At 35.0% G+C, this 144,179-nt stretch overlaps 5 protein-coding genes across 7 annotated transcripts; 3 read left to right on the top strand and 2 right to left on the bottom strand.

The window, feature by feature from the left end:
• The first annotated feature begins 29,765 nt into the window (after window positions 1-29,765).
• Window positions 29,766-55,804, top strand: LOC138309502 (uncharacterized). Its single transcript, XM_069250716.1, has 4 exons — window positions 29,766-30,085; window positions 33,378-33,856; window positions 42,992-43,172; window positions 44,250-55,804. Exon 4 carries the CDS (start codon window positions 44,422-44,424, stop codon window positions 45,508-45,510), a length of 1,089 nt encoding a protein of 362 aa, XP_069106817.1. The 5' UTR covers window positions 29,766-30,085; window positions 33,378-33,856; window positions 42,992-43,172; window positions 44,250-44,421; the 3' UTR covers window positions 45,511-55,804.
• A 21,842-nt stretch (window positions 55,805-77,646) lies between these two features.
• On the bottom strand, window positions 77,647-142,956 carry LOC138308929 (uncharacterized). 2 transcript variants are annotated; one of them, XR_011206164.1, is made up of 4 exons: window positions 142,617-142,956; window positions 140,300-140,385; window positions 138,937-139,621; window positions 77,647-77,692 (listed from the first exon to the last, which is right to left on the bottom strand). XR_011206164.1 is itself a non-coding variant. In XM_069249986.1 (3 exons), exons 1-3 carry the CDS (start codon window positions 142,758-142,760, stop codon window positions 139,435-139,437), a joined length of 417 nt encoding a protein of 138 aa, XP_069106087.1. In that variant the 5' UTR covers window positions 142,761-142,956; the 3' UTR covers window positions 137,679-139,434. The 2 variants fall into 2 exon arrangements, 1 of the variants encoding a protein (XP_069106087.1); XM_069249986.1 differs by lacking the exon at window positions 77,647-77,692 and having other exon boundaries at window positions 137,679-139,621.
• Window positions 78,509-102,655, bottom strand: LOC138308928 (dentin sialophosphoprotein-like). The gene is made up of 12 exons (XM_069249985.1): window positions 102,540-102,655; window positions 98,863-100,691; window positions 97,595-97,780; window positions 92,216-92,395; window positions 91,571-91,672; window positions 91,184-91,294; window positions 90,575-90,756; window positions 88,620-88,768; window positions 87,201-87,246; window positions 86,603-86,789; window positions 85,924-86,059; window positions 78,509-85,098 (listed from the first exon to the last, which is right to left on the bottom strand). Exons 2-12 carry the CDS (start codon window positions 100,664-100,666, stop codon window positions 85,047-85,049), a joined length of 3,135 nt encoding a protein of 1,044 aa, XP_069106086.1. The 5' UTR covers window positions 100,667-100,691; window positions 102,540-102,655; the 3' UTR covers window positions 78,509-85,046.
• On the top strand, window positions 102,796-108,813 carry LOC138308718 (uncharacterized). The gene is made up of 6 exons (XM_069249746.1): window positions 102,796-102,919; window positions 104,292-104,420; window positions 105,424-105,564; window positions 106,230-106,384; window positions 106,897-107,988; window positions 108,487-108,813. The coding sequence occupies exons 2-6, from the start codon at window positions 104,301-104,303 to the stop codon at window positions 108,764-108,766; spliced, it is 1,788 nt and encodes a 595-aa protein (XP_069105847.1). The 5' UTR covers window positions 102,796-102,919; window positions 104,292-104,300; the 3' UTR covers window positions 108,767-108,813.
• Window positions 114,626-134,469, top strand: LOC138308877 (uncharacterized). Of its 2 annotated transcripts, none has more exons than XM_069249912.1 (3): window positions 114,626-114,739; window positions 132,101-132,186; window positions 133,021-134,469. In XM_069249912.1, exons 1-3 carry the CDS (start codon window positions 114,644-114,646, stop codon window positions 133,205-133,207), a joined length of 369 nt encoding a protein of 122 aa, XP_069106013.1. In that variant the 5' UTR covers window positions 114,626-114,643; the 3' UTR covers window positions 133,208-134,469. The 2 variants fall into 2 exon arrangements, with proteins under 2 accessions (XP_069106013.1, XP_069106012.1); XM_069249911.1 differs by lacking the exon at window positions 114,626-114,739 and adding an exon at window positions 123,084-123,382.
• Window positions 142,957-144,179: the final 1,223 nt, after the last annotated feature.

Below are 144,179 nucleotides of genomic sequence, written 5' to 3'. Positions count from 1 at the left end.
CTGAGTTTATTGGGTGGACAGGTAGATAGTCCATCAGCGCTGAGTTTACTGGGTGGAAAGGTAGAGAGTCCATCAGCGCTGAGTTTACTTGGTAGAAAGGTAGAGAGTCCATATGCGCTGAGTTTTCTGGGTGGACAGGTTGAGTGTCTATCAGCGCTGAGGTGACTGGGTGGAAAGGTAGAGAGACTATCAGCGCTGAGTTTACTTGGTAGAAAGGTAGAGAATCTATCATCGCTGAGTTTATTGGGTGGACAGGTAGAGAGTCCATCAGCGCTGAGTTTACTGGGTGGAAAGGTAGAGAGTCTATCAGCGCTGAGTTTACTTGGTAGAAAGGTAGAGAGTCAATATGCGCCGAGTTTATTGGGTGGACAGGTAGAGAGTCCATCAGCGCTGAGGTGACTGGGTGGAAAGGTAGATAGTCCATCAGCGCTGAGGTGACTGGGTGGAAAGGTAGAGAGTCTATCAGCGCTGAGGTGACCGGGTGGAAAGGTAGAGAGTCAATCAGCGCTGAGTTTACTGGGTTGAAAGGTAGAGAGTCCATCAGCGCTGAGTTTACTGGGTGGAAAGGTAGAGAGTCCATCAGCGCTGAGTTTACTGGGTGGAAAGGAAGAGAGTCCATCAGCGCTGAGTTTACTGGGTGGAAAGGAAGAGAGTCCATCAGCGCTGAGTTTACTTGGTGGAAAGGAAGAGAGTCCTTCAGCGCTGAGTTAACTGGATGGAAAGGTAGAGAGTCCATCAGCGCTGAGATTACTGGGTGGAAAGGAAGAGAGTCCATCAGCGCTGAGGTGACTGGGTGGACAGGAAAAGAGTCCATCAGCGCTGAGGTGACTGGGTAGAAAGGTAGAGAGTCCATCAGCGCTGAGTTTACTGGGTGGACAGGTAGAGGGTCCATCAGCGCTGAGGTGACTGGGTGGACAGGAAGAGTCCATCAGCGCTGGGGTGACTGGGTAGAAAGGTAGAGAGTCCATCAGCGTTGAGTTTACTGGGTGGACAGGTAGAGAGTCCATCAGCGCTGAGGTGACTGGGTGGACAGGAAGAGAATCCATCAGCGCTGAGGTGACTGGGTGGACAGGAAAAGAGTCCATCAGCGCTGAGGTGACTGGGTAGAAAGGTAGAGAGTCCATCAGCGCTGAGTTTACTGGGTGGACAGGTAGAGGGTCCATCAGCGCTGAGGTGACTGGGTGGACAGGAAGAGAGTCCATCAGCGCTGGGGTGACTGGGTAGAAAGGTAGAGAGTCCATCAGCGTTGAGTTTACTGGGTGGACAGGTAGAGAGTCCATCAGCGCTGAGGTGACTTGGTGGACAGGAAGAGAATCCATCAGCGCTGAGGTGACTGGGTAGAAAGGTAGAGAGTCCATCAGCGCTGAGTTTACTGGGTGGAAAGGTAATGAGTCCATCAGCGCTGAGGTGACTGGGTGAACAGTTAGAGAGTCCATCAGCGCTGAGTTTACTGGGTGGAAAGGTAGAGAGGTTATCATCGCTGAGGTGACTTGGTGAACAGGTAGAGAGTCCATCAGCGCTGAGGTGACTGGGTGGAAAGGTATAGAGTTCATCAGTGCTGTGGTGACTGGGTGAACAGGTTAAGATTCTATCAGCGCTGAGGTGACTGGGTGGACAGGTAGAGATTCCATCAGCGCTGAGGTGACTGGGTGGTAAGGTAGAGAGTCCATCAGCGCTGAGGTGACTGGGTGGAAAGGTAGAGAGTCCATCAGCGCTGAGGTGAATGGGTGGACAGATAGAGAGTCCATTAGCGCTGAGGTGACTGGGTGGATAGGTAGAGAGTTTATCAGCGCTGAGGTGACCGGGTGGAAAGGTAGAGGGTCCATCAGCGCTGAGGTGACTGGGTGGACAGATAGAGAGTCCATTAGCGCTGAGGTGACTTCTTGGACAGGTAGAGAGTCTATCATTGCTGAGGTGACTTAGTGAACAGGTAGAGAGTCCATTAGCGCTGAGGTGACTGGGTGCACAGATAGAGGGTCCATCAGCGCTGAGGTGACTGGTGGAAACTGTCCATAAGGATGTTTTTATTTGAAAATATATTATCTTAGGTATCTCATATGCAGGTATTATGAAATTGACATAGGCTTGCATTTCCTTTTTTATTAATATGCCAAAATTCAATTTTACGTAAAGAAACGGTCCAAGTTAATACAGAAAGATATTTTATAATACTTTTGTATTTTAGTGTAACGTTAATTCAAGACGAAAATCAAAAGGATTAAGACTTACCGCGCGTTCCATTTGCAGATACAACTGGTACGAACCTCTGTATCTGTAATGGAACGCGCTGTACCAGCCGAACCGAACTGGTACAAGTGGTTCGTTTTCAGAAGCGTTCCACTTGTATCCAAAATGGCGGACCCGAGATTCTTCATTTGTCACCGGAATGCTTTCTTTGTTGAAAACAAGACAGAGCGTATTTATATCCGATAAAATTACATGGATCGTTTATTTCAATGTGTGCTTAAACTATTTAGCTATTATTTTTATATCCATATTATTGTTAACACTGAAAATACTTAGCTTTTATATTCGAAGCGTATCTTTCATATGGGTGCCGCCATCATGGAAAAATCCAAACGCGTTCCATTTGGCGGTGCCATATCACTTTAGTGCAACTGGTACGAACCGCAAATGGAACGCACGATATATTCTTCCTTATAATAAATAAAACAACATCTTAACAATAGTTTTGGATAGTATTTGCACAGATAGTATATTTCAAACACAAATATCTCAAAAAGTATTTGGAGAGCCCCGTTTTCTTAGCATTTATGACATTTATATGGAAAATGCAAGAAAATAAGACCGAATAGAATAATGACAAAGGTTTTTGCGACAGTATGGAGCTACGTTAATGTTAAAATGCTAGTATGAGGGCATGTCTGCTGTACGTAATAAAGTCTGACTTGGGATGTGACCGATATCTGTGAACTAGAACCACGAAAGAGTTTTAAATATATATTGACTATCATAGATATCTACAATATCAGTGTATGGTAAAAAAAGGTGTTTGATAAACTTTAGTTTAATTTTGATACGTTTAATTTTATGGAAACTGCCTGGGCCACCAACTCAATCACATCCGGGATTTTTACTTTAATATCTGTGACGTCATGAGAGGAATTCCATTAGTCAAAAAAATGGGTTTCCGCTTTCGTCTGTCCTCGCACTCCTACTTTATCAACATATTCCACTTGACCAACAGCCCCCGCTTGACCACAGTGGTCAGACGTTCTCTATTTATAGGTGGACAACCGTTTACCTATGTGAATAGGTAGAATATCAACATTAATTATATTTACCCGCCCTATCAACGAGTCACGTCCGAAATATTTAAAGTAGCCTGCCTGGTATACAAATTGTTCAACAGATTCCCGCTCTCGAATCTCCACACGAGCGCGCCATTCATACGGAGGACTGCAGTACGACATCCAGCGTTAATCTAAACTCCAAACAGTGGGGGCGCTAAGTACCAGCTCCTATGTCGGTTCTCCCAGTTTTGCGTTTGAAGAGCCCCACTTGAATATAAATTCTTCTTTCGAACTATCTCCTTCGCGAACATTGGACTGTTAAGTATTTTAGAGATTAGAGCTGACAAATTGAATGACAAATGTTTTCAAAAGGTTCGAACACCAGTATTTATTTAGTTTATTAAATGAGTAGTATCCTTACTACTGATGTGTTTACAAAATAATAAAAATCAATACCGAAGTGTTGGTGTTCGCTATTGGATACACCGTAAACGAACCCGTCCCAAGTAGTACGGAGATTAAGCGAAGACACCTTAACTAGTTAGGCGATATAAACGAAATTACTCCAAAGAGTACAGAGATGTGAACGAACTCATCCAAAGAGTACAGAGATGTGAACGAACTCACCCCAAAGAGTACAGAGATGTGAACGAACTCACCCCAAAGAGTACAGAGATGTGAACGAACTCACCCCAAAGAGTACAGAGATGTGAACGAACTCACCCCAAAGAGTACAGAGATGTAAACGAACGCACCCTAACTAGTACGGAGATGTAAACGAACTCACCCCAAAGAGTACAGAGATGTGAACGAACTCACCCCAAAGAGTACAGAGATGTGAACGAACTCACCCCAAAGAGTACAGAGATGTGAACGAACTCACCCCAAAGAGTACAGAGATGTGAACGAACTCATCCCAAAGAGTACAGAGATGTGAACGAACTCATCCCAAAGAGTATAGAGATGTAAACGAACTCACCCCAAAGAGTATAGAGATGTAAACTTTCTCGACAATATGGAGCTATGTTAATGTTAAAATGCTAGTATTAGGGCATGTCTGCTGTACGTAATAAAGTCTGACTTGAAATGTGACATATATCTGTGAACATTTTGACATGTTATATTTTCTTCAATAATCTATTCAACACCATAAAGTTTGATGAAGTAATCTGTGAAAATCATTCAAATGGACAGACAAACATGTATGATCCTTTATAAGCGCTAGTTACAACACAACATTATGTTCTGTGAAATTCTCATTTTTGTATGTCTTATGGAAGTTTAGATTGAAACGTACCTACAGAAACCACTTTACAATTATATGTACTAATAAAACTGCAAAAATGTTAAATACAATTGTAAGCCACCTTTTGGCTACATGGTTTGATCGTATATACTCATTTCACTGTATTGTAGATGTTATAATAATGATTTTTCGCAGAACAAACAAAACAATTTATAGCTCTTAATTACTTATACTTGTAAAAATTAAAACCTATGCAGTGTAAGTATTACAATTCTCAAAATGTTGGTAAGGTTTGGTGGGAATAGCACATTAAACACTCTTCTTGATTTGTGAGCATGAAATATACGGACCTATAACTTTTTTATAATTCATATCTTCATGATAGTAGACTACTTTAACAAATGTAATAACATAAAATTACGATTTCAGTTAAAGATTTGCAAATCTTGATAGGTGAAAATCTTGATTTAATACAATTGAAATGAATCCACACCACAAATGAGTCCCTACTTTATAAGCCAAACGCTGCTAAAACTAACCAAATTAATTTGTTATTTACTTTTTATATTCCAGTGCCACAAATAACATGAAATTTTGTTATACCCCTATAAAATAGTTTCTATATAAACTCTGTTGACAAATATGCCAATAAACGAATGTTCCGTGGAGCGGGCCAAAGAACGGTTAAAATCGACTGTTAAAAAGTGCTGTTGGACCGGAGTGACGTCACACCAACAATTCGTGACGCCAATGCATTGTTTTGAATCAAAGGGTATAACAAAACAGTTGACGACTGGGTTTTCGGGAAACAGATGATTTGTTGGACCCTTCGGGCAACATTTTGTCTTCGGGTCTAACAAATTATCTGTTGCCCTCAAACACGTCAAATACTAGTAACTATTTCAATTGAAGATTTGTATATCTGGATTAAAGACAATCTTAATCATATTCCGTCTTTGATTATTACAGAGTTAGCTCTCCTGAGGGTAGAGGTATAAATTGTTACGTCAGTATTTTGTGAGCACAATTTACTTAATTTTCTCTTAAACTTACGACGTTACGCTCGCAAACACATGATGTTACAACCAATACATATCCGCAAGGGCAGATAACTCTGTAATATGGAAATACGGACTACAATTATTGAAGTGAGTTTCCTTTCATGTATATTTGTGTGGTACTATTCTGACTAACGAAAGCTTCTATACCTCTGTCATTATTATTGTTGTCTAGGGTAACTCTCAAAAAACCAGACCTGGGTATATAATGCACGGAGTGATCTCATGTAGTTATGATAATAAATAGCAACACTAACAATAAAACCTTTAAAATGTATATAGAGTTGAACCAACAATTCACATTCTCAGCGTATTGTTTACACAAGGGCTTCAACAAATGTTACACAGATCAAAAGAAATCGACACATATTTCAAAAGACGCATTGAATATCAATAATTCAACATATCCTGAAACCGGGTCGTATCAATTACATATCGTCAAAATAAATAGTGCTCCAAGGCGATTTAAGCAACATTTTCATAATTTCTTTAATTTTTCTCTTATCGAGTTTGAGTCGTCAAATCACAATGGGGTCATTTTCAACAGAGTTTTTTTTCAAGTTTTCTTTTTATATATAAAGTTCTCGTACGTCGTCGTTATCAGTTCTATCCATTTAAGCGTTTCATTTAAAGTTTGGTATTTAAATAGTTTACGATTTTCCAGTTGAATTGTTTCATTCAAATTAAGATAAGTATTGGTTGTATGATTGGCACTAAAATGATTGAAGAGTGTTAAAGACACCGCTGTCATTACGGTAAAAAACGTCATTACTATATATATCTATGTTTACAGATATGCTGAATCACATGGGACCTGTTTCGTAACTGGCAGTTCCACTTGACTGATCTTGAGCGTGATGTCCGCGTGTCATTGAAACTATTTACTCTGACTACTTCATGTTCATTTAAAGAAGAAAAACCAACAATAATTTCTTTTTATAGTATGTAATCTACATTCCGGACAGTGGCTATGGTCACTTGAGGTCTAAATATAGATTGGTCATGGTCTGGCCGGGTGTTCTCACTTTAACTACTGCACTTGTACTGTTGACATAAAAATCATGTTTTGACAGTAATGCCAAAATTTATGCTCAGCTCAAATTTCAGGAATCATTTTTTTTATTTTTTATTTTTTTTTTATTTTGGTGCCTTGCAACCAGTCACATTAAAGAAATAGAAACATCCATATATATGAAGAACTCAGTACACCTCTGCACTTCTCATTTACAGCATCTTCACATGTCAAGATAATCCATTACATTCCTCACTCGGTATCGCTTGGTAGGCGAGGGTGCATTGACAGTTACCGTGTCGATTTCTGTGGGTATTATCGGGAATTTTGTATTATATTATCTATGTATGTTGGTCTGTTCTGTGTAACTTTGGTATAATTTTGTATTATATTATCTATGTATGTTGGTCTGCTCTGTGTTACTTTGGTATAATTTTGTATTATATTATCTATGTATGTTGGTCTGTTCTATGTAACTTTGGTATAATTTTGTATTATATTATTCTATGTATGTTGGTCTGTTCTGTGTAACTTTGGTATAATTTTGTATTATATTATCTATGTATGTTAGTCTGTTCTGTGTAACTTTGGTATAATTTTGTATATATTCTATGTATGTTGGTTGTTTGTGTAACTTTGGTATAATTTTGTATTATATTATCTATGTATGTTGGTCTGTTCTGTGTAACTTTGGTATAATTTTGTATTATATTATCTATGTATGTTGGTCTGTTCTGTGTTACTTTGGTATAATTTTATGTTGTTATATTATCTATGTATGTTTGGTCTGTTCTGTGTAACTTTGGTATAATTTTGTATTATATTATCTATGTATGTTGGTCTGTTCTGTGTAACTTTGGTATAATTTTGTATTATATTATCTATGTATGTTGGTCTGTTCTGTGTAACTTTGGTATAATTTTGTATTATATTATCTATGTATGTTGGTCTGTTCTGTGTAACTTTGGTATAATTTTGTATTATATTATCTATGTATGTTGGTCTGTTCTGTGTAACTTTGGTATAATTTTGTATTATATTATCTATGTATGTTGGTCTGTTCTGTGTAACTTTGGTATAATTTTGTATTATATTATCTATGTATGTTGGTCTGTTCTGTGTAACTTTGGTATAATTTTGTATTATATTATCTATGTATGTTGGTCTGTTCTGTGTAACTTTGGTATAATTTTGTATTATATTATCTATGTATGTTGGTCTGTTCTGTGTAACTTTGGTATAATTTTGTATTATATTATCTATGTATGTTGGTCTGTTCTGTGTAACTTTGGTATAATTTTGTATTATATTATCTATGTATGTTGTCTGTTCTGTGTAACTTTGGTATAATTTTGTATTATATTATCTATGTATGTTGGTCTGTTCTGTGTAACTTTGGTATAATTTTGTATTATATTATCTATGTATTTTGGTCTGTTCTGTGTAACTTTGGTATAATTTTGTATTATATTATCTATGTATGTTGGTCTGTTCTGTGTAACTTTGGTATAATTTTGTATTATATTATCTATGTATGTTGGTCTGTTCTGTGTACTTTGGTATAATTTTGTATTATATTATCTATGTATGTTGGTCTGTTCTGTGTAACTTTGGTATAATTTTGTATTATATTATCTATGTATGTTGGTCTGTTCTGTGTAACTTTGGTATAATTTTGTATTATATTATCTATGTATGTTGGTCTGTTCTGTGTAACTTTGGTATAAATTTTGTATTATATTATCTATGTATGTTGGTCTGTTCTGTGTAACTTTGGTATAATTTTGTGTATATTATCTATGTATGTTGGTCTGTTCTGTGTTACTTTGGTATAATTTTGTATTATATTATCTATGTATGTTGGTCTGTTCTGTGTTACTTTGGTATAATTTTGTATTATATTATCTATGTATGTTGGTCTGTTCTGTGTAACTTTGGTATAATTTTGTATTATATTATCTATGTATGTTGGTCTGTTCTGTGTTTGTGTAACTTTGGTATAATTTTGTATTATATTATCTATGTATGTTGGTCTGTTCTGTGTAACTTTGGTATAATTTTGTATTATATTATCTATGTATGTTGGTCTGTTCTGTGTAACTTTGGTATAATTTTGTATTATATTATCTATGTATGTTGGTCTGTTCTGTGTTACTTTGGTATAATTTTGTATTATATTTTCTATGTATGTTGGTCTGTTCTGTGTTAACTTTGGTATAATTTTTGTATTATATTATCTATGTATGTTGGTCTGTTCTGTGTTACTTTGGTATAATTTTGTATTATATTATTCTATGTATGTTGGTCTGTTCTGTGTAACTTTGGTATAATTTTGTATTATATTATCTATGTATGTTGGTCTGTTCTGTGTAACTTTGGTATAATTTTGTATTATATTATCTATGTATGTTGGTCTGTTCTGTGTAACTTTGGTATAATTTTGTATTATATTATCTATGTATGTTGGTCTGTTCTGTGTAACTTTGGTATAATTTTGTATTATATTATCTATGTATGTTGGTCTGTTCTGTGTACTTTGGTATAATTTTGTATTATATTATCTATGTATGTTGGTCTGTTCTGTGTAACTTTGGTATAATTTTGTATTATATTATCTATGTATGTTGGTCTGTTCTGTGTAACTTTGGTATAATTTTGTATTATATTATCTATGTATGTTGGTCTGTTCTGTGTAACTTTGGTATAATTTTGTATTATATTATCTATGTATGTTGGTCTGTTCTGTGTAACTTTGGTATAATTTTGTATTATATTATCTATGTATGTTGGTCTGTTCTGTGTAACTTTGGTATAATTTTGTATTATATTATCTATGTATGTTGGTCTGTTCTGTGTAACTTTGGTATAATTTTGTATTATATTATCTATGTATGTTGGTCTGTTCTGTGTAACTTTGGTATAATTTTGTATTATATTATCTATGTATGTTGGTCTGTTCTGTGTAACTTTGGTATAATTTTGTATTATATTATCTATGTATGTTGGTCTGTTCTGTGTAACTTTGGTATAATTTTGTATTATATTATCTATGTATGTTGGTCTGTTCTGTGTAACTTTGGTATAATTTTGTATTATATTATCTATGTATGTTGGTCTGTTCTGTGTAACTTTGGTATAATTTTGTATTATATTATCTATGTATGTTGGTCTGTTCTGTGTAACTTTGGTATAATTTTGTATTATATTATCTATGTATGTTGGTCTGTTCTGTGTAACTTTGGTATAATTTTGTATTATATTATCTATGTATGTTGGTCTGTTCTGTGTAACTTTGGTATAATTTTGTATTATATTATCTATGTATGTTGGTCTGTTCTGTGTATAACTTTGGTATAATTTTGTATTATATTATCTATGTATGTTGGTCTGTTCTGTGTAACTTTGGTATAATTTTGTATTATATTATCTATGTATGTTGGTCTGTTCTGTGTAACTTTGGTATAATTTTGTGTTATATTATCTATGTATGTTGGTCTGTTCTGTGTAACTTTGGTATAATTTTGTATTATATTATCTATGTATGTTGGTCTGTTCTGTGTAACTTTGGTATAATTTTGTGTATATTATCTATGTATGTTGGTCTGTTCTGTGTAACTTTGGTATAATTTTGTATTATATTATCTATGTATGTTAGTCTGTTCTGTGTGTAACTTTGGTATAATTTTGTATTATATTATCTATGTATGTTGGTCTGTTCTGTGTAACTTTGGTATAATTTTGTATTATATTATCTATGTATGTTGGTCTGTTCTGTGTAACTTTGGTATAATTTTGTATTATATTATCTATGTATGTTGGTCTGTTCTGTGTAACTTTGGTATAATTTTGTATTATATTATCTATGTATGTTGGTCTGTTCTGTGAACTTTGGTATAATTTTGTATTATATTATCTATGTATGTTGGTCTGTTCTGTGTAACTTTGGTATAATTTTGTATTATATTATCTATGTATGTTGGTCTGTTCTGTGTAACTTTGGTATAATTTTGTATTATATTATCTATGTATGTTGGTCTGTTCTGTGTAACTTTGGTATAATTTTGTATTATATTATCTATGTATGTTGGTCTGTTCTGTGTTACTTTGGTATAATTTTGTATTATATTATCTATGTATGTTGGTCTGTCTGTGTTACTTTGGTATAATTTTGTATTATATTATCTATGTATGTTGGTCTGTTCTGTGTAACTTTGGTATAATTTTGTATTATATTATCTATGTATGTTGGTCTGTTCTGTGTAACTTTGGTATAATTTTGTATTATATTATCTATGTATGTTAGTCTGTTCTGTGTAACTTTGGTATAATTTTGTATTATATTATTTATGTATGTTGGTCTGTTCTGTATTACTTTGGTATTATCGGGAATTTTGTATTATATCATCTATGTATGTTAGTCTGTTCTGTGTAACTTTGGTATAAATTTAGGGGCCGATATATTCAGTGTTAATTGAGGTCATTTTCTTTCATCTATTTTAACTATTAACAAAGTTGCGATTGGATGAATGGCCAATGCTCATTTCTATTTCCGGTTTAGAAAATGTATCTTGATTTTATTAATGACCTATGGAATCAAGTCGAAAACTGTGACAGAGGTATATCTTTAATTGATACACCTACAAATATACCCACGCAGGCAGACGATTTATGTCTTGTTAGTACAAAGAGTACGAGCTTTCAAAAATGTAAAGTATATGTGAAGAATACAGTAGAAAATGGAGATTTCTGTATTCAATCTCAAAAAAGGAAACTTGAGCTATTTTCTGATGAGAGAACTTTAATCATCAACTGTACATTTAGTCTTCATAATAATGCTTACCTATTGTTTTAAAAACTATTCATCTTGGTTTTATTATAAATAGTAAACAGCAATCCTTTGAAAGGATTAAATTGGCATTTAACAAGTTAAAAAGTGGTATTATGGCATTACTACGTTCTGGTGCACACCAGTGTGCCCTGAACCCCCTGACTATTTCAAAGATTATCAAAATGAAAGTTTATACTTCTGCTCTATATGGGTCTGAGCTTTGGTTGTTACAAAAGCCTGATTTATTAATGATGGAAAGGGAACAACATTTTATTATAAAGTCTAAACAAGGGTTTGACGGAAGAACTAGAACAGATATGTGTACTTCACTAATAGGATGGACCTCTAGTGAGGCTTGTATAAATATTAAAAAAACTATTGTTCTTAGGCATAGTTTGTAGAATGAAAAGAACAAATTTGATTTTGAATTTTTAATGTTAGATGTTCTTAAAAATAATGTGATTACGTATGTTCAAAAAACCTTACTAAAATACTTAAGAAATATAACTTATATGAATATGTCTTAATTTTTTTATGATGGAACTTTTCCAACTAGATATTGTTGGAAGGCCTTACACCGAAAATCTGTAAATTGAGAATGTCAAATGACGCAGAATTCTCACGCAGATCAACAAGGTTAAATGCTATCAGCTAATAAAACGATTTTCCTCAACTGACGCCAAAATCTATATTGTATTTGTCTGTTATTGTCAATGACAAAAGCATACATATTTCATTTCGTCCGATATCGTAAAAAGAAACTACGTTTTATTTGCCAGTAAATGTCAAAAACATCATTTTATTTGTCCATTGATGCCAAAAACCTATATGCTCTTTGTTCGTTCATGCCAAATAAGCATATTTTATTTGTCCGTTGATGCCATATAACTACATTTTATATATCCATTGATGCCAATAACCTACATTTTGTTTGCCCGTTGATTTCAAGTACAGTTGTATCTACATTTTATTTGTCATTTGATGCCCTATACCTATATTTCATTTGTCCAATAATTGTTTGTTTGATTAATTAACGTCCTATTAACAGCTGTTGTCATGTTAGGACGGCCTCCCATGTATGCGGAATGTTGCGTGGATGTTGTGCGAGGTGCGTGTTTTGGGAGACTGCGGTATATTCATGTTGTGTCTTCTTGTATAGTGGAACTGTTGCCCTTATCATAGTTCTATATGATGCCAAAATGGCTACATTTTATTTTGTCCATTGATGCTAAGAAACTACATTTTATTTGCCCGTTGATGCCAAATATATATCTTTTATTTGTCCGATGATGCCATATTACTACTTTTTATTTGTCCGTTGATGCCAAATATCTATCTTTTATTTGTCCGATGATGCCATATTACTACTTTGTATTTGTCCGTTGATGCCATATTACTACTTTTCATTTGTCCGTTGATGCCATATTACTACTTTTCATTTGTCCGTTGATGCCATATTACTACTTTTCATTTGTCCGATGATGCCATATTATACTTTTCATTTGTCCGTTTCCTCATATACTGATGCCATATATACTTTTCCGTTGAGCATTGATGCCATATTACTATTCACTTTTTTTTGTCCGTTGATGCCATATTACTACTTTTTATTTGTCAGTTGATGCCATATTACTACTTTTCATTTGTCCGTTGATGCCATATGACAAAAATACATTTTAATTTACCAACTCATTTACCTAATGTATTTCGTTTGATTCCTAGTGTGGAAGTCTAACTTCATGTGTTCTTAATCAGAACACACGACTCACAATAAAGTGTTATGTACATTGAAGAAAGGATTGAGTGATTAAGTCAATTTTCAGGTATTCACATTATAAATCATAAACTGATTTAAAATGCATGAAAAAGAGTGGATTACAGTAAAATGTTGTTCATGTACCTTTCATAAAATATTACTTCTAAAAGCACATGCTTTTATAACGGTCGATATTGGTTGGTATTATATAAATCCATTCTGATTGATTTATTGATAATTTAAAGTTCAGAAGTGAGCTGTCTTGGTTGTAAGGTCACTGAAGGTAAATTATAATCGACACAAGATCAACACAACTTTGGTTCAATGCTAACTCTCCGATCAATATACTTTGGCTAAGACAATTCCTAACAATGCTCTAACAAAACCATTAGTATGACAATATCCTATGGGAGTTTTTGTGAAATGCAAAGCATTATTCTGATGGGAAGATAAACTATTTAAGGAAAATTCCTGAGCTCGAGTTGGACATTGATTCTCTTACCGAGATGGTTTGGTAACATGTATATGTCATCATGATGTTTTATTTACTAGCTTTCAAGGACGAATTCCTCATACCGTTTACACAAACAGCTTATATTTCATTGTTTATTAATCTTGAGATAATGCCCAACTATAACAATAGACTGGCCTTCAAGGACACCTGTCCTGTTATAACATTGTCGGGTCGTAAACCTGGGGAAGTTCAAAGTGATTAAAAGTTTAGGGTATAAATCTAGAGTCGATTATTGCTATACAGGAACTGATACAGATGGGAATTTCATAACCGATCCCTGACGTCGCCTATATCACATTAATTATGACCATTTTATTCCCCGTCTGACCATGACCTGTCTAGATTTATATAATTACTAAATCAATACAATCATCATCGCAGTACAATTTCAAATTCAAATTATTCCATTCGCGCAACAACTCATAGTGCATATGACATATGGTGTTTAATTATTATGACACATGTAAGAAATACAATTTAACAAAGGATGACAATTGATTGACTTCGACTAGTTCTCTATCCGGGCCTCGAACTCACGTTCTACAGCACCCAATCGCCTAGTCGAACATACCTGCGCCTTTTACCACCGCGCTACATCCACGTCCCCCAAAACGACAATTTCAATGACGAAGTGATTGTCGGTTCAATATGCTGACATGATCTGTGCAAAACATACATGGAGAAGGTAGTATAATTGTGTGCAATTTATTTATGGAGGCTGAAGACTGTTTCATAACAGATTGCCGATGTGTCCTGCATTTAAGATATTTACTTAAAATTTATGAAGTTATGGCCGTTGTATGTTACTTCTAATCATGAGCTGTCGTGGCATATCAGAGATATTTCAGACGTACCGTTTGGAGGGAAGCCAATATTATATAAATAATGATGCAGATGGATGTTTCATAAGTAATTTCGATGCGTCATATATAAAACTACGTTAATTTATGAAAATATAGCCATTTTATTTTACGTCTAATCATGGGCTGTCGTGGCCTATCTTTTCCAGACATAACATACAAGAGGAGGTGATGTTATATAAAGACAGGTGCACGTTTCATAAGAAATTCGCAAAGAGTCATATATAATATAATTAATTTATGGAATTATGACCATTTCATTTAATTTCTAAGGATGGGCTGTCAAGGCCGGTCGTAATTTTAGAGATAGCTTACGTATTGATGTTGAAGTAAATGAAACTACATAAATATGGACGTAAATTTTCATAACTTTTCCCGTAATGTTTTAAATCAAATAACGGTAAAGGTATACTAGTTTTTGCCGTAACTGGGCAAATATTTTAACATGCTTATTGTTTTTCAGTAACCTATGGAAAATGGAAAGCTATGACGAATTAAGTAACATGTACCGTAGTTTTCATAAGCACGAATTATTCACCACTAAAAGCTACCATCATTTTCAGAATTACAACACTAAGAACGTACAGGTGTTAATTTTACAAAGTCAACTAAGAGCTCAGGTTATGGTACATACAACTTCAAGCTGTGTAAACGTATTAATGACATGGAAGAAATACAAGCATTTGCTTACAGATTTATGCACTGAAAAAGTGCAACCGTTTTATCTTGATCATATGGTATGTTAAGATTAAAACCTTTCTCAAGAAACACATTTGCTGTACGGTAGACGTAAATATCATGAGTTTTGACAGTACTGCCAACATTTATTTTAAGTATAGTAATTGAATTTTGAAAAATATGCCAATATTAAAATTAATTTGTGGAATAATGGCCGTAGTATTTCTGTCCAACCATAAGCTCTCAAGATTAGTTATTGAAATAATACAGAAATATTTCGGATCAGAACATTATCCAATCTGATAACTTATTACATTTATGATATTCAAATCATCTTCGATCCGTTTAATTAACATTCCTTAAATCTAAAAGAGTCCATAATATGATTTTCTATTGAAATTTTTAAGTTAATGAATTACTTAAGTTAATGGGACTAAGTCCTTAATCATTTCAATATCTATGCATAATATCATTGTTAATTTGTTTTCTTAGTATGGTGGTATATAGGTATATGGAAAGTAGATGATGTAAATACATTCACAGAGCCGAAATACAACCCCTATAGTGTAAAAGTATTCTGGTGTGTCCAGTAGATTCAGTAAGAAAGCACTTTAATCAGGTAGGCTGACATACCCCTCACTGAGACAACTCATCGGTCTGCGGAAACTGCATTGAACACACCCTCATATGACCATGTTTTTAAATAATTAATTCAAGTCGGAAAACATGTATTATAAAGACGAAAAGGAGCGAATTTCCTCATGAATTTATTGATGAACACAGATAAGATCTTCTGGACATTTATGTGTGGGAATATTTCAATAAATATCACGATATTAGCCTTTGGAGAAATCGGTCACGGCTTTATGAGTGCTATCGGATCTATACGGGTATACGGGTTTGTTTTCAGGCTATGTTAATGTGTTTACATGTGTCTATATGTGACCTAGATACGAGTGATCAAAATAACCTAATGTACATCGTGACCTAGATATCGTTATATTGATATCAATAACACTACAATTAGGCCGTCTCCGGTTTATAAATCATACTCTCTGGAGTTTTCATTACATATCCATACGGCACAGGTTATCTCAAAAAGATGTACATTGAAAATAACCTGTCTAAAAGTATTATAAAAGTTCAATTTCTTTAACATATTAATGGTTACAAATTAGATGGTTCTCGTTATAAACATATATCGCCAGGACACAAATCATCTCAAACAGATCTTCAACGCAACTATTTAATACGATTATGTTCTTTTTATGTATTAGATAATCTAGTATATAGCATTTACTAATCATTAATATGAAAGCTCCCAATTAAATATTTTACCAAGTAACGTATAGTATAGATACAAATATATACATAACATAAATTTTCAAAAGTTTTTTTGCTGTGTATTCCAGCGTAACTATCTGACATTTGCCATCTTAATTTAAACCTGTTTAATCCGGAATCCTAGCTGTAGAAAATCAAAAGTATATAGAATTTCGCTTATCATTTACATATGTCAACACTGAACAAAAAGTTATCAAGTAAATAAAGTATAAAAGACATATATACAACAAAACTTGTCAACATCTTTGTTTTGTGTATTCCAGTGTAAGTATGTGACATTTGTCTTCTTAATTTAAACCTGTTTAATCCGGAATCCTAGCTGTACCGGCTTATATTCTGGTATCCGATGTAGACAAGTTTCACAGTGTCTCTTTCATACCAACAATGAAAACAAAAGAAAGTGTTTGATCGAATATCGTGTTTACAGTACACAAAAAAAGAAATATGTTTGCAAATTACTAAAGTGGAGTCATTATACCCCATGCTGAAGCAAACCTATTATTCAGCTTTTAAAAATAATTATTTTCGGAAAAATTTCATTCCTTCGATATTTGATAACATCCTGACCCTTTAATCTTAAGAGGAGGATGCGGATGGTTATGGTCCGTTTCGCTTTACTATTTGTGAACCATTCTGTCGAGTTTGACTTTGTAATATGTGCTGGTCTTCAGTCGTTTATCCATTTTAAAAATAATCTTAACATTTATATCGATCACTTCAGATAAAAATCAGTGTTTGTGATTATTATATCGTTAGCTAAAGTTTGAACATTTGGTACTCACCATACCCTAGTTACACGAATATCCCTTCAGTGAATAAAGTTCCTTACTTAAATACACACAAAACGCATTACAGATGTTCAGGGAGAGAAAGAAAACCTTAAAATGATTTATTAACTATTGCAATGCTTGGGGAATGCAAAGTGGGTGGATATTCATGACCAATAGAGGAACACATTTATTTCTTTATAAATCAACTTTGATTTTTTTATCGAACAATAACATCTAGAAATTTGATTAAATATATTACGATAGCTATTAATAAATTACCAAATGGATGGAAAGTAGGTCCACAGAGCGCGAGCAAATACTGTTTATTCTCGTGATATTGTAGAAACTAAAAAACCAATGTAGATTTAAGTATTTTGTCATTAATTTCCGGCTAACCTTAGAATACCACTGCCACACGTATGTAAAGACTCTCGTTAGTTTTCACTTTGGAAAATATACAAATTCCTTTCATTGCTTTATTTCGACAATTTAAAATCAGCAATGAAAGATCTATTTTGATAATTATTAGGGACTATGTTAATTTGTTTTACCTACGTTAAGGGTTGTAAAATATACCAACTATCTAACTCTTTGTGAAAATAAATAATAATACGATACATTAGGACAGACCAGTTTTTTATGTATTTTGCGAAAACAAGTCACTTATTTGGAAACATTTTATCATTTTATTCAAGTTGAATAGGAAAACTTTAACTAAACACTGTACAAATTAATCTTGATCTTAGCACACTTTCAGCATTACCTTACAAACACGTTGTAACATCGGTGCCTCATACGTGACACATCACAGTTGTTTCTAGAATCCTACAGAGTATTCCGTAAGGTCTGATACCTGTAGTCATACCGGGAATATATATACAAGTTTCTGGTCATCGTGAAGTTTACACAAACCCAGGTTTATTGTTTGTTTATTTGTGTGTTGTTTATATCATTTATGGTTTATCCGATTTTAAGGGCGATAATCCTGAGTTATATCACAATACGATTAGACTTAACTCGGCCGGAATGCGACAATTGTGCAACATAACAATACGTTATAGATGTACACTAATATTCTCATATGATCTTGTTTACTGTCTGTTGGCTGGGATTTCCTCGGCACTCCTCCTGGGACACGTGACTTAATGACTAATTGTGACCCACGTGGTAGATTAACCACAAGTCATTAAGCTAATTTGCTCCTTCTTAAGTATGGTGTGTGGTCTACTTTAGGCAACTTTGTAAGATCGACCGACATTTTGATGATTTAAACTCAAATAGAATAACAAAAATGAATGTGATATCAAAAGCAGTTAAAAAAAACCCAGTAATTTGATGTAGATATATACAACTGTAGTTTGTTTTAATAAAAACTCATTTTAAGCATGATGATATAAAATACAATTACATGTTATGTACTTAGAATTATCCTTAACGGACCACAACGTTGCTGAAACAAAATCCTAAGGTTGATTTAAATAAATATACTGTCAGAACAGCTTTGTCAATGGATGAGGTTAAACTACAAAACAAAATACATGGTTTCCTGTCTAATGTTTGAATAGAAGGCGTATATCGGTATTTTGTCGCGTGGCCATAAAACCACAATAATGTGATATGGCTATTTTAAAAACGAAAAAGCCACCAAAAATGATATTAAAAAACACCACAAAACCACATTCAAATGTAACATTAATATTGTAACAATGAATGAAAAAGTCAACAAAAAATATATTTGAAATACCTAGCGCTTTCAACACGAAACCATATTTAAAAATAAGTATATTGTTACCAAGAAAAACACCAATAAAGCCTTACATGTATGAACATTGTAACTATGAAAAAGTCAACAAAATAGATATTTTAAATATCCAGCGTTTTCATCACAAACTACAGTGATATAATATGAAATTTGTAACCATGATACATAGACAAAAATGTTATTGGAAAAAAGACCTTTCATCACAAAATCACATTAATGATATAATATGAATAAATTTGAAATGTCCGTCACTTTCACCACGAATCGACATTAGTGATAAAATAAATATATTGTTACCATGAAAAAAATCAATAAATTCATATAATTATTGTAACCATGGAAAAGTCAACAAAATAGATATTTGAATTACACAGCGCTTTCGTCACAAACCACATTGATATAATATGAATATTGTAACTATGAAAAACGTCAACAAAACAATGATAAACAGTGGTGGTATGATTGTGACCTCGCCACAGCCGGCCAGGATTAAATGGAGCTCATTTATGTGACATATTTCTCCAGTCTATACTTAGACCGCATTGTCTGACCAACTATCACCAAGACCGGTATGAATGGCGCTAAGGACACTCGGTGTTTGAGAACTTTATTTGAACTAGGTTGTCATATTATCAAACAGAATGGAAGCCTTTCAAATTAGATAAAATGTTTAAATATCCGATAATGTAATAGTGTAATCGGTTGACCTTACGGTGTGAAAGAATGGTCTTCTGTCTTTAGTACGAAGCATTGGCAGCTTGATGCCATATTATCTGTAAATAATTACATTTCTGTTAAAAAAACAATAAAAAAAACCCAAAACAAACAAAAAAGCCGTATTTCATATTAACACAAACCTATTAAAAATAAGTAAATGTAACATATATATAAATATTGCTGAATTTGAAATATGAATATGAATTTCAAACATTTATCTACATTTAAGCATTTTTGTACTCTAATGAACTTAATACAAAGCATTGTGTACTTAATTCCGAACTGCTTGGATTTACGTATTCCGGCACAAAACATGAGCGAGAATTATTTAAAAAAGGGGAAAATAATTAAGAAATGAAAATGAATTTATATTTATAAGTTATAGAATTAGAAATAACGTCAATTTGCAACAGTAATCTTTATTTAAATATTTGTGTATCTACTTACTAACCGTTTGCTCGGGGTGCGAGTTGACACATCCACTACTTGGTGTGTTAAGGTTATCAACACTGCAGCTTGTAGGGATTAACAGAAACGTAAATAGAATGAATTGAACCTATTTTTTAGGAAAGAATAAATAAAGCAAATGAAAAAAAAATGGAATGTCATGATAAAAAGTTAATTAGAATTAATCTCTACAACCAGCATAAATTAAGAGGGGAAACATATGGGTGTTCATTTGTATATTTTTGCCACTAAGTGAGTATTTATAAAAACGTATTGACTCCATAGGGTAACAGAAATAAACACAAATAAATAGATATTTGTGCTGGAACGTTTTACCAACTATAGGGATAATATACGGGTAGAGAGACTAAATGATATAAAACTATTTAAGGGGAAAATAAAAATAGAAAAATAGGTGGATTGTGAATGTCTTAATATCTAATCAAGTTTAAAGATTTTAAATTTATTTTTAAAATATCAAATGAAATCCGATGTATTATGATCTTCAAAGAGTAGTCACTAAATATAGGTTGTGAAGAGATTTTATTAGGATTTAACATTTACATAACGTTTACGAGCCGTGAAAAAGTGATTTGGCTTCCAAGTATTTCTATATATAAGGTGTGAAAATAGTTCACTAACCATATCTGAGGAATGTTGACACTGAATGTGTATTGGGGTCGTAAAGGTGATCGTCTCTAGATAGGTGTGTAGTGTCCGATCTCCGGGAGGTGGTGGTTTGTATCGCTCTATCAACACTTTAGGCCATTCCCCAGGAGGTATTGGGCATAATCAATCAGAGTAATTAGTCATGTTTAACAGATGTCGATATACTGATTTAACATCCTTAGATAATGTTCTGCCTTAGCGAGTACACCTGTATCCGGATCACATGTCGATCTCATTTAAAATTTTATAATTTATTTCACAAATGTCAATTAGATTTAATCACGTGCTTAATATGAACACGTTTTTTTATACATTAAACATTTTTCTTTAAAGTAAATTATAATGTCAAAGTAAAATGGCTGAATGAATTTTCGACCCTCGTTTTAGTTCTATTTTACTTTTACTGAATATCTTCTCATTATACACAATGAAAATGTATTCAGCAAAATTTTCAGATTACCATTTCACACCATTTCAAACATTAATTATTTCCATACGTTTTCATACTATTCATATGACATTAGATCAATTTTTCATTTAATTTTTAATTAATTATTTAATTATCTACATAAAACATTATGTATTGATGTAAGGCATAAAATCAAACTTACACAAGATCTGAACATAACCTTGTAGGATCCACATGATTTGTAGTACCGCAAAAAAGACGAAAAATGGAAATGATATGAATGAGAAGGTAAAAGTTTGAAACTGATTCATGTGTAGATATTATATAAATATTTCAAATATTCTTTTTGAGTTTAAAAAAAATATGAATTCTTTCCAGTGATCACAAACATGTTTCAATTCTTACCATTCGAGAACATCAGTTGACGTAAGTTTGGTGTAATTGTTTTGCATTTGTTTTAGATATAGTGAGAGCACGTACTATCTTTATCGAATTATTTTAGTAATACTACTATATACTTATTAGATTATGATTTCTGTTACATGTTTCTCCACATTGCAGTTGTCCGACCATAAATCATTTATATACAACTATTTGTTTTTTGGCAACTTTCTTATTGCATAAATATAGGAACACCGTTGAATCGACTGACAATATAGACATTTAAATACAACTTTGACGAATAAAAAATGTAAGAATGTACTTTATAACTTGTAATTACCTATTTAAAATTTAAATATATGCATTGAATAGATATTTCTTTTTTGTGTTAACCACAATCCATAAATGTATACGGTGCATAATTTAACATTATCCTTCAGTCACGTGCACAACCGACCAGTTGGTATTCATGGATTTAAATCATCCGATGATATCACGTGCTAAATATTGGTGCCACATGATCAGCCAGAAATGCAAAAATGTTACATGGTCACTGCATGATATCTACACCATTGTTCTGATAAGCCAGCTGTAATTGTTAAAAGTCAGGGTTGTTTTTGATCACGTGTTGATGTCCTGAAGGTGACCCCGGTGTTTTTCTTTTCTAGGATGTTTAGGTTATACTTTAATCATTTGACGAAGTGACTAATTTACATACATTATCTAACTCATCGTGACACCCGCTTTAATGAAGAACATGACAACTCTTTCAAAAAGACTTCACAAAAAGGAAAGAACGAAAATCGTTAAACTGAATTGATACGTTACCTAAATACGTAAATTTGTGTCCTCAGAGGCCATGCTTTATTATTTATTTATAACCCGACTCTGTCGACCTTCAACTCAAGTTTTATGTAAAATTAGTATATTGCCTCTTCCTTTTATGATTGCTTTTGATGTAGGTTATATAGCCGGTATATAACTTGGCAGTAACGCGACTGTTTTGGTTGTGTTGTCAATGTACTAAGGTGGGTCGGTAACCGAAGTGTGTCTATCTTCTATCTATATCAACGAAATTTTATATTTATGAAAAAGTTTAGAAATCACAATTCTGTATATAGGTAAATGTATATAATCAATAACTTAATTAGTTGAGTAAACGAATAGCTACTAGAACGAAATATGACACATCACAACCAAAATGGAAGAAAACTTACCATCAATTTCTAAACTGTTGTCTGATTCCATTTGTATATACATATATACAAATAAAACATGTGAAAATGAAAATTAAAACCTAAATAATAATAATATTGTTTTACGGTCTTTTTTATCATTGATGTGACTTTTTTTTTTACTTCATCGGGTTATGAAAGAAATTTTGTTTGCAAACTGTGTGGGATTCTCACAAAAGTTTGCAAATAAAATTCATTTCATAACCCGATAAAGTTAAAAAAATAGTAACATCAATGCTTATAATTAATTTTTCAGACTATTTGATAAGATAAAATACGTTTAAACGTACGATTCCATTGATTTCCAATGGATCATTTTTTATAAATCAATACGCAACGTCGACGTCGCTATTGTGACGTCATGATAACGTCGGGTTTTCGCGCCATTCTCGGATTTTTCTTGATAGTGTATGAAGAAAAAGGATTTGACAATCAGAAAGTCTGATATAGTATGAATAGAATGAAAACAAACATCAAACAAGTAATTGTCTTTCTACCACAATACGTCGTGTTATATCAATCTCAGGTCATGGTATAACTATGCTGGGTGTTGTATAAATATATTGTTATTCTACCCTCCGGTACTTCAAATTTTGATCCGAAATACTTTTCTTCTCATTGTCACGTCACAAGTTGTTGACGTCATGTTGCTGAACCCCGATCGCAGCTTGCAGATCATACCGCTGTTGAAACCGGGTTTGTGACGGCGTCAGAATTTTTCATGTTTTCCCTTTCGTAGCATAAACTATTGATTCAGACTCAAAATTCATAAATGTCTTTAATTGTTTATGTTGAAGCACGGTTTGATGATTATTTTGTAGGAAATAGATGTCACTTTGCCGTAAACTGTCCGAATGTAGCTCGATTAGGTTATTGTTCATTTATCTATAGAAATCTAGATTCAGAAAGACGTTCGGTAAGTAGGTATACACGAAACAGTTGCTTAGACATAACAAATCTATATAATAGGTAATTGTATATAATTTATAAAAATATCTTGTTTGCCTTTAGCTGGATGTGCGATCAGTACTTAATTCCATAGAGAGCGTAGTGCCATGGACTTGTTTTCGAGACGCAATTCACATTTTTTTTTTGGATTTTCATTTAAGGAGGTAAAGTAAAAAGCTCAAATTTCCAAATGTTGGTAATACGGCGTAAAGTAAGTAACTACTAATTCGTCTGCTGTTTTTGAAAGTGAAAATTGTCATTAATCAGCGGTGCAGACTCTTTAACAAATCAGTTTTAATGATCATCATTTATGTGATATATGTCCCGTATGGATTGGAGACACAACCGTAAACAAACCTTAAAATAAAATTGATATGAATTGTCATAATTACCTTTAAAAATCAAAACAACAGATATTATATTTATCCTGATATTGTACTTATAAGTGAAATATGATGTTTTCAGACTAGAGCGTAAAACTTTTCAAAGCGTTTTCAATTATCATAATTATTTTTAAAAGGCTTAACAACATATATATTTTTTTCAATTTCAATGCTCACGCAATCTATAGCCCTGAACGATAAGAATATTTATTTTTGGCATCTAGATGATAGTTACTTAATATATAGAGAATGGATAATCGTAACGATCTGTATTGTACATTACCTGACAAAACTTTTGTATACAATGTCGAGTAGAAACATTGACATAGCACGTGTACATGAACATTAATATCCAAACTTTCTCAAGGACCACCTTACGGCAAAATGATAAAGCTATACCAGGATTCGACTTTCTCAAAACTGATTTCTGTATACAATATACATCTACAAATGTGTCAATATAAATTTATTGTTTAAATTTCACAACGTCTTGCTTCTTTTCTCGTCAAAAATTTGAACAATGGAAACAGATTACGTTTAGAGAAACTATAGTTCGACCTTGTAATTAGGCTGTCCTTTGTGTATGTAACATATAACACATTACAAAATACGTTATGCCTACGCTTCCACTGTGAAGTGCACAGACGTATAACATCTCTCATAATCAATGGTGAATGCGATTTAAGTGCTGTGTATAGAGTTGAACCCTTTTTGGCCCTAAATCCGCCAAATTATCATCCTGTTATTATGTAGCATTCTAACCATGCAGATATTATGAAAATAATGAAAATATTGAAATTTTGTCAAGTTTGGCGTTTTTAGCTGAGTCATCTAGAAACCATTTAGAGCCGGACTACTTCTGTTTTCTATAGAGATGAAATGAAACGTTTCACTCATATTTCTATTGATATAAGTTATGTGATCAATAGAATCTTAGACTCGTGACTATGTAATATGGAATTTATCAAAATCATTGAAAAATTTGAAATGCTTCTCGCCTAAAGGTTTTTAGAAAAATCATTGAACTCCTTTGATAAATTTCATTTTACAAAGCCATTCATGTAAGATCCTCAATATATCAGATTTGCCGAAATATAATTTTACTGCACAATATCGCGAGTTAGACTTTATATATATTTGAAACATTGATACTACGATGTATTGTCGTGATTTATTATAATACGCCAAAAAAATTGGTTTACAGTATATTATGCGAGCGATTAAAAATCGTGAAAATTAATCGCCGTAATAATGCATCAGTCAGAGGTACGATAGAGTCCTATCAGTCTTTATCGAGAAAATAAAACCACACTGAAACAGTCATTAGACATTGTCAAACACTCTCATGCATCAACGTGTCTGAATGCATCGAAATAATATAAAACCTATACAGGTGCCTATTCGATAGTACATGTGATGAGGCTATAGTGAGGGCATTTCTTGCTATTGGCACTTACTACGTTAAGGGAACACTATATCTTGCAAAATTGATACATTAAGCGTAGACGATTGTCGGATTAATATTAGTTTGGTGCATTTCGGCACGTTGAGCATTAGGACACCTAACAAGGCATGAATCTGCGAACATAAGTAGTCTTACAGAGCACGGCCAGCACTCGTGTGTCCAATGTCATACAGGGTCGTATCTATCCTATAAACTGGTAATTCCATATAAGTATCTGTTATCACACACAGCTAACCGACCGTGTAATTACGGTCCACTTTTGTCCGGTATTTTAATCACACGTGATAAAACCACTATATAGAAACGATCGGTATTTGTCCAATACATAAATAGTGACCGTATCTTTTCTCGATAAGCACTGGTCTCAATTTCGGACATACATGTATATATGCATGCTTTCAGGGTCAAAAAATAGGAGGCACGGAGTAATAAATGGACCCATCCCATTCACAACAGTTCAGATGAAAGCTCTTCACTGGTGTAGGGTAACCAATAATCCCCATTCATTATATTAAGATTCCTGACATTAAATTCCATAGCCCCTGTTTATTACAGTTAAATATGCCTTAGGTTGACAGTATATACTGTTACTTTCTCTTCAGAAATGGGTTGACATCCACAATTTTGCCCATGAATTTTAAAGCCTCTTCACTTTTGACACTATTGGGTAACCAAGAATCCCCATTCATAGTTCAAAGATTCCCGGCAATAAATTCCGTACTCTCGACCACAGGTATATGTGCCATAACTGGTCGATGGTTTTTATCATTGTTTGTTCTTCAGAGATCTGTTGAAGTCCGCAAGTATTACCCATGAATTAAGTTGTCAATCATTAAAAGTTAAGGTCAATCGTGATTCTTTATAAATATTTGTAACAATGCAAACAGTAGAAGGGAAAACATTCTTACAGACTTTACAGAAATAAAGTATAATCATTCTAGTTTCTAATCTATCTTGGATGTCTAATGGCAGATATCTATGAGGTATCCTATATATAACGACCACCTCTGTATAAAGAACACTTGCTCAGTAGCACTACATCAATGCAACTTGGCATGTGTTTAAGACGATTATAAGATTCTTACATATCATGGGGATATGAAGGATAGGGATATTCTATCCGAGGGTAACAAAATGATGTAAAGGTTTCCTGAAGGTTTACAACATTTTGTGATCCCGAGGGTAAAATATCCCTATCATTCATATCCATATATAAAAGTGTATTTTTCTTTCTCATACCTCGATTTTTTTATTGTACTTTTCAACTATGATATACCGCCATTTAGAAATAAGCAAGTCAATTTTCAATATATAAGAGAAACTGTTGTCCATATCTTTTGTGTGGTCTTGAGTGACAGGTTTGACAGTATTATGTGATTTTGTCAGTCCATGTACCAGTATTTAATCAAGTTATTTATTAAACTTAATTAAATTCTAGATTTAAAAAATAATAAAAAAAAATCAAGGGCACCTAATCTGAGCAATATATTTTCCAATACTGATTCATTATGTTAAGGCGTCATTGACTGAAGTATAATTGCATTGTAGTATTTGTAGTGTATTTACATTGATATTAATGTGTAGACACCATTGACTGTTCAGCATGTAAATCTACGTCTTATTTGTTGATTTTCTCATAAAGTTTTTTCTTCCATTGATTCCCAGCTATTTTATCATTGCAGTTATTATATCAACTAAGAACATGACACCTCTCCTTTTCTTTGATCACGATTCTAAAATAACTAGAGCATTTAATGAAATATCTATATTGAGCTTTTAAAGTAATAAAACACCTAAGTGACAATGACCTTCAACATGTTACCTAAATAAAACGTTCAAACTAAACTTCACCGCAGCCATAAAATTGCCATAAAGATAATATATTTAATCTTCAAATACCATCATTTTAATTAAACAAAACCCATTAATCTATATAAATGTTTTCCAAAAAAGCTTACTAATCAAAATAAAAAGTCATGGAAAGCCTTATGATATGTCATTGAAACATATATTTTTTTTATTGCTACTTGTATTTTAGATACAAAACATAAAAAACCAGTGTTGCTAGTTTCACGAATATATCTTAGCTTTAAGGAATGCATTCAAATTTACATAGGAAAACCTTAACAGAAGTAAAGGAATGTTCATTCATTAAAAAAAAATCTTCTATACTTTTGTTATTCTCTCCTATGGGAAATGCTAAGGAATTCCTGATTGTTAATGGAATATTTGTAAAACTGACCCCAGAAAATAAAACAAAGTATGCAATAAATGTGTAAATAATTTGTTCAAACACAATAATTCCATAAAAAATAAAATGAAATTGGAGTAAACTGGTTTATTAAAAATGGAACGCAGCATTCAATGTCAGTGTTATTAACCTATTTGCCCTTAAACTAGCGATTGTCAGTTACAAGACAAAACGTATCTATATCAGATGGTGACCCTGAAACGTTCCTATAGTCTTCAGTGAACCCCATTCTCCCTGTAAACTTTAATGAAGGAATAAAAGCAAACAATTAAAAAAATAAAATCAGGATTTGCAATCACTCTTGTTAAATAAGAGTGTTTTTTCTCCGTTAAAAGGGATATCTCATTTTTGTATTGATTTTGTATTGATTTTGTATTTTGATTTTGTATTGATTTTACAGTGTCTATCTACAAAATAGTAAATAAAACTGAATCAGAACTTGATCTGTCTATACTTAAGTAGGCAACGTTTATGTGCCATTCTTATTAAACTGCCATTGGTTTATATTTAAAACAAATGTTTCATTTTATCTTTTATCACATAATCTGCCTGATATCCAGTGATTTCGCACGTGTTATATTTTTGCATATGTCACTAGTGTAATATGACCTGGAGCGATTGTCATTGGCTAGAAATTCATTGTGACGTCAGACAGAAACAATAAAATGACGTCAGGAAAATGACGTGAAGTCAGGATTGCGAGAACGGCGGGAAAAATGGCGGCCTTTGCTGGATTTTCGGATTACATTTTGACGTGAAATTCTTTGTTATGTAGGTATTTGGAGTTATGTATTATAAGACTCTTTCATATGTGGATATGAAGGATAGGGATATTCTACCCGAGGGTCACAAAATGTCGTAAAACCCGAGGCTTTACTACTATGATTTTCCGCCATTTTGAAATCAATTAGAAAGAAAACGGGACTGTAAGTTAATTCTCCATATATGCAAATTGCGTTATATTTTCAACTCAATTCCCGTTTTTTGTATCTTATAAAGTAAATCTAGCCTAGTTTCTGAAAAAAATGTTAAAATTGTACCTAGAAATAGTAATTTTGTTTATGCTGTGACGTCACGAGGCTTTATTGCATGTGTAGCCATGCAATACAGCCTCAGTCGACATGAGTATATTGCCCTGGACCAGCCTGTATTACACGTGTAGGTATGAGAGAAAAAAAGTATCTTAAATTTGTGTTAATTTCATATGAGATTTTATGAAGCTCGTCTCGAAGTTTTCATTTTTGCTATCCAAGGCTCGCAAAAATAAAAAAAATAAAATCATAAAATCTCATATGAAATGAACTTTCATGTAAGATCCTATATTTGTTTCCATTTGGAGTAAAGGCAACGAATTTATTGCTCAAACTGAAGACTTCAAGTAAGTTTCCTTATTTCATGTAAGGAAATTACATAAAGCATACTAGCGATATTCTAATTAATTTCCTTTGCGAAAACGTGACCACGCGACATACCACGTGACGTAACATGACTTCTTACCTATTTTACAACTGCCTCCGCCGTGTATTAGACTATGCCATCCGTTTATAGAAAAGCAAAACAATGGCATGATACCAATTAAAGCAAGCCTCCTTATACCGAGTGAATGTACACAAGGCAATCAATTCTATTCGATAACTCTACCCGGATTTCTCTCACGGAATCTCAACAGTCGCTTTCATCAGCTTTTGTCTCGTTCTCAGACATAATTGTGACAGCTTGACTGTGTCACGCAAACAAAGCCTTCCTACTGCAAATAGTGGAGGCAGAAAAAGTAAGTACCTCAGAAAGTTGGAAGCCAATAATCTTACTAAAGACAGTGGTTTGGACAATAGCATGTAGACAAGAGGATTCCAACCCATAAAGGAATGGTCTCCTTGGAATCTTCTCCAATGTTTGTTCCTTAATACCTCGGATTTACACGGGATTGTGTACACTGAGTATCATGCTCATTGACTGCAATATCACTGATGACATTTATGATAATATAACTACCTTGGGTCATCTGACTGGAGAGCCCACACCAGAACTGTCTGACGCCCCTAACTGACCATTATTAGGACTTTAGAAGGCAAATAGATGGTTATCAAAAGCTGTTCACGTGAGTAGATATTTTGTTGTTGTTGAGCGATCTGATTAGTGTTGTTTAGTATAGCTATATTTGTATACATTTAATGTGTTATAGGCTATTCTGATTGTAGATAATTTTTTAAGTCCTTAATTTCAATTCAAAATATTTCATAGAGTAACAAAATAATTGGATAACAGGGATCCTTTACTTAAAAGACATTAATACACCAAAGGCTACTATTGACGACCATCTATACCGTAATCAAGAATAACCATTGGAACCGGATTTCATAAATCAATAAATCGCAAAAGTTATTCAATTAGAACCTGTTACCGGAAGCATTTGTTGCAGCAATATTCCGAATGTCTAATACAGAAATCCAATTGACTGTATACGATATTTGAATTACCAAATGTGCAATCGAATCCGGCTTCAGATATTTGGGGAAATTAACAGTTTAGAAAAAGTAGAGGTATTCCATTCTACCGGACACATAAGCCAATGATTCAACAAAGGTTTTACGGATAACAATGTAATGCTACAGAAGAATAGATTGATTGTTACTACAATAATATTAGCAATCTGTGAACATTATAGATCCACTTGCAACTGATATTTCAGTAGCCAGAAGTTATACAATGTAGATCAACTGACTACAGCAAAACCTATCACCGGAAGTTATAGATCAACTGACTACAGCGAATCTTATTACCGGAAGTTATAGACCTTTTGACTACAATAATTAAATACATCACTGGAAGTTATACTTAAAAGCATTACATAGCTTTTTATGACGGAATGTGTATCATTTTATCTATAACATAATAAGATCCATATCAAACTTGAAAGAAGATAAAGTTTAATTGCTGTAACTTGTCAATGTCTGACACGTCCAGGACATATATTGGCTTCAATAACGGTGTGACATTACTTAGTGACGATATTACGAGACAGTATAAGCTACCGTCGGTAGGAATTTCTCTATCACCGAGATAGCCAGATAACACTTTCCTATAACATAAATGATTTTTCAATGTAACACACGACTGGCCATTGTTACGACTGTCAACAGACGGCGAACAATACGGAGGAACACAATGCATGTGTTGATGGAGTGGAACTCGATACTCCTGCAGAATTCATTCTGAACAACACGCGTGGGATGACTAAAACTGACTATTTCAAGGGCGCGTAGCATCAAAGACACCCGATTCCGCTATCTCTACCCAACACCCGTGAGTATACCAATAGGCCAATATTTGTACATCTTTACATCGGAAGCGTTGTTACATTGTGGCTGATGAAGAGCAGCTCGTGAACATCAATTCCAATTGTTGTGTTGTTGGCGGCTAAAACATTACATAGCAAAACTTCAAACGACCTCGAATGGTGTTTTTGATACATTGTCTCTTTCCAAAGTACTTTGCATCAAGTTAATCCTTTTGAAGCCCAATTTGACATACATTCATTATATCTTTGATCTTATGTTTTTTCTGTTCGCATTTGAACGATATACACCGTTGAATGAATTTAAGCAGATGATTTCAGGATCAAAACCTTCAAAGCAGATTACTTATTGATTTTTCATAATCCTAGTGTGTCCGAAAATGTTTGAAAATTCATTATATTCAGGTACACCAAAACATTGATGGAGCTCCAGATTATTTGGAGTTTTCTTCATTTCAGGATATGTTTCATAACTCATTTCCTACTTAACCCCATTTTGTTCCTGCACGTCCTTGTGTCCACAGAGAGTAGAACATTTAAAACTGTTTAATGTAAAGAAAAGTTTGAATATGTAATTTGTAACGTTTTGATGAACGGTTCACTTAATGTAATCATGTATCATGATTATTGTTAATTAACCAAAAGGCGTCTTCTGTTTGACACACCTGACCCAAGGATAATGAAACTTGCATAGCCAATCAAAAATGACGTAACCTTTTGTAACGTCATCTGTGATTGGCTAAATCTATACTTAAGAATGTTTTTGACTTAAAACGTTTTCATGCTCCTTGGGCCTGGTCTCAACACACTTCGTCCTGGCTTCAGGATCATGTAACAGTCTTAGACTTAAGTTTAGACTTAGCCAATCAGAAATGACGTCACGTTTTCTTACGTCATCTTTCATTTGCTAAGTCTTATCTTCAGATGTTTTGGTCTTAAAACCGTTGCACGATGCTGAGGCCTGGCCACACAATACCGTCATTATTAAGACTACGCTTTCCTTTGGATACATCGGATCTGGACAAGCTACGTGCTGAACACCAGATACATTCACATTGGGGTTAGGAAATACTTCTCCATGGAACAGCCTCGTGTCAGTTCCTATAAATACCCCAGTATCACCAGACACGAGGTCCTGAACAGCTTCCAACAGCTCCCTATATATTTGGAGACCCCTTATCACCGCCCTTGTCAGACTTCACGCTGTCACGGCGATAGGAGACTGCGGGAGACCAGCGGTGTCAATATAAAAACAACCAACCACAATAAAAGCATTCCGTACTGTGTATTATGTAATTTTGAATAATTTATATGACTCAATATTCTATCGATTCTTTTTCGCTTTTCAAGTGAATGTTCCAAAACATATCAAAAGAATTAATCAATTTTTTGTTCCGTGAGCCAATATTGACTTACCGATTAGTAAGTGATGAAACAAAGAGTTTAGATAGGAAAGATTTTTTAAACTTATTTCAATTCCCTTTAAATTTTATGGCATTTTTTAAATTAGATACTGATATTTTCACCGACATGATGTTCTTTAAATTATAATTTTGTTTGTAGATAATGAAGAATTCAATTTTTCAATTAAGGTTTCGTGGTTGGTAATTGTACTTGATTAAGTCTTTTTCTCCTTTGCTCAAGTTTCTATGAAGAAAGATGAATATTAATTTCATTATTCATGTGTTGTAATTTGTTTTTGAAATCAACAAGGTTTTTGTCGTTTTAAGAATTATCTATACACTGTAATATAAAATGAATATTTCCATTCCAATGCTGTCATTGGGATGTATAATTACTTACCTGCGTTTATTTAGAATTATCTTTATTTTACGATTGATATACCTGTTATGGGTTATATAATGAGTATTTGTGCTTGACTAGTCCAGACTGATAAAACACTCAAACGAGTCGAAGGACGTACATTATATCAATAAGAATAAATTGATAGAAGTAGTTTAATTTGGAGCGATCCGTAATTTGTCGGTATGTTCTAGTTCATGCCTACAGCTCGTCACCAGCCGAGTCAGAGGGTACATGTGGTGCAACATGGCGGCGAGTGTTTGTTGATAAATGGTTCTGTTCTTGTGTGTAGGTCTGTCAGGGCTACAGTGATAGACAGAGGATTTATTAACAGATTAGCAGTTCCCTAGCACTGGGTTACAACTTGTCACAGACACCTGGAGCTACCGGATACGCTACTAGACCTGCCACTACCAAGCTTGGCTCTTGGATGTGAAAATTGGTTCAGCTCAGTGTTGCATTTTCTGCCAGAGTCGGAGGATGGTTTGACCTCAACAAAACACACAAGTAGATGAACAATTGTTGATGTGGTGTACAAAAAATCAGAACTTGTAAATGAAAAGGAATTACATCATATGGCAATTGTAGCACAATTACTTGACATTGAAAGGAATAAAATAAACTCAAGGATGACAGGATATTTTTGTGAGAGCATAAGCAGTTGGACGATTTCCTCAGAATTCTAACTCGAATGTTTGTCCTCAAGAGGATCTGTGTGTTAGCTTCACCTTGCTCCTTACCTGTGTGATCAGCTCCAGCTAGGCAACAGAGGTAAGTTGATTTGTAGTATTATCGACAAGTGAAGGTTTTATATCTTTACATAACTGGTTGACTAAGACATTTCAGAATAAAATCTACATATAACATATTTCATTATTAGCCTTCGTATACTTTATTGTTGTTACATTTTGAGATACTAAATTTCGAGAAGAAATATCCTGGTATTCGTCAATTTTTAACATATGTAATTAATTCAGACTATCCTACTTATCAGTTTTGTTGCTATTGTATTCGCATATATCTTATTTCGCGTCGTTTTCCGTTGAAACTGTAAAGATCCTCTGCGAACAAAAAACGATACAGTATACATGAAAAACATAAGATCGAACGTGGAATTACACTTTTCTAACCACACCATAAAACTCTTACTCGGAAATCAAACAATAACTCTGTCTTCATATGCCCTTGTGTTCCTCTTTAGGTATTAGGTGCTCTCGTTGTACAAAAATGTCCTTTATGGTACAACTACAGGTAAATGTTTGACATCTTTAATCACTAACCGGGGAACAGGTACGTCATACAGTTCCAGATTTAGTTGTCTACTTGTCGGAGCACTCGGTAACCTAGCGCTTCATACAACCCATAAGGATACCGTAAAACAGGCCAATATTTTCGCGATTTGGACATAAATGCATTTTTCTTCCAATAAGATTTTTGCGGTCTGGCCAAATAAACCACCACTTGCATGATATTTCAGAGATCAAATATTCGCAATTAAACTTATGACCTAGAAATGGTGAAAATGTCAGTCATACGAACAATACCGGCAACTAATATAGCAGTGCTGTCTCCCAACTTTATATTCTAGAAGGCTACCCTTATTCAGGAAACATCAAGATGGCTTGGTAAGCAGTATTGTTTACCAACTCTATATACAATGTTACGACAAGAGCCTGGCAAAATGATATGAAAAAACTGTAGAGCTTTTTATCATGGTACAGTTTTTTCACATGTTTGTGTACCATGAATGGTACAAAAACATATGAAAGCATGGTACACAAAGATGTGAAAGCAGTATTTATGTGAGCAGTCACTTTTATATCTTTCTGTACCAAAACAGCGGCCGAAAACAGCCATGGTACAGAAACATGTAAAAGGCGAGAGACTCAAAGGTTACCGAGTTTGACAAATGACTTCCCGATAAAGTTGTCAACAGTTAGATTGTATACAGCTTCACGGGAAAATAATATAAAACAATTAAACAAATACTTTAATGTTGGAAACCATGTTTCATTTATTTATCTATATACATGTAATAGGAATGCCCACATCTTACAGGTTTTATCTAACAATCGTAGGCCCTAAGTTACACCCGAAAAATAGCAATATAGTTTTGTTTCTGTTTGTCCTCAAATGTTCTTAACGACATTTTACGCTTGTTGTGACGCCCTAATCAAACCGCTGCTATTCGGGGTCAGCTTTGGTCATGGTGTTTGATAACAACATTACAATGCTCCTTTCACATCTTTGTGTACCACAGTTTCACGTGTTTTTGTACCACTGATGGGACAAAAAGATGTGAAAGCTCAGACCCTTTCATATGTTTTTGTACCACGCTTTCACATGTTTTTGTACCACCGATGGCAAAGAAAGATATGAAAGGTAAATCGTTTCACATGTTTATGTACCATGCTTTCACATCTTTTTGTACCATCAGTGGTACAAAAACAAGTGAAAAGAAATTAGCTTTCACACCTTTTTGCCGGCTCATTTCGGCTATTGGTACATAAACATGTGAATGTTATCTGGATTTTCTCGAGATGTTTATAATCTTTCTGTACCGAACTTTCACATGTTTTTGTACCATATTGTGGTACAAAAATATGTGAAAAAAATGTACCATGATAAAAAGCGTTACAGTTTTTTCATATCTTTTTGTCAGGCTCTTGTCGGCCATCGTACAATGTAGGCTAGATACAAAACTGCTGTCTCCTAACTTTTTATACAATGAACTATTAGGTTACCCTTACTCAAGAAACATTTAGTAGGCTAGGTACAACACTGCTGTCTCCCAACTTTATATACAATGAACTAATAGGCTACCCTTACTCAAGAAACATTTAGTAGGCTAGGTACAGCAGTGCTGTCTCCCAACTTTATATACAATGATCTAATAGGCTACCCTTACTCAAGAAACATTTAGTAGGCTAGGTACAACACTGCTGTCTCCCAACTTTATATACAATGAACTAATAGGCTACCCTTACTCAAGAAACATTTAGCAGGCTAGGTACAACACTGCTGTCTCCCAACTTTATATACAATGATCTAATAGGCTACCCTTACTCAAGAAACATTTAGTAGGCTAGGTACAACACTGCTGTCTCCCAACTTTATATACAATGAACTAATAGGCTACCCTTACTCAAGAAACATTTAGTAGGCTAGGTACAGCAGTGCTGTCTCCCAACTTTATATACAATGATCTAATAGGCTACCCTTACTCAAGAAACATTTAGTAGGCTAGGTACAGCACTGCTGTCTCCCAACTTTATATACAATGATCTAATAGGCTACCCTTACTCAAGAAACATTTAGTAGGCTAGGTACACACACTGCTGTCTCCCAACTTTATATACAATGAACTAATAGGCTACCCTTACTCAAGAAACATTTAGTAGGCTAGGTACACACTGCTGTCTCCCAACTTTATATACAATGAACTATTAGGCTACCCTTACTCAGGAAACATTTAGTAGGCTAAGTAGAGCACTGCTGTCTCCCAACTGTATATACAATGAACTAATAGGCTACCCTCACTCAAGAAACATTAAGTAGGCTACGTACAACACTGCTGTCTTCCAACTTTATATACAATGAACTAATAGGCTACCCTTACTCAAGAAACATTTAGTAGGCTAGGTACAGCACTGCTGTCTCCCAACTTTATATACAATGAACTAATAGGCTACCATCACTCAAGAAACATTAAGTAGGCTACGTACAACACTGCTGTCTTCCAACTTTATATACAATGAACTAATAGGCTACCCTTACTCAAGAAACATTTAGCAGGCTAGGTACAACACTGCTGTCTTCCAACTTTATATACAATGAACTAATTGGCTAGCCTTACTCAGGAAACATCTAATAGGCTACCCTTACTCAAGAAACATTTAGTAGGCTAGGTACAACACTGCTGTCTTCCAACTTTATATACAATGAACTAATTGGCTAGCCTTACTCAGGAAACATCTAATAGGCTACCCTTACACAAGAAACATTTAGCAGGCTAGGTACAACACTGCTGTCTTCCAACTTTATATACAATGAACTAATTGGCTAGCCTTACTCAGGAAACATCTAATAGGCTACCCTTACTCAAGAAACATTTAGTAGGCTAGGTACAACACTGCTGTCTCCAAACTTTATATACAATGAACTAATTGGCTACCCTTACTCAGGAAACATTTAGTAGGCTAAGTACAGCACTGCTGTCTCCCAACTGTATATACAATGAACTATAGGCTAATAGGCTACCCTTACTAAAAAAACAATTAGTAGGCTAGGTACAGCACTCCTGTCTCCCAACTTTATATACAATGAACTAATAGGCTACCCTTACTCAGGAAACATTTAGTAGGCTAGGTACAGCACTGCTGTCTCCCAACTTTAGATACAATGAACTAATAGGCTACCCTTACTCAGGAAACATCTAGTAGGTTACCCTTACACAATAAACATTTAGTAGGCTAGGTACAGCACTGCTGTCTCCCAACTTTATATACAATGAACTAATTGGCTAGCCTTACTCAGGAAACATTTAGTAGGCTAGATACAGCACTGCTGTCTCCCAACTTTATATACAATGAACTATTAGGCTACCCTTACTCAAGAAACATTTAGTAGTCTAGGTACAGCAGTGCTATCTCTCAACTTTATATACAATGAACTAATAGGCTACCCTTACTCAAGAAACATTTAGTAGGCTAGGTACAGCACTGCTGTCTCCTAACTTTTTATACAATGAACTAATAGGCTAGCCTTACTCATGAAACATTTAGTAGGCTAGGTACAGCACTGCTGTCTCCCAACTTTATATACAATGAACTATTAGGCTACCCTTACTCAAGAAACATTTAGTAGGCTAGGTACAGCAGTGCTATCTCTCAACTTTATATACAATGAACTAATAGGCTACCCTTACTAAAGAATATTTAGAAGGCTATGTACAGCAGTGCTGTCTCCCAACTTTAGATACAATGAACTAATAGGCTACCCTTACTCAAGAAACATTTAGTATGCTAGGTACAACACTGCTGTCTTCCAACTTTATATACAATGAACTAATTGGCTAGCCTTACTCAGGAAACATCTAGTAGGTTACCCTTACACAAGAAACATTTAGTAGGCTAGGTACAGCACTGCTGTCTTCCAACTTTATATACAATGAACTAATTGGCTAGCCTTACTCAGGAAACATCTAATAGGCTACCCTTACTCAAGAACCATTTAGTAGGTTAGGTACAACACTGCTGTCTCCCAACTTTATATACAATGAACTTAGGCTACCCTTCCCCAAGAAATATTTAGTATGCTAGGTACAGCACTGCTACCTCCCAGCTTTATATACAATGAACTAATAGGCTACCCTTACTAAAGAAACATTTAGCAGGCTAGGTACAGCACTGCTGTCTCCCAACTTTATATACAATGAACTATTAGGCTACCCTTACTCAAGAAACATTTAGTAGGCTAGGTACAGCAGTGCTGTCTCCCAACTTTATATACAATGAACTAATAGGCTACCCTTACTCAAGAAACATTTAGTAGGCTAGGTACAGCACTGCTGTCTCCCAACTTTATATACAATGAACTAATAGGCTACCCTTACTCAAGAAACATTTAGTAGGCTAGGTACAGCACTGCTGTCTCCCAACTTTATATACAATGAACTAATAGGCTACCCTTACTCAAGAAACATTTAGTAGGCTACCCTTACTCAAGAAACATTTAGTAGGCTAGGTACAGCACTGCTGTCTCCCAACTTTATATACAATGAACTAATAGGCTACCCTTACTCAAGAAACATTTAGTAGGCTAGGTACAGCACTGCTGTCTCCCAACTTTATATACAATGAACTAATAGGCTACCCTTACTCAAGAAACATTTAGTAGGCTAGGTACAGCAGTGCTGTCTCCCAACTTTATATACAATGAACTAATAGGCTACCCTTACTCAAGAACCATTTAGTAGGTTAGGTACAACACTGCTGTCTCCCAACTTTATATACAATGAACTTAGGCTACCCTTCCTCAAGAAATATTTAGTATGCTAGGTACAGCACTGCTACCTCCCAACTTTATATACAATGAACTAATAGGCTACCCTTACTCAAGAAACATTTAGTAGGCTAGGTACAGCAGTGCTGTCTCCCAACTTTATATACAATGAACTAATAGGCTACCCTTACTCAAGAAACATTTAGTAGGCTAGGTACAGCAGTGCTGTCTCCCAACTTTATATACAATGAACTAATAGGCTACCCTTACTCAAGAAACATTTAGTAGGCTAGGTACAGCAGTGCTGTCTCCCAACTTTATATACAATGAACTAATAGGCTACCCTTACTCAGGAAACATCTAGTAGGCTACCCTTACTCAAGAAACATTTAGTTGGCTAGGTACAGCACTGCTGTCTCCCAACTTTATATACAATGAACTAATAGGCTACCCTTACTCAAGAAACATTTAGTAGGCTAGGTACAGCACTGCTGTCTCCCAACTTTATATACAATGAACTAATAGGCTACCCTTACTCAAGAAACATTTAGTAGGCTAGGTACAGCACTGCTGTCTCCCAACTTTATATACAATGAACTAATAGGCTACCCTTACTCAAGAAACATTTAGTAGGCTGGGTACAGCGCTGCTTTCTCCCATCTTTATATACAATGAACTATTAGGCTACCCTTACCCGGAATCATTTAGAAGGCTAGGGTCATATTGACTGAGGATGCAGTAAACTGATTCATATTCGCTGGAACTCAATTTTGCGTTTTAATGCTAAATGACATTTTCACTGCAAATTGCATACTAACATATAGATCCACATAAACGGAACACATTACAATATGTACATATCTTTGTCCCTACGACAAATTTACGCGTATTTAAGTCCTTTGAATGTTACCTCATCTTCCATATTCCAGGAGTTACTATAATCACTGATGCTATATCCATGCCTGTCCTATCTCATAGTAAAACTGAATGTAGTTCAGAAAAAACTTACCAATCACTTGCCTGCAAAGACTCCCTTTGAAGAAAACATTACGAATGACGGCATATTTCAAAGCAACTTGGTCAACCACAGTGTACCATTATATAATTCCTTTGATGTGGATCAAAATATCAAATTACCTGTGTCGTCCGTTGCCTCCAGTTTTAGTATGAGATAGTTCATGCATGGATATGTCGAAAGTGATAGTAACACCTGGAGTATTGAGAATGAAGTCACCTGTGATATACATTTTTTTTCTCATTTTTTCCCCGCGAGTTTTAATCGCACTCGAAAATAATTATTCAAACGTTATTTTTTCTTTCACATCTTTGGTACAACCTGTATTTTTTCTCAAATTTCTAAATCTTGATATATTATTGTATTGTACCTGGTTAAGCCATTCTCCTTTCACCCAGCCGACTCGAGTTTGATCTCAGCACGGACGTACAAAGGTCAGAGGTCATCTGCCTGATCACGTGGGTTTTCACCAAAAATTCAGGTTTCCACCCATTGTAAGACCCCTCGCACGCTCACATCCGGGTAATCGAAAGTGATTTGCATAAGTGATATGACTTGTTTCGAAATCGATTTAAAATAAATTAAGTTATTTACATCATACAATTTTGTAATGACACGATAAACTACCTGATGGTGTAGTACTTTCCCTTGATTAAAGATGCAGTGTTTTTCCCATCTGACCTTGCAAGATTATAGGACATCTGTAATGCAGGCAAGATTATAGGACATTTGTAATGCAGAAATCAAAGGATTTAGGTCAGCGGTGTGCTATGTAGTAGCGTTTAAGATAGGGTTTGGATTAGTACATTCACTTGTAGGGTTGTAAACACGTGGCTAGAATTACGTTAGTGCGAAAACAGATAGCCTTTGTATTATGAAAAGACAAAAGAGTTATTTCCATATCAAGTTCTCTACAATGCCACTTGGGAATACACAGTGCCTTTACAACTACAGACTGTAGTTCAGTTTTACAGATAATTGCAAAAGGATTTAGAATAAGGATATCACTTCTTGTGTACAAACGCTAAACAGTATACTGCTGTTGTAAACAATCAATCTTTACTCGCCATGTCCTCAAAGGGTTGTAATCTCACTGATAGCATACGTAATAAAGACAAAACTACAACACTTTAACTCTTACCTATAATTATTAGTACATAGCAATGGTTATATTTGTAAGGAAATCATGAAAAAATAGACACATTTTACACATTTCATCCATACCAGTTTTCCTCAAACACAAAATTTTCGTAATTCATAGCAAGAACAGCATGCACATTACACACTGTATACATGGGAGGCTGTCCTTACATGACCCTGGCTGTTAATAACTAATTAATGAAACAAACAAACAAACAAACCATTTCTGGTCTTAACACAATGTTAATTGTATTCCTTAATCTAACCTTAAAAAACCCAAACATTTTACACACCTCCACCCTTAATCCATAACCTATTACCTTTTAAGCATTAGGAATATAAAATAAACGAAATTTGGAGCACCTGTAAATCATATCTGAATACTTGGTGAAATAACGCGAAGACGAAATTAAGCTATGAACCTGATAGTTATTGAAAGTTTTATGGTTCTGCGGCTCCTGATAGAACCAACTGGTATTTCGGTGCCGTTGAGAGACGGACAATTTTATATTTTTTAGTTCTACTTATTTAGTTTGTCTTTTGCACTTCCTTTTTCCATTTTTCATAACATAAGTATACCCGCCCTTGTTTAATCAATCCTGAGTTTAAATTTTGTTGGAGATGTTATACTATGATTCGACATTAGAAATAAGGAAGATAACGCGTCACTATTGCGTTATTAAGAGTTCTTACTTTGAAATATGACCTAAAGCTGAATTCGGTATCTCAGACCCGTATACTGCATACGGACCTACGTCGGGGCAATTATATTTTAGTAGCGAAATGACATCTGAACAGGTCTAAAAAATTCGCGCATATATAGTGTGGTTGTTATATCTAAGACAAATAGCATATCAATCATAACGGTTGCGTATCATGTATATGTCGTAAAAAAGGATACAATACTATTAAAACAAAACAAGGTTCGAATCCAGTAATTCAAGTATACATTTTAGATATGTTTGTTGTGGTTAAACTTCATGACTAACCTTTCTGGACTAAACATTTACCACGGCTCCATTGTTGAACGTGTTTCTGCCAGCTAAGGTCAATCTGAAGTCAAGCAAAGGTCTGTTTATGAATGACCAGGGAGAACCCTTTTTATTTAACATGTTTTAAAGATAGGTTATTTCTTATGAAATCATTATCATTCAAGATAATGATCGATTGCTTACTTACAAATTGAGTGGTATTGATTGCGCTGATAGGTTTGTGCAGCTGGTATCTACAAAATTAAAGTGATATATTATAATTGCAAAGTTCATCGTTAAAACAAGACAAATGAACGTAACATGAATCACTCGGTAATTCATTGCCTTGTTTTGTGCTCTAAAAGTGATTTCCAACAAGATACAGGCAAGATTTTCAAGTGATATTATCATGATGAAGTTTTCGTTAAAACAGAAAGCAGTGTAAATCCACTGTACGATTTCAAAATTCGACTTGTCCAATTAAATATTGAAGAGATATTTGTACAGAATACGTGTTTAAATAGACTCGATAGATACAACCTAGCATTGGTATACAAACGTGCCAGGGACATGACCATATGCGGCCTAGATATGATCACAATCTAATTTTACATACGACTATAGAATAGAAAGTAAATAATCCACTTTTGTTCTGACAGAATCTTGTGGATTAAATACTCGAATGAGATTTGCATTGTAAGATCAATATTAGGTTTAACACAGTGTAATACCCGGTCACACATATGTCCAATATATCTCTCCCTGATTTTTTTCCAGATTGGGGCCAAGACGATTTTGGCAGACTGTAAATCTGGCGGCTTTGGTCGTGGCCCAGCTGTGGTAGACCAGAGTACGCCATCTGAGGTTTACACCGGGGGACATAACCACCAAAATATATCTTATCTACTGACCATTCCAAGTCACCAGTACTAAGGCAGCAAGGAGTTCTCCACAGCAGGTAAAGATACGGGGATCGATACAGGCGATATTGGGAGGCACTGTTTGAACAAGATCAGATCAATGTCGTTGGTTTGATATCGAAGACTGGAGGAGTCCAAGTGTGCACGTACCGAGCAATATTAAAGCAGTGGAAATTATTTTTTGAGCAAACTGTGGAATTCTCATTAGGGTTGAACTAGCGGACAAATAGTTGATATATTTCTATACAAGTCTGGTCGACCTTACAACACTTACATCCTTTTATTGCTTCGCCAAATTGTTATTTGGATAAAAAGCCGGCGTGCGTTCTTTCAATAACTTAGTGCTGTATACCGTGCAGTAATGTCATGGGCTTAACCTGTGCTTGTCAAAGACACTGATACATGGAGCAAAGTTGAAGTAATCCGTTTATATTCCCTTTCAAGATACAAACGGATAACAACAATGAAACAGGTGTTTTTGAAAATCTCAAAATTGGTTTTCGTGTAAACAAATTCGCTCTCGTGTACCTTCATGTAGGATTTGCAATGAAAAAGGGAACTATTTTGTAAATTGATTTTTAAGGATTAGGGAAAATGCTCGTTTGATGGCCTCTTGTATGTGTTTACTGCCCACCCTTGAACCTATCACCCTATCTTTATTGGATCTCCAGCAATAACATTAAACTGATTTTATAGTAGTATGACTTCAACTTTTACGGCTACAAAGAGGGACGCTTTGTCGTCATGCTTACAAAACTTGACCACTGAGGTCGTTTGTCTGCACATAAATTTCATGATCCACATCCCTTTTTGATTGGTCTGTTGATAATCAGGAAGTTTTGTTAAGCAGACATATATGAAAGATTTATCGGAAGCGCTTGTACATGTATCGTAGCGATGGAGGGCCCTTTAAATGACTCTGTGTAAGCTCCGGCACTAAATAACGGAATTGTCGCTTTAAATAACGGACTGTATAAAGTGTACCTGTGCATTCACGGACATGTGAATAAAGATATGTATGGGAACATTTACCTGTAATTTATAGGACTATAGTAGATATAAACGGTGTATATATACCGCACTAGTCATTATTGAACATTTTTCTTATATTACAGGTAAGCTATGTGACGTCATCCAGGTGTATGGGCCGATCTACCTGTACCTGAACTATGTATATATTAAACCTTAATAGTGAACAATGTACCCTTCACGTCAATACGTTCGTCTGAATGATACAATCATCGACATATAAGCTTCTTATATCTCTTCACGCATGCGTAGAACAACATGAAATCGGATTCGAAATCAATGACGATAGAGCCGTCAGTGGGATCAGTTGCAAAAAGGCCGGTGTACACTCGACACTCGACAAAGACCGGTCCGAGACGGCAGTGGCTGGGAGCCCGTCGCAGAATAAGCTCTGTCAGTTTTGATATAAAACCGATCGAAGAGAACTTGTTAGAAGACGATGTCCAAAGTTTGACTGACAGAAAGGATTATAACTATAGGAGAATGAGTGCTCCGGAACTTCCACCCATAGACTACAGGGCCAAGTATTCCCCTACACAGTTAGTGCTTCAAGGATCTTTACTCCGCCGGACTTCGTATAATGGGCACTCGGGGAGTCATCCTCACAGTGCAACAAGTGATGGATCTCTAAGGGGCCAAACAGCAAAATCCCCTTTAAGTGCTAATTCCTCGTCGTCCGGACAAAGTTTGGGCCAACAGGGAAAACCTGCCGGTCTGAACAGAGGAAAGACTTGGTGTGTTCCGGAACAGACAGACACCAGCAGTCCCAGGGTAGATCAGGGGAAGAAGAAACCTCTGGGTTCACACAATCAAATGACGCCGAGGTCCACGCGATTCAGGACGTCACGTCTGTCAAGTAAGGATAACTCCTTGTCCAGTGGCAATAACAACACAACGTCGAACCGGCGTCCCTTACAGCATTGCAAAAGTGACTCAAAAATTATCTCTCCAATTGAAGAGTTCCAAAAATCAAAAACATTTATCAAACGGAATAATAGTGAACAGAAACTGAATGCAAAGAATAATCAAAGAACGTTATCTATTGACAAAACCGAGACGCTTACCCGGAGTAAAACTACCGCTGGTAACGTTAGTGGGATGAGGAGGTATTCATCAACCTATGTGCTAAACTTCAACAACAAAAGCAATAACGAGAACGAATCACGGACTTCAGAACAAGACAATGATGATTCGGACTCAGACTCTAACAAAGACCAGTATATCATAAACTGGATCATAGGTGTTCAGTCAGAGGAGACGGAAATCCCACCGGAACCGGAAATAGAGTACCACGACGTACCTCCACAGACGGACACAGCAGTTCATATAGTATACGGGGACTCCTAACTGTGATTTTTTTCTCACGGATTAAATTATTAAGTTTTTGAAACTTTAAACAGAAATAACTATGTTAATTGTTACATACCTGTCTGTCATGGAAACAGTCTGGTTTCTATGGCGACGGCTGGTTTCTCGTGGTAAGTTGTTTACTGTTTATTTACCCGATAATGAATTAAGCTTAAAGCGCGTGTGATATTTCTCTGGTCGATCTGTTACTTGTCGTATGTATTGTTATGTTTAAAAGGATTCCAAGGCCACTCCATCAATAGTAACGATTTCTGTCTGTGTCAGGAAGCCCACGTCAACCCATAGATATCTAAAACATTTTAAAAAAATTCATCGATTATTACTGTAAAATGTTTGAATTTAAGGGATTTCATTTTCATAACGTTTGATGAAATACCAATAATTTGATGAATATAGAAATTTCAATGTCAACATAAAAAGAAACTCTTTTTAATTTATCTTTAATTCATTTACCCACGATACTTACCATAGATGAAGTATCGAAACGACAAATAATACAAGTTTTCGTATATTAAGTTTCATTCAAAATATTCTTTTTGATTTGAACTGCACATTTGATCATTATTGAAAAAGAAAATAGATAAAAAATGTCTAAAAAGGACGAAAAAGTTATCACCAGGTAAACACCATTTCACCTTCAGTCAGGGTTGGCGCGTGGCACATGTACTACAATACATTACTGTAGTGTAATAACTGACGCCATAATACCGACAACGCATCCATTGTCAGGTCAATTTAGTCCAAAAAGAACCTGTTTGTTTAAACTCAAAACAGCTGAAAAAGGACATAAAAACCTTTTTGTGGAAAAATAATAAGAAACAAGGATGATGGAATGTCAAAAACACATCGAAATATCGTACGTGAAACAATTCCGAATCATACGTAATGATGACGTCATATTTAACGACATCTTAATAATCCAATCTCTTTGTTGTATTTTGGAATGAAACAAACAGGTACTTTTTGTTGATGTATTTTGTGTGCGTGTAAAGTAGACATTGAGAGTTAAATCGAGAGGTCCCTCCCAATTTTGACTCCGTGAGAGGTAGATGTAACTCCCGGTGGGGAGAACACATGCTCCTCATTGACGAGGTCTAGTGTTCACCCAGCCATGCTATGTCTGTGATAAATCAAGCTTTCCGTCCATTGTTCATTATTATGTTTATTGATTAATTATTGCAATATATTGAAAGTGTATATAAACAATTTCAACATTATCATTTTAAAAACAGAAATTAAATTATTGGGACTAATGTTATTTAGTTGCAATTTTACTTTATTTGGAAGTATCTTTTTAATATCATAATAATAGAAAATGTCGTCCACGTGATTTTCGCGTGATGTGTAGGGAAATGACCTATTACCAACGTGCTAATCCTTATTTGGAATGATCTTGAACTTTCTTGATAACTAATTTCAATCGTTTAAAAGTTTTCAATTTACACTGAGTAAACTTTGTACCAATTTTAACCCAAGATAAATATGGCGCCTGGAATTTCTGCCAAAAAAGATAATGTTGAAGTTGTGGATTATTTTTACCTGTGTCGCATACCTACAGAAAGACGGTACCAGTTAGCGTTCCAACTGATCCAACCTTAGGTCCAAACCCATCGATTATCTATTATACACCTATCGTACCTCCAGAATAGGAGAGTTCCTGGATCTATAACTGCTCAATACAACGCCAGAACACATGGTCTTGATCCCCTCCAATACAGACCCAGTAATTGTCAAGCGTTTTAATTAAAATACACATTGCATTAAAAAGATAAATAGGGACCGAGCCTACTTTCTGATCAGAATCAATACACAATTCTCCATATTAGAGCACAAGCTACGTCAGAACTATTACTAATAACAACGCTATTGAATAGTACATTCAAAACTTATTTCATTACATGCTTACATGTACAAGGACATAATCGTCCACAAAAAATTCTTCTAAACATAATTCAATGTTTGGGTTTAAACTACAAACCTTTTTATTAGTACTTAAGTTAAAATGCATACATATCTAATGTGTTCTAAAAGAAATTTTTCTAACGGAACATTTGGTTTAAATATCACTTTTAAACATAATTCAATTTAAAATGAATAACTGATTGAATATTCGCTGCACACATGTACAAAATGACTTCGACACAAAGTAGACACATTATTGAACTAATATCTCATTTTCTTACCTAGTGATATGAATTGGATAATTCTCATGAAGAACTTAAGATAGTGTGGTGATATGACTATCATATACCTATAAACCACATGAAGTCATGTGATAAACGACAGTGAAGGATATCAAACCATAAACATAATTAGTTAAAGTCCGTTTAAGTGGACATCGGTCAATACCCTAACCCTCCGGACACACATAGATACCCACTATGGCTGAACTTTTCCAGACTGACATACACATCTCTAACACAACAATTACACCGTTTGTAACAGAACTGACCACTAGAATACTAAACAATCGTAACATCAGGGACATATTATCCAGCCCGACAGACTAATATCACTTGGAGTAATTTATATTATCTAAGACGTTCTCTAACAGACGATCTTTATCACGATCACAGATAACAATAGGGCATTGTTTGTAAACACAAACATGGAAACTCTCATTTATTGTTGGTAGTTATTGCAATATCAGAAAGTAAAGATATGAAATGTATTTTCCTTGTGAGCGGGTGGGTATAAGTCGGTTAAAAGCATTGATGTTTACCATACCACTTAAAGGGACAACAACCATAGTTTCAAATCCTTACTAATAATCATCATACACGTCATCGTTATATTCAAATGTATGATTTTTGTTAAGACATGTTTGTGTTCATAAAATTGTTATAGCTTGAAACATAATTATGACTAAAGGAGTTTCCCCTAAAATGCATTAAATTGTAATGTATACTAAAATCCTGATCCATTACGATTTATTAGTGATCAACATTTACGACAGTGTTAAGTAAAAGATGATATAGGAAGTACTAAATTACAATGAATTATGAATATTTAATGTTTCTTAAGTAATAATCCATATATTTCATTAAACATGACCTCCTGCGGTTTATATCCAGTACATTAAGAGACAAACCAAAATTTTAATATTAAAACGTATCACTAATTGATAAATCACTCAAAGAAATTGAGCAACAATACGGTTTTAGTGCTCGATTAGCATTACAAACAACGTTTATGAGTGTACGGTATGCAAACGTAAATACAAATATTCACGCTTCATAATCCAGCTAAGGTGTTAAAGTATTCAGTATTGGCAATGTTTACAAATACCATTCTGGTATCCGAGAGATTAAATATTCACTCTACTTGTTTACAGTTTCGTCTCGGATACTAAACAAACGTGTGGTATTAAGATAGACGTTTATTACATAGCTCAATTAGCGACATTTAAAAGCAACGTCTTATAAACTCATTATAAATTTAAATATGACTTAACAGCTTTTTTGTTCTGGAGGAAATTTGAATGGAAAATCCCTTCATATTAGTAAGATGTAATCACTAATGTGTTAGTATTTCAATAAACCCATTTATACTTATCTACACTGGAATGAAATATGTCTAAACATTTTGTTTCTAAGGAAGAAAACAATATCTTAAACTGTTGCACCAGGAGTATTATAAAAACGTTAATTATATTTTTGACAAACTTAAGCAGATAATGCCAGGAGCATAACTATTTTCTAATTCATGTTAACATGTAAAAAATATTTGAAATGAACATCACATGTTTAATTATACAAATACGTTCAATCACAATCAGAATCAAATGTAAATTTCAGGTATGATCTTAAATAGAAGCCGGTAATCGATATATATAGTCTTTATACACCTGCCGATTAGTATTGCGACAGGTTGTATATGTGTGTACCGATCACGTCCTTGGGTAGTGGACCCCCACTGTCTAGGACGTGAGCAGTGGGTGGTGACACTGGTGACGAGTTGGAATCAACGAATCTACGAGTGTATCTGTCGGGATGGTTATTCATTGTATTTGAAATTTAGTAGTGCTCATACGATACATTACTATTTTTCTTCGTTAATGTATTTTTAAGTTCTGATTATTTTCGAATGAGACATTTTTTAAATTTAGAAGTACTCATACGAAACATTAATATTTTTCTTCATTAATTTATATTGAAGTTCCGATTATCTTCGAAATGCGACATTTTTTTAGTATAGGAGTGCTCATACGATACATTACTTTTTTTCTTCGTTAATGTATTTTAAAGTTCTGATTATTTTCGAAATGCGACATTTTATAATTACAATTAAGGAGTGCTGATTTGATACATTAATATTTTTTCTTCGAAGTTAAGTGCTTACTATTTTTCGAATTTCGAAGTTTTCGTCGGGAGTGCTGACACGATACATTAATATTTTAAAGTGTGAATATACATTTAAATTCTGACTATTGAAATATTCTTTTTTAATATTTATGAATTGTTTTGTTTATTACACTTTCGGAAAAAAACCGTTATGATGTTATTATTAAGAAACTGCCGAAATAGTCTTTCAATTTACAATATATTTTGTGCTTTGTATAAGACAAAATATACAATTTCGAAATTTTCTATAACATTTACAAAGATGCTACATAAACACTTCCTTTAAAACTTATGAGCAGTTAATATGTGTTCAAGGTTTGATAATATTCCTGATAGCTGTTGGAAATTGTCTAATCATTAAATTCGTTTAATTTATCTTTTGCTTGATGATTTCGGACAACCACTAAAATGTTACATTAAAATTTCTTATTTTCCGTAAGCACAAGTTCATACTTAGTACGCATACAGAAATATAAAACGCATTTGACAACACCATTTATTGGTTATCGATTTGACAATAGCAGGTAATGATAATTTTTAATCTCGAGTTTGAATGCCTAATTTACACTTAACCTTAATCCATGATTGGCAGATTATCGATAGCCGATTACCTGGTGAGGATTAAAGGAAATTTCCAACAGACATATGACCTATTAGCAAAAGGTGAATTAAGTCTGTTAACACAGGTTTCATAACATCGTCTCGTAGCACGTGTCTATTTCAATGCTTGCCTCCATGAGGATTCGAACTCGAGATCTCTGTTTTAACTGTTTAAAGCTTTTCCGTCTTTGCATATGGTTATCTCCCTTGCGGGAATGTATCGATTGTGACCATTATTTTGTGAGCAATAATCGTGTTGTTTGTGTTTTTGTTTAGTTTTTTTTAAATATGACGCTACACCCGCAAAGACGGAATTCTAAATGAGCTAATCAAAATATATCTCTAGACAAGAGGTACAGTATACTTATGACAATATGACCATAGATGCAGGTCAACACTCAAATTGATTTGAAACGTTGTTATTTGATTCCGTGTATGTAATGCGTTAATGATGCGTTTCACAAAATTTCAGATTTTAAACTTAACATGATAGATGAAGATGAAAATATCAAATTTTAGAACACATGACAATGAACGATTCTGTATGTAAAGAACGGATAGGAATACTGTTACCTTTGAAGGTCATATGTGTATAAAAATGTGAAGTGACATTTTGAATATCATTGGCTCTCGTAACAGCCAGTAAAAGCCATCACATGTTTAATACAAGAGTTAATACTTTCTAATGTTTTATGACTTTATTGCCTGAAAGTGTATACTTAGGCTGTAACAAGGTCCTTAACGGGAGGTTCAGACAACAAATAGGCACGTCTCAAAAGATATTCATATTTGAAAATTTATTACCCGGAAAGTCAAATCTGCGAGGGGGGTGGTGACATTAGACATACCATCGCGTAGAGAGGTTAACAATAAGTCATATTTATTATCATCGTATGATACGGAACATTAGACTCCCGAGTACCTGTCTTCATATCATTGTCTTTGTAAAGATTATAATAATTTTAAGCACTCACATTTGACATTTGACTTTTCTGCACAGTATGATTCTGACCTTTGAACCTATCGATCGGCGCGTCTCCAATTATGACAGTCACACTATTTCGTCTATGGAACCACATGTAGAACAAAGGTTTATCAAAATCCACAATTCGATACCATACACACAAAAAATATTTAATACAATAAAAAAGACCATGTCATTGTTAAATGCCTACTCAGGGCTAGCCTCTGCCAGATCCTAGTTTATGACCTTGGGTTGGACGATAGGTTGGATACAGTTGGTTGGTGTATGGTTAAAAAACACACCTATTTTTGATTAAACGATTTGCCATATTAGGCATGATTGTATTTGCATTATATACAGGTAAATTCTTACATTGTCTTTCATAGCTACATTGTCCTACATTGTATTATTTCTGTCGGTTTGTTTCCGTCATTTTTATCGTTTAGAACATCTTAGGTGTATTGTTTAGCATATGGCGTGTTGCAATTTATTGTATTGTTAGTTAACATTAAGAAATGTCTGGAATGCAAACATTTAAATGATAACAGAAAGAAAACAAATGCACTATATGAAAACAATAATATTTTTCATTGCATTTTTGCAATTATTTACTAATAATATTAATCGAGACAAGTAGAGAAATTCTCAGTTTTCCTCTGCTTTTTACTGCAGTTTTACTGCTGCAGATGACTAATAATTTATTTTTCCTGAAACAGGACATAAGTTATTTCTTGACATTATGCCGCTATAGACTTACTCCTTGCCGATTACTTTTTTATTATATTTTTTACAAAACATAACTCCACTCAAAGTATACGGATTAGTGAAGTCTATAGGGCTTTTATTTATGATTATTTATAGACTGAACTTATTTTTTTTAAAACAATATTTCAATTATTTATCAAAAATGACCAGAGCAAGACAATTGCTATACTAGAGCTAGAATACTTAAATCCATTTTATCCGTCAACTTTTACTTGCCAGAGACATTAAGTGCTTTATTAATTCTTTAATTTATAGTTTACAGTTTTGTGTTTTTCTAATACGATGTTATGCATTACTGCATAGAAAATGAATGATAATATATTACGGTATACTTCAAAGAGTCCTGATAGAGTTCAAGCTATCATGATAGATATATTTCAGTTTTCGAAGTTTCGAAAAGGAATAGATACAGGACAAATATTGTAAAGGAATAGATACTCGGCATTGAGACAGATAAACTATTCCAGTGACCTGTCTGGCTAATGGTCGTATTGCGTAAAACTTTCGGTGAACAAAACTTGAACCGTTACCTTTATGGCGTAATTGGCTATAACAATGAAACACATTTCAAAGAGCACAAAGTTTAATTAGAGACAATATTTCTTTCCATACAAAGACTTTCGGCTTTAGTATTCAGAGCCAGACACTGGGCCTTTTTAAGAGAAAATAATTCTAAAGGTGAAATACCTGTGCGAACCCTGGTACGTCATGCTTACATTTCTGGCAGTCATCCGAGGTCTCAGTCATAATGTGTATTTAACGATAGCAGTTAGACTTTTAAGTTTATTCTTCACAGATAACTCCACTTTTGCAATCTTCCGTCATCACAGAATGACATTGTTTGCTAGGTTGGCCATTTAGAATTGAAAGCCCATTACACACCTTCTGGTTCTATACGCTTAGGTTTTCAGGACCGACTCGTCTGTTTGATAAGACACCAATTGTGTCCATTTTCAAATAAACATTAATTGACGAAAACCACTAGTTTGCAAACTTTAATAGAAAATTACGTATGAAAGCTAGTAAAATATCCATTAGGTATACTTTAAAATGCACATTAATTGATAGGGACCTTCGTTTCAAAGATTTGCTTGTATATGTCTCATATACAAGCATGAGAAGTGTCGATTATGTTAAATTTGAAATGTAAATAGCGAATTTACCTTCCTAAACGATTTTTTGGAAAAAAGAAAGGTTTTGAAAACGGCGTCTCAAAATTTGTAAAACTTTTTAATGAAAATGTGTTGATTCCTTGATATTATTATACTCTTTAAACTGTCCGAAAATTGGCTTGAATACAACGTATAGGGTTTAAATAGTTTAAACATTTAGTGGTTTTTTTATATTCAGTTCTTCAAAAGGAAATAAGATAATTCTACAAGCTTTTTACAGAAAAAAAGGTTTATAACTAGGTCAGAAGACATAGGGAATACATTGTATATCTTACACTAGGTCTAACCTAACCGACTGTGGGCTGGCGTCAAAAACGTCAAAAGGCTCTTAACACAAGGGTCAAATGGTAAAGTGCGTAATGTTGTGTTAAACAGTATTACCGAACCCGCCCACTTACCATAACACGGGGGTCAAATGGTAAACTGTGTGATTTTGCATTAAATATTACAGGTCCATGTAACATGGATTTCAGCCTAAATAAAACACGTAAACAACGATTAGTTCAATCAGTGGTTATGAACAAAGGAAAGCATTAAATATTTTCTATAGGATCACTACCAAAATCTCCCATTGACGTATGTCCCGGCCGAATAGCAATTGTAGCATGCATGAATACAGCTTTGAACATTTGTTTTTTGAATGCTCATAAATTTTACAATTCAGTGTATGGATGTATATTCACCCGATTTGTCTAGATTGGATACAACACGTTAGAATTTTAAATACAACAATCAGAGAAGTACAATAAGACATTATTGTAAATTTCAATGAAATAAAGTAGAGGATCTTTTAAAATGTTAAGTCCTTTATTTGGTCATTTTCAGCTTCATATAACTAAGTGCTTCTGCAATTCGTTTACATCATTGGTGAATAAATTATAATTTATTATATATAGGAATTGCAAACTAACAATATTTATATCACCATGCTTAAATATTTTTGTGTGAATTATATCATATCTTTGTGAGACGATAGAATTCGGAACAGCTGTGTTCCGGAATCTAAGAATGTCTTTTCCTATGTGCCAATATTAGTGGGTTTCAGTTTAAACAATACATCATATGTTTTTGTAACTTTCATTTTGATTCGTGATCCTATTCATTTTTGTTATGAGTGAAATACAGTTCTTGCTATCACTTCAAAAAATATTTGCATTTTGTTGCAATATCATTGTTGTCATTGTTTAAGATTCATGTGTTATCATGCAATTTGTAAACCTAAAGTCGATTGCTATTCTTATCTTTCGGATGCATTCAAACTATTTTTGTATGTCTTGTGACAAATAATTGTAAGTATGAGCTCCTACTAAGGTGTTCCGAACACTATTACGTGGTGCTAAACGATGAAAGTTGTTCATACTGATTTCTTTGTGGAAATGTAAAATCTATCTTTTTTAATTCCTCCTCGATATGTGTTATTGTGTAGATAAATCTGAATGTGTTCCGAACGATTGTAAAAGAACAATAAAAGCACATACAAAACACCATGCAATCATCCTTTCATACAATAATAATAGTGTGTTCCGAATGCTATAGTTGGTCTTTTGAAAGTTTATATTCTACTTTGTGTTATATGTACTTTTGTAATGCAAATATATGTATGAATGTTGATATTCATGCTTTGTTATGTCATACTAAATAGTTACGTGTTAAATTATAATATTGTCCTAGTCTTAACGTTTGTACGTGGCCTTGTCTGAATAAGATTATTTATTTTTCAAACAAAGACTGACGAGTTCAGATAAAGCTTCTATTAAATGTTTTATATATGGGTATTGAAAGCAACCCAGATGTAAAACCTTTAACATCTTATTATTCATTTATTAATTAATGTATTATTGGATCTACGCAAATAGTTAAACAAAAAACGAAACCTTTAACGAGTTACGAGTTTATAGCAAGATTTCTTAAACAACAATTTTTAAAGTTTTCTTTCCTACCGAAAATCCATTATTTTTAATCCAACATCTGTGATTGATTACTCTTTTTGTCAAACGTTCTTTATCATTTTTGCTTTATTTCTAATAATAATTAAACATGGCTCCTTTTTCTTGGTATTCCTTATAATATAGCTCTATATATCATGTGTGTTGAAAGTATCAACGAAATCTTTAAAAGGAGAAGGAAACACTAAAACTGATACATAACATATTAAGACAGATTACTTCTTGATGTCCTGTGTCAATAAAGGTACAAATGACGTCATCAGATTTAAAATCAATTAATTAGACATAACCTAATATAGACATGTGTGCCGACTACCTATCCGATATATGTAGAGAGTGTTCAATTATTAGATATCGGAACTGTTTGTGAAACCTGATATAGATTATCCACCTGAAGTCCTTGTAACTATATAAGGGCTTTGATGCTTGTGATATATTCTTAATTTATGAATATGAACTAAAATAAATAAGAATAAAAACTAATATGAGTGTCTTTTGTTATTTACATTCTGTGCCTAGGTGCTTTACACCACTTTATTTTATAGATTATGTTATTATAAGATACAAATTTTGCGGAAATTGTGCGAGAGAGGTCAAACAAATATAAAATATTTTGCGAATGTCGAACGTAATTACAAGATTTATACACTCTTAGCAGTCCTTGATCGCGAATTTAATATTCGCGAATATATTTGAGGTAACGAAGGCGCGAATTATAGTATGCGCGAAATGAATATGGGTTAAAGTACAGTCTAATTAGTTCACATATGTATGTTTGAGCGCACAATTGGTGGAGGACAATTATTTCTATTGATGAAGCATGGTATTCACAGCAACTGCGTTGTGAACGGCAAGTAATTGTAGTTGTTTTTGGGCAAACCTTTCTTCGAAAACGACACTAAAGTATAAGCATTGCCGTGATATTTGTGTTTTCGGTATTTTGTTGTTGGACACAATTGTTGTATTAAAATTATCATAACGAATTCGATATAACAAATGCGCACAATTATACGCTTGCTTATTGTTTCGCGTCTATGAAAAATGCCCATCAGTTTTTTATCTATGACTTCGCAACCCCAAATGAAATTAAGAATAATGCTTAATTCTTAAAAGCGACATGACCACAATATATTGTGATGTTGAAGGCGACATCAATCACATTTAAAAATGATTTCAGATGAAGACTACGAGGAAGTCTAAATGTCGATATCATACCAGATAATACATTTTTTCCATTGGAATATCACACTTTATTTGTCTGGTATTTCTCGATATTACATGAAGGGCATGCCAACGTTTAATTGTGAGTATTGCTTAATCCGAAGTACACTTATAAACAAAGATATTTGACAAAGACCAGAGAGTGCCTAATATCCTGGGACATCTGGTTCTGTTTTCCTTTGACTTTTCCATACAATTTTAATCACTATTGATAAAGCAATTTTTAAGTTATAAAATAATATACGGTTTAGATAGGCATCTTACATTAATTATAATTTCAAGATTTCGACGACAACACCGATGTGCTGCTGACGACTTAGATTGAGGCCTGTGGTATCTTGGGAGATTCTTCGTTCCTATATTGGTCGACTAACTATTATTTATAAATGGAGAGACGGAGTAATTTCGATAAAATTTAAGAAATCGAGATACTATAATATAACGACCAATCTATTATGTTCGGCTATGTCTATATTGAGGTATTGAAAAACATTAGATAAATTAATATAAATTTTCATTCGTAAAATATAACAGAAACGATAAAGATATCAAAATAGGTATCTCGGACGCTCAATTTGTAAGAGATATGCAATTTATCTCTAATGGATTACACATTGTGGATAACATAACTGGCGGCTATCTTGTCGCAAAGTCGCAGAAGAGTTTCCATTGGTTTGTGCTGCCTTTATGTTGCTGACGTTTGCCACTTAACACGCTGGATTAGTACACTGTGAGTGTGGTATTCTGATGTCTATCGCCAGGTAAGTACACCTTTATCCCCAGAGTTACTACGACAGATCACAAAGTGGGACTTTAGATCTATAGCTCTACCGTAGATATCTCGTTTATTATCCTCACTGATCCTTTGTCTTAAATTTGATCTTTAATTATCCTCCCCCTGATAGCAGACTTATCTCATTCTTTGAGGCTGAGCAGCGGGTCAGTCGAGGTAGGGGCTAGGATTAGGGCTTAAACCTCTTCGGAATACCTCAGCTCATCCTCTAACGCATCATTCAAGGTCGAGGTAGGAGGCTATGGTTTTTTATTAGGGTTTAAACCTCTTCGGAATACCTTCTTTTTTCATCCAATAACGTGTCGTTCAAGGTCACGGTCAGTACCTGTTTGATTTATTTACCAGCCAATTGATAAGAGTGAACTTTTTAATCCCTCGACGTAAATTCAGGATTTTGTTTTCTATCTGTTAGGTCATTATATAGGCCTGAATCAATAAAGACATAATTTACACTCGTGATTAAAAACTATAAGAGACGTTAACAGAAAAACACGACTTAGAATGCAATGTCATCTGTCTCGTCGGCCGTTATAAAGACTGCTGTATAATCAATCAAGAACATAGTAAATACATTATTCAAACACTAATTTGATATTTCGATGACAAGAAACTACAAGTTCACAGTGAGTCGTGATGGTTTGTTTTTTGTAAACAACATTAACCGATTTAATTATTTAATCGGTGAACATATTTTTCGGGCAAGAGCTTTTGCGTTTTATAAGGTTTGGGCAAAATCATCTTTTGATCACGTACACAAAAGTGCTCCGAATCCTTTATTGAATTTCGAATGAGGTGTAGGTTGTTTTTAATGGACATATCGAAGTAAACTATCTTCCTCATCAGACAGAATATTTTCCTATTGCGGAATGTGATTACTAAAAGCCTTTGTATAACGAAGATGACTATTGTATACCGTACTGATCAATGAGCTCCTTCACTCATCAAAAAATATTGAATATCTAAAAAATATCAATGTAAGCTAATTTGAATACAATGTTAAAACAAAATACCATTTCTAATTAAAGCGAAAACTGTCAGTCTTACACAGGTAATATTTCTTCAAATGAGTTTCATGTGATTTTTTCCATGCCAATTTCACATGAAATTCTCTTTATTTGTCCCGCTTCACGTGAAATTCACATAAAGAACTATTGCCTGTGTAGCAACCCACTTATTGATCGGTGTAAGAAGACCACTTGGCTACTAGGACATTTTGTTCTTATCCTTTGGGCGATCAATTTTGACAGTAGATCTGATCTAAATTACTCTCCTGGCACAGATCAACAGCTGTTAAGTAACCTCTACTCAGGTGTTCATAATTCTGCCATAATTCGACATTTTGATTTAAAATTCTATAAAGTTCTTAAACAGAAAAAAATATCATAGGATAGTGTATATGTCAAGGATATTTCACGCAGAGGGTTTCGTATAAAACTTACATTATCAACGACATCTTGCGGTTTTCGTCGTACCTGGTAATTTTCAGATCATTAAACATTTGACGTTCATGCAATATCATCTTAAAGTATGAACATATCAGGTTACAAAATAAACTATAATTATCGTCGATTTCAATGCATTATACCACCAAATTATATTATAAACTACGTCTCTTAAATATCAAAAGAAATATATGTACCAAAGTACGAATCATTGAAAAACATGGTTAGTAATATAGCAAGCAGACAGGTTACAATGTCGGCAGATCTTCTTTAATCACTTTATCGATTACCCTGTCTCCGATTACCTTTGTAAAATCCGTACAAACTCACCTGTATAACATACCTGTACAACTCAGGTAGGACCAGTTACGTCAGTACAATACTTATTATATATACTATAGCAGTACCTGCAGATACATTAAATCCACCTTATCTTTAATGAGAAAAAAAATATTTTTGTTACAATGATGCATGATATTGCGAGACTGATTCCAATGAATACATGAATTCCAATCAATATCCTTGATTAATATTTATAACAAAATTATAACTATATAAATCATTTCAATGAGTTGTAAATAATATCCTCACATGGATATTTGTGCTAATTGTCCACAAGATTGCCAAAAGAAAACATAATATAACGTTTTCCAAATATATGGTGATAAAGAGTACATACGAAACAAGGACAAATAATTATGATAAAAATCATATCATTATTATTGTCTACAAAAAACACAAAATACCAAGGAATGAACCAGACACATCTTAAAGAAATTATGAAATTGTTTTTATACAAGCATACTTAAATGTGCCTATTAAGCGATAATCACATTTTAATGTTTTACGGGTTGGGTGTTATGTAACGACTGCGTTGTCTGTCCGCACCTTTAAACTAAATTGCATTAAGATAAGTATAGTTAATTTTGCTTGTAATTTTCGACTACTGTTTGGTGTACTTATTTAATCAAAATATTCCTTCTCCGTCTTTGCATATTACAGAGTTAGCTCTCTTGCGAGTAGGTATCGATTGTTACGTAATTATGTTGTGAGCGCATCTCACGTTGTTTTCTCTAAAAAGTATGACGTTACGCTCGCAAACACATGACGTCACAATTAATACCTACCCGCAAGGACAGATACAAATATGCATTAATTATGATACACAGGTACTGGAAAACATCAACACTTAAAATGTTTTCTAAGACAACTCAACATTTTATACAAATGTTCTCAACCATCGGAAATAAAATAATAGCTTAATGAAGTTAATCTTGAATTTCTGTTTTTGATATTTTCAAATTTTGGTCTGCATTAGTTGTCTGTCTATAACTTTGTATTATATTGTCGTATTTTCGGATATCGATTTTGTGCGCCATGTTTTATTTGAAGTTTATTATTACATTTTTTTTGTAATGAATTAATGGCAATGTCTGTTTCAATTACAGAAAAGCTATTAAAATTTCATCAATTTATCATATAAATTACCTTTCAAAATTAAAAAAAATGGAAATATCGATTTTGTTTTGATCTTGTGCCAAGCGGAGACAATTAAGGAATGATTTTTATTGTTTGTTGTTTACTGGCTTGTAACTGCATTTTTTGTACAGATATTTTAAATACGCGCGTCAGCGCGTCATGTTGAAATATCTGTACAAAAAATGCAGTTTACACACAGTAAAACAACAAAAAAAATATTTAATACTTCGATACTTCATTCAAATTTTTTTTTTATCGTGAACACGAATGTGTCCGATTGGCGGAAATGTCAATCGATTTTTAATTTTATTTGCTGATATATAATTAAGATTTACATAAATCAACATGCAATTTTTTAAATAGCTACGGATGCGCTTAACTACTGAAAGTCGTGTCGTTGTGTTCTCGACTTGGTTAGATCTTGTGCCAAGCGAGAGACAATTAGAATAAGGAAAGCTACATTGTATTTATATTCAGTGTTTCTATCCAAGCATTGTCATCTTGCTTGTTAGAACACTGTAAATAGATTGCAGACTAATTGATAAGCTGACACATTTTTCTCATATCAAAATTATCTAAAGGAAGTGTGTTACACACACTGATAAAAATATATATACAATATACCTTAGCTATAAAATTACAATTTTGAACGTTCAATGTATTTACAAATAATCAATAGTTCCGTAAGAGTAAAATATTCCTTATGATAACGTCACAACTAATACATATCCGTAAGGACAGATAAAATATGCAATAATAATAATACACAGGTACTGGAAAACATCAACACTTAAAAAATGTTTTCTAAGACAACTCAACATTTTATACAAATCTTCTCAACCATCGGAAATAAAATAATAGCTTAATGAAGTTATTTTTGAATTTCTCTTTTTAATATTTTCAAATTTTGGTCTTCACTTGGATATCGATTTCGTAGCCATATATATATATATTTTTTATAATTATTTGGAGTTTATTACAAAAAGTATTTGACATTAAAGAGTTTAAATGTCCTGCAAGTGTTTAACTTCATTTAATGTGAATTTAATGACGAGTAATATTTGCATTTTTTTTGTAATGAATTAATGGCAAAGTCTGTTTCAATTACAGAAAAGGTTCCATTGATTATCCGAAAGAAGAAAAAAAAGGAAAAATCGGAAATATCGATTTTGTTTTGATCTGGTGCCAAGCCGAGAATAAGAAAAGCTACACTGCATTTATATTCAGTGTTTTTATCCAGGCATTGTCATCTTGCTTGTTTGAACACAGTTATATCTAACAAGACTTAGATTTAAAATATCAGTATTATGACCTTGATACGATGTCAAAAGATATATCAACAAAACAAAAACAACTAGGATGACACATTTCGCAGTTACCAATACAGTATTACAAAAATCAATAAATGTAAATATTGACTGACAGTGATTAAGCTAACCAGGTTTAAAGGGCTCGTGCATGACGACGTTCGGGTATATCAATACCCACAATTCGCAGATCAAACATTTTTTCGGCACTGGGACAAATTCTCAGCTCATTAGACATACGTACTCGTCAAGGCCGGAGTGTAGTGGTGCACGGCCTGGCCTCGTGTACAGACACACACACCAGGGGAGCTGAACTACGGGTAGCAGTTGGCAAAGTGTTTCGAGTACAGCTGCCAACTCAATGCCAATAGTTGGACCTGTACGCATCAGTGTATTACTGCATGGTAATAGTTACATGGAATAAATTAATGGCAAGTAATAATGAGATAAGAATTTTAAACCGTAATGCGACAATACAGTATTATTATTGTATCTCCCCGTGTAAAATATGAATTCATCTATGTCAAAGGACACTAATTCTATATATTTTGGCACATCTTACTATATCAACTGAATTGGTTCTAATAAGAGCCAGATAACTGTGAATACCATTCTCCAATGTCAAAGCTCTTGTAATATGTACATTTGATGGCAAGATATAATGCGATAAGAGACAATACCCACTCACTAGAATAATAATCCCTTTATATGTGTTAAAGAGTAATATATTTTGGCACATATTATTTTATCACCAATGGTGACTATTCTCATTGGAATAAAATATTTGTGAATATCATTATCCAGTGTCAAAATTGTAAATTATCAATATTTTCTGATTTGTTGATATGTTGTTCGAGAAAACATTACTAAACTATAAGGAAATGCGATTACAAATTTAGTTAAAGATTGACTCACTCTGTCAATAGAAAATATTATTACTGATTGTGGTACGTCCATTTTGTCACATTTGGGATGACTAGTACCATTAGCTACTGTGGCAAAGTGGTAAAGGTGCTCTGAAATACTACCACCACTAGACCTCGCCTCCCACTTGTAATGACCGTCGGTTAGATGTTTTTTGTTCTGTTTCTTTACCATCTAATTACACATCTGGTACTTTCTTACAAGGCCTCTCATTCGTTTAAAGCATATTACAGAGTTACCTACCGTTATGGGAAGGTATTATTTGTGACGTCATGTGTTTGCGTACTTAACGTCATACTTTTAGAAGAACATTAAATAAATAATGACGTCCGAATGCATACATACCTGTAAGGGGGTAACTCTGTAATAAGCAAAGACGGAAAAGGACATATTTTCCCAATGTCAAAAACTGTGTTATATGAAATATAGACACATCAACACTCTCTAACCGAGATCCCTTTTTACAGAACAAATAAAGGAATAAATATTTAGTCAGTCTATATACGACAGCAGTGCGGTCAGGTCTTACCTCTTACAGAGCTGTCAGACTGACTTAATTTATGGACAATCACAATCCCCGATTACATTTCCCTAAAAAAGTAATAAAAGTATATAAATGACATAATAGTTAAGTATGTGTATTGATGATTTTTAGTGTGAACGTGATTGACAGTGGTGGCGGCCGCCGCTTTTCTATATTTGCATGGTACAGAGAGTTATCTGCCCTTGCCGGTATAGGTATTGATTATGACGACATGCAGAACGACGAATCCATCCACAAAAGCTAAGAAGGCTACCAAACAGCATTGTTTATTAGGAAGCAATTATAGGAAAGCTTGACGCATTGTTCTGTTCACAGTTAGCTGTCATAGTTCTTATGACAATTCATTTTTGAAGAATGATAATTTAAAGGCTTTCGCATTCAATGTAAAAAATAATCAACTTCATGATATTCATGAAAGGGCCACAAGGCTACCTTTCCCAAAAAAAAGTTACTTTAAAACAATTATAACATCATATGTACAAAGATGAGGTTACAATACCAAACAAGTTGAAGTTTTACCGTCTGGCGCACAAATAGCACAGGCGTCTGCTTCTGGTTTCATAAAAATATGATAACCAACCCCTACTATATGTATATATAGTAGGGGTAGGTATTTTATTTTCCCAAAACCAGATGCAGACGCCTGTGGAAATAGTCAACTAACGCGTTGTAATTATGACGACGTCGGGAACCATGATACGACCTGCGCTATGAACATTTTGTTTATTTTTAAAAAGTTGTTCAGAAGGTGCAGTGGGCCTTTTCCTTATGCTAAAGCAACAAGTTTCCCGTCAAATTGTACTGATATACATGTACATGTACTTGGACAAGTTGGTGTAATACATATACATAGAAACAAGCATACCATTTCGGTTAAAACTGTACAAAAAATGTAAAAACACACAGTTGCACAAATTGAAATATCCCCTAAGTAAAGCCTTTTCTTTGTTTCAGCATCTCCCGTGTTACGGAATGTCATTTGTTGGTTAAAAACGGAGTATATTTGAATAAACTAACTCACATATATATATTGTTTATTTACTCAGAACTTTATCAGTTTTGCTTCGATGATCAATCAATGACCGACTGATTCTTCTAAACAAATCTATAGTTTTGTATGGTTTAAAAAATAAACATTATTTTCTTTTACCCGAACCCTGTACACTTTCCTTTTTCCTACTCCAATACTAATCCGTACTGTCCAATTACTTATATGCCATATTTATGGTAAAAGTGTGATAAAACTACTTTGTATTTGTTTCTGAATCCAACCTTATATGACATGTATGTTGAATATATCCTAACTGTATAGCAATATTGTTTAAACTAAAAAAACGAGGTAACATATGCAATGCTTGAATGCATAAGGTGGATGTCCTGCATTATTTTAAGGTAATACATTTTGTATCACTGGTTCATAATTTATTTATGCTATCAGCCATTAAAACATATCGAGTGTTTTAGTTATTGTCGAAATACGGACTTCAGTGTTGAGACAATATGTTTTTTTTCAAACTCATGGTCCACTTTCCCGTGCAGAAAATCTATCGTGTTTTTTTTTTTCGTGCAGCATTGAATTTTTTTGTAAACTGCCAACGTAATGTCAACACTTTTGGTCCATTGTACCACTAATAGGGCCTTGAACACCATTTTTAAAAAGGAGTTTCGCATTATTGTTGCAGTATATCAATGATGAATAATGCATAAACTGATGTATCACATAGCATTGTAGTTCTTCGCCAATCGAGTTGTTGTCAATGTAATGTTTTGTCCTTCACGTATTTAATACCTATGACGGTTTTTTATATTTGAAGTGTTGTTCCCACACAGAACTGGAACCATTTTAAGTTGTACATCTGTTATATATGAGTTAATCTTTTTGTCATTAGATGAGTTCAGACATTGTTTGATATTTTGTGAAAAAAATCTGCTATGCAACAACAGGTGTATTATTTCTTAAATATTCACATTTAATCGACAGAAAATACAGGAACTTACAGGAAATATAACTTTAAAAACATTATTCATCATTTAATAAAAATTATTGATTTTATGTATTCATTACAAGTAATTATTTTTTTATGTTTTATATTTTGTTTCTGTAAAAATATTTGTTTCGTGAAAGGAAACGTAGGACTGATCTTTTCATGGGCGGTATTATTAAATCGTAACAGGAGAAATCATATTCGCAGAATTATGAGGAATTATTTATGCGAAGATTTTTTTGATGAATTTCAAATGAACAATAAAATGTATATTCCCATAACGAAATACAGGTACATTATATTTCGAATTTTCTTATGAATGAACTTCCCATAATTAATACGACATATATTTCCATTACTTGAAACAATTAAATATTTTTGTGGGAAGTATGATAAGTAATACGATTATCAACACGACCTTTTAGACGTGTTCCCATCCCATGGTCCACATGAAAGTAAACCGCTGCGGTTTGTGGTTTGTAACCTACTCCAATTCCCCGTGGTTTACCGAGCCAGGACCGCACTGGCAGGAGATTATTTATTCTGGAAGATTTTAGTCTAGTAGCAACAAACATGCTTGATCTGTAATTATATATATATGTATAAAATCATGCATACTACCATTGTCTTTCACTGGGGTGTACAAATAAAGTATACTCATCTTTCAGAGGTTGTATGGTAGATATTGTTGTAATCAAAACGATATATTATGTTGATTGAAAAACATATATCCCAAGGTATTTTTTACAATTCAAAATCTTTGACAAATCCGAAGCCTTTTTATTGATTTTCATAATTCTCATAGTTGATTACGAATTATAGGCAGATAGACAACGTTTTGACTCAGGTTATGTGAAAAAATAAAAGTTTTTAATGTAAATCAGATTTTTCATTAATTTATGTTGGTTCAGAAACATCTGAGAGTCCGTATAGATATAAAGAAAAATGTATTGGTAGGAATATTATCGATTGATCTGTATCTGATATATCGATGTTCATATATATATATATATATATGTGTGTGATTTTATTTTAAAATTATGAACTGCATGGTAACCAAGGCAGGCTCAACTATCATGTTTACAAATCTCATCTGTTATCGTCATGACCTTATCTACGTTAATTGAGAGCCAATCAGACATTATAATGTCCAGATTAATTAATTGTGATCCCATCAGACATCATATTGTCCTGATTAAAATCCTGAAGAATTTTGTACCCCCGCTAGTTTATTTCAAATCAAACGGATGTTAATATCGTTTTTGGATATTTTAACACCTACTTTATATATTTATCTCCCTTATGACATTATCTCCAACTTCTTAAAATTTCTTAATGAAGAAAACATTATATTTACAACGTGTTGTCATATTTTACTGTTTTTCAGATGTCTCTGTCTGTTATGTAATCTTGTAGACATTTGTTTTTAAAATTTTTAATCCATGTTTATAACCAAGTTACGAGGAAATTCAGTATATATGCACATACAAACTTGCATAGGATTAAATTGCCTGCAGGGATAACATATTGAACCTGCATACGTGATAGAAAAGCGGTGTATTATGGCGCCAAGGATAGCACTAGCCTACATACATGTACCAGCTAATTCATTACACCCTTTATACCCGTATACCAGTATACATTATAACAAGTAGGGTCAACACATGAAATAGCATTTAAACGACAAAACCGCTATCTTCCTAATTTAAAGTAAACACCAGATATTTTGTATTTTGAAATAAATCATTCTGCGAATCATATCAGAAATTCAAAACACCAAAAACAGTTTCTATTGATATGAAATAAATAGTGTTAAGGATATTTAAAGTAAGTGCCGTTATGACTAAACTAACATGGTAGTGTTGCCTGTGTGCTGACAGCTGAAAGATTTGATTAATCGTCGGTTTAATGGGATTAGTGAGTTGGAATGAGGCCATTAATTTGGTGGGAGTGTGTCAGTGGGTTCCAACTAGACCGAGACATGATCTGACGACAACATAAGTAGATCGCCTGACCCTTGGTTTACATATGTATCCAGTCATTGTATTCAATAAGTCCAATTCCTGGTGGTAACATTTACACAAAATATGGCCTACTTTGTTTCGTAATGTAGATCTGTGAGCCATAAGTGCATAAAACATTCAAGGACAATCAGCGGTCTATCATTTCATTATCGCGTTATGTACATACATGTACATCCAAGGATTGCGTTATATGGGGTATGTTGAAATAAATGTTTAAAGAACACACGTGGTCTTTAGCGTCGAGGCTTTTCCATATTTGGTATTTTTCGCTGATATTCCAACCTGACGGAGTGGTTTACGTAACGACCGCAGGCTTTATTTTTACAGGGCATGCATTAAATCTTAGGATCGCCAGTACTTTATTATTTCAATACTAACCTATTTTAGCATTAAAGATGTAGAGAGGGTATATTCCAACATGGTGTTACCCCGGGGTTCCCCGTTTTAGGAATCCCTTAGGACCAACAACAAGGGAAATACAACCACGGAATAACACATGGACTTTCTTACTGAATCATTTGTTATTGCCAATCTAGAGACAAATACACTATATATCTACATAGGTTGTGTATTTTAAGTGCCTTCGTACACAACAACGTGAAAAAACGAATACTGATGTAATGACAAATGTCCCTAGTATAATTGTAATGTTGATCATATACAAATTTATTTCATAACGACTTTTTAATTTACTGAAATCTATTAAATATATTTGATTTCTAAAAAATTTCTTGTAAATATTTTTAATCACGATTTTCTTTTATAATTTTGATTATAGTTTTGCTTTACAAAATTGAAATAGTGGTTTCTCTGGATTGCTTCAAAATCTGACAAAAACTTGTAGTACTAAAACTGCATGAGTTAGAGTAAATTGGCAACCTCGTATTTTGCAAAATCATTTTCGTTTTATACAAAATAACATCTTATTTGGTTATAAGCGTTGGTAAAAGTTTAGTACAAACATTAATCGCTAACGTAAACGTTAGGAAAAAAATACCTGATTCATATTTGTAGAGCTCTTTAATCACTTTACCAATAGAAAAGCTAGACACAAAATCTTCTAAACAATATATAAACGTTATAACATTTAAATAATATGATTTCTGTGTGTCCAGCCGTTGGGTTAGCTAGTACATGTTGCTTTATAAGTCATTTCAGGTTTAAAGTAAATAATTTCTCCGATAAATCAGATAAAAGATTGCTTGTCTAGGTCTGATATCACCAATGCTGGATAATGTCTTTCGTGAATGTGTTATCACGATATCGTCGCCAATAACGTTAATGATCTTTAATAATCCACCAAGTGTGCTTTCCGTATTAGGAGGAAATCTCTATTCCGTTAAATGCTTCCATGTTGAGATAAATTTAATGCTTTGAATTCAGTATGACTTATCAATATAAATACGAATAAACCCTTAAATCCAGATCGCGGATATTAAAAACACAAAAATATTAGTTTGCAGACAAAATCGCGAAATTCTTGACCTGAGATAATAATCGGCTATAGGGTAGAACCTAGCTTCCGAACTTGAGAAAGTTGTTTTCTTTTCCATCGAATGATTTTGTATATTTAGGAAATATGTCGGATTCAGTAGTTTGTCACATGATAAACTAACATCACAAAGTGCAGGGCGAGATCAAGATAATAGCTGTTTAGCATATAAATAGGAATATGGGTAATAATTAAAAAAAACTGTGGCCGAATCACAAAAACTGATGTTCAAGAAATAAGTAGATTTATCAACAGGCGTTGGCACGTGTTTACTTTTCGTCAACGTCTTCATCCAAATAGTTTATTATTTAGTTTTGTGTTTATCTTGTGCACATATTCATCTGCCTCATTTTTAATAAAACATTTATAATTTTGACCTTAATGTCAATTGAAGGATGAATTATGAATGCAAATCGAATGTCATAACGTGAAATCTTGAACGTAGAACTAATAACTTTCGTCACTGACGTACTTTCTGCCTTCATATCAATAAATCAGCAATGAAAAGGTGTTGAGATTATATTCATTGTCAATAGAAGAGGGCGTTAGTTAGGATCTCAATCGTCAAAATTCTATGGATTAGATCTCGATAGTACTGAACATCTAGTATCAACGGTAAACAAGGGTGTATGGTTATTTGTTGAAAGAGCTTAGTGACAAGAATTATCTTTAAGATGACTGGTGCAGACAACCAATACATTTTGTATGTATAGACACTGTGTTAGCGTAAGAGTGATAACATATATGGACCCAGAATTCAGGGAGCGTAGGACTGTATTGACATCTAAGCATCGATAATATGAGAAATTTAAGTCTATTACAGGAAAGTTCTTCAACAAAAATAGACGTTTTCGTCAGTAAAATGCTTTCGTTGAAAAAAAAAAAAAATCGCTTACACCTTTACGAAATTAGCAGCCACATACAACTATTTTGTTAATCTAGGACGTGTTAGCAATTCGTAGGACCAACTTATATTGACAAGATGACGTGGGACATAAACTGGTTGGTTGTGATGTTAGGGACACCATGCAGGTTTTTTCCGTCTACAAATCGTCATTGACCTTAAGGGCGAAGTTCTTTTCTACTTTATTATATTAAACACATTATTTCTTATTCAAATAAATCATCCTATCAAAGTAAAATTTCAGAATGAATTTGCGACCCGCAGTTTAATCATATTTGTACTGAATATCTTCTCCTTATGCAAAAAAGACATTCAGCAAAATTTGTAGCAAGAATAGTATCAACAAAAATTCATTCAGTAATTTTACTTTCACAGGATAGTAGATGTTTTGTCATTCGTGGACTATAGTCAGTGAGGTTAGGGACGCCATGCAGGTTTTTGTTCGTCAATAATCGCCTTTGCCGTTAAGAGAGCACCAATCAGTTATTTTGTCATTTTGGGACCCGCAGCAATACTAACGAGTAACTTATACATGGATAACTAAGACAGACTAATTACTGAAAGAAAGGAAAATCAATTGGTGCCATACAGTTGTCTAGTTCTTTTCTGCTGCAATAAAGATTACGTAGAAGCTGTTCATTCAAAGGCGCAATAATTAAATCAATAAAATTATAATAATAACAAAACATATATAAATATCAAAATAATAACAAATTACTTAATTCATAAATAAATAACAACAAAAAACAAACGAACAATAATAATTATAGGAATATAGTTACAAAGGTTAGATATGGCTTATTGTATTATACCCTCATTACCGTAGAAAATAAGTGTGAGAACCTCCACATAATGACGTAGTGACCTAGTAAATAATGTTTTAGTTATTAGCAACCATACTACATAATCATAATAAAAACAACTTGGAAACTTTATCCAAAATAACACCGGCATTTTTCGGATCATTATTGTATCATATTAGGACACTTTGGGAGCGGAGTAACTGTTTTAAGCCTTTAAGTGTCCAGTGTAGGACGCCCCAGGGGAGTGAATCTGATACCCGTAATATAAGTAATGTAATTAGATAGTGCAAAGGTGTTAGTTAGATCGCCATTGAACATTTTCTTTTTAATCCGTACTTAGTCCCACCCCTCACCCACTCCTCATGACAGATTTAGATTAACGAGCAGGGCCATTTAAACGTTTGAAGTTTGACGGAAATTTTCTTTGAGATGTTTGAAAAACGTATTCAATTATAATTAGTCGGTCAATGAGGATAAATAAGTATCCATGCACTCACTGAACTAAAACTTGCTGGCATTTTCATGCAATCCGAAAATTTCAATAAAACTGAATTATCTGTAGAAGATGTAGTTTCCGAAGCATTGTAATTAATTACTGACCGGTTCACAGATGGAATAAGTAAATAAAGGTGTTCGTTCTGTTTATTCTGTTAAGTATCCATGCACTCACAGAACTAAACATGTGCTGTCATTTTCTTACAGTTCGATAATTCAATAGAGCGAACTTTTCCTGACCGGATACTTTTCCCGGAGCAATGTTCCTTGCTGACCATTACTCTATAACGGTGTATGCAAATAACCGTTAATTGTGTTTAGTGACCATGCACTCACTGAACTGAAATTGTGATGTCATTTTACTGTGTTCGATTTATAAAGTAAAGCGGGCCTTTCATTTTTCTTTACAGATACGGTTCCATAGCAATGTACTTTAACACAGACCATACTGACCAGAACCAGCGGTATAAGTAAATAATGTGATTACTTAAATTAAGTTTGTTTAGTGACAATTAATGGTCATTTTAAGTGTATTCTTATTTGTCATGTGCAAACAAATTCGTGATCGATCGAAATGTTTTAGTACGTTGACCAAATACTAGTACTGTAACAAGAAACATAAGGACATCGTTATACTATTGACAAACCAATATTATAAAGGTATCGTTATACTATTGACAAACCAATATTATAAAGATATCGTTATACTATTGACAAATCAATATTATTAGTCTTATACTATTGACAAACCAATATTATAAAGATATCGTTAATATTGACAAATCAATATTATAAGAATCGTTATACTATTGACAAATCAATATTATAAAGAAATCGTTATACTATTGACAACCAATATTATAAAGACATCATTATACTATTGACAAACCAATATTATAAAGGTATTGTTATACTATTGACAAACCAATATTATAAAGACATCATTATACTATTGACAATTAATATTATAAAGACATCGTTATACTATTAACAAATAATATTAAAATCGTTATACTATTGACAAACAATATTATAAAGTATCGTTATACTATTGACAAACATATTATAAAGACATCGTATATTTGACAAACCAATATTATAAAGACATCGTTATACTATTGACAATCATATATAAGAACGTAATCAATTATAAAGGTATCGTTATACTATTGACAAATCAATATTATAAAGATATCGTTATACTATTGACAAATCAATATTATAAAGACATCGTTATACTATTGACAAATTAATATTATAAAGGTATCGTTATACTATTGACAAACCAATATTATAAAGACATCGTTATACTATTGACAAACCAATATTATAAAGACATCGTTATACTATTGACAAATCAATATTATAAAGACATCGTTATACTATTGACAAATCAATATTATAAAGACATCGTTATACTATTGACAAATCAATATTATAAGGACATCGTTATACTATTGACAAATCAATATTATAAGGACATCGTTATACTATTGACAAATCAATATTATAAAGACATCGTTATACTATTGACAAACCAATATTATAAGGACATCGTTATACTATTGACAAATCAATCATGTGCTTAAGTCCGTCATCGAGATCTTTAATAACAGGGTTAAAGTGTTAAAATGAACATAAACACGATTTTATAAAACTTGTAAGATTTTTTCTTTCGGAGAAAAGTAAATTTTTTACAAAAAATATACTAAGTTGATATGATACAAGTTTCCCGACATCTCTTCAAAGGGTCCTCATGATTCCTGAATTCGATTGATATATCTAAAAAAAAAACTCACAAGAAACATTTGCGTTACATCAAAAATCTATTACAAATTAACAAGTTTAATCTATTTCTAGCCTCCATTTTATTTTTGATATCTCTAATTAATATAAGAATATAATGCACATGAAAAATCGATTACAGATTATAAGATGTAATCTATGTTCCAGCATTTATAAAATGGTTGAAACTGTATTACTGATGACCAAAAGAAGGGGTGTCCTTTATTGACATTATAGAGCTTTAATATATTGAATTCCTGTCTTTCTTGAAACTCGATTACCATCACAGTTTGGTGACATAGATAAATATAAACAGGCTGAACCCAGATTCACGAACACTTTCATTATTATTTCACCTAAAATTTGAAGTTATAACTTTAATTAAGATTTTTTATCATCCTATGTACTGGTATCTGAAGTTAAAGAGTTTTTTTATGCAAGAAATATTTATGACACTGGTAATGATCAATTTTACATGTGTCGCAGAATGTTATTTTATTAAGATTTTGATGTGGACATAAACTTGTTTATAACATAACTAGTCCGTCCAGCCATGTCATATTGCCATGTCATAAATATCGTAAGACACATGTGTAATAACACTATTCCGTCTTTGCATATTACAGAGTTAGCTCCCTTGCGGATAGGTATCGATTATTACGTCATTATTTTGTGAGAGCAATTCACGTCATTTTCTCCGAAAAGTATGACGTTACGCTCTCAAAAACATGACGTCACAATCAATACCTACCCGCAAGTGCAGATAACTCTGTAATATGCTAATTCTTAATTGTGCCATCACTGGTAGTTTTGACGTAATAATCTATATATGACGTCGCATGATTGTCTCAGTAGACGGAAACGTCACATTTATGCCGGATCTCTACTGTTTCATATAGAGACGAAATAGAAAGTTGTACTTATATATATCTATTATTAACAGTTATGTGTTAAATAGAATCTTACACTCGTGACTATGTGATATGAAATTGATCAAACTCGTTAAATAATTTGATATGCTATTCGCCTAAAGGCTTGTGGCCTATCAAATTATTGAAAATTTGATAAATTTTATTTCACATAGTCCCTCATCTAAGAGCCTCTATTAATATCATCTGTTCGAACATATGACGTGTATGTGATCCGTCGGAGGACTTTCACCTATTAATTATACCGAAGTACCTTTATGATTATAAGGCTTTCTTTTAATTAGAAGTCCACAGAGAGTACGTTTTCTGCCAGCGTATGGCCGACTTCTCACAATACGAACGAGACTCGCCTTCTTTAGCTGTTAAATATTTGAGAATCATGTATTTGAATATAAAGGTGTGTTTATAATAATGTTGATTCCAGATATCACAACTGCTTCAATAGTTTATGCTGTATCATGTCACTGAATAGCCAGGTAAATGTTCGATGTCTGCACCGGAGTCTAAGACCAAAACATGTTTACGGAATTGACACTATAGAAAATAGGTACGCTAAATAAGACCGAGGTCGATGTTTATTGAATAAGATTGAAGGGCAGGTGTAATATGTCTTTTGAACCACCAAAGTTATTCAATTTATTTGTTAGAAAGTGTAAAAGCGATTTGTTGTAATGCCAGCACTAGATATGTTGTTGGTGACATATCTGTACTGTTTGTTGACCTAATATCAGGAGGCCGGCCGTATTGTTATCTGTATACCGTATCTATCCCACAGGTATATCTGTCCTGCCACTGTGACGATTTGACGGTATTTGGTCCGATATATCTCCCTAATTTTCCTTTTCGGTACAAGAGACCATTGACAATGACTTGTTAAAAAGGCCAGTAGACCAAGTATATTACGAATGTGTGAAACTCGATCTTTTAATTTGTACACGAAGCGTCGTCATCATAAGTTGTCCACAATAATCGAACATTTTACTTAAGTGTGGTTATTTTAAGTACATCCATTTATTGTTAAAGTTTTTTCTGTCCTCAAACACATGTACTTGTAAATTTTAAAGTCGTTTCTATTCTATCAGCATATGAACTATGACTGAAACATGAACATTTAATATTTCTACTTTGAATACGAGCATTTAAAGAACTGTCAATTATCTTAATTTCTTAACCTGTTTTCAGAGATTTTTTAATTACAATTGGTTACGGAATTAGCTGTCTCAGAAAATCTCGTGTCAGTTTGAGATAGCGTGCCTGTCTAATAACATTGGCGAACAAGACTTGTTTTGAAATTTCTCCATTTAGAACTCTCATATTGCTTATGAAGAAGGTTTACAATTATATTTTCCACTAAATAACCCCAAGAAAAACTTTTAAACCCGTTTTCAATAGCAGATAATTTGAGTTTGGTTCTTACTTCATAGTCAATTTATCAAAAGATGACATATATAGCGTTACATAGATGAATACATACAAACAATGTACACAAGATTAATACCTGAAGCGCAGGGAAAAGTAATATCTACAAACTGGTTGGTAAGCTTGAGAAGGCTTTAAAGTTGTATATGTCGTAATTTCTATATTCACGAAGAGCATTTATTGCCAAATATTACCAACATTTTGAAAATTACAAAACTTACAATGCATAGGTCTTAATTTCACAATTACAAATAAGAGCAGCTGAAAATACTGCCAAAAATCGTATCTAAATCTACACGTACAGTGCGGTGATATAGTATACACGGAGGAACCATGAAGTCAAGTTATGGTCCACGATTTAATGTAATTTGTTTAGACTGTTATCTGGAATTTTAGAGTGATTCTTGCAGACGCTTCAATCTTAATATACATAGAGCGTAAAAAGCAAGAATTTTATAGTACATAGTTTCTCTGATGTAACTTATGTCTATAAGGCATCGTACATTTTTCGGTCCTTTTGAATGATTTCACACAGCGAAAACCATCAAACCATATGGTTTTCAATAGATTACTGAAGACAAAAATATGTCAAAATTTTCGTCCATTTATGCCACTTTGATTACGTCATGATAACAGTTAGGGTAATTTAAGGACTGCATCACATGTATGTGAATTGTTGTTTGTTGGATGTAACGGAGTATTATGGGAGATGGTTGTATTTTCGTGAATTATCTTCTTGATATAATGGAACCCATGGCCATATTCGCAAAAAGGAGTAAAGAGTATGGAGGTATATTCCAGCCATGAAGATCTTGCCAAAAAATACGTAGTGTCAGGAATATGCGACAATAGATGAAAGCTAGGTATTTATTCCATGTAAAGAACGAATATAGCTTATAAGTTTAAACTTTAGCGGGCAAAACATATCTGTTTTACTTAATGTCAGTTTGTTTAGTTACCGACAGTGATCTAACAAATGCCTTCCTGCTTCATTGTAGCGAATCTTGCTTACTTTAAATTGGAACATATTACTGACGTGTAAAACGTACCGAGCAGAATGTTACCCAGATGGACATACCGCAGTCTCCTAAAACACACAAGACATCCACCTCATGCAACACACCACACACAGGAGGCCGTACCTAAATGGTTGCATCTGTGGACATCAATACATCACAACCAACGCATCCATTTCTAATGCTGAACAAGAGAAATAGTCAGGTCACACTATAAAACTTGAGTGATGTATACAGACAGAAACTAAGTTGTTATTCTAAACTCTGTGCACTCAAATCAGAAGTGAAAAGTGATGGCGGCGGTGGCCGAGTGGTTAAATTAAGATGTCATCATATAAAAAAACTCTCCTCCTCTTGATCGCGAATTTGAATCCCAGTTGGGCCAGGTGCCAGGTACTGACCGCTGGTGAATGGTTTTTCGTCGGAAATCCGATCTTCTTCTACCATCTAAACCTGCCGAGTCCTTAAATGATAGTGACTATATAGGACATTAAAACAATCAAAATCAAAGGGGAAGCGCTCTACAGAAAGACATTAGGAAGAAGATGTCATAATATTCCCTATAACACAGGAAACAAGTACTGTTGTCAGATCCTACCTACAAGGCGACATGGGACAATAGAGAGCTGGTCAATGTATCGGATAATCTCTTGGCGGAATCAGTAAGAAAATCCATTTGATCTTAAAATAATAAGCTAAAGCAAACAATTTTGGCACTTTAATGCAAATTCTCTGATTTATTGTCTGTATGAAATGTTTTTTCCATGAAATCATATTAATCTTAAAATAATATCAGTAATAAAGCTTAATAGTAAATAGCCCGGCTTTTTACGTGTCAAAATCTTTTAAAGGAAAATCCGAAAAGAACGCAAAATAGTTTAGATTAGACCCATAAACGTAAAATCGAAGTTAGATGACATTGTGTTGACTTTTCTCGATAGGTGACTTGGTATAACAAATGTCTATGTGTTAAAGTGCTATAATACTCTTAAAGCCCATATTTTAACGTCAAGACGTGTTCTCATAAAACCAAGGAAGTTGTATTGTATACGCTGTAGCTCAATCGTGTATTACCTTTATTAGCAACTTTTCGGGGAATTCGCAAAACTATGTATAGCAATGTTTACAAAACAACAAAATTTATTGGCTATTCTAGGAAAGAGGCAAGCCATATGAAAATATCATTGATATTGAAAGTAGATGTACGAGTCCTTTATAGTATTAGAGGGACCAACGATTTAAAGAAAAACTACTATATTAAACCGTTAAATATGATGTCTTATAATTTCAACATTCAATTTTTCATGTCTCTCTTTGTTATTATAGAAGACACATATATGACTGAAATGTCTTTTACCAATAATCACGATAACTGTTACATTTTACAGCTCTGTAATATCACGATCAGCCCGATACCATCAATATTTCCTGTTGCTGTTGTTCTGCCATTACTGTATATTTCCTGATCATACAATTTCCTGTTGAATTATCTCGATCCAACATGGCTTATTGATGCATTTTTCTCAGGTACGTCTATATATTTTACTACTTTTACTAAAAGTGTAACTGATCAATTGGTGGGATGATGAAACGATATGACATGCATCTTTGTAATTTCATCTAAACGTTATACTTAGTACTGTTTTCAGAGTTAAGTTTCCTGTCAGGTATTCCGTCTTTGCATATTACAGAGTTAGCTCCCTTGCGAGGTATCGATTGTCACGTAATTATTTCGTGAGCGCAATTCACGTCGTTTTTTCCGAAACTTATGACGTTACGCTCGCAAACACATGACGTCACAATCAATACCTACCCGCAATTGCGGATAACTCTGTAATATGCAAATTCGGAATACAATTCCTCAAAAATACTTATATAACACCACAAATTTAACTTTTAAACAGCATCGACCTTTCTTGGCATGAATTGTTATATGTGCAGTGTGTACTGGGTACAACCATGATCATTGACGTAGGGGATGCAACTCGTCTTAAATATCTATAGTAACTAAAAAGCATCCATGTCCATACTTTTTTTCGCCCACTGATTTGCTTAAAACATATTCATGACATGACAAAATTTGAAAAAAAAAGTTTTCAAGGTTCTGATTGAACAGAATCTATGAGAAGACGACTATACCTAAGGCATTTTCGTTAATTATGTAAAAAAAGGATTCAGTTAATGTAGAATTATTAAAACATACTTCATAAAAATGCACTAAAGATCTTGACATGTTATTTCATATAAAAATACGATATATGGAAAGGATGGTGACCTCATGGCAATGCAATATTGATGCATTTAATATTGACTCTGTCCCGCTATGACTTTATGCAGTTCATAACATCGTATTTTTCTAATTTTACATTCAATGGACGATAGTCATATGTTTTATAGTCGAAAATATGAGAAATGATCACAAACACACACCCCCCTTAAATAATCAGTAGACAATCACTGATTGCATTATTTAAGTGTAACGTAGCATATATAGTGAAATCAAAAGTATCTCTCCAACGACGAATTAAGACAAGATTCCAAAATTTGTATATATGAATAGCTTGGTCAATCTCAACACGTAGAGATATGGGTGCCTCCTTAACAATTAAAACAACGACTACCTCGTGTACAGTACATATTTTATTGTTGGTTATCTCCACATTAGAATACAAGTTAGGTATATATGTATGTAGATATCACATGTGCAGCAGAAATGAAAGGACGAAACAAGTATTACCAGTATTGCAAAGTATATAAACATATGCTCACTTTCATACAAAAAGTATTATTTCATGGTCTAATGACTCACTTAATTAACCATTAAATGTTGATTTTGATTGATCGATGTCTAAGTGAGAAATGAAGCTAGGTTACATTCTGACCGTAACCATGCCATTTTTATATCAAAGATGAAATATACATGACATGTGAAATCGGTAACGAAATCGGTATAATTTCTGGTTAACACTATTATTAGTATTGCAGAAAAAAATCCGTTTCAGAAACTGGTTAATGTTCGACCTCATTTGTCTAGAAACAGGGCAAACTGCAATATTATCCACATGAAGTATTTTGATATACATTTGTAAATGGAAATAAGTAAGTGTTACATAATTTTACAGATAAGAGTTGAAATGTACTTTGTGATAAACGATGAAGACAATAAAGACAAAAATAAACCAACTTACCTAAACAATCGTCCGAAACAATGAAATAAATGTATATTGCGCCTTCATTAGGCTAGATATTAAAATCTAAGGTTAAATAACCCGTGTCTTTTAGATGTCGCAAACAATGTAATTTAAACAGGAATGTAGGAGTATGGACAAGCATTATTTTGTTTATCACTGATTTGTACAGACTCCAATCCATTAGTCAAATCACAGGAGAGCTTGACACAGATAGGGGAATATTGTCCTGCAAGCAGATACCGCCAAATCCCGGTGAGCAAACATTAAAAAATCACAACCTAAATAAGCATGATCAAAGCGATTAAATAGTATGAATAATTTCCATATGTATCATTATAACGATTATATCGATACGTCCGTCATGTCATTTAGTTATCTCCCCTGTGGAAATGTATCAATTGTGACGTCATTCTGTTTGAAAATATGCCATGACGCTTTCAAACATATAACGGCACAATCAATACCTGCCCGCAAGGGCAGTTCACTCTTTATTACCAAGACGGAATATGTATACTGCAGCAAATAATTACATGGTATTCAACATAACATTATTGTGTATTTATATATATATATATGTAAACATGTATAAATGACATAATCAAAGACATCACATTTTACAAACATTTTACATACTATTATGATTAATAGGTCATAAGGAAAACAAATATCACGACCTTTTCTCAGAAACGTATACCCAAAAATAACCGTATAAAAAACTAATAGCATGTAAAAACTTGATATCATTTTACACACTTTAAATTACTTCATTATGGGAGGATGAAAACTGCTGATTTACACTGGATAGGAGAGGACAAGATATAAATCAGAAATAGTTTTGAGATATGTCGATCGTTTATTAAGATATACCGCATTCAACCCAAAAACCGACCATGTCTCTATGAATGTCCCTCACACTGTTAAGACCTAAAATCCACTTAACTTGAATTTCATTCATTATTAAAAACAAACTGAAATTATGAACACCATGTAGTTTCTTTTCAATCTCTTTTTGAATTGATAAGTGACTGTGAGTGTGGTAATTTCGTAAAAAGGTCAAAAACGTTCGTCCCATTTAATGACCCCTCTCTCATATGTTCATTTTTTCACGATTTTTAAGTTGAATATCTCACAAATGCTGATAGTGTAATGAAACAGATAAATGTTAGAATCCACAACTGGATGTGAACACCCAAATCATCTTAGAAAGGTGTTGATAACATACCAGAGTTATCTCCCTTTACTACACACAAAACGTCAAACAATATTAGAAAGGTGTCGATAACATACCAGAGTTATCTCCATTTACTAAACATTAAACGTCAAACCATATAAGAAAGGTGTCGATAACATACCAGAGTTATCTCCCTCTTCTATATAGCAGTAGTTTTGATAACATTAAGTGTTCTATGTTATCATAGCATTGTTTTCATTTGAGACAAGTGACAAAATATCAAACTCTGAACTTAATAATTTTAAAGTATAAACTGCACAGGTGAGAAACCAGAAAATCATGCACAGTTAAAAAGACATACCAGATACCAGTGAAATATCAATGCATTCATTAGCAATGAACCGATAAATTATTGCAGACTTTAACGAAAACATTTCCACAACACTCACAAAATTTCACGTCCAGTTAGTAATATTACCAAGGACATCTGCACAACAATACACATGAACGTTTTACCTACATTTAGTACTAAGTATCCATGAACATACCTTAACATTGAATCCCACAGATTTATTAACCTTGTAAACAAGACACAATAGGTGAAGTAACTCCTACACTAGGAACCAATAATGCCAATCAAATATAATACCTATCGCTAATCCAGTGTAACGAACTATTTCCTTCATGCCTGGATACAATCAGTTCATCATGTATACAATACGAAACTGGTCTCAGAGAGACATTGACATTGAGATGATCCAGTATGAACGAAATGAACATATTTTACAGCATATCTAAATACCGAACTCTACTAGAGTCAGATCTTTATGTTCATGATTATGGGCACGTCATTTAATGGAATATGGAATGTCAAATTTGTTGAGTTGAGTTTGGGCGAAGGTTTAATCAAACATAAAACTTCCCATTCACAATGAAAATAGAAAACGTTAAAAAAAGATAATCTTGAATAATATGTCAAAAATATCTAATTTGTAAATATTTTGATATGAAACATATGTCAGATATGAAACTGTATTTGTAGATATTAAAAATAAACAAAAGCGAACACAGCGTAAAATATATAACATAATAAGATACATAACACTGTATTAGTAAAATGGCAGTTTTAAAAGTACACATGAACTGCTTTAACCTCAAAATCAGATACCAATTTGTTGCATATTGTATGCAAACCCTCATTACTTTGTGCTGTATACAAATGTACCCTGTGCTAACACACCGTATTTGCCCCAAAAGCCACCCAACCATCCAGACCTCAGGTTCAGCCAGCTTGAATACAAATACATGTACCTTATCAAACGCAGACTGGAAATATGATTTTCAGTTTGTTTCTTTATTTCGTTTCTTTTTCAAATTGATTTCCTACTGATGTTTTGATTTGTAAAAGGTCTAAATATTGCTTCAATTTCGTAAGCGCCCTGATTGCTTATTAGATCAAATACGGTACTGAGACATTTTGGATATTAGTTCTTTATCATAATCCGAGATATATGGTTACATATAAACAGTTGTGAATTGGGGATAAACCAAGGTATGGTGAATAATACTTACTTTTTGTTTAAAACATAATTTTTTCATCATGGCAAATACTTACTTTTTGTTTTAAACACACATTTGTTTCATTATGGCAAATACTTACTTTTTGTTTTAAACATACATTATTTTCATTATGGCAAACACTTAGTTTTTGTTTTAAACAAACATGTTTTTCATCGTGGCAAATACTTACCTTTTGTTTTAAACATACATTTGTTTCATTATGGCAAATTCTTTTTGTTTTAAACATACATGTTTTTCATCATGGCAAACACTTACTTTTTGTTTTAAACATACATGTTTTTCATCGTGGCAAATACTTATCTTTAGTTTTAAACATACATTTGTTTCATTATGGCAAATACTTTTTGTTTTAAACATACATGTTTTTCATCATGGCAAATACTTACTTTTTGTTTTAAACATACATTTTTTATTGTGGCAAATACTTACTTTTTGTTTTAAACATACATTTGTTTCATTATGGCAAATACTTACTTTTTGTTTTAAACATACATTTTTTTATTATGGCAAATACTTACTTTTTGTTTTAAACATATTTTTTTTCATTATGGCAAACATTTTCTTTTTACGTATGGCACATATCACCATCGGCTATCCACGCTTGATTGCACAATACACTATGCTCAGCTACATGGTAGAGTTATGTAATCAACCGTGGGTCTCCAGCGATGGTCATATTTACAAAAGTGATGTTATTGAGAATTGACAATACTGACATTTAATTAGCTTAGCCTTGTTACACATGATAGATCACCATTGATCGTCTTGATCTAGAACACTACACAGCTCTGGCAAGATTAAGTTCAACTGTCAACAGTAAACTTGTAGTATGTAGTAACTAGCACTGCATATAACCATTATGAGTTATGTCCCTTGGATGGGATGACCTCCCCTTAAACATAACTAAGTTACTGTACATTACTCCCTTAAAAACATTCTACTACGAGGTCCATAACCCTCATGATAGCCAGAATAACCGGGGGTTTCCAACAAAAAATAGCTGCTTGAAATTTAAACTAAAATACCAATGTTAATTCAAATTTACAAAATAATGACATTTCTTGATTACCACTAATTAGCGATAGCAAAAACAAGAAAATGACATACCATTATAACAAAAGTCATGGATTAATATGTTTGTACTTTGTACAAAAATAACAATAAAACAACAAATAAAAATATAACAATAATGGATAAAATCACTGGAATAATCACCGAAACCTTCAACCACATAAAAATTGTAATGTACAACGAAATCAACATAATGATTTATAACAATAACATCATTCTCATTTGAAATTTTGGCATATAAAGATATGTCGGTCAATATTCGATAGTTGAAAATTATGGTGGAATGTTTATATAATCAAGGATCATTTCGAAGATGTTTTCACAAACAATAAAAACTATATAAATCCCGGAATAAATGATTATATTTAATTAGAGATTGTATAGTAGAATGATGTTTCAAAACAGAGGGTATTACAGAACAGATGATAATGTTCACGAGAATTTTTATTTTCGTAAATATTTGATAAATCATGTGTTGTAACTTTGATGACATATCCCAGAATTTTTCTTTCTAAAAAAATTGTAGAAAATAGAAATCTTGATTTTCCGAGTGAAAATAAATTCTCCACGATATATAATCTTTTTTTAATGAGATTCATTTCAATATCCAACGCTCTTTGTTGTCAAATTTCATCAGTTGATCACACAATTGCATATGATTGTTTCATGGCAGCAATAAAGTGACATTACACTGGGTGGCATTTATGGTACTATAAAACGCGCATCGTTTCACATGTCACACATCTTATTTTATCGAATGAATTATATTTTGTTATGGAATGTAAATAAATGTAAAAGGGTTTCATCCTTTGCAGCACTTATACAGTAAAATTACAACAGAATAAACCAACTTATAACAAAACATCTTAAAAACAAATATCAATAAATCTGAATATAAAAATAAACAATATTTGTTTATAAATACAGAAGCTTAAAATCATCGCATTAAAATAGACTTGATTGTTTTTTAAAGTGAATTTTTGTTAAATTAATGTTCCTCCTTTGGTGAGAAATTAATCAAAGCATTGTCCACATTCCTATATACTGTACCAAGACTATAAAAGGTATACCTTGATCTGGGAACTTTATTGCCTGAACTGTATAGATTTCTCATCCTTGGGATATTGTGAAAGGCATAGACCTTGAACATTAATTATTACGTGAACTGTATCGGTTTTCTCATCCCTGGAGTTCAGTTCAATTGTAATTATTGAGCATTAACAATACAACCTATCAAAACAACACCTTGATTTGTCAGACTTCCATGTTAAAACACATGGCCCAAATCTCTCTCTGGATGCTGACCTCCAGAGGGAAATAAGCCAATACATACATTAAGTAGTGTACAGCTCAACCCATCAATTTATATTTAGTTATTCATTTTGTATATATAAAATAGATTTAAAATATTAAAAATGATACCTTTGACATTTTGGTATATCATTACAGCCCTTTAGACTACTGCAAACGTACAAATTTTAGCGGTAGTTTTATTTTAGCGGTTTTCGAGCTGACTTTGAAGCGCTGATTCATCCAGTATTAAATCACCGAATTACACTAATGAATTATAATTTACATTTTTCCTATTTGCGCTCTTTATCGACCACACTAAAATATTAACATTTTATACACCTTGATCCAATATTTGGATTTGTTTTCTTCGCTGCTTATAGCTACAACAGGAACCATTGAACACATTATCCTATGCTCCTGTGAGCCCCAATGTAAATCAGCATGGTTAATTTACATTTGACTCTGTTGTTATTCATGTGTAATACAAATTTGAATAGGGCATCGATTTGGACGATCCACATGATGGTCCAGTGTTGGAGTTTAACGCTAGTTTGCTACATACAAATCTAAATGGATTATAAATTTCAATTTCTTTTGATCCATAATTTGACTGTTCATTAACGCAGATCTAAAACGATCACCAACCTTATTCCACTTCGATCTAAATGGATTATAATTCAATCAACTTCGATCAATATGAATGGATTATAATTAAAATTTAATCCACTTTGATCCATTGCTTTATTCATTGTTCGATTCAGCGCTTGAGTGTTTGTTCACCTGTTAGTCCGCTAATCCAGATTTGAAAGGATTATAAACTTTAATCCACATGGATCCACCTGAATGGATTTAATTCTTAATCCACTTTGATCCACCTGTCCACAGACTTTCGCAGAGACTCTACCCATCTGTAAAGCAATGTATCCTTCATATTAAAACGACATGCATTTAATTAAAGTGAACAGTCGGGCAAGGATGGCTAAAGTCGGTAAAAATGGTGTGAATGTATCCAGTATAATTTCTTATGAAATAGAAAAATAAAATATTTCGTGAAAATCTGTCTGCATACAAAGAAATTAGTTTAAAGTATAGGAATCCTAAAACGTCCTCCCGGCTCACTATGTCCGTGGTTACATTCCCAAGAAGCTTCGCTTTCAATGCTTTCAACTTTTTTTATTTCAATGGTCAGAACTGGGAAACGTAAGCAGAACTTGACCATCGTATTAATATGTAAGAACTTTTGGAAGGCCTATCAACGCATTTAAACTAGTTTTCTTTGTCCGACTATTCACTTTAATGTGTTGGGTTATTCCCTAACTTTATAAACATCAAATAAATTTGATGTTACAAATTCCAAATGAAAATTAAAAAATGCATTATTTGAATGTCAAAGTTATTCTTATTTGTATTCACTTCACAAGAGTGAATACGACTACAAAGAACACAAAATTGTTGAAAGTTCAAGCCTTGAGGATTTGCTCCACTATTAAACTACATCTGACCTTATCTGACTTACATCATATAACTCAACACCATATAAGTAAAGCCATATTGGCAGAGACACTGTCCCTATTGTATAAGCCTGATCTCAATGCACATGTTCCCTTCTTCACAACTATTCAGTTTTGTGATCTAGTCAGTCTAAGTCAGTGTACAGTATCTGATGCATAGCTAATTAAACTGTCATCTGTTTACTAGTGAAACAATAAGATTCCATTGGTGAATATTTTTACCTCATTTTATCAGTTTCATTCTCAGCAACAAAGTAGAAGGTCCTCATCTGATCTTCTGGAGGCTGGAGAATAAAGCTAAACGGCTTCACTGGTATACCAGTTACATCTACACGGTAACCATGGAGATGGGCCATACCTGTACCAAAAATAGAACTCATAATAACACACCGTAACCATGGAGATGGGCCATACCTGTATCAAAAATAGAACTCATAATAACACATGGTAACCATGGAGATGGGCTGTACCTGTATCAAAAATAGAACTCATAATAACACATGGTAACCATGGAGATGGGCTGTACCTGTACCCATGGAGATGGGCTACCTGTATCAAAAATAGAACTCATAATAAAACACATGGTAACCATGGAGATGGGCTGTACCTGTATCAAAAATAGAACTCATAATAACACATGGTAACCATGGAGATGGGCTGTACTGGATAACCATAATAACACACGGTAACCATACTGATGCCATACATATACCAAAAAAAGAACACTTACCATATAATTAGCCATGCACAAGATATTTTAATTTTATCAAATTATAATACATTGATGTCTTGCCACTCCTGATCATACATCAAATATTCAGGCAAGCCTGATTAACTCAAATAAACATGAGATATTCTGGATTAAAGCTAACGAGGTTTCGTTGTATTTAGGTTGACTAACCTTGAGCGTTTTGTGAATTCATTGACTTGTAGTAATATAGACAAGCGTCTTTGAGGACACAGTATCTCTTGTTCCAATTCTTCATGGCTTTGTTACTCTTCCTTAGGTACCCTGTACATTCTGCCCGGCGGATCTCAAGGGCAGGTAACCCTACATTGTGACTCGTGATATCCATCCAAGATTCTTTCTGTGAAATGGGAAAAGTAAGTTTTGGAAAGTTTTTACATAAAACAAACATACCTGGTATTTGTTTTAAACTAGTCAGCAAAAAGAAACCAAACTAAGCTTGAGACCTTCAATGACTTGATATGTGCATAAATTACATTATTTGGTTTTTGGCTGATGGAGCGGGTCAATATGACTTGGAGTATAGAGAAGTGGTAGAAACACAGCAACAGAGCATAATTCATCACATCAGGAAGTAGTTTAAGTGCTGAGGACTATAATTGTAGATACATTGTACCGAGGTTTCATTACTGAACCTAGCTAGTGCACATAAACATGTTTTTTCTTCACAAAAACAATTCTGTTCATAACAGAAGTCAAACTAAACACTTTATAATAAACTTCATAAATTTACAACAGTACAAATACTTACTCGTTTCTTTGATACCATGGCTGCTTCATTCATTGCACAAACCCATCTGTCGAAAATATGATACATTTAATAGATACAGATACTGGAGGAGTATGACACAGCTTGTGTTTGCATAATGAATTTGCAAGACCAGATATTAAGATATACATTTATACCATAGAAAAGAGGACAAATAGGCAATTACAATTAAATGTACCTTTGTCAAGATATATACATATATATATATATTGTGACAAATAATATTATGTTGCTAACATACAATGGTTCAAGATACATACTGGTCTAGTTGAAGAAGATTTTCAGTTCAATTTATAAAGGCTCCGTGATCTGAATGAAACATACCGGGCCATGTCCTCACGATTGTCTATGTAGAAGTAGTAGGTCTTAGCCCCGTATTTCTCTGACTTGAAGCAGTGAGACTTACCTAGCCATGTCCTCGCGAGTGTCTACATAAAAGTTGTAGGTCTTAGCCCCGTATTTCTCTGCCTTGAAGCAGTGAGACTTACCTAGCCATGTCCACACGAGTGTCTACATAGAAGTAGTAGGTCTTAGCCCCGTATTTCTCTGCTCAGTGCTTGAAGCAGTAGTAGAGCACTTACCTAGCCATGTCCTCGCGAGTGTCTACATAGAAGTAGTAGGTCTTAGCCCCGTATTTCTCTGCCTTGAAGCAGTGAGACTTACCTAGCCATGTCCACGCGAGTGTCTACATAGAAGTAGTAGGTCTTGGCCCCGTATTTCTCTGCCTTGAAGCAGTGAGACTTACCTAGCCATGTCCACGCGATTGTCTACATAGAAGTAGTAAGTCTTAGCCCCATATTTCTCTGCCTTGAAGCAGTGAGACTTACCTAGCCATGTCCACGCGAGTGTCTACATAGAAGTAGTAGGTCTTAGCCCCGTATTTCTCTGCCTTGAAGCAGTGAGACTTACCTAGCCATGTCCACGCGAGTGTCTACATAGAAGTAGTAGGTCTTAGCCCCGTATTTCTCTGCCTTGAAGCAGTGAGACTTACCTAGCCATGTCCTCGCGAGTGTCTACATAGAAGTAGTAGGTCTTAGCCCCGTATTTCTCTGCCTTGAAGCAGTGAGACTTACCTAGCCATGTCCACGCGAGTGTCTACATAGAAGTAGTAGGTCTTAGCCCCGTATTTCTCTGCCTTGAAGCAGTGAGACTTACCTAGCCATGTCCACGCGAGTGTCTACATAGAAGTAGTAGGTCTTAGCCCCGTATTTCTCTGCCTTGAAGCAGTGAGACTTACCTAGCCATGTCCTCGCAAGTGTAAACAGAGAAGTAGTAGGTTCTAGCCCCGTATTCCTCTGCCTTGAAGGAGTGAGACTTACTTAGCCATGTCCTCCCAATTGTCTACATAGAAGTAGTAAGTCTTAGCCCCATATTTCTCTGCCTTGAAGCAGTGAGACTTACCTAGCCATGTCCTCGCGAGTGTCTACGTAGAAGTAGTAGGTCTTAGCCCCGTATTTCTCTGCCTTGAAGCAGTGAGACTTGCTGGTGTCAGTATATTTAGATACAGTGTAGTTCAGAAGTGGTAAGGCCCCTAGTGGATCTGTACAATCCTACAAAATAAAATTGCAACATTATTTTCAAAGTTTTAAATTGAATTTAAGTTTGTTAAGATAATATTTTTCACGATTTAGGATAGTTTGCTTTGGTTTGCTTATTTTCCTTTTAACAGTCAATAATCACAATATCAGAGAAAGGATCAACAGCTATAAATGGTAAAGTTACTTATCTGGAAAAAAGACATGATATCAACAACTGGGAAACAAATTTTACAATCTAACAAGGACATAGTCATTCAGATCTCCCGCCAATGGAGATATCAAAGCTGAATTAAGTTTGATTGTGGAGACTTATGTGTATGAAAAAAAACATGAAAAAGGAAGTTGAGCTAAAGAAAGATGGAGTATAATTCAAGTAGAGCGGGGCTGCAATTGTTGAATCAGGTATACAGCCTTGACATTTATATTAGACTATATACACAAAGATGGGTGGAGTTTTGCAAAGTAACATTTACCATTTACATGATATCTTCAGCAATGTTTCCATGGTAACGGAAAAAAGTGCAAAAAATAAAAACCTAAAAATAGCAAAAGGTACTACTAAGACCATAAAAAGAATGTGTCTATGAAGTTTCGTGGAAATATCTCTGCTGGTTTTAGAGTTATGCTCCGTAAATGAACCTGCTAAAAAATATGATATTTTCAGCAATGTTTCTATGGTTACAGAAAAAAGCACAAAAAGTGAAAACCTAAAAATAGCAAAAGGCACTACTAGACCATAAGAACAATGTGTCTAGGAAGTTTCATGGAAATATCTCTGCTGGTTTTAGAGTTGTGCTCCGGAAACGATTCTTACACAAAAATCTGCCATTTTCAGCAATGTTTCCATGGTTACAGAAAAAAGTACAAAAAGTGAAAACCTTAAAATAGCAAAAGGCACTACTAGACCATAAGACCAATGTGTCTATGAAGTTTCGTGGAAATATCTCTTCTGGTTTTAGACCTGGTACAAAAATATGATATTTTCAGCAATATTTCCATGGTTACGGAAAAAATGCAAAAAATTAAAACCTAAAAATAGCAAAAGGCACTACTAGACCATAAGACCAATGTGTGTATGAAGTTTCGTGGAAATATCTCTACTGGTTTTAGAGTTATGCTCCGGAAACCATTCATACAGACGGACAGACGGACTGACGGACGGACGGACGGACGGACAGACGGACGGACAGACGGACGGACAGACGGACGGACGGAACCCATTTGTATATCCCCCGCCAACTTCGTTGGGCAGGGGATAATTAATATATGACTTGTAATTTTGCTCCACTACGTTACTCTACTATACAAGATCAAACACTACCATGCTGAACGCTACACTCCAACGCACGATCTAACAACTTCCCGTTTGGGGTCACCTCAGCATGACCTTTTTGGATAGCCAATCAGCATGTCACCTATGAAATCTTCTGTGTGGTTGATTCACTCGGAAATATGAACAGCTAACAGTATGTCATGAGATGTTCCGATTCTAGGCCAAGGGTCATGCTGAGGTGACCCCAAACGGGAAGTTGTTAGATGTTGCGTTGGAGTGTAGCGTTCAGGATGGTAGTGGAGCAGACTTACAAGTCAAATTTTATTTAGACTGGAAATTTTAGTATATACACTTGTTATGGCTTATTTATAAATTCTATTTGCCTGGACGGAAGTTTGCAAGGATAATAACCAAAAGAAAACCTAACATGATCAGTATATGACTTAATCTCTCTCATTTTAATGGAAACTCAAGCCCTGACCAATGTATTATTATAAATAGTGAGAAGCAACAACTCTCCTGTAAAGTTGGAAACTCTCACTTACCTGGTCATTCTTATAATAGTAAAGGCAGTTGTCTTTCCTGAGTACAAAGTACCGCTTTTTCCAGTTTCTTACAAACGATGAATTGCTGAGTTTGTACATGTAACCTGACACCTTTGGAGATTGGAGATCCCGTACCAAACTTACGTCACTCGAAGCAACTTCCAGTGTTACTTGGAGGGAGCCTTCAAAAAGATAGAAACAATTTCTTTAATATTACAGAAATAAAATGAAAAATAATTCACACACCAAAACAGAATCATTAGCAATTCAGACTTTCATATCTATTAGTACAAAAACAAAGAATCTAGACCAAGGCCTAGTTATTTCTAAATATGTATCCTAAGAACTAGGTACACAAATAGATCTGAAAAAGAAGTTCTTCAATGCAGTAGTAATCTAAATAATACAAGCACTTAATTAATATGCATAAAAAACTTATTGTTGAGAATGGCATGACTATACAATACTTTGATCTCTCACATGTAAGAAGCCTACTAGACGATGCATTATCATATGTGTGTTATATATAGTGTCTAGGTTTCTGATGATGCCATACCTTTAACAATTGTATCAATTAATCAGACGAATTGACATGATTGCTACACTTACTGTCCTGGATAAGGGAGACAATCTCAGCATGACTCGTCTGTAGTACATTCACTTGGTTAACACTCAGGATGATTTGACCTTTCTTGACCCCGGCCTTCTCGGCTGGACTTTCTGTAACAGCAGAGATAACAAGGTGTTGTAACAGATACTGTACAAGTCAACATTAACATTTGATACTATGCAGTTCAAACCTAAAACGTTGGAATATTTCAATATGATAATATAATCATAAATCTCAGCCATATTTCTGTACAATATAGAAAAAAAAGTAATTATCTGAGCCAATAAGCATCCTGGGTGCATAAAAATATAGAAAATTGAGCATAAAAGCAAAAAAAAAACCAACATTATAAATAGGAAAGTAAAATATGAAATATATAATCATACCTGGATCGACTGAAGTAATAACAGCAGGATGACTGTCGAGGATGTGGAGTCCGAGGTCAGAGGTCGGCTCCGTTCTCTGGATAACAATTACTCGCTCATGATCTGTAAAAAAGATCCCAAACAATATCAGGACAAAGGTCAAAATTTCATGGGTGAGTATTTATATTGAGTCAATATTTACTGTGAACACTGGCACTATGTAATACAGCTCAGAGTCTAACATACATGTAGCACAGAGCTACAGTGTAATTATATTGTGTCGGAGGTCAGTTCATTATACATGTTACATCACATTATACACTGTAAGTTACTGTATAACCTGTCAAAGCTAGTCATTGTCTGTAAGCCAAATCCCTGTCTATTCCAGTGTAGTTGTATGGCATTTCCGTTTTTATTTAAACAATAAAAACTTGTGTAATCTATGCAATTTTTAGCACAAAATAAAAATTAGATTATAAATTACACTGATATAGATATTTGTCAAGCTATTTTCAGACGATTTCTGGATGACCAATGACATATTGGTTTATTTTGGTTGCTTCCCTTGACACACATAAATACTAAAAGACACAAGATGTTTCAACAATTTATTGTACCAAGCTGGAACTTTTCTATACTGATTAAATGTTTTACTTCGGATCTTACCATAGAATTTGGCCGATAATCTGTGGTATTCCTGTTGACTGTCACTCCGCTGAACAAAGCATTTACGTCGGAATTGGTACTCCCGTTTGAACTCACTCTCGGACCGAGTTGTAGTTGTGGAGTCAGAACGTTTGTGGTACCGACCTTCCTTGTACGGCACACTCTCCACAAAGACTTCATCTGGGGAACAATCAATCAGTTACAAGTTATACATGTGGAATTTCTATATTCATCATAGTTCTCATTCTATGTAATAATAATTTTACACAGTCATGAATATTTCATGAACAATGAGCAGCGTTTTAATGACTAGTATGACATGTCACACATTAATGGTCATGAAACATTCATTGGTTGTTCAGTGAGCAACAACAGCCAGTTATGTCCCCTTACCACCAACAGGTATTTTATATTTTGAAAGAGATCAAGGCATGTCCCCTTACCACCAACAGGTATTTTATATTTTGAAAGAGATCAAGGCATGAAATGGCAAGGAAAGAAATAATCGAGTAGAGAGAAAGATCTGATTTATCTGAATCAAATACACATATATACAAAGGGATCGGGCACAGGTTGTCACATATATACAAAGGGATCGGGCACAGGTTGTCACACATATACAAAGGGATCGGGCACAGGTTGTCACATATATACAAAGGGATCGGGCACAGGTTGTCAAACATATACAAAGGGATCGGGCACAGGTTGTCACACATATACAAAGGGATAGGGCACAGGTTGTCACTTTTATTTTAAGCCCTCTCCCAAAAGAAAGAAAAGAGAGAAAGATTTGATCTATCTGAATCAAATACACATATATACAAAGGGATCGAGCACAGGTTGTCACACTTATACAAAGGGATCGGGCACAGGTTGTCACACATATACAAAGGGATCGGGCACAGGTTGTCACACATATATACAAAGGGATCGGGCACAGGTTGTTACAAATATACAAAGGGATCGGGCACAGGTTGTCACACATATACAAAGGGATCGGGCACACGTTGTCACACATATACAAAGATATCGGGCACAGGTTGTCACATATATATAAAGGGATCGGGCACAGGTTGTCACACTTATACAAAGGGATCGGGCACAGGTTGTCACATATATACAAAGGGATCGGGCACAGGTTGTCACACTTATTTTAAGCCCTCTCCCAAAGGTTGATCACATCAATACACATTACAAAGGGATCGGGCACAGGTTGTCACACTTATTTTAAGGCACTCTGTCACATAAAGAAAAAGAGAAGATCGGGCATCAGAATGTCACATATATACAAAGGGATCGGGCACAGGTTGTCACACTTATACAAAGGGATCGGGCACAGGTTGTCACACATATACAAAGGGATCGGGCACAGGTTGTCACATATATACAAAGGGATCGGGCACAGGTTGTCACACTTATACAAAGGGATCGGGCACAGGTTGTCACACATATACAAAGGGATCGGGCACAGGTTGTCACATATATATACAAAGGGATCGGGCACAGGTTGTCACACTTATACAAAGGGATTGGGCACAGGTTGTCACATATATACAAAGGGATCGGGCACAGGTTGTCACACATATACAAAGGGATCGGGCACAGGTTGTCACACATATACAAAGGGATCGGGCACAGGTTGTCATACATATATACAAAGGGATCGGGCACAGGTTGTCACACATATACAAAGGGATCGGGCACAGGTTGTCACACTTATACAAAGGGATTGGGCACAGGTTGTCACACTTATACAAAGGGATCAGGCACAGGTTGTCACATATATACAAAGGGATCGGGCACAGGTTGTCACACTTATACAAAGGGATTGGGCACAGGTTGTCACATATATACAAAGGGATCGGGCACAGGTTGTCACACTTATATACAAAGGGCAATCGGGCACAGGTTGTCACATATAAACAAAGGGATCGGGCACAGGTTGTCACATATATACAAAGGGATCGGGCACAGGTTGTCACACATATACAAAGGGATCGGGCACAGGTTGTCACATACATGTATAAACAAAGGGATCGGGCACAGGTTGTCACATATATACAAAGGGATCGGGCACAGGTTGTCACACTTATACAAAGGGATCGGGCACAGGTTGTCACACATATACAAAGGGATCGGGCACAGGTTGTCACACTATATACAAAGGGATCGGGCACAGGTTGTCACACTTATACAAAGGGATCGGGCACAGGTTGTCACACTTATACAAAGGGATTGGGCACAGGTTGTCACATATATACAAAGGGATCGGGCACAGGTTGTCACACTATATACAAAGGGATCGGGCACAGGTTGTCACACATATACAAAGGGATCGGGCACAGGTTGTCACATATATATACAAAGGGATCGGGCACAGGTTGTCACACTTATACAAAGGGATCGGGCACAGGTTGTCACATATATACAAAGGGATCGGGCACAGGTTGTCACACATATACAAAGGGATCGGGCACAGGTTGTCACACATATATACAAAGGGATCGGGCACAGGTTGTCACATATATACAAAGGGATCGGGCACAGGTTGTCACACATATATACAAAGGGATCGGGCACAGGTTGTCACACATATATACAAAGGGATCGGGCACAGGTTGTCACATATATACAAAGGGATCGGGCACAGGTTGTCACACTATATACAAAGGGATCGGGCACAGGTTGTCACACATATACAAAGGGATCGGGCACAGGTTGTCACATATATACAAAGGGATCGGGCACAGGTTGTCACACATATACAAAGGGATCGGGCACAGGTTGTCACATATATACAAAGGGATCGGGCACAGGTTGTCACACATATACAAAGGGATCGGGCACAGGTTGTCACATATATACAAAGGGATCGGGCACAGGTTGTCACACATATACAAAGGGATCGGGCACAGGTTGTCACACATATATACAAAGGGATCGGGCACAGGTTGTCACATATATACAAAGGGATCGGGCACAGGTTGTCACATATATACAAAGGGATCGGGCACAGGTTGTCACATATATACAAAGGGATCGGGCACAGGTTGTCACACATATACAAAGGGATCGGGCACAGGTTGTCACACATATACAAAGGGATCGGGCACAGGTTGTCACACATATATAACAAAGGGATCGGGCACAGGTTGTCACATATATACAAAGGGATCAGGGTCACACATATAAACAAGGTTGTCACAGGTTGTCACATATATACAAAGGGATCGGGCACAGGTTGTCACACTATATACAAAGGGATCGGGCACAGGTTGTCACATATATACAAAGGGATCGGGCACAGGTTGTCACACATATACAAAGGGATCGGGCACAGGTTGTCACATATAAACAAAGGATCGGGCACAGGTTGTCACACAATACAAAGGGATCGGGCACAGGTTGTCACATATATACAAAGGGATCGGGCACAGATTGTCACATATAAACAAAGGGATCGGGCACAGGTTGTCACATATATACAAAGGGATCGGGCACAGGTTGTCACATATATACAAAGGGATCGGGCACAGGTTGTCACACATATACAAAGGGATCGGGCACAGGTTGTCACACATATATACAAAGGGATCGGGCACAGGTTGTCACATATATACAAAGGGATCGGGCACAGGTTGTCACACATATATACAAAGGGATCGGGCACAGGTTGTCACATACTATACAAAGGGATCGGGCACAGGTTGTCACATATATACAAAGGGATCGGGCACAGGTTGTCACATATAAACAAAGGGATCGGGCACAGGTTGTCACATATATATACAAAGGGATCGGGCACAGGTTGTCACACATATACAAAGGGATCGGGCACAGGTTGTCACACATATACAAAGGGATCGGGCACAGGTTGTCACATAATACAAAGGGATACATCGGGCACAGGTTGTCACACATATACAAAGGGATCGGGCACAGGTTGTCACACATATACAAAGGGATCGGGCACAGGTTGTCACACATATACAAAGGGATCGGGCACAGGTTGTCACATATATACAAAGGGATCGGGCACAGGTTGTCACACATATACAAAGGGATCGGGCACAGGTTGTCACATATAAACAAAGGGATCGGGCACAGGTTGTCACACTATATACAAAGGGATCGGGCACAGGTTGTCACATATAAACAAAGGGATCGGGCACAGGTTGTCACATATATACAAAGGGATCGGGCACAGGTTGTCACATATATACAAAGGGATCGGGCACAGTTGTCACACAGCATATACAAAGGGATCGGGCACAGGTTGTCACACATATACAAAGGGATCGGGCACAGGTTGTCACACTAATACAAAGGGATCGGGCACAGGTTGTCACACATATACAAAGGGATCGGGCACAGGTTGTCACATATAAGCAAAGGGATCGGGCACAGGTTGTCACACATATACAAAGGGATCGGGCACAGGTTGTCACATATAAACAAAGGGATCGGGCACAGGTTGTCACATATATACAAAGGGATCGGGCACAGGTTGTCACATTTATATACAAAGGGATCGGGCACAGGTTGTTGGATCGGGCACAGTGTCATATATACAAAGGGATCGGGCACAGGTTGTCACACATATATACAAAGGGATCGGGCACAGGTTGTCACACATATTACAAAGGGATCGGGCACAGGTTGTCACACAACAAAGGGATCGGGCACAGTTGTCACAATAAACAATGGGATCGGGCACAGGTTGTCACACATATACAAAGGGATCGGGCACAGGTTGTCACATATAAACAAAGGGATCGGGCACAGGTTGTCACATATATACAAAGGGATCGGGCACAGGTTGTCACATATATACAAAGGGATCGGGCACAGGTTGTCACATATAAACAAAGGGATCGGGCACAGGTTGTCACATATATACAAAGGGATCGGGCACAGGTTGTCACACATATACAAAGGGATCGGGCACAGGTTGTCACACATATACAAAGGTATCGGGCACAGGTTGTCACACATATTTTAAGCCCAAAAGAAAGAAAAGAGAAGATAGAGGAGGTAGAAAATTAACAAATTCTGTCAATATATGTCTACTAGGACAGATTAGTACATCATGTGACAGAATACTGGATTCTGATTGGCTACACATTTGGCTACTAGTTGCGCAAAATTGAACGTGAATGTATTGTGACGTCACCATTACATGATGTCATTATGACGTTGTGCTTCCACCAAGACGTCAAGATGGCCGACAGGCTGTTGTGTGCGGAGATGGACGCAAATGTTGCTTTTCTACAAATCCCACGACAATAATGAGGCAATAGTGACGTCTCAACCAGGCCATAATAGATAATTACACTTGACTAAATCTGTTACTTTACATGTCATTATATATACTGGTACCTTTGCTATCCTGATGAGCTGGTTTGGTCTGTTTTTCCTCCTCCACCTGTACCTCAGTCTCGTTTGGATGTTCGGTAATCGGTTCCTCTACAGTCTGGGACATGAGTGGGGTAGGAGATTCGGTACGCGAGTCTTGGTCTGCCAGCTGTATCCAACATGAGTTGCGATAACTCTCATTGTAGATTCCTATAATATAACATACATTAACAGGTCAAAGAATATCAACGGTATGATCTGGCTAACACAGGATCCTTACAAAATATATAGATAATGTTTTACCTATACATAATAATTATGTCTATACCACAATGCTAGACAGCTTCCTCTACTCGCTGCATTAAAACTTTATTATATTACATTTATAATTTACCAGAGGCGGACTGGTTTGAAAATTTGACTATTAACTTTGTTTACACGGTTACGATTACTTCCTTGTCCAATATTTTTATCCTACACACATGCATTGTAAGGATCCTGTATTACTTGAACATACTGTTGATATAACATCTATGACCTAAAGAGGTAAAGAAGCAATAACACTAAATACATGTATTAACTCAGTTATATAGCCAACAAACTACTGAAGTCATGACAAAAGATTCTATATTAGAATGTTTACAGGCATATCCATAGATTGAAGGATGCTGTTTTGTAAAACTAGAAATGCCTGAAAGACATAAATGTCCTTCATTCTCTCTGTGTATCAAAATGTAGTACGAAGGTATAGAATGGGACAGTACACACCGGTATGGGGCAGGACAGACATGTGCAACATTGTAAATGCACCCCACCTCCCCTTTATTACATTGTGGGGCATCAAATGCGCTTAAAAAGATATTCTTATATAATGACCAAAATCTTTTATAAAACATTTCCATGTTTTGACAACAAACAAACAGATGTAACAAATAAGCAAGAAATTATTACCTTATTTGGCTAGTTATATATTACTGTATACTTATCATGCCACAAGTCCTAACATGCAGTTCTTTTGAAAAGTAACTCACTTAGATACATTTACAGTGAAACCTCACCTTATCACCACCTCAACATTATGACCGCCCCGCTATTGTTTTTGGTCCCAATTTTTTTCTCTATATGCATGCATGCCTTTGTAATGGTTGTTTCAATAATATTTTTATGACCACTCAGCTATTCCATATTTAACCAGGTTCCATAATCCCAACTTCCACTTCATGAAATTAACACAATAAAATTTTAAGAACAGAAAAGAATTTTTATAATAGATTAATTAAGCCAAGTCTTACCTGTATCATCATCAGATGAGTCTGCACTGTCCTCATCATTAGTGGCTGTCCGTGATCGACTCTTCTTCCGTCGGAGTGTCAGAGTCTGCTCCGGTTCTAACTCCACTGGTTTTACTTTACTAGTCTCTGTTACAGAACTCGAGTCGTCTATCGCCTCACTCCGACTCAGACTGGGTCGCATCTTCACAGGACTTGACGGAACACTGTCCTGTGTTTCATCAGAGTTAATCTTGTCTGTTTCATTTTGAGGACTAATGCCCTTGCCCTTACCATCAATATTAAGGTCAGAGGTTACTATATCAAGGTCAGAGGTCAAGGAGACCTTATCTTTCAACACTGATTGGTCAGAGCTCACCTTTTCAATATTAAAATCAGAGTTTTGGCTTGGAAGTTCTATTGTTGAATTTGGGAGATGGTCTTCGGAATCAAGACCATTGTCAGTTGTAATAACAGGGTTCTGAGTTGTTTGACCAGTGTTAGGTATATGGTTCTCCATACCTTGTACCTCAATAGAATTTTCCTGTACGGGAGAGCAGGGTGATTTAAGTCCTTGACTGGAACGCCTTGGTTTAGGGGCTACAGCTGGAGGACTTTTGGGACTTTTTGGACTTTTGGGACCTCCCTTCCCTAGAGGGCTGACAGGTTCAGGTTGATGACTTCCGTTTGAACACACAGATTCCTTCTGAGCAGCTGAACTTGGACGTTTAGGCTTTGGAAGTATAGTAGGAGGTGCTTCACCACGGGAGTTTTTACGAGTAACTCTGTGAGCCTCCTTGTTAGGTGATGTCAGCTCCGGTAATACTTCTGGTTCAAAAGTATCGTTAGAGTTTGGCTCAAGCTCTTCTTCACCTAGGTCATTTAAATCATCATACTCCTTCAAATACTGAAACGCCTCACTGATAACCTGTTGTGTTCTCCTAGATGGCCTTGTAGGGCTTGTTAAAGATGGAGGTCGCAGCACGACTTCATCATCATCATGGTTACAGAGGTCAACTCCGTCATCAGGTTGACAGTTTTTTTCTGTGATTTGCTGATTTGATTGGCTGTCTGTTGTAGGACTTGTAACTAAGTCTACCCTCCTATCGTTTTGATTTAATTTAGGATTACAGATATTAATCACACTTTTGGAGACCCCATTCTGTATCAGTGCATAAGGAGGTAAAATTGGATTAGCCGACGGAAGAATGCTCTGTGAATTATTTATTGAGATACTCCTATTTTGATTTGTAACTTGTTCTTCCGAAGGACCCCTGTGTTGAGGATTGATTCCCTCCCCTGAAATGGAAGAAGTTGTCTCCACTTCCTGAGTGATTATCTCCCTTGAGTTTAAATCTGCGGCCCCTACTGGCAGTCTGCTATTAGACTGAGAATTTGAAGCGGGGAGATAACTCTGGTGATTTGACGGCTGTAACTGATTACACTTTTCGGAATTGATCACAGAATTCTCTTTGCTTCTGCTTTCAATTTGTTCATTTTCAGGTTGATTTCCACATGTTACTACCGTGAATGTATTGGAATGTTCTTTATTTGATGTAGGTTTACTGGAGAAATCTACATTATCTTTAAAACTTTTGGTCACCGCAGTTTTTGTATCCGACTGATCTCCTTGTACAAATGTGAGGATGGTGTACGTGTTCTTGTCGTTGTGATGATTTCCTGTAAGAAGACCTGTATCACTGACCGACTTTTTCAACCCTTGATCTGCATCTTTCCCACTCTTGTCTCCATATTCTGGGTTATTTAGAAAATCAAACGCTTCACTGATGCAGAGTGTAGGTCTCCCTCGCCTTAGATTTCCCTCCATGAGGGTTCACTTTTTCATTGAACACCTGAAAATTAAAAAAAAAAAATTAAAAAAAAAATGAAAGGACATTCCCTTGTTTGGACATCACAAAAATATTGAAATTCTACACACAACATGAATGCTAGAGAGTTTAGTATGCTTGTTATATAACGTTAGGTAAAGAGTGGTAAAGATTGATCATGTGTGGTTGTTTTGGTTCTTGTTTTTGTTTTGTTCACCGGTAATTTTTTTGTAGTAATCATAGTAAAACATGACTTAATAACAGCCTCTGTATATATATATATATATAAAGACTGTCTGCTAAAACAATTTGATGACTGTTCCAGTTCAATTCCCCATTCCTCTTTTGTCAAAGACACAACATCTAAAAAGTTCACATATCGTGCTAAACATACTTGACAAAAATAATCCCAATGCTTGAAATAAGGATTGGCAATATTAAGTTTAATTTGTAACAGGAGAGGTGACAATTATATAGCACGAGGTTCAAAATCATGACCATATGGTCTACTGATTGAGCTACATGTACCTGCTCACCAATGATCTACCCAGTCCAATTCCCCTACATAATTCTATGAACAATCAGTACTTATTGCCTAACTGCGATGACGTAGTTTTGAACCACGGATACGAGATTTCTGACAGATGGTTGTCTAACTGCAATATTGTAGCTCAAAAGACTTTTTGACAGAAAATGGTGTCGTCTTTAGAGCTACAATTGGTGCCTATTACTGCTAATGGAGCAAAGTAATGATTATGCAAACCATTATAAAACGTGTGTTTGCATTTTATAAGAATAATAAAACTGAACCACATAAACTATCAAAGTTTCAGCGAGGCATTATTTTTTTACATACTTACATATGAAAGTCTTTCTGAAGGGAATTTATATGGCAAATCCACAAATTGTGAATTTGACGTCTTGTGAGCGGTACGGTAGATATTAAGAGTGGTAGTTATGTTTGTTTTGGACAAAAATAATATGTAAATGCATGTACACGCATAAAATAATTGGAAACCTACAAAAAAGTATAGAAAACTGTGCCCGAGTGATTTTCGGAGGCAGTGCTCCACTATAACACATAGGGACCAATTCGTACCCGGCCGAAAGGTATAGTAGGCCGGGTACGTATATTTGTTCTAATGGTTGCCGTGAATGAAGCATAGGCAGGGTATGATTCTATTACATGTACTATGCCTAACACTCATGTACATGACATATATATTTAAAAAACCTGTAACAGATTGTAACACAGGGATCTGAGACAAAGTTACAGACTACATTTACTATCTACATTTTTTAGGTCTACACCTAAAGCGGCTAATATTGGATCACAGGGCCATGTATAGTTTCTATATGAAAAATAGCCAGAAATACATATAAAATAACACTATTTTATATGTATTTCTGGCTATTTTTTCATATAGAAACTATACATGGCCCTGTGATTGGATGGTTAATTTGTGAACCATTGTACTACTAGCACACGTACAGGAGATGGACGTTCTGTCATATACATGTAAATATATATCATAGTATATAAAAATATAATGTACCTGTACACGTATATATACATTAGGTATAAACTCTACATATTGTATATAAACAGTAACTACATGTACCACATATGTATTTTATTAATGAAATTATTTTCTTTATAAAAAATGCCTGTTACAAAAAATATACTGTTATACAAACAAAGCAGCTTTCCCTCCTGGCTGTCACCCTATATGAACCGTACATGTGTCTACTGATAGTAGTCAACAACACGTCATAAACAGTGGACAAAATGTAAACAAATTCTGATACACAGCAGACGACAGAAACAATATAAATACGTCCTTGTTATTGTGTCCCATATTCTGTCCTTACCTAGCAGAGGAAGATTGTTCACCATTCCTTCACAGAAACCGGAACATCGTTTGTGTATTGCGATTTTGGCGAATCATGATCGATTATTTTTTTGTGCTACTTCCTGGTTGAAAACGAGGTCAGTAGACGATCAGGGAGGTATCATTTTATCAAATTTAAGGAAATAAATAGATTATTAATTATTGCGTAAAATAAAGACAATTAATAAGTTTTACCGTATAACTAATAAACTAAATACAATTACAATAGTATCTTGGCAAAATAGCCACACAAAATGTAATAAACAATTTAAGGATATATCTGAATCACAAATGGTATCTCCCTGACTTATGGCGGGAAACGCAAAGTGAAAGTAGACCAGCGCCGATCAGTCTGTGAAGGTAAACAGTCATTCATAGTGTCATTGACATATCTGCACGTGTACAATTTAAACATAGGTTATGTTAATAGCTCGGCCTACGCTTTTTCTACGACTGCTCTTACATATACATGTATAATTTCATCCTCGATACTCCAGGGGTTCCGATCAATTATGATCTCTACACCCCAGGACTACAGTATCTCATAGCAGGGCTCGAATTTCAGACTGTTTTAGGGCCTACTTGCTTTTTGCAAGTAGATATACCAGAAAAGCAAATGAAAAAATATATGCACTTGCTTATTTCAGCAAGTAGGTTTTTTCATGGACAAATGTAAAAATGACATATCGATTGTGAAACATTATTCTAATGGAAAGTATGAAGACACAGTTCTTACAATAATGTTGTTGATATACTGTACATAATGTACACATACACCTCATATATATCATCATGCAAAAATAAATGATTTTATATTTAACAAAACTGTGATTTGAATTCCGATATTTAATTGCAAGTTAATTTTTTTTAGCAAGTACAAATTGAGGGCATGTACCTGGTTACCAATGATCGACCCAATCCAATCTCGCTACACTCCTCCCTCCTTTCTCGAAGTCTTCGAGGGCCCTTAAAGATATACAAGACCCTTCCAAACACCAGCACCATGGGTTATTTAGTTGGGCACCAATTCTGTAACAGGAGGAGAAAATGTAGCGACCAGACCGGGATTCGAACCCGGGACCCTCCGAACACTAGCTGAGTGCTTTACCGACTGAGCTACCTGGTCACGATGATCGACCCAGTCAAATCCCACTACAGATATATAAATTAGTCTACATTCAGTGGGTCTTTGACTTACCAGCGCACTAAACACCTATGTTCTGAACAGAACATATTAATACAATGCACATGTTCATCATAAATTTCTACTGCATGGAACTCATTTTATTGCTAGATTTTTAAGAAAACTGAGATTTTAAACTCAGTTATTAATTTAAAACTTTAAGTTTATCATAATCATCGTTTCTACTACATGGGTTCCGTCGAAGAATCGGTTGGTGTGGTTTGTACATAGTGCTAAGTACATGTATGGTGTCTGTCTCTCAGCTGACAGAGTGGGTCAGTATGGTTTGTACATTATAGTGTTAAATACAGTCTCTGTCACTCAGCTGACGGAGCATATGCTTCTTGGCTCAGTTGGTAGAGCATGTAATACAGTTTTTCACACCGGAGACCCTAAGGCTCGATTCCTGGTAGGCACACTCTGATGATAAAATGTTTGTGACATTGATCAATTGTAACATACATGTACAGCTCTGAGTTTTGGATACTTATTTATTTTTACATTTAATTTATAACATTTCATCTCATATGTGATTTGTCTTATTTTAAGTGTTAAAAGATGCCACAAGAGTTCCAGGTGCTGAGATGTTACCAATGTTCCACATTCCAAGTACATCAGGTGAAGAAAGCCAACAAGTGGAGCTGTAAGATGTGTGGGGAAAAACAGTCCATCATCAAGGTATATACTACTACTTATCCTGAGGACGGTTGTTGGTTCAAATAATGTAATCTTCTAGGCCTATTGGGTATTTCAAATCACAAACTGTATCAGATATTGATATACATTCATAAACTAAAGGCATGACCCCTGCTCAGGTACCTGAGAATTATTTGGAACTATACATTATGTATATTCATTAAAAGATGATTTACAAACATGTTTAGATTGGGTTCTAGATAAAATAATTGGTTATTAAAAACAAATACCATGTATATATACTTTGATGAAGCATATAGATATTTTCACCAGTTTGATCAAGAACCAGGTGCTACATCAGAGTAAGCTTCAGAGTGGTTGTCTATATCTGCATGGATCCTCAACCCAAAATGCTGAAATGTATCGAGTCCTATTTATATTTTTTGATCAGGTGTTTGGTAGAGGAGCATCAACTGACTGGTTGTCTAAATCTTGATCCTCTACCCTAAATACTGAACTTTATATAGTCCTATTTATATCTGTTGATCAGGTGTTTGGTAGAGGTGCAGCAACTGACTGGTTGTCTAAATCTTGATCCTCTACCCTAAATACTGAACTTTATATAGTCCTATTTATATCTGTTGATCAGGTGTTTGGTAGAGGAGAAGCAACTGACTGGTTGTCTAAATCCTGATCCTCTACCCTAAATACTGAACTTTATATAGTCCTATTTATATCTGTTGATCAGGTGTTTGGTAGAGGAGCAGCAACTGACTGGTTGTCTAAATCCTGATCCTCTACCCTAAATACTGAACTTTATATAGTCCTATTTATATCTGTTGATCAGGTGTTTGGTAGAGGAGAAGCAACTGACTGGTTGTCTAAATCCTGATCCTCTACCCTAAATACTGAACTTTATATAGTCCTATTTATATCTGTTGATCAGGTGTTTGGTAGAGGTGCAGCAGCTGACTGGTTGTCTAAATCCTGATCCTCTACCCTAAATACTGAACTTTATATAGTCCTATTTATATCTGTTGATCAGGTGTTTGGTAGAGGTGCAGCAGCTGACTGCCGACACCACGTCCAGAGACTTAACACACTGAGGGGAGAAGTAGAGCAGGCCTCGTTAGAAATTAGTCCTGACCCTGGAGACCAAGACCAGACGGAGATATCACATCAACAGGTTTGTACATCCATATCACAGTCAGATACTGTACTTAGTAATCACTTAGTAACATCATGATTTAATAAAAAAAAAATACATGTACAAGTGTATTTCTGGAGGTATTATAGTAGACGAGTACCAAATTATTGTTTACATAAATACTTTTGTTTTATTTATGTTTAAAAATATAGACCTTTTATTGACTTTTGGTTGTGGTATTAAGTGATTTGAATTTCAGATTAATGTTTAAAAGAAATAGTTGGATGATCGGGTGGTGTAGTGGTTAAGCCACTCGCCTTTCACCAAGCCGGCCGGGGTTTGATCTCTGGATCGGACGTGAAAAGGTTAGGGGTCACCTGTCCGATCAAGTGGGTTTTCTCCGGGCACTCCTGTTTCCTCCCACAGCTTGCATAAGTTGTATAACTTGTTTTGTAATCGATGTAAAATACATAAAGTTTATATTAAAAGAAATATTGGTGACTTTGCAGGGGGAAAAAACCCTCTTTGATTTAGAATTTTTTTCTTTTTTTAATTTCACAAAAATTACTTTCATTTAATACTGTTCTCTGAAATATCAGTAATAAATAAATACGTTGTGATAAATCATAATCAATGATAAGAAATAAAATAAGAATTAATCGTACTAAACATCTGACTTCAATGTGTTCTGCACATATTTTCAGAGCAATGATTGTAAGGACGTGAGTACTACTGGTGACCGCTGGTCAAAGTTTGTGACCTCTGACCCGGCGGAGGATGATGATGAAGATGGTGAAATTGATGAGAAGTTCACTACAGACGTGGCTGAACTGAGACAGAAACAAAGGACAAGGAAAAGGTATTTAGTATTTCTCATAATGTGTGGTGTGGGGGGTGTTGGAGGTGTTGTTGCACATTTTATTACCCATGCAAAACCTGTTCTGTTTGGTCATGCTTTGATAGTTTGAAGTGATATTATCATTTATATTCCATCCTCAGTAGTCCAGGGTTTACCATCACTGTCATTATATCCACCCCTGGATAATGTCATACCACAACTGAAGGCTGTTCTGGAGAAAAAAAGTCCAATTCCATGCAGACAGAGATTTCCTTTGAAGATTACAGAGATCAGAGCAATGCTCAATTGGATAGCAACACAGTCAACCACTGTGTACCAATATTCAATTCTTTTTATGGACATCAAACTACCTGTCTTGTTTGTTTTCACACACAGAGCCTTCAGTTTTGCTGTGACATGGTCCAGGGGTGAGAATTACGACAGTGATAGTAACCCCTGAAATATTGAGAAAAAGACAACACTTGATCTTTACAAATGTGTGTCTGTAGAATATTCTATGGTTATATTTACAGGAAGAGAAATCAAAGAGAATATGAAGATGAATATTCCCAGCAATCTCAATTTGTTCACAGAAGTAATCAAAATCCAGATGGAAGGAATTGGTGTACAAGGGGAAACAACTCCCCTGAAGGGTTCTGCAGGGATGTGAGGGGAAGTGAAATAAAGGAGAACTTTGGTAACCTTGGAAATTTTGAGGACGACAATTCTTCTCAGGAATACTTTGAAAAACCTCTTCCTAAGAAAAATTTTCATGCTATGAAATCTGTGTATTCTTTCAAAGATCTCAATGAAGGTCAAGGTCATTTGTTGGAAAAAGGCGGAAGTGCAACAAAACCAAAACCATTTGGAAGTGGAGACCAAAGTGAGGGTTTGTCTGGTGATGTGCCTGACCTTACAACTAGACAAAGTCAAGGTTATAATCCGGGTGTTAACATGGGTCAAATCCTGAATGAAGGGAATACTGATCATCAAGGTCAGGATGAAGGTCAAAATGAAGGTCAATGTCTGCAACAGTTTCTTAGCCAACAAAAGAAAAGCTTTGATAAATTTGAAAGCCATCCTCGAAGTGTGATAACCAATCAGAAAACATCAAAATGGAGTAAGTATGAAGATGATTCAGATTCCAGTGAGGAAACAGACACTTTTATAGATAAATCAGTCAACATGTATAGAAAAGTAAAAAATTCTGATGAAGATGATGATGGTACGACATCTATACAAAGTACTGCCATGAATAATGAATGTACAAGAACTCACCTGGATGATGGTAGTTCATCAGCTATGACTAGCAATGGTGAAAACTTGAGGCAAAACCAGCACAAAACTGGGACAGGAATGACATTCTCTCAGAGAAGAGGCCATGTCTTAGAAAGTAATGATTTTGAACAATATAGCAACAGACAAATGGGAGATAACTCTTACAGTACTAATCAGAGACAGTTCATTTGTGAAAACTTTGTAAAAGGACAAGAAAACAAACCCAGTTTACGTTTGTACACTGCCTTACCTGTAAGTAGCCGTAACCATGGGAGGGTTAATTCTGCCCCGCTGCCTGTTAGTAGCTGTAACCATGGGAGGGTTAATTCTGTCCGCTGTATGGTAGGGTAATTCTGTCCCGCTGCCTGTTAGTAGCTGTAACCATGGGAGGGTTAATCTGTCGCTGCTGTTAGGGTACAGGGGGTCTGTCCCGCTGCCTGTTAGTAGCTGTAAATGGGAGGGTTAATTCTGTCCCGCTGTTAGTAGCTGTAACCATGGGAGGGTTAATTCTGTCCCGCTGCCTGTTAGTAGCTGTAACCATGGGAGGGTTAATTCTGTCCCCCTGCCTGTTAGTAGCTGTAACCATGGGAGGGTTAATTCTGTCCCGCTGCCTGTTAGTAGCTGTAACCATGGTAGGGTTAATTCTGTCCCCTGCCTGTTAGTAGCTGTAACCATGGGAGGGTTAATTCTGTCCCGCTGCCTGTTAGTAGCTGTAACCATGGGAGGGTTAATTCTGTCCCGCTGCCTGTTAGTAGCTGTAACCATGGGAGGGTTAATTCTGTCCCGCTGCCTGTTAGTAGCTGTAACCATGGGAGGGTTAATTCTGTCCCCCTGCCTGTTAGTAGCTGTAACCATGGGAGGGTTAATTCTGTCCCGCTGCCTGTTAGTAGCTGTAACCATGGTAGGGTTAATTCTGTCCCCCTGCCTGTTAGTAGCTGTAACCATGGGAGGGTTAATTCTGTCCCGCTGCCTGTTAGTAGCTGTAACCATGGGAGGGTTAATTCTGCCCCGCTGCCTGTTAGTAGCTGTAACCATGGGAGGGTTAATTCTGTCCCCCTGCAGTCCACATCTACTAAATCAATGTTTGTAACTGATGATATCACTGACGAGGACCTGATGCTGTAGAATTGTTTCAATGTTAAGTTAATCAATAAATAATTGTGTTTACTTTTCATCAGACTTGTGCAGTTTATTAATTGACTTAAGAATAAAAAGATTACTTGAACTGAAAGACCCATATGGTTTTATAGCACAGACTGCACTGGCAATGTTGTCCATCTGTCAACGATCAACTTCCTTATCTTTTGTTTTTAACTGCTTGTCAATTTAAAACAACGTATTGCACAAAGTATTCGTAAGGATGAAATGGATAAGCAAACCGCGACAGTTAGGCAGGGTATTTACAAAAACAGCAGCAACAGACATTTTTTTTCTCCAAATGCACATGATATATAGTGTCTAAGCAGTTTGGATGAAAAATATTGGGGTACCACACAGGAATATCACGGTCGAAAGCGACTTATTTGGTATTTTGATTATATAGTACAACTTGTCTTACATGTATGTGAATATCGAGTTGATCACCAACACAAGGGAAAGAAGAATGAAGCTTTGCAATGGAAGTGTAGTTTCGCTAAAATCACATATAAATATACATAATGTGTGGACTAAGCACATTTCCCGTAAATGTGATTCGAAAGTGAACAAATGGTGGGACTGACTTGGTGGAAACACACAGTATAGCAGATCCTAACAGTACTAACACTAGTAAACATAATGGCATGGTTAATTGGTGACAGAAATACGTACAGAACCTGTGGACTTGCAACAAAAAATGTACAATGTTTTTGCATATTTTGCCAAAATTTACAAACAACACAACAATCTACGAGTCAACAGTAATATCTAAGGTTAAGACGGATGCATAGACACTTTAATTTATATCAACAATACGTTATGTTCAAGTACACCTTAAGAAGTGATATATAGGCATTAAAAAAAATCACTTGTTTAAACAGGGTCTTAAACTGTAATTATATTTAAACGTCCCATTAACGGGTAAGGTCATTGACGGACGACCTTCCCAGTATGCGATGCGTTGTGTGTGTGTATGTCTATATGTCACTGTGGGTATCCTTACACCGGATATTGGTATCGACGAGGCGAGGCCTGTTGCAACAAGGATAAGTTTTACAATATTTGCACAATTCTAATGTAATTAATGTATCTGTGACTATTGTCCAGTTCAAGCTTATTACATATCGCGTCCGTATACGATCTGTCAACCCCCAGCGTCATATATTTATTGAGGAATAGACAGGAATCCAGGATCACATGTAGGGGGTACCGCAGTGAAAAAGACGGTTTAAAATAAATCACTGATATAGATATTTAAAGCTTTCCTGAAAACGGAATTCATTTTCTATGGCTAATTCACGTCATATGAAAGCATCTCACGCCCCAATGACAAATTTGAGGTCATGAAGATTACGAAATAAATAAGGGAAAATCATGTTGTGTACGGAGGCTTGCTTGTTGTTAAAAATCAAGTGTACGGAGGCTTGGATGTTGATTGTACGGCAGCTTGGTTGACGATTGTACGGAAAATTGATTGATGAGTTGAGAAACGCAGCTTTTTAAGTCAAATATTTCTTTCTAAATAACAATATATAACGTTCTATATGATTAATCAAATTACTGATTGAAACGATACGCAATGTAGAATGATTATTCATTTTGATTTTGATCAATTCAGGCAAAAAAACTGTTCTTTTCAATTAATTTAAGCCTGGGCAACAAAAAGTATTAAAGTATTTATATGCTCCACCGCCGACAGAGCATAAATGACATTCATCATTTGAACAATAACTGGTATTTAATCGTGTTTATATATGCCTAATTAACACAAAAAATAATATAAAATAATTTATTTCGCCTTTGGTGCATACGCAATCAGTACTTCATTCCATATAGAATATAGTGTCACGGATTTTTTTTCGGGAAACAATTAATTATTTTTCATATTTTTAACTTGAAGTAAAATTAAAAGCTCAGACTTTTCAATGGTGGTAATGGTGTAAAGTAAGTAACTTTTATAACTGAAGAAAAATACTAAATCGTCTGCTCCGGATTTTCATAGTGAAAATATACCACTTGTCAGCGGTGGAGCATCTTTAAACATTATCTTTAGATATCTTTCTTGAATGGGCTATCTTTCGGTACAACATCTCTCCTAGAAATGTGGATTTTTCCGACCTTGTCAATAACAGGTATTGTTTTGCCCTCCTCTCTACAGAGCTCGGGTGTGATGAGTATGCACGCGCTTCTTATTATTTTCCCGTCGACGTAGCTCTAATGTCAAGTCACTATGACATTCAATCAGGTGGCAGGTAGCCATACGGAACGTATCGAAATTTTCCGGACAGTAAAAACAAATGTAAACGGCCAGCACCTGTAAACGAAAAGAAAAAAAAAGAAAAAATGGAAATACGTATTCTTAGCCATGGTTTACAATTTAATAGTAAAATTTACTATTACTATTACATTATGACATTTCCACCAGGTGAAGTTGTATTTCTTATTGCGCTACATGGTTAATACGAGTACATTCCTCCCTCAAAATGATCCCCTCCGTTAAAGAACTTAACAAAATTGCCAGCAAACAAACAAACTGATATTGTATACAAAATCTACAGACTAACCAACATTCATCATCTTCGTCTGGTAGGCCTACTATTCCATTGGCATCTTTACACGAGATCTACGAACACATAGACGTCAAAGGAAAACTTTACATCTGTCTTTTGGACGACTAGACGCTATCTGTTTTAAAACATATTGTTAAGTTTTGTCATTTTAGTTATGCCAAGCCCCCGTACACCATTTTTATCACATAAACCAAGCCCCCGTACACTAGTTTAACAAGCCCCCGTACACAAGCTAAATTTTGAGTCGTCTTGTTGAAACATCCGTGGCCACGACAGTACGAAATTGGCCTCAACATGAACTTCCCATCATAACCCGTCTATACAACCCAAAAATTGTAACCTGGAACAAGCTAGTTATTCAATATCACGAACAATAGTTCACAGTCGATTTCATTGCGGTACCCCCGTACAGGTGACCCTGGATTCCTGTCTATTCCTCAATAAATATATGACGCTGGGGGTAGACAGATCGCGTACGGACGCGATATATAATAAGCTTGAACTGGACAATAGTTACAGATACATTAATTACATTAGAATTGTGCAAATATTGTAAAACGTATCCTTGTTGCGACAGGCCTCGCCTCGTCGATACCAATATCCGGTGTACGGGTACCCACAGTGTATGTATTTGGAGAGGTTTGTTATGACTCTGGTCTTTTCTATGGTGCCAGCTCACGTAGGATGACGCCGAGCATGGCTAACAGCGACAAATGAAAAATGAACAGAAAATCTGTATAATTTAAAAATACAGTGTAAGTGTAATTTAAAATCATTGGGTGGGAAAACGTTATATTGAGACCGGGACTGGATGGGAAAACGTTATATAAACAGCTATAGACCGGGCCTGGATGGGAAAACATTACATAAACAGCTATAGACCGGGCCTGGATGGGAAAACATTACATACACAGCTATAGACCGGGCCTGGATGGGAAAACATTACATAAACAGCTATAGACCGGGCCTGGATGGGAAAACATTACATACACAGCTATAGACCGGGCCTGGATGGGAAAACATTACATAAACAGCTATAGACCGGGCCTGGATGGGAAAACATTACATAAACAGCTATAGACCGGGCCTGGATGGGAAAACATTACATAAACAGCTATAGACCGGGCCTGGATGGGAAAACATTACATAAACAGCTATAGACCGGGCCTGGATGGGAAAACATTACATAAACAGCTATAGACCGGGTCTGGATGGGAAAACATTACATAAACAGCTATAGACCGGACCTGAATGGGAAAACATTACATAAACAGCTATAGACCGGGCCTGGATGGGAAAACATTACATAAACAGCTATAGACCGGGCCTGGATGGGAAAACATTACATAAACTAGCTATAGACCGGGCCTGGATGGGAAAACATTACATAAACAGCTATAGACCGGGCCTGGATGGGAAAACATTACATACACAGCTATAGACCGGGCCTGGATGGGAAAACATTACATACACAGCTATAGACCGGGCCTGGATGGGAAAACATTACATACACAGCTATAGACCGGGCCTGGATGGGAAAACATTACATACACAGCTATAGACCGGGCCTGGATGGGAAAACATTACTTACACAGCTATAGACCGGGCCTGGATGGGAAAACATTACATACACAGCTATAGACCGGGCCTGGATGGGAAAACATTACATACACAGCTATAGACCGGGCCTGCATGGGAAAACATTACATACACAGCTATAGACCGGGCCTGGATGGGAAAACATTACTTAAACAGCTATAGACCGGGCCTGGATGGGAAAACATTACATAAACAGCTATAGACCGGGCCTGGATGGGAAAACATTACATAAACAGCTATAGACCGGGCTGGATGGGAAAACATTACATAAACAGCTATAGACCGGACCTGGATTGGAAAACATTACATAAACAGCTATAGACCGGGCCTGCATGGGGAAGCGTTATATATAGACCGTGCCTGGAATGGAAAACACTATAAACAGCTATATAGACTGGGCCGAGGCACACCATATTCTTTCTACTCCTGCTTTGTATGCATCATAAGGGGAGAGGGACGACTGATTTGTTAGTTGTTATTACAATTGTGCATAATGTGCATAATCTAAATATATATATATAAGGTATTTTGTCCGTGTTAATTCATAAATATTTACAGTATGCACTGACATGGACTCAATAACCATGCTTTCTAGTATTATCATTATCAGTGTATAATGATAGCACAACACGTGCGGCGATTCTGTTGTTACGTGTTGTTTCACGTGCTCCATTATCATTATACCCTCATTACCTCAACAAAATAAAAATCGATTTCTTAAATAAGTGATATGGACACATAAACGTCATGTCTCTTCCAACGCGAAATAGCGAAAATGAAGGACAGCTCAATACTGACGGAGTGAAACGAAGGGAAGTAACTCTGGTGGATCAGAATGACCAGAGTGAGGGGTGCCAAGTTTACTCCTTCTGTGGTTAGGAATTAGATTAAGGTTATGTCGGGGATCATTTATAGTTGTAGAAGCAATATGTTCCTCACACCAAAATGATCATAAATATAGATAATATAACCGACTTGGCTATAACATAAGAATTCCCTACCGTGCGATACCTTTAACACACATGAACAGCCATCCTACTGGGTCGATGGTCTCTGACTATTTTGTACAATTTGTATTTATTACCTGGGCGTTTCCCCGGTCGTATTTTGTGCGCACTGCACCACTGCATCAGAACTATGACTATATATTATGTGTATACTGTGTGAACTTTTCATGTGTTTGTAGACCATTAGTGATGAAACGGAAATAAAATAGAATCTACTTAAAGAAATCGGTATGTGTCGATAAAAAAACCCAGTATTTTTTGAGTATATGGATATCAAAGTGATTTTCATTCGTATAAGGTTATCATTACATATATCGCCAGCATGTAAACTTTCTCATACCTCACGTCTATTTAAGTTATATTTGTATGTACTCAGGCGTACAGATACACGGCCCACTGGAGGGTGGTTTTCAAATACACAGCCCTTCCAATGTGAAGTGAATTTTACAACGTAGGCCTCAACATGCACTTTTAACGCTTGGCTATGTTGGGAGAATGGGATGATTTTAGTTTGATGTTTGTTTTTTCTATTTGGAAGCATTCTTGATTTGCCATCTTTAATTATTCCGTCTTTGCATATTACAGAGTTAGCTCCCTTGCGGGTAGTTATCCACTGTGACGTCGTTATTTTGTGGGCGTAAATTCACGTCATTTTCTCCGAAAAAGTATGACGTTACGCTCGCAAACACATGACGTCACAATTAATACGTATCCACAAATACAAAGTAGCACTGGGGTCGCTGTCCTCTTCTCAGAAGACCTTTATTGAAAGCATCGAAGGTCAGGTTGGTACGTCCAAGCACTGGTTTCATAATTAGGTATTCCGTTTCCTCTCTGTCAAAGTCCTAGTCTGAATATCGTAAACCAACATTTTCTTTTGGTTGCGATTTACTTTGCGATTTTCTCGATTTTCACGATTCAGTTAAATTCGCTAAGTTTATCTACGTGCATTATTATTTACCTTGATAATAATGAAAGATATTATAATTCTTGTTTTCAATCCGCGAAAATGAATGTCCGCAAAAGTGAATTGAAACTGTAACAACAAAATTTAGTAACTGCGAAAGAAAGTTTTTGCAGTAGTCTAGTCTTATAAATCAAGTACAGTAAAAGGGGTCTGGTTGGTTTCCATACCTTTATACAATTAGATTTTAACTATGCCATACTATCGTCTAGTACTACACACGGTTAATGCGAGCCAATGATATGTTGCTAATAGTGTTTCAAACCTTATTGAACATTCCAGTCACTATATTTAAAGATCCGAGTTGTTACATTTATAGATGTTTACGGACTTTATTATATTAGTCATAAGTTGTAGAAATAATCAAGGACGTAGACAAATTCTCATAAATATATACTTGTTCATTCAGACACAATCTAATAGTCATTGCAGAGTTTACAAATGTTCGGCTAGATTTGTATAAGTAACAAATAACCAATAGCAATTTCAAGAGACAAACAAGAATGAATGATTCAAGATATCACTTCTAACAGTCGCCCGACCGATCATCCTGTCTTCTGAAGACAGTAAAACCAGAAGCCACAGCAAGTCTCCAAATAGACTCGGGTTAGGATTCAGAACCAAAACCGTTCAACCTGATAGAACCGTGAGATAAATAACCACATTGAAAATTCCCAATTCCCATAGGACGGTGGTGCATGCACTAAGTGTGTAACATTACAACCCATAGTGTCATATTACGTTTGTAAATTAAAAATATAAAATAAAAACTTTCCATTCTCTGATAATAAAAGAATGCTTGGTTGGATGCCCGTGAACAGCATTTTAAAGTCACAAACTATTCAGATTGTGTGTGTCGGCCCTATCCCGGATGAGAGAAATATGTTGTCATGTTTTCAAATATTCTTTTATCTGCTTGTAGTGCATTAATCGGACCATTTTATGTAGGTTTTAACTCCCGCGAAACCTTATGTGGCGTCGACATCGAATATGATAATTGCACGAGAAACTATAAACAGATGTCAATACCTAAGGATTACGATATTTTACTCGTCATATAACGCTATGTACGTATGGTGTCATTCCATACTTAGTTGTAAAAATTTTCAGATTCAAAGCAAAGTTTATTTCATGGTTCGTGAATGATAATGCAGTAAAATATCAAGTACTACTAATTGAAGCTCAACATCATTAGAAAATGATAATTGAGCAATCCAGATGTATCTGGTCTTTTTTCAGACTGTCACGTTTTATTTAAAACGATTTTCCTGACCCCAAAATATCAGTGGTTTGACATCTACTATACAGCAACGAAAACATCATTACAGCGTACTGAAAGTGATACATTTTCACAGTTAAAATCCATTACAACCTTACAGGATGTAATTGCTTGTGAAAAATGGAAGACATATTATAAACAGATATGTCAATACCTATTAAGAGGCTTTGCTAGTCATATATCTCGTACGTATGGTGTCATTCAATATTTAGTGAGTATTTTCGGAGTCGAAGCAAAGTTTATTTCGTGGTTGGTAAATATACTAATTTAATCTCAACATTATGATAAGATTATAGTGTATCCATATTATCAGACTAACAGGTTTTATTGAAAACGTATATGTTGATTCGGTTTTCCTGCTCCCGAACTATTAGTGGCTTGACATACATCAACGACAACATATCCTAAAAAATGGTGGGTTAAGGAAGTAACATCAACCGTTGTTCTAAAAAAATCTTTCACATGATAAGCTATAACAAACTTCATGATGCATGATAATGTTTGTCAAGACCAAACTAATAGATGTCTTAAAAAAGGGACTCGTGGTTTTCCTTTTATTTGGCATACTACTTAGTTTGTGACTTGAAATGTCTTATATACATCAGTTCGAAAGGCGTTTCGTCGTGTTTGTAATTCATCATAATTGGTCGCATTGTAGTATTGCTATATAGTTTTCATCGCTATATTTAAGACGTATGCCATAAAATATGATTGAAAAGCAGGGCTCGCGTGGTATGTCGTGGAAAAATACCTGGTAATCAAAATAAACCCATAAGCGTAACATACCACGGAACGTTGTTAACTGCATGGCTCTGACGGGCGAAATCATTATTACAGTTGTGTTAAGATGCCTCGACATATTACCACAAGACCTCCACCTCTGGATCGCCAGTTCGAATTCCATGTGGGGCAGTTGCCAGGTACTGACCGCTGGTCGGTGGTTTTTCTCCGGGTACTCCGGCTTTGTGTTGAAAGTATACGTATAATATATTTATATGCATTGAATTTTGTTTTTGGTTTGTAACGATCTTTGTCCTGATAAGAAAAACTGTAATCATATCTACAAGGCTCCTGGAACATAAAACAATCTCAGACATGATTGTTTACCTAGCAAATAGAAAATTGCACAACCTTTTACAGTGTCATCTGTGATTGGCAAGAATAAATTAAGTATAGTAAGACTGTTTTAGACGTTATTTAGCGTCTGTTTTGTATTGCATGGTGATTAGAACCATATCACACATAATATCTAAAATGTCTTAACTTTCTGTCACAGGGCAGTTGTTATTTTAAGGGTTTCTCAGATCAAGGGGACAAAACACGGAATTTTTATTGCTACATGTAGAACCTTTACCATCATGGGTCACAGAAGGCAAACAAATTATTTTTTAAAAAATCTGCTAGCAAAATGGTCTTAAATTATATGTGTGTCTCTGTCACAGCGTTATCAGCTCAGTATTGTTGATAAATGTTTTACCAGAAGCTTCCTTCCAGTCATATATTCCGCCCCAGTATGAACTATAAGACTTCGTGTCCATGATATACGACTATCTAAAATATAATAAATTTACAGTATCTAAAGGAACTTTAACGGTAATGGATAACAGTATTTGTCCACGGTAAATAATATAATCGTGGTAGAGACAAAGTTTACAGAAGGCAGTTAATAAATCCTAAATTATTTTTATAGAAAATGAACTGAATCTAGTATAAATTAAAAGGAGAAAAATGTACGCCACAAAAAAAACCAAAACAAAAAAAAACAAAAAAAAATGGAGTATGGCATTGATTCCGCTTTATTCATTAGTCCATCTATAAAGTGAGGAACATAAAAATAGAAGAGAAAATAAAATCATCATATGAAACATCTAACTTTCGAGTCATCAACTCGTCTTTTTAAATATATTATTAACCAAGTCAAATTACTGTGTTAGAGCGATAATATTGAGCTTCTGTCGTATACACCGCTCGCGCGCGGTAAAATAATTACATATGTATATATACATATAATATAATGATCTTACTTTTAAGCATCATAATTCCTATTTGGATCAAAATTGGCTGCCGAAACATGTATGTTAGTATGTGGGTCCGGATGTTGAAGATTGGTGGGTTTTTTTTTATATTTCTAGGTGTGTTACCTTGGCAGTGTGTAATTCTGGTTGGAATTCCCCATATTAATGCCCTCGTTTGTTCATTTATGCTGAATCATTTAATCGTAGATTTATGATGACATGCGTTATTTTTGTTTTCATATTTTGTCTCTAATGCCTGTGCGATATATTATCTTTTGAACATCAAAATTATACGAAATGTAGATAATACAGCCATCTTTCGTTATCCCAAAGAAATCATCACGCATTATATAGTGCCTATTCATATTTCATCTGTTTACAAATCTTCTCGTTTTAATGACGCATTTAATGTGTTTTGTACGCTCCTCGTGATTAGAATAAACATCTTGTAATAACAATATAGTGGGGAGTATGGGCTTTGTTGTAGTACAAATCTTTCGCAAAACCAAAGATAAACACAGCAGTAAAACTTCAAAATTGTCACTATTTATCTTTATGCTTCAAGGTATCAATGCAGATATAACGGATGAAGATTACATGAAGTACATGTTGTGTAGCGATGAAAATCTTAACTTCTTACTCTCAAACGGAAGTGTTTTAATCTTGATAGTATCCCAGGAGTACCTGTCTATCTTTCACTTTTGTGAATCTTTTGTTGGTCCAGATTTGGAATTTTGATATTACCCATCACCGTTAGGTTAATAATTGAGCTTGAGTCCAAACTTTGTTAGCATAAGACGCCGGAATGACGACGAAGTCATTTAAGCTAACTATAAGGATCAGCTTGATGGTAATGATAAATATCAACAGATTTTATGTGGTGATGTGACCTTATGATTTATCTAAAACTCTTCTTTAACGAATCTTAACAAAAATACAATTTCACTTTATTATATTATAAATGCGTTGTATAGAATGGAGGATGGAATGTTTTTCCTTGTTGTTATACGATATTTTCCCCAGAAATGATTCCAATACAAATACAATAGTAAACAAACACTGAACAACAATTTCTTAAAACTTACTATCAAAAGAAAACGTAGACTGAAATGACAAGAATAAAAATGAAATGCCGTCACACCCCCGTTTTCCGTGGTAGTAAGCAGTTTATAACAAGAATTTTGAATTAGCAACAAGTTTTAAGTATTCAACTGATTTCAAATGATTGTCATTAATTCACGTGTTTAAACTGCAGAAATACAAACATATTGCTCCGGTATTTTTGCTGTGACAGCAGACGATAAAATGTATATCCTCAATTGACACCAGAAGTTTGCATACCCCCAATTACATGGTACGTCTTAATCGATAGATTATAGGATAAAAAACGAATTGGGTACGGGTTTTACTAGAGATTTTTGTTAGATTAAAGTCCGTGAAAAATAGTATTATTTCAATGGGTTCCCGAACCACTTTTTAATCATCTTTTCATAAGGAAGTTAGCTCACAAAATGGAAATTTTAAAAACTAAAGAGTTCATGCCATTGCATATTTAACAGATGTTCCGTATTTTGTTAGAATATTGGCCAAATGGGAATGGGATTGGTTCATCTGTAATAAATTGGCAAACATGATAAAAATCGATTTCAAACGCATAGTAAAACGGAGTTATGTTTCCGGCTAGTTTTTTATCAGTTTGCGTCTGACATCAGGGAAAAATCATATGTTTTCTGTATTTTGATAAAAAAAATATTTAGTCGGTTTTTTTACTAAATATAAAATAATACGCTGCAAATGTGATGTCATATTAGTATGAAAATACGAGATTTCGGCGATACCGGAATTGCCACGGAATAAGAGGTACCACGGAGTTAGGAATTATGAAAACTAAATTGTTAAATAGAATTTGGAGTACCAATAATTGCATTACTAATATTATATTGTTCTGCAGATGAAAATGCATGCAAATCTAGTTCGTTATATTCACGGTACAGGGAACAAACAACTAATGAAGAATAGACCTTAGAAATGACCCTTGTATATACTATATACAAGATTGAGCACAGGAAAGAATTTTTTGACCTGGCCCAAGATCTAAAGTTTAGACTTAGCCAATAACAGATGACATTACAAAGAGTTACGTCACTTTTTATTGGCTAAGCAAAAACGTAAGTAAAAAAAACTGTAAAATGATCCTGGGTCAAGGCCACTGATTGGCTGGTTAATTAGGAAATTAAAAATTAGAAACGTTCTCTGACTCCTGGGTGGAGTTGGAGCTGAAGGACCCAAACTTTTTGTAACTAGTGTTATATGAGAACCAAGAATTATAGAACACAGTGGCTAACTACTTTTCAGCAGTTTTGACAATACATTAAAAGCTTTAACAAACTTTAACATTATGGTCTATGTAAATTTATTTAGTTGGTTGGTCTTTTTACCGTATATCATGAACAATATAAGTAGTGTGGTATATATGCACGACCTGTTGCTCACTGTCGGTGGAATATACGTAATAACATTTCTGAAATGAAAATCAGGGCTACTGCTATGTCCATCAAATGTTAAAAACAAAAACGATATTCTAAAGTGAATGTCAATGAAACGATTAGGTTGATATCAAAATGTGCATGTTATCAATCATTCCCTAATAAATACCAAGTCAGCTGAAATCTATCTAGTCTAACTCTAGGTGTAGCCATACCAGCATGCTTTGGTTTGTGAAAGGTCGTGGACTATTGGGGTGGTCGGGAGTACAGCAGGGCTATAGTTAGCAGGACTAAAATATACATGTGATGGCATTTTACAGAGATAAGTGATGAGGAATCCAATTTATTACTGTACAATTATCACGACATAGGTCTTCCTCGCTCCATTTTTTTGAAATGATGAAATAGATAAAGTTCTATGTGAAAATGCACATTACCAAAAATCATGAGTTATACAGTATAACCTGCCTTTGTGATCACCTCTGTATAAAGACAACCTGCTTTACAAGATTTCTTTTCTAGGCCCGCAAATGACCTACTTCAACGCAAACGCAAGCATAACCTGTATATAAAGAAAATTTGGCGAATATATACATTTTCCTCTGTCCTTCTGGCTAACTTTATCTGGACATGTTTTTATGTAGTTTTTAGTTTTACTTATCAAATCTTGCACTCGCTCATAATGCAGGTATGTATTTTGTTCGGCCATCCTGGAACAGATGACCTTAACAAAACGTCGGTAACGTAGCGTCATGTGTCATCTAAAGGAACGCCAATTTCATTGTACAGAAGTTGTTTATAAATTACGTAAATACCAATACATTACATACATATATGTTAATAAATGTACAGTTTCGTGACAGATTCTTAATGTTTTGAAGGTTGAATTTATGGTTTGTTCTGTTGCTTTCTTTATCACTGCATTGTGTAGTTATGTAAACGAATGTTTCTCGGGACCACATGTATCATATTCCTGGAATAATTCTACGTTACATTATGTTGATAGAGATAACGGTCAGCTGTTATTATTACCCTTGCCGACGTCATCTTCCCAATTGTTTTCATTGCAGTTGAAACAAAAACATTTCATAGCATCACAGAATAAAATATTTCTGTCAGAAAAGCTAATTAGATTTTTTCATAAAAAGAAGCAATATTCGAAATACTGACTGCAGTAACAATCGCTATGTATTTGACGATTGATTCCATTATATTAGAGTCCCTTAAGTCTGTCATATCACTGATTGTCCATCTGTCGTCTCTAGCGACTACTGTGTTATACAATTTGTTTGTTTTAGTAGAACTCTCATGCCAACGAAAGATTGTAATCAATATCAGTGCATTTATGAAGAGCCAATAAAACATAGCTTTTATCTTAAGTTATAAAACAGAGTACTCTGTTTCTGTGTTGGTTGTCATGTCTGCAATGCTACGTTTCATATTGCACTGAGCAGGCGAGTTGTGCAGCAACATACAAGAATGGTAACACAAAGCCGAAAAGTCAAAACAAATTTCATGAAGTGCATCTTCAATATAGCTTTCTGCATTAGCATGCCATAAGTATACTCTTGAGTATCATAATACTTATTATCTTGTTCACATTTTAAGAATAATGCAACATATTTTCATTTGAATGCATTGAACACAATCCAATATTTGTATGATACATTGATAAAATATACCTACTTCAGTCAAACGTGACTGTAAAGACCACCCAAAGAGTAAATAAAATATCACTTATTTTATTGCCAAATGATGGTCTTTATTTTATTATTTCAAGGTAAAACTGTACATAATATAGCTGCTTGAAATCATGAAGATGGTTTGATTAAACAGGGTAGTATCATTCCAGCTACAAATGGTCGCTTAGACAAGTTTTACGGTATTTTAATACATGTACAGCTACAGATGGTCGCTTAGACAGGTTTTACAGGCAGTGTTTTATTGGCCGGCAGTGAAGAAAATACGACCATTGAAGGTTACAGGCAATAAAGTGATGTCTGGTTGTATACAATAGCTAGATGAGATGACAGAACTAATAGAAAAAAACAATCGAGTGTTTGTTGTACGTATCGTTTTCCTTACTCTCGATTCTTGTTTACCTTGTGATCAAAACATAGCGTCACCAGACCGTGACCGCCGGAGAATTTAAACTATATAATGACAGCTATTGTTAGCTATTATCTCTATACTAATTCTAAAAGGCCACATAGAACTTAAAACTACACACATGATTTTATTTTATAAAATTATCTAAATATCATTGCATTTTAAATGTTACATACATAGACCTCAGACTGTGTTGATTTGATGAATCAGCCTTTTTCTTACATGCAGTTTTACCTGTATATTTACTCATGCAGAAATAAAAGTTAAAACCTTATGAAGCTAACAAGTGTACGTAAGAGGATCCCAATACACCTCCAAGCCTGCCAGACTGGTTTACACTACAGTAGTAGCTGTGTGTCCCTAGTCGACGGTTGTATAGCATAGAACAGGACAGCGTTTCCATCATGCAGGCTTATATCGCAAATGCGGAATCAAAATGGAGGCCAATTTTCAACAATATCATGTCTTTCCGAGAGGCTGGCGAGGACGGCCCTCCAGGATTTAGAGTTATTGAACTAAAAAGATATATTAACGACGGTCTGAAGAAGGACAAGGTCAGCGATGCAGACGTCTCCGTAAGTATACACATGATCTCAAATATTCTCTTTACAGATAACAGAGATTGATCGTAGGTTGAAGGTTTTCTCCGAGTACTCCGACTTTACTTCACCTTTTAAAATCTGACATTTCCCTAAATGACTCTTTACAGGGCCTTAAACAAATGAACACTTACCTTCTTTATTAGTTTTGTTACAGTTGCACTATATAACTAAAGTTTAAACTATCGCGAGGGAAACATGGATAATTTCGCTTAAGAAAACTTGTAAGAAATATCGTGTTGCTAACACTACTGTAAAATCATTAAATTATCAGATATAATATCATTCGATGAATTGAGCAGGAGAGTCACTCATCTGATGAAGCTATCGAATGGCGTTACATTGTTTCTGTCAGAGGTGATTTTGAAATCATCTCTCCCAAAACCTGTTAACTATAAAGTTGTCGTCTGGCACCACTAGATAACTAGGGTCTCTTTATTTCTGTATGTACGTATAAGATGTAAAAAATAAAAGTCAACGACCTTGCTATGTACTTTCGCCATTTCATGATGGCTCTTCAGGAATATCATTAAATGGCGAACGTACTAGAAGAAAATCGTTGAGTTTTATCTTATATATATATATATTCAACTGTTCTTAGACACGTACTTTTTTCTTGGTGTATATTTTAATAATTTATTTGGGGGAAGTTGGATTAACCACAACACCGGCACAGGTGGCACTGAACAATGAGGTTATATATACTGTAAATCAACGGATTTTAGCGTGCTATTTATTTTCGTGTATTCGCGGGCGGTAGCAATTCCCAAAAATAAATCGCAGAGATATAGGTACAAACAGAAGTAAAGTAGAATCCTAATAAGAGTAAAGATCGTGAGATTAAAGCCAAGTGGACATACCATGTGGGAGAAAAACGTGACATTACGCCATCGCGGAGTAACGTGAGTTTACAGTAGTGCCATGTATTGTGTCTGAACCTCTCTATAATGGTGGCATTTCTCGCAGCATTGATATGAGTTCTTACGTGAAGGACCTCTCCATTCTCTTCCTCCTCTGTTCCTCTCCATCCTCATCCTCTTCCATGACCTTCTTTGCCTCTCCTTTAACCCTATCCTCCTTTTTCCATTAATTCAGTTGGGTCTAATAAAAGGTAATTCCAATCAACGAACGCCTGCCTTGCGAAACATGCATCAATAAAGTGCAATTGTAAGTTTTGGGAGACTACAGTATGTTAATCTAATTAGCACGTTATGGCTACATGAACCTGCTGTCAACTTTATGACACTTTCACTGATGGGTATTTCCTAAACAGAAAGAAACCCATCAAAATCATCTGATTTTGTTTAAGGTTAGACCCTTGTATGTCCTCATGCAGGTTCTGGTGTATTTTTCTTTCTGTGTCTGCCTTCATATGTCGTACACTTCAGTAAGATAGCACTATACATAGGCGACTTATATAGGACCTGGATTGGACAAAGAAGAATATGCCCTAGCCTCAAAAACACGCATTGCCCACAGTGGAAATCCGCAATTAAATACTAAATGTATAGTTGTATACGATTTGTAATGCTTTGAAAAATAAACAATTGTATGCATAAAACTCTCTCAAGACTTGCCAGAAAATTAAAAGAACCTTAAATATAACTATACAAATGTCATGGATGGAACCTCACACACATGTATTATTCATTGACTTCGGCCTTTTTAGATACATATGTGGATTATCCAGGGACGAAATAAGTTTGAGTTATACATATAATGTTTACCCCTTTAGCTTTAAAATGTGTTCGTATAACATCTCTGTGTTACATTTAATATTCATGATATACCCCAGGTTTTCGCCGGGGAAATTCTCTTTCTATGTAATGCTTCAGTGCAATCGATTCATGTGAATGTACAACGGCCAAGGCGGTTCAGCCGGGCTGCCATGAGACCATTCTAGTGTAGCTACTGTGCATATATGTGAATTTCACGATCCGTTATGTGGTTGTGCACCAACCGAGTCGATATTCATTAGTCTACATTTATAATTTTAATGTAACACTCAAGACATTTAACTGGAACACGCAATATAGTCACTTTATCGTGCAAAATTTATTGCAGCATGAAATTTATCTGCGTGTTTGCGGTTCAGATATGTTTCCACGCGATGGCAATATACTCAAAGGACCATTTTTAGCAGCTCTTGGTTACCATCGTTACTCTCATGCTTTTTACCGTCTATATATTAACTTATAACAACTGTTTTGGCATGACCATTTTGGCCCTATGTATTCCTTTTAGATTTACAAAGTTTCCGAGCTGCCTGTTTCATCAGACACTTCTAACATCATACTTACCATATTTGTTAAAATTTATAACAATGTTATCTACATGTCAGTTGAGGTCGATATTATATTTAAACAGTTCCCTCCTAACTTGCTCATGTTACACCAATTGTCTATTTGCTGTCTTCATTTCGTACTGTAAGCACATCTCAACCCTTATATATTCAAGTTACATTATTTCAACCCCGGTTGGATTTAAATTCGACTTAAGAAGCCATTGGCGCATTGTAATGCTAATACCATTTTACGAAACCAATAAATACAGAGATGTAACACAGTATAGATATAGACCCGACACAGCGTGAGGCACACCACGTACGAGGTTCATACTACATATCTTATATACCTCACTCTGCATCCTCCCCTATCTATCCTATTCTATATTGTATAACATAAGAGGTGTTCATGGTCTGAAAGAGATGCATTTACGTGTGAAATTCGAACATCTGAGTTCAGCTATGTCAGTCAATGAAAGTCTGATCCGCTCCACGATATGTTTTTGAAATACATTTGGATGTTAAGTTATGTTCCTCATATGTTTGTCTACCTCCTACTTGACATTTACTATTTATATTTAGCCAATGTTTTTCACTTTTTGATTTAATATCTACTTCGTACTATCTGCGCTTAATTTTGCATCACAATAGAAAGGAATGTCCAACGTCTAATTCTGTTAATACAGCATTATGGCGAGCAATTTATTTCTGGCTTGTAATATGGACGAACATTTTCTGTCACCTAAGTGTTCAGCTACCTACATCGGGGTTTGGCTGACAGACAGAGCGTATGGGAGTAGGACACTGTGGTTTCCGAGGTTTTCAGCAGACAGTTACTCTGACCCTTACTTGGATTATATGTAGTTAATGTCCACACGACTCCCACACATTTTTCATAGTCATACATATTAATTTTATCGCTAAATAAGACGAAACCCCACGCATCCTCAGCGAAGTAAATCTAACACAGGATTTCTCTCTATTGTGAAACATCATCATTTACAGAAAATGCGTGGATGTTATGTTGCCATTTTCGCTATAAACATAGTCTGTGTGAGGGATACGATCAATACCAGACCACCAGTATGTACTGGACATCATTGACCCCCTGTACAATGGTACGCTATGTAGTCGTATTCTGTCGAGTGGACCCAAGGGTCATTTCCCCATCAACACCTTCAGCAAACTAGCAAGGCATACGCTAATACATACTGTAAACGGGGATATTTTCGTGTTCAGATATTTTTTGGAAAGTCAGGTTTTAAACTGCGATAATTTTCGCGTTGTGTTTCTACTTGTCACGATTTCTAATTGTTGATATGGTTTCATGTTATTCGCGGTGATTTATTGAGATTAAAGAGTTGGTTTTATAGAAAATGTAAACGGGGATATTTTCGCGAGTAAATAGTTTTGCGTTTTCAGTTTTAAACTATACTCTAACATTTCCTTGTCACGATTTCTTCTTGTTGACATGTTTTCACGTTGATTTATTCGCGGTGATTTAAGTAAAATTACCGAAAATGTCTACGCCTCGAATAATTTTATATTTACTTCCCATTGTGTTTTCGACATCTTTAGCATATTTTATGTCTATGCAAGGAGAGACAAGAATTGGTTTCAAAGGAAATGTTTATAAGGTTATTTTAGGATCAGAAGTTAAATGTAAAGTCCCATTAAATCAGCCAATGTATTGCCTGCCGTTGACAAGTCTGAAGCATCTCCATATGATTGTATACAACATTGTTAGTTCAGATTTCGTGAATAAAAACTCGTTTTGGTAGACTAGATGACTTAGGGCGGCCTAAACATCACAATAATTGTTTGTATTATGTAAATGAGGACAGTTTCTAGTATTGTGAGAAATACATTGTGACTATGGACAGAGGCTTGTCAGAAATCGTCTGATGATATCGATGGCATTCGTCTAGATAGCCTTTAACCGACTGATCTGGAAATGTGTGTACATAAAGATAGACCAGCAGTCGTTATATGGCCAGCCGTGTCAAAACTATCAACATTTTACAGCGAAACGTCCACATTTAGGGCACGTAATAATATTCCTTATCCGAGCGTTTTCGATTTAATGCATGGCGTACTTTAAGGACGGAGATCAAAGTCTTACTTTAACACTCTGTTTAGTTCTTCATAGAGAATCTTAATAACAAATGCGCATGCGCTGTATCTCCATCTAAACTCATCTAATACGGCATTATAACCATTAGATATAAGCTACAGAAACTCTTTCGGGCAAAACAATATGACAGTATTCCTTCTGACAGAGTTACATGTAATATGAGGTCACGGCATCTATCTTTGAGGACCAAGTGTCTGGAAGTAATAGATTTGTATTTGGTTGACTTGAATGGGCTCGCGTGCGTCTATCAGACAAAATACACATAATTAGTATGTAGTTGTCGTGTCTCGTTTACAGGTAAATGTTGACATGCAATGTCAAATACCACGAGTAAGAGAAACATCTGGCTGAGGACGTTACCAAGTAACTCACGCGACGCGTGACACTGATCACGTGACACTATTCGTGGTTACCAGAGCATTAGTTCTTAATACTGGGCGTTGACAGGAAAACAAACCCAGATATTACCACAATTTATTGAAAGACAAAATTGTTTTTTTAAACTATCGCTCTGTAATCGAAAAGAAAAATAATATTTGATGGTTATCGGACGCGCTGTCATCATCATCATCTCACAAATTTGATGTTTTCAGATCGATGCCATATTCTTGAAATGAAGTATTTAGCCCGTACAAATGGTATTCTGTAATACGAGAACGAACACTTGATGAAATCCACTAAAGTTTACCTGTATTCTACCATAAACAGGTTTAGGCATACCAGCTCGCCTACACACATGGCTTAAACCGATACATCTACAGTTTATATCATCATGCCGGATATCTGAACATCATTTTTACGACCTTAGCGCAATAAGGTATTTACCTTACTGTACCAGTGTAGGTGGGTGGTTAATACTTGATATATAATGCTGGGTCTGCACAATGCGATTGACTTTGTCTGACCTTTCATTTCGGGGGTGCTTATTGCAACATCTACACCTTCAAAGTGCGTGAACGACAACTACAACGTTAAAGTGCGTGGACGACAACTACACCGTCAAAGTGTGTGGACGACAACTACACCGTCAAAGTGCGTGAACGACAATTACACCGTCAAAGTTCGTGGACGACAAATAGACTGTCAAAGTGCGTGGACGTCAAATACACCGTCAAAGTGCGTGGACGAAAACTACCCCATCAAAGTGCGTAGACGACAAGTACACCGTCAAACGCCATGGACGACATTTTTTTTTAGTTTTACGTCCTATTAACAGCCAGGGTCATATAAGGACGTGCCAGGTTTGTTGGTGGAGGAAAGCCGGAGTACCCGGAGAAAAAACACCGGTCAGCGGTCAGTACCTGGCAACTGCCCCATATGGGATTCGAACCCGCATCCCAGAGGTGGAGGGCTTGTGGTAATATGTCGGGACATCTTAACCACTCGGCCACCGCGACCCCACAAATGGACGACAACTACACCGTCAAAGTGCTTGGACGAAAACTACACCGTCAAAGTGCATGGACGAAAACTACACCGTCAAAGTGCGTGGACGAAAACTACACCGTCAAAGTGTGTGGACGACAACTACACCGTCAAAGTGCGTGGACGAAGTTAGAAAAATAAAATCACTCACGTTGTCATACAATATGTCACATGTGAAGTTTTTCAGTATGTTTATCTGTTTTCTAATCTCAAGGATCACCGAATAATGTCTTACCTGATGATACTGTCGCAATCATGCTCAGTTACAATGTCAATATTTTCCCAAAGATTTAATTCCTGGTTTGGTATTGAAACATACTTTTGTGAAATAGCCACAGTCAATATATTTTTTGTCTTTTGTGTAATAAATTCAGTGGAAACTTTATTAAGAAACTGTCTGTTTTATGAATGCATTTTGCTTAGTAGCATAAAACTCTCTGTAGACTGACTGAAGCAAGTTTTATCACTGAAATGATCACGTGTAAGAGTATAAGAGTATCATTTAGACAGTGAAGTGAAAAATGTCGACGTAAACAAATTTATTTTCAAACACCTATTTAAACCTCTTTTATCTGTTATCGGCTGCTGTGTGAGTCACCCATGTTTACGCCTCCGCTGTGTGTCACGCGACATGATCTGGGTCCTGCTCAGTCACGTGGAAAGTTATGTAATTATATAGCACTGGAAGGGAGCGATTAGCATATTTATTCATGGCCTTCAAAAAGTTTACTTTCTGTAAAATTATGTGTCGCAAATAACACAAATAAAATTCAGCTGAAGCAATAGAATTCTGGTACATATCTTTACATCATAAAGCATTTGAGCTAGAATATTTGTTATCATATATAATAAAACATAATCTAGAAGGTTCAGACTGACAATAGTTTTATTCTTATATTATAGTTAATTAATTGTTTGTTTTTACGTTTGTATTTTCCCCTCCTGACAATGACAGTCGTGTAATGACACATGAAGTGCAAAGCGTTCGTTTACCTTACATGATATACAGGTAACCGTAGCAAATGTTAAGTGGATTCAATCATCTGTGACCTTTAAAGTTATATAAAGGCGCGTGGAGATTGAATGTTACCTAACATAACGAAGTTGTCTTACAAAGACAAATTTTTAATTCCACAAGGCAATTCGTAACATTGATGTATGAACTATATTAAGTAAAAATATTAATGGATATCTATGGCGAAAATGATTCCACCTTGAAATGTTTATACTGGCAAATTGAGAAATTAAGCTATTAAAAATATCCACTTTAACATTATCGTGGACCGTTCAACCATGTCATGTGGATTCCCGTCCTATAAGGGATTGTGATTTCTTCTATTCTTAAGTATTGATGTTACTTTTTTTTAACTTCATAGTGGTATGAAAGAAATTTGGTTTGCGTAGCGGATTTTCACAAAAAAAATCAGACTACTTGATAACAGAAAATACGTTTAAACGTACGCCTCTATTGATTCTCCAAAGGATTAAATTTTTTCTAAATCACTTGACGTCATGATAACTTCAGATTTTCGCGCCGCTCACAGATTTTTCTTCAAAGTATATGATGGAAAATAATCTGCCAATCAGAGAGTTGGATTTAGTATATAAACTAATAAAAAATAATTATTCTCTTATTATTATCTTTAATATTTGCCGGATTCACTCTGTTTCAATTTTGTTTAAATGCACAAATAAATAATAAAAGAAAGAGGTAGGCAGACTGTTGTGTTCTAAAATATTCTTACTGATATGCACCTGTGAGATTACACCAAATTGGTCGCTAAACCACTTAATACTGCACCTCCCCAACACATCCAACATAAAACATGCATTGATATGAATTACTAGGAGGTGATAATTGGTCGCTTAACCACTGAATACTGCACCTCCCCAACACATCCAACATAAAACATGCATTGATATGAATTACTAGGGGTGATAATTGGTCGCTTAACCACTTAATACTGCACCTCCCCAACACGTTCACCATAAAACATGCATTGATATGAATTACTAGGGGGTGATAATTGGTCGCTTAACCACTTAATACTGCACCTCCCCAACACATCCACCATAAAACATGCATTGATATGAATTACTAGGGGGTGATAATTGGTCGCTTAACCACTTAATACTGCACCTCCCCAACACATCCACCATAAAACATGCATTGATATGAATTACTAGGGGGTGATAATTCAAAATGTATGTGGGTTATCGTTTATGGAGTTTCATTCATATGAGATGAGAACTTATGCAGCACGTTCATCGATGTTATTATCATTAGTGATTTCCGAGAGAAAACAAACAACTGGTTTCTCCACCCATATCATACGGCCTTGTCATAAAATAATATCGTAATACACACGTGTGATGACGAAATCATGACATCACATGTAGTTATGACGTCATAATCAATATATCACGTCGCATGATTGTCTTTGTTAATGGGAACGTCACGTTCATGTCCGAATTCTCTGTTTTATATTGAGACGAAATACATATATTCATTCAATTAAAAATGATAAATAGATCTTAAACTCATGGCTGTGTTATATGAAAATTAACGTTAAATGATTTGATATGCCTGTCGCCTGTTTCATCATTATAGAGCAATTGTTTTTTTTTTATCTTTTTAATTTCAATTTTTTTTAAATTGTTAAAACGCATTGAAATTACACGATCATATTTATGTTGTGTCACTATCTCTGACTCCTGACGTCAGGTCATTTTTTTAAAGCATGACGTCACAATCACCGTCCAGGTTACAAATATATTGCACAAGAAACGTGATTTAAATCGCTATGTGTAACCCTATTGTTGTCTTTATTTCTATTCATTATGTTTCCAGGATATTTTCGTTGACCTTGACGTAGAAGGAAAGGGCTTTGTCAGTCAGCAAGTGTTCGTCAAGGAAATGACCAAACTCCCAAGAAAGTAAGATATCATATAAATATAATAAATCACGATCGTCTTTTCTCCCATACTTGATAAAGTGATTCCGCGGTTGCTTGGGAAGATAATTCCTGTTAATTACTGGGGAAGAGAAACAACAGCTCACAATGATAAACAACAGCTCACAATGCTACAAAATGGTGTGCTGTTTTCTATACATGCGGCGACCATTGTCAAGGACGTCCTTATTTTATCAAGACAATTTGCGACGTCTCTGTAATGTCGCCATTATAAAAATAATTCTAAATAACTGATTATTATAGTATGTGCATGCTCTTGTTGCATTGCTTCCCGTGATGACCGCGGCACTTTGACAATACTTCTATACCATTGCATGTTCACAGTGTTCAGTTAAAGTATGGAAGAAATATAATTAAAGATGGCCGATCAGGTAGACAGGAAATCACAAATTACTATCTATAGTAAAATATGGCGCAAATCATTCTGCCCTTGCCTTTGGTCTTTTAGACAGGTTTTAATTTATAATGTAAACTGTGGAGGTACAGGAAAAAAAACTACATTTTATCAAACATTTCACAAAACATAATGTATTTGATCAAATTCAATAGAAATATTCAAAAGGCACTAAGACACTATTTCTGTGAATATGGAATCTGTCTGCATTGTTGAGGATTACATGGTTGTTTTCCGCCGCATTGGACTTTTAACTTTATTTATTTGCTGGGTTTCATCAATATCTTGTAGAAAGCATCCGAAACTATTGGACTTTCTAGTAATTGTTTTTGAAAGGACTGTTTTACGAAACCATTAACATGATTTCAATTTACTCAATCATCGTAAATATTTGTTTGACAGAGAAGCGTTTGAGAGCGCATTCGATATGAAAGACTTCAACAGAGACGGGATGCTGTCTGCAAAAGAGATCCAGGACGCATTCGATTTGGTTGGAGTAGACAAAGAACGCTCTGCAAAGTTCTTCAAGCAAGTCGATACGAATAAGGATGGTAAAATCAGCAAAGCAGAGTTCATGAAGATGGTATAGTAGTTAGAGCTTCCAACACAGACATTCATTCTGAACTTTTGCTTTATCTCTTTTTATGGATCGCATTCGTGTGACATTTGTTATTCGAACGTTGACTTTGTAAACGATATATGATATTTATCTCTTTTTCATTAGCTGTGCAATTTTTAGCGTATTCGCTTTATTGTTTGTAAGGGAGCAAATGAGTATACTATGGTAAAACCACTGTCAGCACTGGTGTCTAAACTTCTAATATGATATAGACAATCTGTAACGGTTAGTTTTCATATCCGGACTGTATGTTGAACATTCCTGACAGGTTTCTGTTAAGTACTGTAAACAATCACCCGGTGTATATACATGAATAGGGGATTCAGAAATTTGTCCATCAAAACATCCCGTCGGAACCGACAATCGCTATCACCGGAGTCTGGGCTGACCGCTAGAGAGAGTGGTTTCAGTTGGTCGTTCAAGAAAGTTGGTGACATTTCGTGCTTAAAAACTACACATTTAAGCTCGTGTACATTTACCAAATCGTACATACATTGTGTCTGTTAATACTTTCAGTGAATATAATAACATCAACTGGCATGTTCATTGTTTTCAAAATTGAAATCAACACTCTTCTTTTCATGGTATGGTCATATCTGCTAGTGACTGAGTGATTCTAGCCAGGAATAGGGGAAACATCCTAGTGTATATGTCTATACAGTCTGACCTGTCAGAGTTACTTCCCTTTAATTCACCCAGTCGGTACTGACCAAGTCAAATAAAGGGAAGTAACTCGGTAGATCAGAATGAAGTTTTTGTATATGTGTTGCGTAAGAAGTGTGCATCACTGTTCGATTTGACAGAAAATTATGGATAAGTGAAATTATAAATGGTGATAAAGGTTTAAGTGCATTTTACACATGGAGTTGATTTTTCACGTGAAATTGCTGTATACACTAAAATTCCATGTCTCGATGATTTCAACAAAGAACAATATTTGAGATATAACTTCATGTTGTGTTGTGTTAAATTTCAATAAACAGCAACAAATACATTCAATTAAGTTCAATTTACAGTTCAACATATAATAATTACATGAAAAGTAAATATATATTACAATACACGTATTTCGATAAGTAACTATGTACTATGATAACGTTTGCTTCACGTATTAGAATTCCTGGTGCTAGTGAGTTAGATCTGATTTATAGTTAATATGTAGCTGTGATGTATATGTATTCTTGCATTTTATAATTACATAACTTCATTTTTAATAAACATTTTTTACTCCATAACAATGTGTTTATTGTTATCATTGTAAACAGAACTGAGTTAACAACAGTTCGGTTGAGTAATTATATCGACCTTGAACCCTATGGAGACAGTGAACAATAAACAGGACAAGATAGAAACATGAAAAGTTTTAAATAGTAGGGGTTAAACAAAACACAGCGCATCATCATAATGGTTTCCAAAAGGGACGCCTGCTGCCATATTCAGAAGCATGGTTAAAATTTAATTATAATTAAAATCATCGAATGCTGATCATTTATATGGTTGGTTTCGTATTAAGGAATCACATTATGAGTTATGTAAAATAGTTAGAAATTCTAAGCAGTATTTGAGCATGCAGCTCAATGTTTGGTTTTTTGAACATGTCGACAGGGCGACAACTCAAATACCATAAGGAATTAGATTGCTTTGGGCAAAGAATATAAAGTAGGTATATTGTTTCATACGTGTTTGCTTGTGAGCAATGAAAACATTAAAGAGACAATTCACTTAGGCTATTTCTTTTACATAACCAAGAAGCAAAATATAGCATAAATGTATTGTTCTACATTTCTTATGAAACATATAACGTAAAACATTGACAAATTCCTTGGCATTGTTAAGTATTTTAATTAATATCGCTGAAATATCAAATTGTTGATCGATACGATTAAGCAGGTACACTATGGACGCTGTACCCATACCTGAGCCAAAGTCACGCACGTTAAACAAATGAACTGCATAACCACTAAGAAGGTGATAAAATGATTTTTTTATGCAAGACAATTCACCTAATAAGGTAAACACACTACTGTTAGAGCGATCTGAGCAGTTTTAGACAACAGTTGCATTACTCTACGAGCAAGGGACAGGGTTCGGCATACAAGAAGTTCGACCACAGTGTGTAATAGCGGACAGCGAGCGAGTTTGAACATTTCACACACATGTCACCACCATGGGCTTTTCAGGCATATCACAGTAAAACCGACTGATCTAATTTCCATTAGAACTGGGGGTTTTACGATATATGTACAAATTTTAATGTTCTTTCAGACTGAATTGTCCCTTTAATATCAGAGAACCTTTTGTGGTATCAAGTATTTTGGTCGTAAAATGTTTTCAGGTTTGCGGCAAACGTAATTTATGTCGTTGAATCTTTTCAACCGTATAGAAAAGTTTAGAATTTACATGTATAAACATACGTTGTTCCCGTATCCTTTTCTTTTTCGTATACTTAATAATGTTAAGATGTTTCATAAAAGTATCAATAATACAAATAATTTTGACCGTAAATTAAGGTTTATCAGGTTTAAAGTTCGGTGCTTCATGTAGATTAGTAACTTAGTGATGAAAAACTTTGTGTTCAGATAAAATTTGACTTGCATTGTCAGCTTTAATAAAACGTTTTTGCTCAATCGAGTACATTATGTTGAGAGATATTAGCAAATGTCAACGCATTTCAGCCAAGTTACCACGCGCATGTGTGTTTCACAATTAAAAGATGGCGATTGTCTGTAAATACTGCAACAACAAATTTTATAATTCCTCTGGATAAATTATAAAATCATATCTTATTAAACATTTTCAGCCGACGAGCCATACTAATATTTATTACTTAGTTGGCTAGTAGGTCAGGGAAGTTGTTTAACAAGAATTATTTTAATTCACCCAAACATTTAGAAATTTCTTGATACGAACAATATTCCCTCAAATGTGTCAAATTTTGTTTATAGACGTAATTAAAATAAGCAATCTACAGTAGCAGTAAATGCGTCAAAGTCTAGCATTACTCACGTCTCTTGTTTTTTACAGGGCTTATAACTTAACTTTTTTCGACGGCTACATAAGGAAACTGACAAAGGTCGTTATGTAGTGGACGTGATAGGTCTTACTCACAATGAATCAGAACCACAAAGCGCCCTCTGTAATAAACATCAAAGGTTTGTTTGTTTCAGGAATGTATGTTAGGTTTTCTGTAACAACGACCAAGTGTGACGTAATATGAAAACAACTTTAGGAGAAGGACTAAAATACAGAAGTAATATTGATTTAATAACTGATCCTCACGACTGACGTAAAGGCATTAATTTAGTCAAAGTTTACATTTGGCTACAATACACCTAAAATATCTTCCAAACTAAATTTTATTTTACCATACCCGTTGTAAATAGCTTGCTGTTTGGTCCTATGTGAAGTAAAGTTACACTTTCTGTAATATTGTGTAGTTATATTAATCTCTATTTCCCAGTGTGATATGAGGTCACGATCATGTGATCCCTGTTGATATTGATGATAGTTTTACTTCCAACTCGCCACTTTCCTAATCTATCCTGAAGTATAACTTTATTATTGTTGGATGCGTCGTCAATGACGTAAACACCATAAGTATTATCAAATACTGTGCGACCACGGGGTGTGGCTACATATCTTCTGTTGATCCGTCAATCTACCTTCAAATTAAGATGGTGGTATATTTCTAAGGTGCTGAGAACGTTTTAAGGGATGCCACATGAAGTATTGTAACGATTGTCAATAGTGGAGTTTGTGCCTGGAGCGACAGTAATATATTTCACCATTGTATCATATAGGTACTATCCCATCATGAGACAATACTATGAGGCAATAGTGCCTTCTCAACCAGGCCATAATAGGTTTAGTACATCACCCTCGCAGTCGTATGAGCTCTAGTTATTTCATCGTAACAGAAACTCTTCAAAGGAAACTTGCAATGCTATCTTTATTTACACAGCTTGCTGTTAAACGTTGTTACATTATATAAAATTATCGCAAAAATCTATCTCTTTAACCGAGATTCAGTTTCATGAGGGATTTAAGTAGATCAATATTTGACTATTGAGCTGTCTTTTGTAGTAAAGCAACCTTTCCTTCCCCGTACACCACTGCCTGTCCGCCATCTTGACGTCTTGGTCGAAGCGCAACGTTATAATGACGCCAGGTAATAGTGACGTAACAATAGATTCACGTTCAATTTCGCGCCACTTCAATAGTACCCGCTTCCTGGGGCACTATTGCAAATAGTACCCATGTGTGTAGTTAATTAGAATCCAGTTTTGTGTCACGTATTATACTAATGTGTTGTTTGTCATTTTGACGTTGAACATGACAGTAATTTGATGAACTACTTATATACTCATCCCTTTTCACAGGGAAGTGTCAAGAACCAAAACCAAACACAACATATGAAAATAATAGAAAAGAACTAATACTATTGGTTTTATCTTTTATTATATTATATGCAATATGTTTTATCTAAAATATATCTAAATACATATTATTATGATATGCAATAGCTTAGGAATTGATTCCACAATGATAAAAAAAACCTTTAAAGTCAATTAAAATTAAATTTTGGCATTTATGTTGATGTCTATAACAATATAAAGCTGCACAAATTTGTTTGATTTACATACAATGTGTTAATATACTTTAATCACATCTCATAGATTTGTCTATTTTATGTTACAAAAACTGTATCGCTGATGGCACAGACACACACGGATTGTACAATGTACTTTTGTATATTAGCACCAAAAGAACCGGCTAAAACACACATCAATGCTTTCAAAGAAATGAGAAGTCTGTCATGACTACTACAAGGTATGATATGGTCTGATCTCTAAAGTGAAATATATCTTAAAAAATGCCATTAAATCTCAAAAAATAAAATTGGAAACACCATTTTTGCTTCAATTTACATTAATCCAATGTGATATTGTCACAAATTTCTAGCTTATTTTGAAATGCTTTTAAAATTTATTAAACTAATCAATCCTCTGGTTATTTGGACTATTCTACAAAAGTATTACTTCGCGATTAAACAAAATACATTGTACATCTGAGATTCATTTGTCTGATTTATAATGGCGTTTGCAAATTAACATAACAAAGTTTAACAATAAAGAGGTCACTAACATATCTATATAAAGCATACATATAATGAACTATGATAGTAGTTTGAGTATTTGTACCGTTTATGACAGGATCTGTTACCATGGGAATTTTAGTGAGTCTAATGGGACTAATTCACGTACCACGTGATACCTGATAACGTTTGTGCGCGACTATTGGTTTTATTGATGATTGAATGACGTTAAAAGATGATATCCCGCGCTAACGTCATTTCAGCGGGAGAATTATCCATTACTATAACTAGTACCGCACAAACGATTTGGTGTATTACACGGAACATGATTTAGTCCCATTTCCTAATTAAAGATGTGACAGAGCGCACTATTAATTAGTTGCCAGTCACTGTCTATCACCTTGGGACTAAACTATAAAGCTCTGGATCATTCAACACCTTTATATTTTTCCAGACGAATTGTATTCCGTCTCTGTGTATTACAGTAACCTCCAGTAGATATCTATTGTGACGTAATCATTGTATAAGCAAGCCTCACGTCGTTTTCTCTAAAAGGTATGACGTTACGCTCGCAAACTTTTATAATCACGGTCATAATCAATACCTACCCACAAGGGAAGATAACTGTGTGATATGCAAATACAGTTATTGCGGCTAATGTTAAGGGAGCAACATAATTATACAAAGGTTATTCGACAGAAAAAAAAACCTTGTGTAAAGCGTATAAGGTATCGATTAAACTGGTGTAAAACGATAAAAGAATAATCGAAATTTTCGAAATAGCAAATATTGCATTTTTAGCTTATCTGCCAGTAATGTAAAACAAAGCATTTTCACGTGTGATAAATTTTGTGGCAAGTTAGGTTTCGCGATAAAAGTTCGCTTCCATTACAAGTCAGATAAAGATTTTTGGCTGTAAATTTCGACATTAAACCGCGGGATGGAAAGAAACGTTTGGTATGACAACGGCAACTTATATAATTAGGCCGATGGGATAAGCCGGTTGCTTACAGTATTGCTAAATTAAACCCTCTCAAAAATAACCATGGAAACAGTCTTTTTAAAATGTACATGATACAACACTAAATCGTGCATGAGACAGTTATACCATGGCCATGAACTCCTCAAACGAGATGATACCATCCTTGTTGCTATCTACTTTGGCAAACATGGCGGCGATCTCGTTATCTTGAATTCCTGCTTGTTTCATGATGGTGGATACCTCCTCCCTGGTTAAAGTGTTACTACAATCCTTGTCCATATCTCTAAACATTTTTTCGAAAGCATCTCTGGAAATCACAATACGTTACATTGAAGTTAGATATTTCCGTACTTCTCGATAGGGAATGTAAAATTTCCCGATTAATCGGTTACTCGGTCGGAAGATTTTTCGAGTAACCCGGTAGTAAAATCCAACAGGTTTGACAACCTTATTTAGGTAATAGTTACATTTTGCAACTAAACAAAACTATCTCATTTTACATTACCATTTTAAAATCAAAGGCCGTTTCGGAAGATAGTGGACCTTTAGACGGAAAAGAGAGTATACATAGAGCTTATCGTATAGAAGTTTGTTAAAAAGTGTTGTCTACATTAAAGTAAAAACTTGTTATGCAAAAATAGCATGACTGTTGTTAAATCGAATTGACGTCACTATACACTGATACTACTCTTAAGATAAATGAAAATCTAAAACAGTCGTACTTTTTTACTTAGCCTATGGCAGATGGGTTATAGCAAGTGAACCAGTCGCACATCGCGTTATAGTAATTTGTGAGACAATCGCAGTTAACGTTATATAAATGTGATTCATTGTTGGTTGTCTAAGTATATGTCATTGCCATAAACTCCGGATTTCAAAACTTCTTTCAATATGACCCTTTTACCGAGTATGTAGCCATCTTTATAAGAGACGATTCCTATAAACTGGAAGCGGAAATGAAATAATTTTGTACTGAGAGATTTACCTTCTAGGTTTCTTCATCATTGCTTCTCTAAATTCGTCCCACGTAATAGATTTGTCGCCATCTTTGTCAAAATCGACAAACATTTCCTGCAATTAAAAAATCAACATTCATTTCAATATGCTCATGAAAATACACATCTTCTGAATCTACTAATTACTAATTTTTAGATTTCCTCTTGTAAGAAATCAACTTTATATCGTTCAATCTTATGTAATGTTCGAATTCAAGCTAAAATGATTGTATACACTAAGGAAAGAAGAATAACGCCGTCAGGCCAACGACAATCTACAGATGCGACCGCTACAGCGAAACCCCGCATAGAAGGAACAACGATAAGTCGGGTGTATTCCCATGATCACGGAGACAGAGCTAAATTCAGTTACCAGTCACCATTCCATTCACTGAGCACTATCTAGTATATAACAAAGTATCGATGATAACTCTTGATATGAACAAAGGAATGATTACCTGCATCTGCATGTATGCAATTGAAGCATGTAATATCCTTATTCAACAGCTAATGACATCTTTTTCAAGATTACCACTTAACATATCATCAGAACGTTGAAGATGTTACATTATTTAGAGAGACATTTAAGACACTGCTTCAAAGGGAAATGCTTTATCATCGGTTTTACTAACGATATAACCTAGATAACAAATCATATTACTAAGGAAACCTGAAAGGGTTAGAAAACGGGGATCTTAGTGAATATTAACAAGGTCCTGCTTTCCAACAAGAAAGAGAGATATCTAACGAAATTACCGCGTTATGTAACGAGATCAACGCGATATCTAATGAGAACAACGAGATATCTCACAAGATCAACGCGACATCTAACGATAACAACGCGATATCTCACGAGATATTTAACGTAGACTGGATTACCTGCCTTAGTACCAAATTTCTAGGCTGCGTTCATAAACACTATGTATTTTCGGAGCAAACTCTAGCGGAGAGTAGAAAAACTACGGCAGGCAATCCAGTCTATATTAAACGAGAACAACGCGATATCTCACGACATCAACGAGATATATAACGAGAACAACGCGATATCTAACGCATCCATGGTCCTGTATCTTTCATAAAGGTATAAAAATGTAGCCATTAAAACGAACCAGAAGGCACAAGAAAGAAATCAATCATACATATCGGGCAATGATCCTATTGGTTAAACTGACGTCACGTGATATACATGATATTCGTATTCGGTTAATAGAATCCTTTATTAGGTTTGAGTGATAAATGTATCGTTTTCTTCCCTTAAACGTTGCCAGCAATAGGATGGCGACCAAAAACGCTTCGCGCAGTCAACAGTGAAAGTTAACGACTATGACAAAAGCAATGATAATTCGACAAGACACCATCTCTAGGATTATTGACCAGAGATGGACTATAATTGCGTATTTCAGTCATTCAATGAGATATAAATGACAGAAGATCGGAGTCATTTTAGTCTATATCTTTTGTGGGTATTGTTTTATCTATTTATAAAGGCCTTCCACAGGATAGATACGTAACATAGTTTGGTAAAGACCTTGTACGGAAAATGTTGGGTCTAAAAGAATCATGAAAGTTTCTTTTAACTCAATAATTGTTTTGTATTAGGCACGGTGTAACTAATTATATCCAGTTTTTGTTTTTGCATTCACGGTCCCAGTCCTTAAAATATACTGTATATATCAGAATAGAACCTTATAAAGCGTTGTAATGCTTCATTGCAATCTTAACAGCCATATGGACCAGAAAGTGTAGCTAGCAAAAGTTAGATTTCGATTTAGATAGCGTTCCCACTGGCCTAGTTCTGAAGTAGAATTAGTATGTAAGCTATAAATGTTAATCACGCTATGCTTGCTTGATTTTATATTCAATTTGTATACGATTTACACACGTGGTTTCAATTACAATTGATAAATTTGCATTAAGAGAAGCTCCTTAAACTATACCTTGGTTTAATGGTGTCAATCTACCAGAGACTGGCATAATGAAAAATGAATTTCACAATACTGAATTATTCAGAATAAACGGAAACTTTGGAAGCATCTGTTTGTTTCTAATGCAATAGAAATATCAAGAAACACCAGACAATTATATTTTATCATCTTTCTCCCTGTTTTAGGCTAGGATAAAACTCGGGATTAAAGCAATGCATCTTTCTGAATTTCTATCGGAGACAATGCCAACACGCTATTGGAACATTGTACTTCAATGAAGGCTAAACCATCTTTTCTAACTTTCTGCGAAAAACATTTGAATCGGATGACATAGCAAGAGGCTGATGTTGCAATCTGCACCAGGGAAGATTAGAGCACTTACCGCGATTTCCTTATCGGACATGTCAGACCCGAATTCCCTGGTGACCAGAACCTTCAGCTCCCCTGGTGACACGTTCCCATCACCATTGCGATCTGCTTTAAGGAAAACTTCCTTAAACTTTTTCTCTTGCTTGTTGGAAGACATTGTACGTTATGTGACCGGAGAAATACAGGATCGAATTCAGCACGTAGCGTCGTCTGCCAGAGACGTGTAGAAGTGTTTACTGGTTGTGTGAGTCCACTTGATGTCCCGGCCAGAGATTTATGAATAGAGATGTTGTTGTAACATAAACGTATTATATACCTACGCAGAACAGGTTTTCACTGACTCACTGTAACTGGCGACCGTAACGTGCCACATCACCTATATATACCGTCACAAGATAAATAGTACACAGACGGGGCTAGCTTACCTGTGTTACATTAGGTAGGTATGTAGTCGTGTACAGGTAAGGCCTCGCCTCACCTGGGCGGTTCGTCACATTCTTTTAGCCGACATGTGAGGCCCATGGCGATAACATGGAGAAACTAGTCTTGGTCATAACTTAATAATGGCTCATTTTATAGGGTCATTTTTCACTGGGTATATGGGAGGCGTAATACACGGCGTACTAACGTTTATCATCTTAGGGTTAACTTCCCACGCCTACTGTGCTTCCCATTCAATAACGTTACATCTGTTACTGTTTCATTTAAGTGGAAAATTTATCTCATGATGCGTTAATGCGCTTCTATGTAGGTTAAAACATATGATATTTTTATATGAAGTGTAATATGCAGCATTGTTGATCAACAGATTACAGTAAGAACATGTAACGCCAGCCTGAATTGGAGTAGACCGTTCATGGGGTTGAAGAAGCTTTGGTGGTTCCATGTCTTGTGGATCATGTATACTTTTAACGAGCTGTTTGTACAATATGAAATTTATAGTCACAAAGCGATAGCTACAATATATCAAACTTCTGTGGGTCCTCTAAGTAGATCTACGAAAAATAGGAACCAGTTCTCACAAATTTGAAAACTATTTTCACGTCCTTTCTACTTGCTGGTAATTTTCCGTAAGCCAATCACAGATGGCGTTATAAAAAGTTACATTATTTTTGATTGGCTTAGACAAAATGTAAGTCCAAGACAGGTTCTTGATCTGAGGACCTGAGATCGACAAAACGATGCTGTCGTGTGACAATGTTTAAAATGATACACAGATTTAATTGAGTTAAATAAAACTAAGGAGTAAAGATATTTTTAGAAATAAGACACGTTGCTAAATCTACAAAAATCTTGAAAATTTAGACTCCGCAGAAAAACAAACTAGACACCACAGTCATACACATCTAAAACAGAGCTATATAATTCTTTTATAAAATAGTTATCTGTAGCTCGTAAAAATGTTACACCATTTGCATGAACTCTTTCAATGATATAACGCCAAATTATTTGTCAACCTTTGCCAATATGACGGCGATGTCGGCATCATTATGGTGATCTTCAGGAGTTTTGACACTTCTTACTTGGTTAGCCTTTGGCCATTTCTTCAAAAATTTAATTAAAAGCTTCCTGAATT

The sequence above is a fragment of the Argopecten irradians genome, chromosome 15 (assembly GCF_041381155.1).
Source record: "Argopecten irradians isolate NY chromosome 15, Ai_NY, whole genome shotgun sequence".
NCBI classification, from domain to species: Eukaryota; Metazoa; Mollusca; class Bivalvia; order Pectinida; family Pectinidae; genus Argopecten; species Argopecten irradians.
The sequence above is the reverse complement of the archived record's forward strand: the minus strand, read 5'-3'. Positions and strand labels throughout refer to the sequence as shown.

Excerpts from the sequence above, each read along its gene's own strand:
- LOC138309502 (XM_069250716.1), top strand. The coding sequence starts at position 44,422 with ATGAAATCGGATTCGAAATCAATGACGATAGAGCCGTCAGTGGGATCA.
- LOC138308928 (XM_069249985.1), bottom strand. The coding sequence starts at position 100,666 with ATGGAGGGAAATCTAAGGCGAGGGAGACCTACACTCTGCATCAGTGAA. Across the intron at positions 91,673-92,215 it reads ATTATCGGCCAAATTCTATG|ATCATGAGCGAGTAATTGTT; the intron begins GTAAGATCCGAA and ends TCTTTTTTACAG. Across the intron at positions 91,295-91,570 it reads TATTACTTCAGTCGATCCAG|AAAGTCCAGCCGAGAAGGCC; the intron begins GTATGATTATAT and ends CTGCTGTTACAG.
- LOC138308718 (XM_069249746.1), top strand. The coding sequence starts at position 104,301 with ATGCCACAAGAGTTCCAGGTGCTGAGATGTTACCAATGTTCCACATTC. Across the intron at positions 104,421-105,423 it reads AAAAACAGTCCATCATCAAG|GTGTTTGGTAGAGGTGCAGC; the intron begins GTATATACTACT and ends TCTGTTGATCAG. Across the intron at positions 107,989-108,486 it reads TCTGTCCGCTGTATGGTAGG|CTGTAACCATGGGAGGGTTA; the intron begins GTAATTCTGTCC and ends GCCTGTTAGTAG.
- LOC138308877 (XM_069249911.1), top strand. The coding sequence starts at position 123,212 with ATGCAGGCTTATATCGCAAATGCGGAATCAAAATGGAGGCCAATTTTC. Across the intron at positions 123,383-132,100 it reads TCAGCGATGCAGACGTCTCC|GATATTTTCGTTGACCTTGA; the intron begins GTAAGTATACAC and ends TTATGTTTCCAG. Across the intron at positions 132,187-133,020 it reads ATGACCAAACTCCCAAGAAA|AGAAGCGTTTGAGAGCGCAT; the intron begins GTAAGATATCAT and ends TTTGTTTGACAG.
- LOC138308929 (XM_069249986.1), bottom strand. The coding sequence starts at position 142,760 with ATGTCTTCCAACAAGCAAGAGAAAAAGTTTAAGGAAGTTTTCCTTAAA. Across the intron at positions 140,386-142,616 it reads TGTCCGATAAGGAAATCGCG|GAAATGTTTGTCGATTTTGA; the intron begins GTAAGTGCTCTA and ends TTTTAATTGCAG. Across the intron at positions 139,622-140,299 it reads ATGATGAAGAAACCTAGAAG|AGATGCTTTCGAAAAAATGT; the intron begins GTAAATCTCTCA and ends TGTGATTTCCAG.